The sequence below is a fragment of the Oryza glaberrima genome, chromosome 1 (genome assembly GCF_000147395.1).
Source record: "Oryza glaberrima chromosome 1, OglaRS2, whole genome shotgun sequence".
NCBI classification, from domain to species: domain Eukaryota; kingdom Viridiplantae; phylum Streptophyta; class Magnoliopsida; order Poales; family Poaceae; genus Oryza; species Oryza glaberrima.
Genome location: NC_068326.1, coordinates 9614665 through 9757951, shown reverse-complemented (window position 1 = coordinate 9757951; position 143287 = coordinate 9614665). Strand labels below are relative to the sequence as shown.

The 143287-nt window shown below is 44.8% G+C and overlaps 8 protein-coding genes and 1 long non-coding RNA gene across 13 annotated transcripts; 6 read left to right on the top strand and 3 right to left on the bottom strand.

Annotated features, from left to right (window-relative positions):
• Nucleotides 1-25364: 25364 nt before the first annotated feature.
• On the top strand, nucleotides 25365-29368 carry LOC127760074 (acyl transferase 4). The gene is made up of 2 exons (XM_052284286.1): nucleotides 25365-25906; nucleotides 28259-29368. The coding sequence occupies exons 1-2, from the start codon at nucleotides 25460-25462 to the stop codon at nucleotides 29129-29131; spliced, it is 1320 nt and encodes a 439-aa protein (XP_052140246.1). The 5' UTR covers nucleotides 25365-25459; the 3' UTR covers nucleotides 29132-29368.
• A 54451-nt stretch (nucleotides 29369-83819) lies between these two features.
• Nucleotides 83820-90551, top strand: LOC127767925 (ABC transporter B family member 21-like). 3 transcript variants are annotated; one of them, XM_052293424.1, is made up of 12 exons: nucleotides 83820-83934; nucleotides 84563-85126; nucleotides 85224-85399; nucleotides 85498-85719; nucleotides 85842-86080; nucleotides 86870-87395; nucleotides 87505-87778; nucleotides 87882-88726; nucleotides 88804-89070; nucleotides 89196-89459; nucleotides 89544-89837; nucleotides 89937-90551. In XM_052293424.1, the coding sequence occupies exons 2-12, from the start codon at nucleotides 84730-84732 to the stop codon at nucleotides 90288-90290; spliced, it is 3858 nt and encodes a 1285-aa protein (XP_052149384.1). In that variant the 5' UTR covers nucleotides 83820-83934; nucleotides 84563-84729; the 3' UTR covers nucleotides 90291-90551. The 3 variants fall into 3 exon arrangements, with proteins under 3 accessions (XP_052149384.1, XP_052149391.1, XP_052149376.1); XM_052293431.1 differs by lacking the exon at nucleotides 83820-83934 and adding an exon at nucleotides 84012-84363; XM_052293416.1 differs by lacking the exon at nucleotides 83820-83934 and adding an exon at nucleotides 84012-84467.
• LOC127767948 (uncharacterized) lies at nucleotides 90008-91623 on the bottom strand. Its single transcript, XR_008016539.1, has 4 exons — nucleotides 90786-91623; nucleotides 90553-90690; nucleotides 90224-90318; nucleotides 90008-90150 (listed from the first exon to the last, which is right to left on the bottom strand). It is a non-coding gene; the product is annotated as an uncharacterized LOC127767948 (long non-coding RNA).
• Nucleotides 91624-92613: 990 nt separating this feature from the next.
• LOC127762923 (putative L-cysteine desulfhydrase 2) lies at nucleotides 92614-97108 on the bottom strand. Its single transcript, XM_052287464.1, has 2 exons — nucleotides 95515-97108; nucleotides 92614-92932 (listed from the first exon to the last, which is right to left on the bottom strand). The coding sequence occupies exons 1-2, from the start codon at nucleotides 96934-96936 to the stop codon at nucleotides 92915-92917; spliced, it is 1440 nt and encodes a 479-aa protein (XP_052143424.1). The 5' UTR covers nucleotides 96937-97108; the 3' UTR covers nucleotides 92614-92914.
• A 4120-nt stretch (nucleotides 97109-101228) lies between these two features.
• LOC127769004 (putative L-cysteine desulfhydrase 1) lies at nucleotides 101229-105196 on the top strand. Of its 2 annotated transcripts, none has more exons than XM_052294693.1 (2): nucleotides 101229-102862; nucleotides 104890-105196. In XM_052294693.1, the coding sequence occupies exons 1-2, from the start codon at nucleotides 101432-101434 to the stop codon at nucleotides 104902-104904; spliced, it is 1446 nt and encodes a 481-aa protein (XP_052150653.1). In that variant the 5' UTR covers nucleotides 101229-101431; the 3' UTR covers nucleotides 104905-105196. The 2 variants fall into 2 exon arrangements, with proteins under 2 accessions (XP_052150653.1, XP_052150645.1); XM_052294685.1 differs by having other exon boundaries at nucleotides 104887-105196.
• Nucleotides 105197-106364: 1168 nt separating this feature from the next.
• On the top strand, nucleotides 106365-109871 carry LOC127768995 (aspartic proteinase-like). Its single transcript, XM_052294674.1, has 12 exons — nucleotides 106365-106531; nucleotides 107023-107366; nucleotides 107478-107538; nucleotides 107641-107735; nucleotides 107813-107925; nucleotides 108021-108294; nucleotides 108499-108612; nucleotides 108715-108779; nucleotides 108886-109027; nucleotides 109115-109234; nucleotides 109324-109412; nucleotides 109528-109871. The coding sequence occupies exons 2-12, from the start codon at nucleotides 107037-107039 to the stop codon at nucleotides 109610-109612; spliced, it is 1488 nt and encodes a 495-aa protein (XP_052150634.1). The 5' UTR covers nucleotides 106365-106531; nucleotides 107023-107036; the 3' UTR covers nucleotides 109613-109871.
• A 979-nt stretch (nucleotides 109872-110850) lies between these two features.
• LOC127760274 (malonyl-coenzyme:anthocyanin 5-O-glucoside-6'''-O-malonyltransferase-like) lies at nucleotides 110851-112587 on the top strand. Its single transcript, XM_052284504.1, has 3 exons — nucleotides 110851-111743; nucleotides 111846-112220; nucleotides 112306-112587. Exons 1-3 carry the CDS (start codon nucleotides 111048-111050, stop codon nucleotides 112585-112587), a joined length of 1353 nt encoding a protein of 450 aa, XP_052140464.1. The 5' UTR covers nucleotides 110851-111047.
• A 4287-nt stretch (nucleotides 112588-116874) lies between these two features.
• Nucleotides 116875-118552, top strand: LOC127760269 (phenolic glucoside malonyltransferase 1-like). Its single transcript, XM_052284500.1, has 2 exons — nucleotides 116875-117555; nucleotides 117651-118552. The coding sequence occupies exons 1-2, from the start codon at nucleotides 116875-116877 to the stop codon at nucleotides 118353-118355; spliced, it is 1386 nt and encodes a 461-aa protein (XP_052140460.1). The 3' UTR covers nucleotides 118356-118552.
• A 9635-nt stretch (nucleotides 118553-128187) lies between these two features.
• Nucleotides 128188-136855, bottom strand: LOC127767216 (transcription factor WRKY5-like). 2 transcript variants are annotated; one of them, XM_052292485.1, is made up of 6 exons: nucleotides 136536-136855; nucleotides 136365-136460; nucleotides 136021-136227; nucleotides 134348-134674; nucleotides 133872-133985; nucleotides 128188-129164 (listed from the first exon to the last, which is right to left on the bottom strand). In XM_052292485.1, the coding sequence occupies exons 1-6, from the start codon at nucleotides 136836-136838 to the stop codon at nucleotides 128409-128411; spliced, it is 1803 nt and encodes a 600-aa protein (XP_052148445.1). In that variant the 5' UTR covers nucleotides 136839-136855; the 3' UTR covers nucleotides 128188-128408. The 2 variants fall into 2 exon arrangements, with proteins under 2 accessions (XP_052148445.1, XP_052148452.1); XM_052292492.1 differs by having other exon boundaries at nucleotides 136021-136224.
• Nucleotides 136856-143287: the final 6432 nt, after the last annotated feature.

Below are 143287 nucleotides of genomic sequence, written 5' to 3'. Positions count from 1 at the left end.
AAAATAGTGCATTATTTGAAAATAATAGTAAAAGTAATGAGTATACCGGTTTAAGTGGAAATTATCCTACATTATTGATTTAATGGGTAAACGTATAATGGTGTAAATTTTATTTTCAAAGATTATAGAGCAAATTTAGTTACCTGTGTTTATAAAGAGTTATATGATGGTATATTCTATGTTTGCAAAATTTTTAAATATATATATATATATCAATTATATAAATGGAAAAAAGAAGAAAAAAGAAAAAAAATGGATGGAGCCATACGTACTACATACCCATGTACGTACGGGAGTGTACGTACGTGACTTATGCACGGAAGAAACAGGAGAGAGGTGGGACCAATAGTATTTTGTTTGTTTTGTGATCAATTTTATCTAAGGGTGTATAATATTGGATCCACCAATTTAAGTGAAAATTAAGGGGAGATGTTTTGTTTTTTCTTAGAATTTCTAGGATTTTCTCTAATTTACTAGAGCGCCACGTAGCAACTTGAGAGCGTTTGTAGGAAGTTTAATGGACTTTTAGTATATAATAATAGATTGGAGTGCCACGTCAGGCAAAAACAACTAACAATCCTATCACGGAACTTGATTTACCCTGGTTTTAAAAGTTGGAGGACCCTCTATATGACTATATCTGAGGCTAGAGGAAGCAAATCAAACTCGACCTATATTTGAGATAGCTGAAGGGGACCTTTTCCTTACAGTGGTTGCTATACCAAAACGGGTCACAATAGATCCCTCGGTGGTTTTGATCCCTGTTTTGTCCTACGTGGCTACTGAGTCAGCGTGGGACCCACATGGGCCCCACATGTCAGCCTCCTCTTTCTTTCCCCTCTTCTCTCTCTCACTTGCCCTCCTCATCATGCTCAGCTCCTACCGCCGCCGCTCCGGCAACCCGGTGCTCCGCTTCTTCGTCTAGGCGGCCTCCACGCTCTTCCTCCCGCTCGTCTCCAACACCATCTCCGCCGCCGCCAAGTGGGATGCCGCGCGTGTCCCGCTCCTCCTCGCCTGGACTGTCTTCCTCCAGATGCTGCGGAACACCATCGACACCGCCCGCTTGTCCTCATCCACGAGCAGCAATGGCAACGGCAGTAGCAAATTCAGGCCCTCCATTGAGTAGCTGGCGAGGATGGGCTGGGTGGCGTTCCTCATCGTCAACAGCGACGGCACCGCCGGGAGCCCGCAGCTCACCGGGGTGCTCAGCCTCGCCAAGCTCGTCCACCAGCTCGTCGCCGCCGAGCTCGCCAAGAACTCGTTCGCCGTCGGCCTTAACGCCTACCTCATCTCCGACTACATGAAACAGCTGTTACCCGGTCCGTCGGCCTGAACTTGCTATTGCCGCTGCCATTGCCGATCGTGGACGAGGACGAGCGGGTAGTGTCGATGGTGTTCTGCAGCATCTGGAGGAAGACAATCCAGGCGAAGAGCAGCGGGACGCGCGCGGCGTTCCACTTGGCAGCGGCGGAGACAACGTAGGAGACGAGTAGGAGGAAGAGCGTAGGCTGCCCAGACGAAGAGGCGGAGCGCCGGGTGGCCGGAGCGGTGGCGGTAGGAGCTGAGCACGACGAGGAGGGAGAGTGAGAGAGACAAGAGGAAAGGAGAGAAGAGGGGAAAGAAATAGGAGGCTGACATGTGGGGTCCACGTGGGTCCCACGCTAACTCAGCAGTCACGTAGGACAAAACCGAGATTAAAACCGCCGAGGGACCTATTGTGACTGGTTTTGTATAGTTAAGGGACCTCGCATATCTGATTTTGTGGTTCGAGGACGTTTTTTAATCCCCATGACAAGTTGAGGGACCTTCGGTGTACTTTTTCCTTCGTGGGCTATGCTGAATTGCTGATCCCGTGAATCCACGATCCATCAGTTTGCAAAACGGCTGGCTCGATCGCTGCAACGTAACGGCCTCCCGATCGGCCGCAGTGTTGCCGTCACACGGTCACACTATGTGGGCCGGGAGACAGGCCCCCGCTGGGATGCAGCCATGCGACTATGCGAGCCGCCCAATATTCCAAGGACTGTTTAAACAATAACCATTCATTTCATTGAATAAAGAGTAAATTTCCCACCTTTTATTATCAGTATTTCACTCTAGACCACCCTTTAATCAGCATTTTCACTTTAGACCGAATAGTTTTATCTTTGTTTCACTTTAGACCATCGTCAACTATTTTATCCATTTGCATCAACTTGTACCTTATGTCAAAGCAATAGTACTCTAAGCACAGATATGGGTTCATTAACAAGTAGAAACTAGTTTATTTTAATATATGCTTGAAAAAAGAGTCGGATAGTCAAAAGTGAAACAAAGGTAAGATTACACATTGCAAAGTGAAAATATTGGTTAAAGGGTAGTCCAAAGTAAAATTTACTCAATAAAAAGTAAATTTCCAAACTGAAAACATTGATTAAAGGGTGATACAAAGTGAAACATTGGTAACAAAGGTGGCTCAAAGTGAAATTCACTCTTCAATTAAAAAGAACAAGTATAAATACTCTTTTTTCGATTACACGGGAGATACACATGCACCACTATACATCAAATGCAACATACACAGCCACCAATGTGCCTTCTAACATACGCTAAAAGAGACGGAAACCAGTTTTATATCCCATTAAAATCCTGTTGAAAGTCTACATACATCTACATAATATTTGTGAGCACCATGATATTAACTTTGGGTGGAGTCATGCACTACAACTCCACCCCAACCACGCTAGGATTTGAACTATTAATTTTATTATTGTAAACCTGATTTATATTTTTTTATTTATACTCCCTCCGTCCCTAAATATTTGACGCCATTGACTTTTTTAAATATGTTTGACCGTTTGTCTTATTCAAAAACTTTTATAAAATATGTAGAACTATATGTATACATAAAAATATATTTAACAATAAATCAAATGATAGGAAAAAAATAAATAATTACTTAAATCTTTTGAATAAGACGAACGGTCAAACATGTTTAAAAAAATCAACGGCGTCAAATATCTAGGAACGGAGAGAGCACTAAATTTTGAAATAAGACCAGTAGATAGTACTCAGGGTGTAAGTCAAACTTTGGACATAAAAACCCACAGTGAACTTATTTTGGAGCTCTAGGTGTAAGTTATTACATAATATTTTATGAGAAAGTGCATGCGTCCTGTCGTGCGTGCCATTGCAACTTGACCTGCAAGCCGATCAAGGGCGACACATCGAGATGGGACTGGTCAACTTTAATCGACTGCTTGTCTGATGATCGGAGCTAGCTAGTCTAGCAAAGCAAGATCTCTGTTCATCGAGATCTACAGGGGTCAGTGCGCCTTACTCGCAAAAGAAAAAGAAAAATCCCACAATAAGTTCACCTGCTGCGTCCGTCCGGCCGGAAACCTTTGGTGGGATGTACGCGTCGATCAATCGACATATCGTAGGAAAAATGTCCGCACGATTTTGGTTGTGTACATGCTTTTTCCTTGTCCTCCTGAATCCTGACCAGTTGCTTGTTCAGTTCCATCTAACCATGAGTCGGTACATGCAGCAGGTTTTGCAAATTGGCTTATATGTTAATGCCAATGTGGAATGATTATGTGGTGTAAATTTTGAAATAGCAAATTGTATAGGCCGATCGATGGAATGCGATGTAATACCGCAACTTGTAAAACAACATAGAAATGGTGTACGTGTGGCAGCTTGTTTGACGAGTGTGAAAACAGGGCAAAAATCTCTCTCTCTCTCTCTCTCTCTCTCTCTGTTAGGATAGTTTGGGGTCACGTCCAAGCACGTGTTTGTGCACGTCATGCGAATGTGTTCTCACGACTATTGCTCACAGATTGTTGGTATATAATCCCTCCGTTTCTAAATATTTGACGCCGTTAACTTTTTAAAATATGTTTGACCATTTGTCTTATTTAAAAAAATTTAAGTAATTATTAATTATTTTCCTATGATTTGATTTATTGTTAAATATACTTATATGTATACATATAGTTTTACATATTTTATAAAAGATTTTAAATAAGACGAACGGTTAAACATGTGCTAAAAAATTAACGGTGCCAAATATCTTAGAAACGGAGGGAGTATAATTGTATGCACAGTGGCGGATATATAAATTTTCTTAAGTCTGATCAAGTCTAACGAGGTAACATGCATCCACACACGTAAAAGTGACAACGCCTAGCTGTAATTTACTACTAGAGAAAAACCGCCATTAGATGTTAGATCGATTAATATAGCATGGACTAAGCAAAGTATATTTCTAGTTTGGTTTTGATTAGTACTTTGCTAATTGCCTTGTTAATCTAGCAGGGCATATACTAGTGTAGTAGGGGGCGGAGCCTGGGCACCTGCCCGAGGTGCAGTGGCCGGATTTTGGCTCCGCCCCTAGTATGCATATATTAAAAGAGTTTGGTAAAGAAATAACTATTGTACTTATATTATTACTTTTGGAGTAATTATTTTATTAAATAAATTTTATTTTAGAGATCTTAAAACATTCTACAAGAGACTCGTCTTGACAATGGATTAGAACTTCCTATAAGAAATTCTATTACGAATTCAAAACTAAAACTTTTTATTAAAAAAATTTCCAACATAATTAAAAGGTATATAAAAAAACTTAATATACAAAATTTTCTGGAGGAACTTCCACTAACCTTCTAATATGCTTGGCCCACACATGGTGTAAGTTCATGGGCATGAAGCATGCTCGTGCGGCCAATATCGTAGAGGCAAGAGCGAATTTGTTTGCTCGGGAGCAACTATATGCAAATTTCTGTCATGTTAGAAGCTCGTGGCCCCGGGAGTTTTTCTTTAAAAAAAATTCTCTTTAATTGGTTCGAAAATATTCTGCAGTAAACTACCACTATTTGAGTGTCCTCTAGTCACGATAAGTTTTTATAATGTCCACTAACAAATTAAATTTATAACAAATTTGTCTTATATAGAAATATAGTAGAGTTGGCACATGTAAATAGGAATCTTTGAACACTACGGGCACTTACGAAAAGAAAAAGAAGAGAGTGAGCGTGCGCGGGGCAATGGGGGGCGATATGATTTAGTTAGTTACTTATCATGATGTTCAGCCATAGTTTCAATAGTTAATTTGTGGAGTAGATAGGTTGTAACGGTCACCCCCTTATCCAAATTTAATTAAGATATGATCGATTGTGATCAGAGGATCAAATTAATCAAGAGCCCACGTCAGAAGTCATAAGGTTCTAAAAAAGTAATGGGCGTATAGTATTGCAGGAGAGGGGATTCCATCCCTTACCAACCACACGTCTGCATCGATCGATCTCTTTGCGAGCATTTACTTGATAATTAAACATCAATAGTAAAACGAAAGAAAACATTTCACATGAAGAGACTTCATAACTTATCTTTTTTTGGACAGGAAGATGACTTCTTAGCTAAGGACATTTCAAAATTAGGGAGCTATTCCACCAACAGGCTGGTCACTTGTTATTTAATTAATTAGTAGGTAACCAATGAAGGTCGAAAAAAGCTTGTTAGTGTCCAACTTCTGGCCAGACTATATATATTGGCTTTTGTAAACTTAGTTAATCAAACAACTAGTCGGTTGTTTGGGAACAGTTGTTTGACTAATTACCTAACAGATTCTCTTCTTCAATGTTCATCTTTCTTGCCCGACTAGCTGTGTTGATCGGCAGTTTGAAACTCCACCTCCCTGCATGAAAAACGCGGATGGAATATACGAGTCTTCTCACTATGCAGCGATTGCCAACTTTTGGTAAAGGATATTTCAATTTTTTTTCCTCCCAACGGAGAAAAGTCGGGAAGAATTTATTCTAACCTTCTGCTTGTTCAAGTATTGTCCAGTGGGTAATTAAGGCCGATATTTTGTAGTAGACTGTTTGGTTTTATATACGATAATTCGGGTATAGTTTTATTCTACCATCGACGATAGAATAGGCTGAACCCGGATATATCCATTTTGTTGATGAATTTGCAGTACTACAAACCTGGGTATTTCGGTTTTGCTGATTGATTAGTACTACAGACGGTTGGAGAGAGCAATCAAGCCGTTTGTAATAGTATATTGTCCTTTGGAACAAATTTTCCCTTGTAAAACTAGCTATCCAAGCCCAATGTTAGACATCCAAATAACACATTCCAAACTAAAATACGCTTATGTAGGTATCACCTACAACTAATGGTGCTTAATTAGTAGTACGTACTGTCGTACGTCGTCCTGATTGACCAAACAAATTAATAATTGAAAGCAATAAATTAACCGATTACTCCCTCCGTCCTTAAAAAAATGAATCTAATACTGGACGTGACATATTTTAATACAACGAATCTGGACAGAATCGTAGTACTATAATATATCACATCTAATAATAGATTGGTTTTTTATGGGTAAGTGTTGTGTTTTTTTTGTCATGATCATGCATGATTGATTGCCTCTTAGCACGACATATACAAGCTTGCGTAGTATAGTTGATCTCTTCAGTTGTACTTTTGTGCTTGACCAGGAGTGATAATTAACTTGATTGGGCCAACCCATTAATTTTTGTTTATACGAACAACGAACCCATGGAATATTTTGGTCAATGCAAGTGAATATTTTCAAAAGTTGTTGGAACTAACCAGTGATCGTCGTGTTCGAAGAAGACACTCGTGACGTGATGGTGTTTGCATAATTAGCTACCCCATTCCAAAATGTAAGTATTAATATTTCGATTGTTTAGGAGATATTGAGATCGAGGAGAAAAGATATTGGTATAATTTTAAATACTAAAAATGGTTATATCTTGAAATAGGAGTACTCTATCCGTCCCGAAAAAATAAATCTAGGACGGGATGTGGCACATTCTACTAAATAAATCTGGACAAAGATATGTCCAGATTCGTAGTATTAGGATGTGTCACATCCAGTACTAGGTTTTTTATGGGACAGAGGGAGTAGCTATCAAGATCTCTACCCGCAGCCAAATACTTGGGTTCTATGATTCTATCTAATTTTTCTTGGCAAGGGATATCTCAACCATTGACATGGACGGTAAGGCTGTGTTCGGGAGGCTACCTCACCTCCCGTGCACGTAAAACGAAGCGACATATTTTTTTAATGATTAATTAATATTTATTATTTTTTTTAAAAAAGATTAATATGATTTTTTTAAAGTAACTTTTGTACAGAAACATTTTAAAAAAACACTCCGTTTAGCAGTTTAAAAAATATGTGCACGGAACACGAGAAAGGCAAGTTGGGAAAGGTGGGGGGGGGGGGGGGGGGGGGGAGAACATAGCCTACTACTAGATGGTCAATCTGAAAACACAAAAAGCAATATTGCTTCCATTGAGAACTGATACACATGATTGAGGCCATCGTTTCGTTTATTAAGGTTGATGGCAAAATAATTTATAAAAGCAAATGCTGAAAAATAAAATACGATGAAAAAACCTCAAATTTAACTCCAAATTTAAGGTTAAAAATTTAAATTTTGGCTTATAAGTATAAGCATAAGCCAAAAGATAAGGCTAGATATTTTCGAAAAATTCTATATGTATTAACTAGGGGACTTTATAAGTGAGATTTCACAAAAAACCACAACTATAAATTTCTCAGAAATAACATCTTGTTTAACATTTCACGAAACAACAGTAATAACATCTTGTTTACCATAGAACTATAAAATTACCCCAGCCCCCATATTCTGTTGCAGACAAAGTTTTGAATCAAATCACGAACATTTGTATACAATTTTTAAATTGTGTAGCTATAGCTAACCAGCGTTTTCATCAATTAAAATTGCTGCAGTTTGCCAGACGTACTGATCAACTAGCAAAATGAATTTAGATTTAATTAAACAACACCCAAGAATAACCTTTCGATAGCATAATTTTTCTATTTGGTTGTTGCTTCATTTGTTTCTCCTCGATCGTGATTAGCTTCAAATACAACCCGTATCAATATATATAAACCGCAATATTCGGATAGTTATAGGGTGTGTTTAGTTCTGAAAAAAGTTGAAAGTTTGAAGAAAATTGGGAGTTTAAAAAAAAGTTGAAAGTTTATATGTGTAGGAAAGTTTTGATGTGATATGATGTGATGGAAAGTTAGGAATAAGGGGAAACTAATCACGGCCATAATTTTGTGCATCTAAACCCATGCATGGAATTCTCCCTTAAAAAAAACAAAGAATTTTGACCCATGTACTTGAAGCGTGTACTTGACAATCACTTCAGATGGACAGGTACGTACTGCATGCTATAGTTGATTAGAAGATGACACTGAGATCAGTTTAGCACGTTAGGAACCAGCTGGTAAAGTGTTTTTGTCAGCACACTGGTTAGCTCACTTGAGTCTCAGCTCTACTGATTTAATTTTTTTTATATAAATTTTAAATTTGTATTGAGAGCGAGAAACTGCGGCAGAGATGGATGCAATTCCTGGAATCAAATAGTTTCTCTTCAACAATACATATAAATGCAAGAAAAACATTAAAACGCTACGGTGGACGGTCTATGATTTCACCTATAAAAACATTAAATCGATGTAATATATTTTTATAGGTGAAATCATATGCCGTGCTCCTATTTCTGTATATTGATTAATACTGCTCCTATTTCGATCTGTATATTGATTAATGAAATTCAACTAATGCTGCTGTGCCCTCCAACTACCACTATATACAGACAAAATATCCTTTGTCGGTGGTGGATCCAGCGAAACCGGCAGATATATACACCCGGCCTGATCATGTTGACACGCGCTGATCGATTAACAATCACATCGTTCGTCATTATATATATATATATATATCTTTTCGATACAAAATTAATTTTGGAACTTATATTTCTCACCTTTATTAGTATTTGCATGTCAAATTTAGGTGACGCAGGGTTATCTAAAGTACCGCATGGCTAGTAGGCTACACGTGTTAGGGTTAGCTAAAACTGAACTCAGGTGACACTGATCTGTCCAGAAAAAGAAATGCACACAGTACTTCTTTACGTATATAGCTAAGCTAGGCAGGCACCTAATTAAACTGCATGATTAGTTATGTGCCTACCATCGACCGAATGAAGCAACCAAAGTTTAATAACTTTGCGTAGACATCATCAAATATTTGATGTGCACTTTAATTTTGATTAACCGCTGTGTACAGTGTAAAAAACTGACAACCAATCTTACTTCGCGCGGACATATCATCAAATTTTGATGTGCTCTGAGCAACGTACGTACACTACAACCGAAATAAAAATTTCGCTTCTTTAATTAATTTGTACATGTACCAATTACACTCCCTATATGAGAATTCCTTTGAGTATGATTTTGTTTTCCAAAATACTTCGAGCCACTTTGAGATTTTTCCACCCCTAATTAGGCTCAAAGCAAGCTTGGCTTAGCTCGGTCGAACTCGTACTCATAATTTAACTCGTGAGCATAACTATTGAGCCAGCTCGCGAACTACTAGTTTATTAGCTCGTTAGTTAAAAGGAACACCATTTTTACGTATAGTACTTGTTACGTTTTAACTAGTGTTTAGCCATTTAATTATATCAAAACTATTTGTATTTTGTAAGTTCTTTATTGTTTAGTTTTTGTTACTATATTAATATATGATAAAAAATAAATTATAAAAATGTTATACATGCATTAACGAGTCCAACTAGCTTAACAGGTTAGGTCGTGACCAAGCTGAGTTATTATATTAGCTTGTTAATGTTAACGAGTAGAGCTGTGCTAGCTCGTTATACTGAGCTAACTTGTTAAGATAACAAGCTCAAACGAGCCGAGCTAGTTCGTTACCCACCTCTAGTTCTAATTGATCAGTCACTTTCTTTTTTCAATCTATAAGCTTCTATAATGTGGAAATAATTAACATATTATGCATACCATTAAATTTACAAATATTTATAATATAGACAAAAAGCCATGTAATTGGTGGGCGATGCATGGGTTGACGGCTAGTACATATAAGGTAAATTTTGCTCTAGGACACCTCGATTTCATGGTTTTAGCTCTGTTGTTATTCCTTACGTTCATAGATAAATCCACAAGCGCACGGATACCGCTATAACATTTTACCCATGAATATTTCCAAGGGTATCATATTTATATTTTCGCAGAGAAGGTGACGGCATAAAGATATGTTTATTATATCTCCTTAATCAACTTATAATTAATTCACCATAGTTCAAACATGAGTTAGGATAATAATTAATAGATAGTGGACACACAGAAGATGCACCTCTATAAGAATATCTTAGTAGGCAGTGGCAAAGCTAGGATTTAATTATGAGGGGGCCAGCTTAACAAATGATTACAATAAAAAAAATTGTATAAATATATATAAATTTAGATGATAAAAAAATATCAGAGCTAAAAGTCTATAAATTGACAGTAATTAGAAAAAAAAACTTAGCAAAATTAGCAATAGGTATAATTAGTTTCCTAATCATCATGGCTCAAGCGCAAGAAAAACACACACCTACAGCTACAGCTACAAATTTAGTCTACAAATTTAGCACATACATATATACTTTTCACGGCAGCCATGCGTCATTAGCAAACTGATAATGGTTTCTTAGGATACACATACACATATAAATCTAACACATCTCACAACTAGATATCAATGATGACGTAGCTGATGCAGAACTAATTCAGGGGATCAGGCGATCAACACAAGTGTGATGCTGTATCAATTTTCTTTGTTTTAGGGGGTAGGGTGAATCGGCTGCTGATTGGGGGAGGCCAGGCCTCCTCCCGCCCCTAGCTTCGCCCCTGCTAGTAGGAAATTAGCATCAGAAAACTACAATTCATCTTTACTTTTATACTGATCATATTCAGTATACACTTAACATATACATGCTTACAATATAGGACTTAGTTCCAAACACACTACTGAGAGACCACTCACTACTGGTCTCCCAGCGTGGTTATAGCATTTATGTACTCTTACGTCATACCCGAACGTAAGAGTGCATAAAAACTCTGCCACCACTTGCCGCCTACCTCACTTTCCGTGAAGCACACAACAAACTCCAAGAGTAGGGTTGGCAACGGGATGGGGCGGGTGCGGGTTGGATAGGAACGGCCCCGCCCCCGCATCCTTGCGGGTTCACCCGGCCCTGGCCCCGGAGTGAGGAACGGGGCGAAATCAATCCCTGCCCCCAGCCCCTCCGGGGCGCCGCACCATTTCCGGGTCCCCGCACCCAGATGCGAGTGGCGACTGCTAGCGGCCGGAGGAAGGAAAGAATGGTGTTGGGAACTTGCAGCAGCCGGGTGGAGGAAGGGAATAATGATGTGGGGAACCTGCAGCAGCCGGAGGGAGAGGAACGGTCGGAGAAGGAGGAGAACAGCACAGGCGCCGGCGGCTAGAGAGGTAGGAGAACGACATGGGGCGCCGGCGGATGGTAGGATGGGGAGACGGCGTCCGTGAGAGCAACGATACGGGCAGCGTGGAAGAGCGCCGACCGCTGCTGCTTGATGGTGCGGGACCAACTCGCGAGGCGTGATTTGTGGAGGTGAGGAAGCGGCGTGCGGCGTGTGATGTGTTGCGTGATTTGTGGGATAGCGTCAAAAGTCAAAACTACTGGAACGAGAATAGAGATTGGTGGCGGCTAGGTGACAAACTCACGGGATTGATTTTAGGGTTGGCTTCTCTTTACTGATCTCTATATATATATTGGGCTATATGGGCTTAAATTTGATTATGGGCTATATGCCATATTTTAGATCCCTATATTCCGAGGGCCCGTGGGTCACCCGCAGGTGAGCCTGTGGCCCTGCCCCCGCCCCCGCATAGTTCCGGGGCCCGTCCCCGCAGCCCCGCGGGTTGAAAATTCGCCCTGTCCCCGTCCCGGTAGGAGCGGGTACCCGCCGGGTCCCCGCCCCCAACGGGGAAATTGCCATCCCTATCCAAGAGGTGTGTGTTACAAGTGAGGGAGATGAGCTCTATTTATAGGTGACGGATGATGGTTGTGTTATGGTTAAACACCCATAACCGTCATTGGGAGCCAACCAGTAAGCAACACGTGGAGGGCCATGATGAGAAGTGGCTATGGCAGTTTGGCCGAACCCCCGTGGCCCTACTTCTCTCCATCGCCTTTCACCAGTGACAGACTTGTGGGCTCCTAAGGCGGTGCACAGCTGTTTAGTCTCACTTTAGGTCGGTTTGGCATGACATGTGGGCCCTTCAATCCGTATTCTTGCACTTGTTTCGCCAGATGTGTGTTTCTTTGCATACCACCTCATTTCTCCTTCACTTTGATGTATAATTCTTGCATCCAAGTTATTTTTCGGAAAAAGAACGAATTACCCCCCCCCCCACCTCGCCAAACTATCGTGGTCGGCCGAATTCCCCCCTGAACCCGAAAACCAGACATCACTCACCCTGAACTTTCAATACCAGACGAATAATCCCCCTCGACCCAATCCAGAGCGCTTTTGTCCTACGTGGCGTATGCGTGGCAACCTAGTCACATTTTCTTTTTTTTTAACATGGTGGGTCTGATCTGTCATACTCTCTCATCTCCTCCTTTTTTCTCTTCCCCCCTCTCTCTAGCGTCGTCACTCGTCAGGCGCGGTCGCACGGGCGTAGGTCGAGCGGCGCGAGCCATTGGTGAGCAAGGGTAGGGGGGTCCGACGGCGCAGGCAGTCGGCGCGCGAGGGCCGGCGATAAGCAGTCGCGCGGGCGGACAGCACACGAGGGCAGGCGGGGTGTGGCGACGCGCGAGTGCCGGCGGGAGGCGACAGCGCAGGCGGTCGGCGCGGGAGGGCAGGCGGGGGGCGGTGGCGCGGGGAGGGCCGGCAACGGGCGGCATCAAGGTGCTCGGCACGACCTCCTCCGCGAGATCCTCCTCCGCCTCCCTTCTCAAGCCGCGTTGGTGCGTGCCACGCTCGCGGGCAGATCCTTCCTCCGTGCGGCCCGCGATGCCGGCTTCCTCTGCCACTTCCGTGCTCACCACCAGACGTCTCCCCCGCGCCTCCTCAGCTTCCTCTTTGTCGTCCTGGGCCGCATGCCTCCGGTCTTCCTCTCCGCCACCTCCGCCTCTGCCTTTGGCTTCGTTCCTCCCCGATGGCGGCTGGGCCTCTGCCGAGTGGGAGCTCCTGGACTGCTGCGACGGGCTCCTCCTCCTGCTCCACAACCACGACGCCGCGATGAAGCTAGCTGTCATCGACCCCGCACACCGCCTGCCCCCGCGCCGTCGCCATTCGCCTGTCCCCGTGCCGCCGCCCACCACCCGAGCCCGCGCCGCCACCCCGGGCGGCGGCGGCGGCTGGATTTGGTGGAACCGGCTTGCCTCAGCCTCTGCCCCCAGCCGCGCGAGCGAGCTCCACCCACCTCCGCCGCTGGACGCCTGTGTGCTCGAGCGAGCTCCGCCCACCTCCACCGCTGGCCGCCCGTGTGCGCACAAGAGAGAGAGAGAGAGAGCAGGGAGGCTGGGATATGTTGGGTTGAAGAGAGGGATGGCAGGTGGGCCCATGGGTTTTTAATTTATTTATTTTTTTGCTGAGTAGTTTGCCACGTTGGCTCCACGTGTGCTAGCTCAAGTCAAAGCCACTCAGAACAATGTTCAGGGGATTCATTATTCCAGTATAAATAGTTTAGGGTGTAAAATGTCTGGTATTTAAGTCTAGGGGGGTAATTCGGTCGACCGTGATAGTTAGGGAGGCGGTAATTCGTACTTTTCCCAAGGAGGAGAGGCGTCGGCCGCGACAAGGAGGTAAGGTAGTGGCTTGGCTCCTCTCCCGGTCTGACGAAGAGGAAAGCCAGCAGCGGCTTAGAGCCTCTCCCCTCCTAGATCTGGACGGAAGAGGGGAGCCAGCCACCAGCGGCGGCGGAGTCGGCGCTCCCCTCGGGCAATGGCGGCAGACGGGGGAGGAGAGCCGTCGGTCGGAGGGGGAAGCCGGCGGCGGCAATTTTTTTTCGCTGAAAATATTTTCACAAGCAGGTGGATCTATCGCCTGTGAAGATGGAGATGTCGCCTGCGAAAATCGTCTATTCGTGCAGGCCTTTGCTTACAGCCGGTTATTTTCTCCGCCTAGAAAAACTATTTTTTGTCGTCTGGAAAACGCTTTTCTAGTAGTGCACGTCTCCTAATAATATTTTTCACACAAAAATCGTGGGATGGGAAACTGGAGCTACCTAACCATATATATTTTGTCCTTAATTTGAAGCTGAGCTGTCGCCCAATAATATTTTACAAGCACCATATATATAATATCTTAATTACTAGCGAATTGCTGGCCGATTAGATCAGGTAGAATCGACATGTCACGCAACGGTCACCTTTTTGGTGGAATCCTGTGTGCAGTATTATTTCCGTGGTATATATAGACATCAACAAAGCTATATTAGTACTAGCTAGGAGAGGATCGCAGATCTCTTTCAGTGTCGCATACTACATGCATGTACAATTTGCAGAGCATCTCACTGGCCATGCCCAGTCGGTGTAGGTTGACAGCGCGGTGAACAACTAACCACGATTTTATTAATATATATAGATGCATTGAGATCCCATTATCAATATCTCATGTGAAGGGGATAGGTGAAGAAAAGATATGGGAGAGCACGGGGGCACGACAGAGACTCTCTAACTGTACAGATAGCTAGTAGCTACGTACTAATAGCAGATACGTATACATCTATCGATGTTTCCTACACTAAAAAATGGAGCATCGAGCTAGGCTCCGCTTTTCGAACTTCATTTTGTTTCTAGTTTGGTTTGTTATTCATATCCAAATTGATGGAATGGATTGCTTGGAAGGGAATGTCTCCCAGAGTGCTGACGACGAAGTTTGTTTTTCTTCTGTAACTGGGGTGTTAATTTGAGATATGGCTAGTCTTTTGTTGCACTCACCAGTAGAGAACGGCCCTTTCGGCAGGTGTCGGTTAACAATAACAACCATATATGGATACCGGATTTGACAATCAACACCAACTTAGCGGCACTAATGAGGGGTACGTTCTCATCGGTGCCGGTTGATAAGTGATAGAAACCTAATAATAAACACACTAAACCTCACTAATGGTGCAGGCCTAGTATATGATTAATTACGCATTAATTATTAAAAACATTAAAAATCGGTTTATTTGATTTTTTAAAGAAACTTCTATATGAATAGTTTTTTTTTAAAAAAAAACATCATTTAATGGTTTGAAAAGCATGCTAATGTAAAACGAAAAAGTTGCACTTCGGAGTTGAAAAAAAGAAGGAACCCTTAATTAGTGAAACTAGACACAAGCAACGGCGACACTGCTGGAGAGGAGGGTGATGATGAGGACCGTTAAGGTTTCACCACCTTGAGAAGCCTTTGCAAATTAAAAAATATCCTAGCGCCTCACCTGGCTCCCACTCATGCGTGAAGTAGAAAGCCACAATTTTAACACAAAATATACATCTGTTGTTTGTAAGAATCAAACTCACAACCTCAAGCCTCCTACGATCCCACCGTACCATCCCACCTCACACTCATATAAATGATAGTTATCAAACAATTTATTCTTTTGGTCCATTTCACCCAAATATTTAGGCTCATAAATTATATTAAATGAAAAAAGTTTCGGCCATAATTTCACTGAGGGAAATAATTTTTATATAAAAATTAATGTATTTTTTCTTGAAATAGGGTTATGTACATTTTTATAATCGGTTTCTTAAGGGTACGTTTAGTTGGGTGGATGGGGTTGGATGGGAGATGGTCGTCCAGACTTTCGTAGTATTTGGTTCACGGGCGAGGGATGGATTGGGCTGCCACCCTAAAAATATTCTCCAACGATGTTGGATAAGTGTATCCGGCAAAATTGATTAGATGAGCTCATCCACCTTCTCTAACATTAATCATAGGAACTAATTAGTGATGATTAGCATGTTTTGTTGTTAATTAGTGATTATCATTGCAATATTAGTGCTCATTAGGGATAGTTAGTATATTTTGTTGTTGATTAGTGTTGATTATGAAAATATTAGTGATAGTTAACATATTTTGTTATTAATTATCAATTTACTAATCTCATCCCATCCAACCAAACAAAAAAATGGCTTATCCTATCCGCCTAACCAAACAAATAACTTGGATCTTCCTATCCAACTAAACATGTATGGTCATATCTTATCCAACCTCGCCCTTGAACCAAATGCACGCCCTAAGAGAAGCTCCTATAAAAATTGGTGCAAAAATACACATTTTCATGTGAAAATCATGATTTTCACAAATAGTTTGAACCGCCTGTGAATATACACCTATTACACAGGTGGTTCTCTCAAGGAATCATTTGTGAACATTGATTTTCATTGACTGTTTAAACCATTCCATCTCCACTATCACAAGTGGATTGCATATTTTCTTACAACTCACCTTTATAAATGAAATTGAGGTGTCTAGGAACATCGTTTTCAAAGTAGTGCTATGGAGCCAGCGTGAACGAGAGCTACTCCTATGTTGGTTCTTTTCTTTCTTTGGAATAAATCAATTTGACCCCCCCCCCTCAATTATTACATTTCTTTGAAAAGCATCACTCAACTTTGAAACTTGGATATAGAAACCCCCATTAAAACATTAAATTTACCCCACTTGGACCAAATCGAGGAGTTTTTTTATTGGACCACTGTTCAGAGAGCAATGTTCCTTCTTGCTCCCTCTCCTTCTTACTCACTCGCAACCTGTCCTCCTCAAGCAGCAACATTGATTTGGTGATGATTCACGGTCTTGTAGGTGGTGCAAGACTGGGGAAGGGACATTCTTCTCCTCCTTACCATGCGACTCCTCAAAGTTCTACACAAAAAAAAAGAAGTGCAAGAATAAGTTCCACTTCACCTGTCTCCGAGGACGAGGGGCCATCTCCATCTCGAGCAGTTGTGACACGTGTGGCATGAGGAAAGGGTTCCACCCTTGTTGACAGTCGTTATAGACCAATTTCGACTGTCAGTATAACCAAAATAAAGAGAACTAGCTATGCTTGCAATGCATATTTGTTTTAGTATAATCTATTTCCACTTCTACATGGATCCTATTTGATTGCAAAGATTGCTACATAGAGAGAAGGAGAATCGACGAAAACAAACGAACAATCAATCGGAAGCTGTCAAGAGGTATACTTATGGATAGATGGGCCTATAAGTCCAAAGAAATAATCTCAAAGGGCCCAAAACACCTTACCACTGGCCTGAGGAACCACCATCTCAGCCATTAAGGCTGGGGTTTGGCATGGACGTCCAGGATCCCTCCCCAATGATGGTTGTGTGGCATTTTCGACAATTGCAACCACCACAACCATCATTGGCAACCTATAAATGGACTTCACCTCCTCCACTATCTCTCTTTTGCGAGACATACAATTAATGAAATATTCTTCTTTATTCAATTTTGGTATTTTTCTTCACTCTTATTATTTGAGTACGGACTTTATTTTACATTTATCTCGATATAATTGTGTAGCTAGCTTACCAGAGATATGCAATGGTGTGGGTATAATGTTCATGCAAATGATTGTTCTATGTCATGCTAGCGGATATAGAGTAGTATTTGATAATGTAAGCATGGTGCTTAGATTATTAAATATCATTATTTGAGGGTATATGCTGCGGGACAATAGAGGTGGGCCGCTGATGGTGATAGCTCATTACGGGTATTCTTCCATGTTAGTATATAGTTCTAAGTTAATTTCCTGGTGTGGGTACTCCTCCGTATTCATTTCCGGTTGGACAGCCATGACGGGTTGTTGTAAGGAACTCGGCAATCAGGGGTTATCTCTTGAAACACCACGAGGGAATAGTTAGGGGGTATTGACTGTATGATTGTATACTAGGGAGTGTAAATTAAAGATACTTGTATATTAGAAGTATTGGGATGGATTCTTTTTTTTATTCGTTATCCACTTACCCTAGGATTTATTTAATGAGAGTAACTTAGTTCTTCTTCGTGTCACTCTACGCTTGAATTAATTAACCCCTGCTTAGACTCTGACTTATACAAGTAACATATAAATTATTAGCATAGTCTTCTCTTATCAATCTCCCCTTAGGATTAAATAAATACGATACCTTAGAATACTTCCGGGTGAAATGCTTCAATGGTATATCCGTGCACTTGTGGATCATATTTGTAACCATAAATATACCAGGACTATTTCTATGCCATTGCTAAGAATTATATTTCTAGTAATGTTGTTAAGAAATACCAACAACCCTACCATGTCTACGGTGGAGAAGCAGATTTGTAGGGGGGTCAAGGTGGCCCTCCTCTCTCAATCATCCTAATCTCTCATATCTCCATAGGGGGTTTGTGAGGTGGGTGAACGTGGAGCTTGAGGAAGCACGATCAGGCCGTAGTTAAAGGACGTAGCTTGCGGCACCTCAACAACGAGATCCAACCCACGTAGCCCTAGATCCACAGCTCGAGCTTCATTGGCCCATTTCCCAAGATCCATCTCTAAAGTTTGACCATCTCTACTTCCCCCAAGCTCCACTATTGGCCCTATAGCGTAGGGCAGACGAGATTCCATTGTCTTGTCTAGGACCTCAGCATCGAAGGTGAGACACCATGTCCTCGAGCTCCACCTTTCCCGACGCTAGATCCATCTCTACATCTCCCTCTCATGTCAATATGGCAAAGGCCTTAGGGAGGAACTCCCTCGAGCTTGTTGACAGTGTCCTCGGTGCTTCGGTAGAAAGAGAGACGAGAGGAGAGATTAGGAGAGGGTGAAAGAGAAAGGGAGAGAGGTGGAGGAGAAAGAGGTCACTGACTAGTGTGTCCTACTATTAATTTTCAGGGTGATTATAATGCTACAACAGCGTCATGTAAAAAAGAATACCTCCGTTTGAGTTAAGGATGAAAACGGTCGGAAATGATCGGAAAAGGTACAATTTTTTTATTAATTTTATGAAAAAGGACATGCAATTTTCATTTGTGAATTTAACTATTTAGTGCCAATTTAAAACGACGCTGACAAAAAAAATAGAAATCCCAAATTTTAGAAATGGTAATAGTTGGTAAATATATTATCATTATATTTGTTTTGTGAGATAATCCAAGAAATGCCATTGACAAGCGTCCAAATCCCAGAAATGCCATTGACAACTGTGAGTTCCAAGAAATGCCATCGTACAAAAAACTTTGTCCAAAAAATGGCATCGTCATTAGGGTTCCGTCCATTCCCCGCTGTTGAGTTCTATAGGATGAACAGTGTATTTAACAACGCAAAATGGATGGAACCCTAACGGCGATGGCATTTTTGGGACAAAATGGTTTGTAAAATGGCATTTCTTGAAAGTCACACTTGTCGATGGCATTTCTGGGACTTGGACGCTTGTCAATGGTATTTCTTGGATTATCTCTTGTTTTGTGGAAACGGTATTAGTACGGACAAGAAAATTTTTGTACTATTTTCACCCTTAGTTTGAGTAAAGGGGTAAACTGAATAGTTTTGACAGTTGAGGTGGGTTAAAGGCTTTGTTTTAAAGTTGAGTAGTGTAGTTTAGACAAACGCAATAGTCACTACTAAACAATCGATTTTTCATGGCGTCACCCTATAATTTTCTCTAGCAGCCATACGCAAAAATTGCTAGCAAAAATACAACAGGAGGTTCCGAGTTAGTAACCGCCATTGAAAATCTATTTTCGCAAGCGATCGTCTTAAGAGCACCACCATTAAAAATAACAGAATTTTTACAAGTGGTGCTCTTAAGACGCTGCTTGCAAAAATCTAATTTTTACAGGCGGGTCTTAAAACCACCGCAAGCAAGAATCCAGCGGGTCTTAAATTCTAATTCACTCTTTCCTCTCTCTCCCCCAATCCAGAGCTCCCCCTCTTTCTTTCTTTTTTTCCTCTCTGCCCCCCAGATCCAGCCGAAGCACTTGGCAGCAGCGGCGCGGGGAGGGGGCAGCGGCTGCGTCGGTGCTCGTGCATGGGAGGGGCAGCGGCGGTGCGGGGAGCCCTACCTCGGGAGCACGGAGGGGCAGCAGCAGTGGCGCTCGTGCAGGTGAGAGGGCGGCGCTTGGCGGTAGTGGCGCAGGGAGTGGGCGGCGGGGAGCAGATCCGGTCAGCGGTAGCAGCGCGGGGGAGCAGGACCTCGGGAGCAGTGGTTCTGCCGCTGGCCGGCCACACCCTTCCATGGGAGAACGAAGGGGTGGTGGCGGCACTCGTGCGGGGGAGGGGCGGCGCTCGGCAGTAACAATGCAGGGAGTGGGCGCCGGGGAGCAAATCCGGCTCGGTGGCAGCGGCACGGGGAGCCGGACCTCGGGAGCAAGGCGGTTCTACTGCCAGCTGGCCACGCCCTTCCTTGGGAACACGGATCCGAAGGTGGCTATCTACCCACTACTTCCAAAGCGACTCGATTGTCCCTCCGTTGTCGACCTCCGCATGCCCTTCCATTGTCAGGATTCCATTGATTGCAGGTGACAAGTCACGTCGTAATGGATTTGGCGCCGGCGAGTCGCACGGGCGTGCAAGCTCGTCCACAGCGGGTGGTGGGCGTGTTCATGGTGGGTTGGCGGGCAGGTCTGGCGTGGGCGCATTCATGGAGATGACGACAGGGGCAAGAATTTGGATTTGGATTTGGGAATGCGGGACTCTGTTGTGGATTTGTGGTTTGGGTTTGGTAATGCAGGCTCTTTGCTAGCAGTTAGAGGGTAACTGCATGCGGTTATTTTCAATTTTTTTTGTCTCAAAATTGATTATCACTGACGGCTGGCTTAACATAACTGCTAGTAAAATTTAATTATCGCTGGCGGCTGGCTTGACACAGCCACCAATGAAAATCGATTGTCGTTAGCGTTTGAAGTCCCACTTGTGAAGACCTTACATTTTCTCTAGCCTTTGGTTTCAAGTGGTTTGACTAGCCGCCAGGAAAGACCCATTTTAGCCGGCACGGAAAACTCTTTTTTAGTAGTGAGTTAAAACGGGTGTTCAATTTTTTTTTTACACTGAATATATTACACCGCTAGTCCTTATCGAGCTTACCTACCATTTTAGCACTCTGCGTGTTCTAAAACCAGCGGTAATGCCGCTTGGAACTGGCAAAGTCAATTCAATATTAAACCAACTGGCCATGAACACCTATGAACGGTATTTTGTACATGTTCTGGTGGTGGAATCTTCTGGTCAACTTGTAGGTAGTAACGAATCATAAAAATGTCCTAGTGCTGCAACATGCGGACACATACAAAATATAGCCAAAATAGTTCAAAATATAGCCAAAATAGTTCATTATCCGACTTGATTCCTCTCTTCCCGTACCTAAGAAATAGTACTCCGCGATAACTACTCCTATTTTTCTCCGTTCATAATTCATGATATCTTATACAAGATCAAGATAAAACAATTAAAATTTTGACAATCAATAAATTTTAAACTAATTAGTTTAATTTAAATTAAAGACACTAAACATAATTTATAGATTAATTTTAAAAGTACTACATTCATAAAATTATATATTTACTTTATATATATATATAAATATAATATTATAGTTAAGATAATATATGTTTTGAAGGGCCTGTAGCCTAGTGGTTACAAAAGCTTCAGTAGCACCTGAGGTCCTAGGTTCGACTCCCCTTGGGAGCAAATTTTCCAGAATTTAACGGCGTTGTGCTTTCAGTTCAACTCCCCTTGTGAGCAAATTTTCCAGGATTTAACGGCGTTGTGCTTTCAGTGGTAGGCGACGTACCCGTCGACAGCGAGGCGCCTGTGGTGACTTCGTCAATCTCTCTAGAATTTGCCGGCCCAGTCTTCGAAGATGCTCATAGGGGTAGAGTTTGCGTGCGTGTGTTCATAGGGGTAAGTGCGCGTGCGTTGTGAGTGTCTGCGTCGTACTGTGTAATTTTCAAATATATATATATATATATATATATATATATATATATATATATATATATATATATATATATAAGCGTACATGCATGCATATATTGGCAGGTAAAACAAATCAACGCGATTCACATTAATTGCACGCTTTATTCATTCTAATTGTGCCCGAACTAAGTTCGAGAAAACAGCCGTTTGCGTTCATTCTGTTGCACACGTTTTTTCACCTTGGAACATCGCTCACATGGCAAGTGTGTCGATGTGTATGTGGACGCACTAGTACTTAATTAATACATTTGCAAACAAATAAACAAGACCTCTCTTATGTTTAAGACCGATCTCTTATGTTTACCTCGTGCCCGAATGACATCGATCAAATCATCCCCTTGGATACATAGATTTTGACCACCGTTAATTGATGCTAGATCGGTCACATTAATGAATTCATAGTCCGGTAGCTACTGAGCTCGGTTTGAGGCACGCAACAAGGTAATTAGAGAGTCAGACATACAGTAAGATATGGTTTTGCCATGCTCATGGACAAGCTAAACCACGAAACACTGAGGCAATCAGGGAATTTACTCCCGCTGTTTTCTAATAGACGAAGCCATTTGACTTTTAAACATATTTTTTAATTATTCGTCTTATTTAAAAATTTTATAAAAATATATAAGATATAAATCAAGCTTAAAATAATTTGGGTGATAAAAACAGCTCACTAGAAAATAAATTATAATTAGATAATTTTTTGAATGAGACGAATAGTCAAATGTGTTATAAAAAGTCAGCACCGTCATCTATTAAAAAATATAGTATATATTAAATATTATAAAAATGATGGATGAATTTGAGTTGAAATATTGTAAAAATAACATGAGAAATAATGATTTAGCATAATTTATGTTTAGCTTTAGAATATAATATATTATAATATATTGTATATGTAATTATTACACTTGCATGTTAAGCTTTAGGATACACTAGTTATGTTTGTATATGTTAAACTTTAGGTGTTTTGTGGGTTATAATTATATATTAGGTATAGATTTGTTACTGAATGTGTAACTAAAATGAACTCCAGATGCTTTATCCTAATTCTTGCTTGGCTCACGCTAACAATATGTCATATTTCTCTCGAACTCCATGATTGGACCATCAGGGGATCGACCGCCGGCATCGCCAATTGTCAAACCGAACACAATTATTTATTTGCCGAGCTGCAAGCTAGTACATTTTACACCATATGTCATCAGTCTAGCTAAGTAGGCATTTGTCATCATCAAGTGCAATTTCAGGATGGCTGGATATTTATTTGAACTGGTGCAATTAATATCATAAAAATCTACACATTTGTATATAACCAGACAAACATAACACTCTCATCTACCTACTATTCCAACAAATTCCATAGCTCGATTGAAAGCGACTGCAACAAAATAAACATATATATTAGCTTTAGGTCGGGCATCCAACATGATACGTCTCTGTGTAACGCTGTATTTCCCACTCCAGAGTTCACATGCTAATACACAATAGTAACGACATCTAAACTGCACAATTGATCTCTTCCATTGCTACATCTCTTTCCTCTCATAGATAAAAGCAGATGATGTATTGTTGAGCTTGCGAACCAACACTGATATAAACCTCCATAACCAAACAGGGAAGAACATTATAGAAGATCAAATATTAATTATGATATTTGAAACACGATATTTATTAACGAGATTCAACCAAAGTCTATCTCCCTATAGCATTGAATACGGGTGTGCTAGCCTTCCAAATCAACTAGGCCATCAGCCAGTCATTCGCTCACCTGTGCTAATGCCACAAGAAAAGAGGCTGACTCTGTTTCTTCTTATATCTATTACAACTCTTAGTCTTAATTTCTAACCGATTTTATATGCATATACAACACAAATGCTAACAATCATATCAATATTGTGGGAGGACATGAATTAAGTCAATGATGAATACAGTTCATGGAAATTGCCATAGCAATTTGATTTGGCAACCACAATGGTGATGCTACTTGTGCCGATTATGATGCTTGACATTATTCTCTATAGGCTTCACCCTGTAACTTTTCTAGTTACGCGTCTCTTCCAATCCTAACTTCTCACCCCCACCACCGCTTACTCACAATCTACTAGATCTATTCGATGGTAAGAATAATGTTGACAAGTTATGATCCAAGGCTAAGAAAATAAATTCTAATTAAACTGGTAGTCTCTTGTTACATATCTTTTCGACGATTCGTTGTACGTGCTGCATTTTACTGTTTCGCTGTTGCGTGTTTCACCCCCTTTGTTTGGATGTTGCATCAATTATCTTGCACGGATCTCTGTACATATTCCACAACTTCTACACAAATGTTATACATTTTTCGTAGTGATGTTTCCTGTCTTATTTGAGAATGTTGTATCGAACATTTATAAAACAGTTATCGGGCACTGATGTCGTGCTCATGTACCAGCTGAGCCAGTGCAGTGCTAAACACTCAGCTGGCAATCAAGCACAATTAGTCGTAGTATTAATTTATCATCGAATATACTATGTAATTAAACAAGTATGTACTCAAGATGCTTATTCTATCATGCGTGCCTCACGGGGACAAATACGGAATCTCTCTCTAACTCGATGATTGGGCCTGAACGGATCCAACTACCTGCCAGCATCGATCGGCGCCAATTACAAAATACAGCTTGGAAGTGGATCATTTGTACGACTTGTCCATAGTACGTCTGTTACTGCACTGTACCAGCGGTATTGCAGAGAAAACCACGTCGAATACTCTTTAGATTCCATTGTGCCAAACAAGCTGAGATGGTTAATTGTTTATTTAGATCATTAGTTAGTACTAGTACCTTCTTTCTAAAATATGTGACGCCCTTGAATTTTTTCAATAATATTTGATTTTTTTTATTTAAAAATTTAGTAAAAATATATAAAAATATAAGTTAAGATTATATTTTATTTGACGATAAAAAATTCATTACAAAATAAATGATATATATTTTTTAAGAAAATACGAATAATCAATCTTTATGCGAAACGTCAACGGTATCATTTATTTTAAAATGGAGGAAATACATGATTACATATTGATTATTATAAATTGGAAAATAGATATATTTTCTCTTAAGAAACTTTTAATTACGTACTATAATTATGTTTATTAGAAAAATCACCGTTTAAGTATATTAGGAAGCGTTAAAAAAATGAGAGAAAGTAGCCCATAGAAAGAAAGTACTCGTAGCTGGTAGGCTTTTAGTCAATCATCAACTACAATTTTAATCTGTTAAAAATACTCCGGATGAACAGGAGTATATATGTTAATTTGAACAGTTGTACACACACAAAAAATAATACGCTCGTCATCTACATACCAACTCCTCCAACAGATCAACGAGTCCATTTTGCTCGATCGAAAGCGACTCCAACAAAAATTAATAATCCACACATTGGATCACCATCTACCTAGCTAGCCACCAAACTAATTAATCCACTCGCTAATTAATTAATAATTACAAGCTGATCCACGTCGCCGGCCTATATATACCCCCCGCCTCCACGCACCACCATCACCACCACCTCGAAGGTCTTGAGCTCCATCTCCGGCGACGGCGGCGACGACGACGACGACGGCGAGGAGGAGCTAGTAGCTAGCTGAGCCAGACAGCATGGGGTTCGCGGTGGTGAGGACGAACCGGGAGTTCGTGCGGCCGAGCGCGGCGACGCCGCCGTCGTCCGGCGAGCTGCTGGAGCTGTCCATCATCGACCGCGTGGTGGGGCTCCGCCACCTGGTGCGGTCGCTGCACATCTTCTCCGCCGCCGCCCCGAGCGGCGGCGACGCCAAGCCGTCGCCGGCGCGGGTGATCAAGGAGGCGCTGGGGAAGGCGCTGGTGGACTACTACCCGTTCGCGGGGAGGTTCGTGGACGGCGGCGGCGGGCCGGGGAGCGCCCGCCTGGAGTGCACCGGCGAGGGCGCCTGGTTCGTGGAGGCCGCCGCCGGCTGCAGCCTCGACGACGTGAACGGCCTCGACCACCCGCTCATGATCCCCGAGGACGACCTCCTCCCCGACGCCGCCCCCGGTGTCCACCCCCTCGACCTCCCCCTCATGATGCAGGTATAATACTACCCGTATACGTACGTTTCTACGTACGTATGTACGTGCTATACTTGCGAGCAGACAAAAACAAATAAAATCGGTAACAACAATTAACCATCCAGTTATGCTTACAACTAATTCAAATTATCTTAATTAATTAAAACTGTCCGGCTAATTAAGTGATTATTAAGGGTGTGTTTTTATCACATCTTCCCAACTGTTACTCCCTCATTTTCCACACGGATGTTTTACAACTGCTAAACGGTGCGTATTATCAGAAAAAAGTTATATATATAAATTGTTTTAAAATCATATTAATCTATTTTTAAGTTTATTTTAGCTAATAGTTAAATAAACACGCGCTAACGGATCATTATGTTTTGTGTGTGGGGAGATATAGTTTCTAACCTCCACCTCTAAACACAGCATAACTGTTGGTACGTAGGGCCTATTCACTTTAACGCCAAAAAAGAACCTTACCAAGTTGCCAAAATTTTGGTAGGATTTCTTATATAGTTACTAAAATTTGATAGCAAACTAAATATAACCATTTTTTTATAACTTTACCAAAATTTGGTAAGGTTGAAAATGGCATCAAAGTGAACAGGCCCGCATACGTACGGAGAATGCTGACCTCTCGGATGATACCTTTAATTTTTCACTTGTGTGGATGTGCACACATGTACGAGGACGAACACATTCAAACCCGTGAAGATTTTAATGTGGACGAACTCGATCTATGGTATTGTTGCTGACGAATTAATTACAAAAGTGCTCAAGGAGTTATGTAACTATAAGAACAAAACTATATATGTTTGCCCAAGTAGAAATATATACGAACAAAAACACAGGCATGAATAGAACCTACGCGTACGTACATATGTGCCATTACATGCATGTACACAATCATTAGCTAGTGTCCTGGATTATATTCTAGTCAATTATAACTTTCTAGAAATTAGGTACTAATATATGTATGACTCTCATACTGTAGTCATGCTTGTGTCAAGTTATAATTAAGTACAATAATCACACCGATTTATTTTACATAAAGTACAGTAGGATTCAAGATAAGACTGAGCTATATAGTACTAGGCAGGATGATGAGCTAGCTAGAGCTTAGTGCTCAACATAAACTAGTTGGAGCGTGCACTGCAATTTTCAAAGTAAAATTAGTTAATTTGCACTAGGTGAAGTTGATCCTGTCAGGTAGGTAAGCTCACCAACTCCAAAGATTGGACAGAATGAAGCATCTGTGGAAGTGAAAGCAGTTGCGTTGGCGTAAGACCACACTAACCAGAGAACTCATAATACAAAATACATATACAGCACACAATTTATATTGTGTATATATATATATATATATATATATATATATATATATATATATATATATATATATATATATATATATATTCTAACTGTGTTATCCAATTTTTAAGAAATTTCATCTTTTCAAAAGTAGTAGTATTTGAGTGATGCATGTGCACGTTTTTAGATATGTACATATACCTCATCTATCTTTAAAAATAAAATAAATTTTATACATGAGTCGGAACACTAAGCTTTAACACTGATATCTGACGATAGCATGACGGGATGAGCTTGTCATCAATTGCAGCAGGGCAATTAGGCATGTAAACTGGGGCCATTGATTTCTGTCGAGCACACTATGCTTTCCCTGTCTTATTCTTCCTAACTTAACACTAATATTTGACACACTATCAATTGTTAGCTATTGATATGGCAGTTTGACATCGACCCTGCTCCATCATTATTACTGCATGCCCGCCCATTCGATGATTGACTTGACCAAACCCACAAGTGCAAATTGGAAAATTAATTAATTAATTAATTAGCAAGATAAATATATCCATCAGGGATTCAGGATCAGGTCATGGATGTAATCACTCTCAAACATAGCTAATCATTGTGCTTATGGTCCAAGTGATCATTCCCCCTAATCAACAACTCGCTTGCTAGCAAGACGTCCCTTCGAATGGATTATTTGATAGCTAGAGCATATCACCTTGCACTTCACCACTCCCCTTATGCAGAGTGTACGTATGTCTAACCAGAATCTAGTGGTGAGCGTAAAAGATCAAAGTGCCCTTATCAATAACAAAATACTCCGTAATACATTTGGTGGATATATAGGTATATAAGTATTAAAGGAATAAAACTTTCAAATTTGTGGATTCTAATAAAAACTAATATTAATTTTGATAAACCTGAATTGTAGATACTCTAACTTAGGGTAGTAGTTGAAGCATGCAAAGCTCTAAAAATATATATGAATTTCGGCGTGTTTATATATATTTCTCCGTGGATATAAAAGCTTAAAATTTATAATCATTTTATGATGATCAGGTGACGGAGTTCAGTTGCGGAGGGTTCGTGGTGGGCCTGATCTCGGTGCACACGATGGCGGACGGGCTAGGGGCCGGGCAGTTCATCAACGCGGTGGGCGACTACGCCCGCGGGCTGGACAGGCCGAGGGTGAGCCCGGTCTGGGCCCGCGAGGCCATCCCGAGCCCGCCGAAGCTGCCCCCGGGCCCGCCGCCGGAGCTGAAGATGTTCCAGCTCCGCCACGTCACCGCCGACCTGAGCCTGGACAGCATCAACAAGGCCAAGTCCGCCTACTTCGCCGCCACCGGCCACCGCTGCTCCACCTTCGACGTCGCCATCGCCAAGACGTGGCAGGCGCGCACCCGCGCGCTCCGCCTCCCGGAACCCACCTCCCGCGTCAACCTCTGCTTCTTCGCCAACACCCGCCACCTCATGGCCGGCGCCGCCGCCTGGCCCGCACCCGCCGCCGGCGGCAATGGCGGCAATGGGTTCTACGGCAACTGCTTCTACCCGGTGTCGGTGGTGGCGGAGAGCGGGGCGGTGGAGGCGGCGGACGTGGCCGGGGTGGTGGGGATGATACGGGAGGCGAAGGCGAGGCTGCCGGCGGACTTCGCGCGGTGGGCGGTGGCCGACTTCAGGGAGGATCCGTACGAGCTGAGCTTCACGTACGATTCCCTGTTCGTCTCCGACTGGACGCGGCTGGGGTTCCTGGAGGCGGACTACGGGTGGGGGCCGCCGTCGCACGTCATACCCTTCGCGTACTACCCGTTCATGGCCGTCGCCATCATCGGCGCGCCGCCGGTGCCCAAGACCGGCGCCCGGATCATGACGCAGTGCGTCGAGGACGACCACCTGCCGGCGTTCAAGGAGGAGATCAAGGCCTTCGACAAGTAAAATGCTTGTGAAATGTGAACTTTGTTATTGTTACTACTTCTATGGGCTCGTTGCTCAATGGGCTTTTTTTTGCTTTTGTTTTGTGTGTGTGGGCCGACACGATTGGTCAAAAGGGATTTGGTGGAGGCCCAGTTGTAATAAGATGGTCCACGCATCATGGATTAATCGTTAATTGTAAAGTAGTACTACACGGATTTGTTAACAAGAAGGAATAAGTTCACTTGGTGACCCTCAAAAGTGATCGGAATCTAATTCACCTAAACCGCAAAACCGAATATCTCGACCCTCAAACTATTGAAACCGGTGCAATTTGACTCCCTCGACGGTTTTGGAGGGCGGTTTCGCTGACGTGGCGCTGATGTAGCGGTATTGACCTAGTCTGTGTGCTGATGTGGTGCTTAGGTGGCATTTCAATTAAAAAGATTTACGTGGGACCCTTTTGTCATTTACACACGCAGTTGAGGGGTCCACTAACATGTGGCCCCCACATGCCATCTCATCCTTTTCTTCTTCCTCCTCTCCTCCCTTCTATCTTTCTTTCTCCCTCTCCCCTACGGCCGTCCGCGGGGAGCGAGCGGCGGCGGGTGAGGGCTGAAGCAATGGCGGCCGGCGGGAGTTTAAGCGGCAGCGGCAGCGGTAGGCTGGAGTCCATGTCGCGCCGCTCACCGTTCCTCTCGCACCACCACCACCCGCACCACCCGACGGCCGGCATCGAGATGTCGTCAGTGGCCGAGCTCCCCTCAAAACCCGAGAGATGTTTCGGGTGTCACAGCGGCTGGCGGAGACTGCGGCGAGCGGCGGCGGCTGCACGGAGTCCCGAGCGGCGGAGGCGCAGGTGTGGAGCGGCAGCCGGCGAGCGGCGCGGCGGAGACGCGGATGTGGCGGCGGCGACCTGCAGGTCGAGCAGGGCGCGGCCGAGCTCGCCGTACCTCGCCGCGTGTACCTCCCACCGCCACCGTTGTGGTCTCCTTCGTCTTCGCCGCGGTGAAGCTCAGCTCGGGCGCCGCCGCCGCCCGCAGGCGATCAGCTACGCCGTCCGCTCCGGCCGCCTCGACGGGCACACGCTGCTCCTCCTTCTCGCAGCGGATATTATACCCCACGGTGAACGACACTATGGACACGCAGTATGGCGACGAGCTCCAAGCCGTGTGCCTGCCGGACGCGGAGGAGACGGCGTGGGCGCACCTGGACCACGGCTCGCCGGGAAGGTGCTGGCTATTCAACTCGGATCACTGGGCGCTGATCAGCGAAGCGGCGACGAGGCAGATGGTCGAGGACAACGCGGTGAACCAGTCAGCCCTTTGCTTGTTGGCTTGCCGCTTGACGTTAGTACACACATGCAGATGCCTCTCAACTCGCGTGTGGTCGCGTTGTTGTCGGCCGGCTCGGCACGCCGACCGCGTCCATCGGCGGCGGCGCCGCCTCCCACGCCTGCGCCACTCCTCCCGCCTTCAACGCCGCCGTCGCCGCAGGTGCAGAAGAAGCCACCACCAGATGCCGCCATCTTCGAGGGGATGCCGACGCGAGTCGCGGTGGCGAGACGCAGGCGGCCCTTACACGTTCGTGGGCGTGGCGGGAGAACAGCGGAGGCGGGTGCATCATGGCCGGCAGAGAGGGCGTGGAGCACAGTGGAGGATAGTGCGGTCGCGGGGCTGAGGGTGGCGAGGACGCGACCGTTCTCATGGCCCGTTTTCTTCCTTCCGACGGCCAACCTTCCACGGCGGTCTCGATCTCCGCCGCCGCTGCTCCGGCCCTCGCCCGCACGCCACCGTCGCCACTCTCGGGTCTCCGCCGCCACTGGCCCCCGTTCCACACTCGCGGAGAGAAAGAGAGAGGGATATGATTTATGTGGGCCCCACATGTCAGTGGGTCCCACCCATACTTTTGGTAAATGACAAATGGGTCCCACGTATATTTTTTATTTCTAATGCCACCTAAGCGCCACGTCAACGTCACATGGACAGAAGACCGAGTCAATACTGCCACGTAGGTGTCACGTCAGCGAAACCGCCCTCCAAAACCACCAAAGGAGTCAAATTGCACCAGTTTTAAGAGTTGGGGGTCGAGATATTCAGTTTTGTGGTTTGGGAACACGGATTAGATTTCGATCAAAAGGTCACGAAGTGAACTTATTCCAAACAAGAATATCTTATCATCCTTTTGTGGCTCACGGTGAAATATTGGGCCGCCTATGAGGCCCAAAAAAGATTAGGCAGGTTAATAGACTGGAATAAGTTCCCCGGCTCCCCTCCCCTCTCCCTCTCCACTCTCGGATCTTCCTCTACCTCTCGGCTCTCCCCCGTCCTCACGGCGGAGTGGCGACCTCGCCAAGGACGCCGCGCGCACCTCCGACGCGAGAGGAGCGGCGGCGCGCGCCGGCCGACAGGAGGGAGGGAAAGGAGCGGCAGTGCGTTTGGGTCGGCGACCGGCAGGTGGGCGAGAGAGAAACGGCGGTGCGCGGCTGCCGGCGGGAGAGGGTCGACGGCGCAAGCGGGCCGACGGGTGGGCGGGAGAGAAGCGGCGGCACGCGCCGCGCCGGCGGAGAGGGCGGCCGACGGGAGGGTGGAAGAGAGGGCCGCCGAGCGCCGCCTCCCTCCTCACCCGACCGCCACGAGCGGCCCCTCCTCTCGCCTGGCCGCCGCGCGCTATCTCCCTCCTCGCCCGGCTGCCGAGCACCGCCTCCCTCCTCGCCCGGCTGCCGCAAGCGGCTCCTCCTCTCGCCTGGGCGCCACGCGCCGCTCATCCCACCGCCCCCCTCTGCGCCGCCGCTCGCCATTCTGTAAGGGAGGGAGAGGGGGCTGACATGTGGGACCACATGGGACCCACCTTTTCTTATAATTTTTTGTGTAGCTGACATGTGGGTCCCACGTTTTTTTATTATTTTTCCGGGATTCATTTGCCACGTCAATGCCACGTTGGACGAGGACCTAGTCAAAGGAAGCCACGTAGGCGCCACGTCATCCAAAATCGCGCAAAATACTGCTAAGGGACCTTTTTTTGCACGGTTTTGTAAGTTGGGGGACCCGTCATACCCGGTTTTGCGACCGAGGGATGAAAGTCGGACTGGGTGACAAATAGAGGGACCTAGTGTGAACTTATTCCTAATGGACTCGATGCTATAGCCCAGTATTAAATAAGCCTTGGCTCTGGCCCACGTGGAAAGGGCTAGATTGTAAGCTGGGTAAGATGAACCGTGGCCCGTGGGCCTGGATTGTGCATAGCTACGGTTACTTAACTTGGCCCGGAACAAAAGTGGAGATTACACCACAAAATCAATACATAGGACTCTTTTGGTTTTGGAGGGGTGATGATGGGTGAGAGGATGCATGATTATTTTTCTTATAATATTCTTATACGAAATGTTGTCATTCTTACAAAGAGGGAGATCTTTGCAAAAACAGGAGATGTACAAGCTGCAAAGTATGGTGTGATAACAAGACGTATATTGATGCATGAATATGGGAAGCCAAGTGGTAGGCTAGAGATTTACCGTTGTCTCTTAGACAGAATTTATGCCTGGTCGTAGTCGTGGGCGTGTGAGTGTGCTGTGTACACATATGCGTCGCTTTCTACGTAATCAGAAAATATATAAGTATATAACCGACTGAAGTCATGTAGACATACGTGAGCAGCAGCAGCAGCAACGCTAGCAATACACCATTCAGTATAAGCCATTGGGCCCAAGCAGAGCAACAAAATTATCAGTTAGCAGCCCAATCATAGCAGAAGCCAGCAGCGCGCAGGAGCTGCATCAGTAGCTAGCTAGTAGCCCAGCAGCCCAGATGAACTTTGATGCTTTGGGAACTTATTAGAATATCCGAATATATTCTTCCCAGATTATTATCGATCGGCTCAAAATATCAGATAGTTAGGGCAGATGTTTGGAGGTATCTATATCTGTATCCAACAAGGGATCCCATCCAACAACTACTCCGCCCGTTATGCATATTATAGGTTATTTTGTGTTTATTCTAAGTAAATTTCTTTAAATTAAATCAAGTTTATTGTATGAAAAAAGTAGCCACATTTATAACATCAAATTAGTTTCATTAAAGTCATCATGAATATATATTTTATAATATATTTGTTTTGTGTTGAAGTGGTGAGCTCTCTCGCTTGGCAACACGTACCCATCGCCGACACCAAGCCCTCTCCTCCTCTCAGCCATGCCTCATCGAAAGGCCCACCTAACCACAAAGACGAAAACACAAGTTTGTCTGGACGGATGGGCGGGGGCAGTGTGCTTGACATTGTGCTGTTTTTGGTGATGTCGCCATTAACATTCTTTCATGTGTTTGTTTGGCTACCAACTGACTAATTTTAGTCAGATTGATGGATCGAACAGTCACTTCGGGCCTTGTTTAGCAAGGGATGGTCGCAAGAGTTTGGGCTTTTTGAAGGTCGTCTTCGAATGGGTTTTTTGCGCGGCAGGGATAACCAGGTAGTAGAAGACCGTTCTTTAGTATTACAATTCTTGCAACAAAGTTTGTTTCTAACACTAATACAAAATCACAAATAGGGGACATACTCAAACGTGACAGCTCATACAGCACATACGAGGCTTTTTCCATCATTCCGACCCTCAAGCAGGCCTAAAATAGAAAAATGGCACTAACAATAAGTGTCGTCCCCCGCAAAAAAAAAAAAGTGTCGTCGTTTTTTTTAATAAACATGCATGTATACTTTGAGATACTAGGTGAAACTCCGCGTGTTGCTGCGGGAGTTCAATATGATAACAATAAGTAAAAATAATGTGTAATATAGCTAAACAACATAAACTTACATAAGCACTAAAATCAATTAATGTGATATGGCTTAATTAGAGAAGAGAGAAATATCATTAACCAAGTGAGGATGAACTTACATAGGTACATAAGATATATAAAAAATAATGAAGATATGTATTGAAATATTATGTTAATTATGTGGGATGATGATTTAACATGCTTTCATTTTAAAAGCTCTAAAATGTAATAAATTTTAAGTTATAGATAATATAGCATGTTTGCATGTGATATTAAATGTATTGATTGTTAGTGGATGATAATGTGTCAACTTGTTAGTGGATGATGATGTGGCATCTTTGTATGTTAAGTTTTAGGAGTTAGTGGGTTATAACTTTATAGTAAGATAGGATAAGTGCCCTTTTTTTTAAAAAAAACATACTTTTAGTGGGAGCTAAGCCAAGCCGATGCCAATGTCAAGCGTGCGTGAAGTAGGCGTCCTTATCCTCCCATAGCGTCCTTATCCCCTCGGTCACTCCATCTCCTTAGCTCTGCATCTTCCGTCTCTGTTCATCTTCTCGGCATGGCATGGCGCGTCAGCGGCTACCTCTTCCTCTCCTCAGCCTTGCGTGGCGGCCACTAGATTCAGCTAGCACGAACTCGAGGATGATCATTTCCGGCCACCACAAGCTCGGGACAACAAAATCCATGTGCGGCTGCCTCTTCCTCTCCCTTGCGTCACGTGGTGGCATCCGCCTCGTCTTCTCCCCGACACGGCGGTGACAACGGCCTCTTCCTCTCCTCGGACCAGCACGATGGTCATCAGATCCAGCTAGCATGACTCCATGGCGGAGATCGGGTAGACTTCTAATTGGAGTGATGGAACTATTCATTTGTGCCAAAATATGTAATCAATTTATGTGAATTGTGATGTATGATTCTTTATTTTGGTGGGGGTGTTCTTGTTGGATGGATTGATGGTGATTTGTGTTGTGTGATTTGTGCGGGGATGTTGTTGTTGGATGGATCAATGATGCTATGTGGATAAATCATGAAGGTGTTCTTCAATGTGGCATGGTCTGTGGGTGCTAAGTTTTTCTTTTTATTCGTGGAACCTTAAATGTATCGGTTTCAGAATCGACACCTTTAATTTTACCTCATCAGTACCACCTAAGAGGTGTTGATGGAAAATTTGGTACTTATGTGGGGTTCCCAACTGACACCTATTATTATTCTGTAGTAGTGTAAATAGGTGAGTGATATGCTAGATTGATGGTACATAATAAAGGAGCAAGTTTGAATAGTCCGAAAAGGATTTGGAGCTATCTTCTTTTAGTATTTTTTTTTTTGTGATTTGGTGTTCCTCTATTACGATAACTTACTACTATTGTGTACATACGTATGTGGATATAGGGCGTTGGACTCATATCCATTATCTAAAATATTTTGTGTTAGAAATATTGTTATATTTTACTATAAATTAAATTTATAACTTGGGATAAATCCAAAATAACTTATAATATGAAATGGGTGGAATCATAAAAATATGCATCCACAACCACGGAAATACAGAGGAGAAAAGACCTTATCATATCTTGTCCAATCAGATTGGATATATGTATGTAATATCCAACCTGTTTACATTCCTTGCACTATTGGTGAAAGCTATATAGGAGTACATGTAAGTAGCTAGACGCACTAAGGATATTGACGTCGAATTTGGTATCAAATCCAGTTACTTTGCACACGTCCATATGCATCAACAAATTAGCTACTAGCATTTTCCACTAGACAATCTATGGGCGTGGAAATGTGGAATCGATCAGCATGATCAAGACTAGACGGGATAGACGAAAACGACCTGCACGATGCTGCTCACAACGACAATTGATCGTGTTAATCGCGTCCATTGTCGATTTATCGATCTGCTTGGTTTCCCCCATCTTGCTACAATGCAACACGGACAGCAAGTCAGCATCCGGTGTGTTTCATTTTTTGTTGCTGAAGTTTTCAGCATGACGTACCAAACCAAATGAATGAAAAGATGATCATCACCATTCTTATCTAGCTTGAGTTGCTCAGAAGCAACAATCAATCGTACGTACGTGTATGCATGGAATGGAACGCAACTACTCGTCGGACACTGATTGCCCTGATCGATCGGCATGCATATGTTCATGGCTTTTTTTTTTTTCTGTTGCGCATGCTAGCTTGATTATATTGGTCCACACTAAGGTCGCTAGCTGCATTTGCATGCAACCAACCACCCTGCATATATCCAAGCTACATGTGTGTACTGTACCTAAAGCAGAGCAGAGAAACTGAAAAAAGGGAAAAAGAGAGGACATATGCATATATCATCAGGGAGAGGAAGAAAGAAAAGCAATGCTAACATCTCTCAAATCATTAGAGAGTGGTAGGTAGATTATTATTCACTCACAGTCCCAGTTCGCCATTTTCTCCCCCACAAAAGTCTAGCTCTTGGGCTGACTACTAACAGCACAAAGTTTGCAGCTAGCTCAAGTCGTAATCACACATTCACAACGCTATTAGAACTAGCTAGGGTCGCCAATCTCATTCAGATTAATGGCTTTCGCCTACCTACATGAATAGCACTAGCTCCAGGGTTCAGACGATTCAGCGGCTGATGCAGCTAGGTCAATGCTGAGCAGTGACAGTTTTGTTCTTGGCCTCAAAAAGCAGCTCCAACTTTATTGACTACTAAATTAAAACGCGAACACAAAATGGCGATATATATGACAGTCTAGAGACAACAGTGACACTAATTTTGGTAGGTATAGGTCACCGATCCGGCCATGTCGCGCTCGCAACAGGAAAATTCGTGTGGATTATGTCGCTGAACGAAGACCGGCGATTTGTTGGTTGGATTTTTTTGAACGATTTGTTGGTTGGATTTTGGATTGGATGGTGTGATTTGGAGATGCAGTCATTCAAAAGTCTGAGGCTTTTCAGTTTGTAATCTCTCGGTCAGTAGGTAAGCAAGCCATGGTGTTAGTGACCAATCGATCCCTGCCAAATTGATGGAATCTCGTTTTCAGTTTACTGAGCCGAAGCAAGTAGGAGTAGGAGTGGCAGTGGCAGGTTGTCTATGCGTGTGGGTTTATATGATTTGAAGCTGTCATACAGTGAAATTTCAGTCACAGTAGAACTTTCAGGTTTAGTGGATCGAAGCCTGACAGTTTCAATAGGCTCAGCATGTTGACGATATTTTTTTTAAGAAAAAATAAAGATAAGTTTAGAAGACTTGAAGAAGACCTAATACTGGATTTCAGAAAAGTTGGATCGGTTTTCCGTAAGTTTTAAAACAATGAAATCTCAGGAAGCATAACAATGAAACGTGAGATTTAGTAAAAAAAAAAACAAAACAAGGGAGTAGCTATATTTATGGCGCCATATTTTTCACCAAAAAATAGTCGGTTTTATATTGTAAGTTTACAAATTACATTGTAATTTTAATGTATTTACATTGTAAGTCTCAAACTTACATACGTAAGTCCCAAAAATACATATGTAATTTTAATATGTAATTTTAGTGTATTTACAATGTAAATCTCAAAATTACATATGTAAGTTCCGAAATTAGATATATGTAATTAATATATAATCATCACTCATCATGATGTATGTGATGTATGTGTGGAAATAATCTTCAACCTCACAGAAGCACAGTTGGAAGGCCTCAGGCCCGTGCGGTTGTGAGGCATAGCGCATAAACATGCAAACCAACTGTAATCAATGGAATTTTATAGCGCCAGAAATGTAGCAAATCCGAAAAACAATGAAACGTGAGCAAAACATATAGTATGCTTCGTGTACTTAACTGTTGGAGGTCACCTCACTCCATCCGACGTTCGTCCATATCGTGGGTCGTGTTGGATGCTGAGAATGATTACTACTGCATCAATCCCTTTTAAAATATAAGTATTTTTTATTGTACATAGATATTAAGAAAGTAAATGGAATGTTTGGGAAAGGTTATGATTCGTCACGCACATCCAAGTCCATGCTTTTGGACACGTCGTCTCCAATTGCATTAATACAATGGGACGTTGTAATAGAATCTGGAGTTAACGCAATGGACAGACCCATTTCTTTTGCCATTCCATTTCTCTTGCTGATCAAGGAGGTCGTGTTTAATTATCAGATTGGATCGTGGTGTGATTTCCTCTGTCTGCTTCACGTAGTTTCAAGCCTAGACCATGCTATCTCCCTATGGATACCGTGTCCTCTGTAGGACACCCCTGCAAGACACAACCCCTCTCTCTGCTCCACTCGAACTCGCTTTCGACATGTTGCCATGAAACCACACGATAGCGACATAGCGTGGACCATGGTTCATGCTTAAACGGCTAGAGCATATTCAATCTGATTGTGGCATATGTCATGTGCACGTAAATATGATTGCAGACATATATCACTTCTACAGAAACGATTTTTCTGTACGAGAACCTCTTTAGATTGTAGGCAGATCGTAACTGATCGCGTCTGTAAAAATCAACCTCCATTTTCCCATACGGCTCCTTGAGAGTTCCACATGAAAAAAAAGTATTTTTGTAAGCGGGCCTCTTAAGGGGCCGTATACAAAAATAAGCATATTTTCGCATACGAGCCATTTAAGTAATCCACATGTGAAAATACCCCTCTCCTGCACAAATTTTTTTTCTCCCCAACACTCTCTTTTCCCTCTCAATACTTCAAATTTTATCATCCTTATCTCCTCTTCCTCCCCTCTCCTCATATTAATTTCTTCTCCTCTCCTTTCTCTCTTCCTCCCCTCCGAGCGGGAGCGGGCGGCGGCTGGCTCGGTGACCTCTGGCGGCACTACCGCCACAGCCAACGAGGAGCGACCTCGTCCCTGCCCGGCTCCACCACCACCGATGACGATGAGGAGGCGGCCGGGAGTGGCTCCATCCCCGTCCACGCCTGGTGCTGCCACCAACAACGACGAGGAGGAGGAGGAGGCGGCCAGGAGCGGCGCCACCTCTGCCGACAATAAGGCAGCCCGATCCGTCGCCGCCGCCATCGGTGAGCTAGGGTTACGATTTTTTGATTTTATTTTATTGTTTGAGATTTTTCTTTTGGATTTTTGTTTTTGTGTGCAACGACATAAGCACTCCCGCATAAAAAAAATCGCTAGTACCGCATACCTTTTCGGCAGACAGGCTGCCCAACCACATATAAAAATAGGTTTTGATCGGAAAATGCTTTTTTCAAGTAGTTATATGCTTCCGTTGCGAGCTCATGGTGAGTTTGGCAAAGCCCAAGCGTAGAGTGTGTTAGCACACAAAGTTGCATGGGTTTTATCATCAATTCAAGTCGTTTTCGTTCCATTTAGGCAATCCAAATATATTCACGCATGTTTTCGGTCGCTTTTCACAGTCTTTCTAGCTTAGCTTGCTCAAAACAATGGCACACCGTATATATGCGATCGAGTCAATGAAGTCGCACATCGTATCATGGCCCACTTTTAAGTGGATTATTAATATTAGTGTAGTGAATTATCTACACTATTATAGATATATAAATTAAATACTTCTTTAATAAATAAACTAAATAAATAAGTTTGAACCAAAAATCTAATAAGCAATACAGTAGAAGAAGAGATTTGCTTTTAATAACATATATTTTACCGGATTTTACAAATAATCCGCGACAATAATCAATCCGTCCAAATGTATAAATTGTTAAAAGATCGACCGATCGATCACACGATTAAAGTGCGAGAGAGCTTTAGGCGTTGTCCTCCCTTGTTCCGGTTGCCACAATCCATGGAAGCCATGGCTGGAAGTATCTCCAGTGACGATCTTCCACAGGATGGTTTTCGGATTATCTACAGATGCCTTCAACTGGGAGTGGGGCAGTTATATGCGACAAGAGGCTGCGCCGGCCATTGGCTTCATCTCCGGCGACCTAATCGCAGGGCTACTGATCTCCTTCCATGTCTTCGGTGGTGGTTCTTCAAGGGGCAGCTAAGTTTTCCTGGTTTCACTAAGGTAACCTCAACCTCCAACCAAGAGGGCCCTTTTGGATATGCATCTTGGTATCTTACAGCACCGATTTCTTCATCACTGGTGCTGTTGTCATCAATCTGATCTCCAGCCATGAGCAAGAAGCATAGGGCCTCAACTTTTCACTTATGCTTATACTTATCAGCCAAAATTTGAATTTTTCAACCTAAAATTTGGATTTGATTTTGGGGTTTTTTTCATCAAAGTTTATTTTTCAGTTTTTATTTTTAGGTCGCTAAAAACACGTATATAAAAGTTTTATTCGCGAAATGACGGGGCCAAAAGAGAAGGACGGGATTGCTTTTTTTTTTTTTACTTTTTATTATAGGAGTCCTTCTTTATTACTTTCAATACTTAATGCAATTTGCCCATCTTGAAGGGGACTCTTTGTAAAACTGCCTGTTCTTGCAGTTGGTTATGAATAGTACTCCTACACCTCAGGTTGTGTTAAAAAAAACAAGAAGAAGAAGAAGACCACGCGATGTCAGTACGAGATCCGTTCTTAGTCTGAACTCTGAACGGAGTAAGAAGTCTAAGCCATCAACGTCTCAGCATTCAGCAATTGCAGCTTTGCAAGCCGCCGTTGCGTGATGAACTCGTCCGTTCCGTATGGGGAACATGTACTGTATAGTACTCACCTACTACCAACGAACGCATGGCCCCCATGCCAATCAGAATCTCAAAATCTGGTGAAATCATTGGAGAAGAAAGTTCTGGACTAATAAATCGCTGACTACGACCACCGTGCTCCGAGACTCGGAATAGAGTCCAGTTGAATCATTAGACCTCTGTTTAAATCCCACTCTAAAATTTTTCACCATGTTATATCGAACGTTTGAACATATGTATCAAGTATTAAATATATGCTAAAAAATAATTAATTGTATAGATTGCGACTAATTTACGAGACGAATCTTTTAAACCTAATTGCTTCATGATTTGACAGTGTGGTGCTACAGTAAACATTTGCTAATGACGGATTAATTAGGCTTAATAAATTCGTCTCGCTTTTGTTTACTGACGGATTCTGTAATTAGTTATTTTATTAGTGCCCGAGCACCCTATGCGGCACCCTACATGTGACACGCCAAAACTTTACATCCCAGAATCTAAACTAGTTCTATTAGTAGTATGGGAAATTTTACTACAGGAAATTGTGACTTCGCGGTTTTAGCTGCAGGGCATCGCACGAAGTGACTTTTGGGGGAATACACTCTATAAATGTGGTAATTTGCACCCATTAAAATAATAATTTTCTGTTAAAGAGGAGAGAGAAATCGCGTCAAATGTCAGAAATACCCACATGTCAGGTCTCCCATCTCTTCTCTCTCTGTCTCCTCCTTCCACACCGCGCCAAGACCGAGACCGCCGCAGTGTTCACTGTGGAAGGCATCGGTGTACATCCTGGGCGTGGCGGGTAGCAATATCGTGTTCATGGCGGTGCTAAGCGACAGCGTCGTGCTGGCGGTGCACAGGATCAACAGTGACGGCACCGGCGCAAGTCAGTTTAGCGAGTTCGACGCCCAGATGAGCGCCATCGCCAGGCTCCATCACCATGCAGCTCCATGTTGCCTCCGCCCGAACCAAGCACGTGGTAAGCCTCCCCATTGTCCATAGGCCCTCCCTTCTCCTTTCATCGAGCCGCCATCCACCATAGCCATATCACCACCGCCGTCCCGAACCCACTGCCACCGCTGGCCCATGGCACTCGCTGCCTCTAGCCATCCTTGGCCGCGTCGCCGCCTCTAGAAGGTGCGGGACGACCCACTCTATCTGTCCTGGCCTTCGGCCGAGCCACCCCCTCCACCACCCGTCACCGGTGGGCTCGTGCCGAGTCGTCACGCGCGCTCACCTTCCATCTCTCGGTTGGAAGGAAGAAGAAAGGGACCTTTTTGTAAATAGCGTAAAGCCCAGGGTTCCTAATACAAATGACCGAAACACTTACTCGTGGGACCCTAGACTTATATGCAAATAAAGAAACAATTAGGGTTCGAGTTATAAATTGCGATGGGTAGGAGAGAAAAGAGATGAGAGCGCTGACATATGGGTCCAGGGGCATTTATGACAGTTCACGTGATTTTCCCCTCCCTTTTACTGGAAATTATTATTTTAATGGGTGCGGTATCCACTAACAAATTACAACGTTTATAGAGTGTCTTCCCCAAAAGTCACTTCGTACGGTGTCCTACAGTTAAAACCGCGAAGTCACGATATCTGGTAGCAAAATTTGCCTAGTAGTATCTATCTCCTTTAGAGACGCCGGCTGATCGACATAAGAGTTCTTTTTTTTTCATCTTGAGCTACACTGGCCAGAGCCGGCCTTTGGGTATTGAAGATGGGAAGAACAAAGGATGGCATGATCGATTGGTGTGTGTGCTGGTTTTTACAAATTAGGTCCTATTTAGTATTGTCGGAGATATGGGCCCGGGGGTATGCGGAGTGAGGGAAATTTACCTTCCCATCCTGCCGCGTGGCCCTACAGCTTGACCCTACCCCCGCACCTCGTGGATCGCAGAAGTAGCCGAGGGGCCTCGAGGTGCCACATCATGCCCCTCGGGCCCTCGCGACGTTTTGCCCCGAGGCCCCCGCCCGGCTGCCATGTGGCGGTAGGAGCAAGCGGGGAAGGGACCCAGGCTGTACCGCTTTCAATGCGTGCGGTGCCCCAACTGCCCCTCGCCGCATTAAATGCGGTAGGGGCAGACGTCCGGTGCCGTCCGACTGACGCGCGTCAGTCAGGAATGACTGGTCTGTGACCGGCCTGTCGTCGGTCGCATCTGACTGGACGGGCGACCATGCCCTCACGTCGCCTCTGTTCCCGGCGGAGTGGAGGTAGGTATGACCCGTCCCGTCAGAGCATGATTCGGAGCTCCCTCTACGAGAAGGACAGTCGCCACAAGTCTTCACACATTTATGAGGGAATGACAGGACTGTCCCCCATGTCAGGCGGGGGACGGCGCTGGGTCTCACTCAAGGACGAGCTGCGGCTTAGCTTCCAGGTGAAGGCACGGATCGAGGTCCAGTCAAGGTAGGGTGGGTACCCCACCCGGTAGAAGAGTAGGTAGAGGCGGTGCATGTGGTATCCCCTTGAGCTATAAAAGGAGGACCTTGCCCACCGAGAAAGAGGATGACTCCAAGCAGACCTAAGCTCTAGGGAAAAAGAGACGAGAGCGTTCTCCGGAGCTTAGGGACCCTTGTAACACTCAACCATAACCCCTCATACAGGAGTAGGGTATTACGCTCCATAGCGGCCCGAACCTGTATAATCCTCTCGTCTACACACAACTAGTAACGTTCAGGGCGGATACTCGATCACTAGGGGCGAGCCCTTTCCCCCGGCTGAACTCACAAAAGGAGATCTCACGATCTCCCGCTAGAGAGGTTCACTCCTCGACAGCTGGCGCGCCAGGTAGGGGGAAATCGCGCGCTTCCAAGGGAGGTCGTTTCCTTCCGCCCCAAGTTTTCCTCCGCCTTCGACTATCATGGTCGAGGTTTTGGAGGAAGAGGTGGTGGTGCACACCCCCGCTCCCTCTGGGAGTGAAGATGCTAGCGGGAGTCGCAGCCCCCGTCACCGCTGCCGCAACTCTCGGACTCCGCCCCGCCGTGACCCCCTGCGGAGAGAGGATCCCACCCGATAGGGTGGCTCGGCCCTCTCTCCGCCTCTAGACGGGGGGCGGCCGCGGCTCATCGGAGCGCGCCGCCGCCTGACATATGGCGACAGCGGCTCGCCCCAAGGTGCGCTTCAGGCGGCAGGAGCCCTTCTACGGCATCCTCCGGTGAACGCAGAGCCGGAGGCCCCCGTCCAACGATGGTTGGACGACGTCGCCAACCTGGTCACCACTGCCCAGCGGCAGCTGGCTGCGGGTGGCCGTTCCACCGCCACTGGTACGTCACGTACCTCCACCGCCCTCTCATCGGCAAGGAGGAGGGCCCGTCGGATGGCCCCAACGTCATCAGGGGCCTCAGGAAGTCAGAGGCATCACGATGGCCTCTACGTGGAGCAGGACGCTCGAATCAACATCGAGCGTCGCCGGGACATGCGCCGCGCTGCCCGCATAGGAGAAGGCGCCTCCTCGTCTGGAGTGCCGCGTTCCTCCTCGCGAGGCGGCCCTCCCCTCACGTCCACCCCTGGAGGGACTTATTGCAGGGCCTTCGTGGCGAGTCTCCGGAATGTCCGGTGGCTCTCGAAGTTTCACCCCAATCTCACGGAGAAGTATGATGGCAGCATCAATCCCTCCGAGTTCCTCCATATCTATACCACGATCATTGTGGCGGCGGGGGGGAGGGGGGGGGAAGAGACCGGGTCATGGCGAATTATTTCCCCATGGCCCTTAAGGATCAGGCGTGCGGCTGCCTCATGACCCAGCCCCCCGACTCCATCCACTCTTGGGAGGACCTGTGCCAACAGTTCGTTACGAACTTCCAGGGCACATAACCCCGCCCAAGGAAGGAGGCGGACCTGCATCCTGTGCAGCGGAAGGACGATGAGTCCCTCCGCTCGTATATACAGCGCTTCTGCCAGGTCCGCAACACTATTCCGTGCATTCTGGCCCACATGGTCGTTTATGCATTCTGGAACGGCGTGCAGCACAACCGCATGCTAGAGAACATCGCCACCAAGGTGCCCAAGACCACCGCCGAGCTCTTCGAGCTGGCAGACAAGGTGGCTCGGAAGGAGGAGGCGTGGGCCTGGAACTCCCCCACCACCGGTGCGGCGGCTGCGGCTGCCCCCGAATCTACTTCCCGCTCCAAGCGGCGGGATAGGAGGGGCAAACGGAAGCCGGCCCGCTCCGATGACGAGGGCCACGTCCTTGCGGCTAATGGGCCTTCACGGGCCCCGTGCAAGGAGAAAACCACTGGCAACAAGCCGAGCTCCACCGCTCCCTCCGGTGAGGGTTGGTCGGTGGACAAGTAGTGCTCGGTGCATAACACTTATCGGCATAGCCTCGCCAACTGCCGCTCGGTCAAGAACTTGGCCGAGCGGTTTCGGAAAAACGAAAAGCGGCAAAGTCGACAGGAGGGCAAAGCCCCCGTGACCCCTGCCAATGACGGGCGAGGAGAGGCCAAGAAGAAGCCCCCGCCGATGACAGCGACGGTAGCGAGGATCTGGAAATCCAGATACCTCAGGAAACCGTCGCCACACTCGACCGGGGGGGGGGGGCTTGCGCTCACACCTCCCGCCGCGGTTTCAAGGCCATTGTCACACCCTAAAAATCTCAAATATATAAATTGTTGTTTAATTGGAATTATTAGAAATAATTATAAAAGTATAGAAGAAAAGATCTAATTTTTAATAATAAATTCCAATATAAAAGTGGGCCAGATAAAATTTTATTAAATACTTCACTTGATTCTATAGTTCCTAGATTTTTCTAGGATTTATTTGAGCCAAGGAAGTATTTTTAATAAATGGAATTGCATTTCATGAATAATTTAAATTGGAAAAGTTTTAAAAAGTCTTCTTTTGGCTTTGGGCCGAAAGTCGGCCCAAACCTCTCTCTCTCCTCCCCGGCCTAGGTCGGCCCGCAGCCGAGCGCCGCCCGCGCGCGCGTCCGCCCGCTGATAGGTGGGGCCCGCCTGTCAGTCTTCGTCTACCTCCAGCCGTCGCCCGGCCGAACCCTAGCCGAGCTGCACAGGCGCCGCCCTTCCAAATTCGTTCATTCCTTTCCCGATCCGGTGAAATTGCTAGAGGGAAATTGATCCCCGCGATCCACTCTACCTTTTTTTTTTTCGAATCGTCGGCTAAAATCGTTTGGAAATCCATGGATTCGATCTCGAATCGGATTCGTTTCTCTCCCCGAACCCTAGACCTTCCTTCGCCGTCGCCGGTCGCCGTGGGCCTCCATCGCCGCCTCCTAGCCCCTTTAAAAGGACCCCCGCTGTCTCCGCTACCCGCCGCCACCCTCGCCTTTGCCCGCCGCCGTCTGCAGCGCTCTAGCGCCGTGCAGTCGTGCGCCGCCGTCGCTGCCGCAGCTCCAGCCGTGCGCTGCCGCAGCTCCAGCCATGCGCCGCCGTCGCTCCGGTCGTCGTCGCCGCTCGGGAAGGCCGCCGTCGTGATCGCCGTCTCGTTGCCGTCCTCGTCCGTCCCTCCGTCGTCGCCGCAGACCGCCGGAGCATCGCCGTCGTCGTCAAGCCGAAGGTCGCCGGCGCTTCTTCCTCATCGCCGACGTCGTCCGGTCATCTTCCACCGCTGTTTTGGTCACCGGTGAGTTCGCCGCGTTGCTCTCTACGCGCTGGTGCCCTCCAATCGTGCCGTCGCGTCGTTGTTCGCCGGCGAGCTTGCGCGCCCGAGCCGCCGCCGGTGATGACGTCATCACCGACGTCATCATTGCCGTCCGTCGTAGACCGGTCGTAGACCGTTAGATCTTGGCCGTCCGTTGTGGATAGGATCGATCTCGGCCGTTCGTTTCCGTGAGCTGCCGCCGTGCACCCGATTCACCGAAAACCCTAGCCGCTGACGCAATAATCCTCTTTTCCTTTTCAAAAATAATTCATTATTGCGTCATAATTCAATTAAAATCCATATAAGTGTTTTAATCCGATTTAATCTTTAAAAATTCATAACTAATTCATCTTAGCTCGGATTTAGTTGGTTCAAGTCTCTAAATTTTTCTAAAATTGAGATCTACATGTTAAAAATATCCACATGTACTGTTCATGCTTGTTTATGTGCTGTTTTGGTGATTTTGCTCTTTTCTGTTTAGATTCCGACGTTCTCGGAGAGTCTGAGTTTGCAGGAGAAGAATTTGAAGAGTTCCAAGGCCAGCAAGGCAAGTCACACAGATCCCAAACGACCCTTTGAGTATGTTGATCCCGTTTAAAGCTATTGTTTTTATTCAACTATTGCATTTATTTTCAAATGTCATCTGGTGGAATTAACCTATTGTTTGTTATAGCCCCTTTGTTCTTGATTACTTTATTCCTTGATACCTTGGGTTATTATAACTTGACTAGTTGAACTTTATATAATGGTTCAGCTAGATGTTAGGTATAATTGCTTAGCCATGCTTAGAGACACTAGCTCATATAAATGGGATACTTATGACTCACTATTATTTAATGATGGCTTAATGATAGCTCACGATGGTCAATCGTGATTGGTTAATTAATTAAATTACCAACTAAAACTTGATAATGGTGGGTTGTGAGCACATGGTTTTGATGGTCGTGCTCATGACGATTAAGGACCGGTTCACGAGTTTCGGTTGTGAAACATTAACCGTGCCAACCACAAGCCAGCGTGGGCAACGGCTTTACCTTTTGTATAGCATGGTTCATTGCGGAGCACCAGACTGAGAAGTGGCGGAGATAAGCCTACGGGGGTCACTGGGGAGTCCATGCCTTGTTTATAAGGGGGTGATTATGATCCAGGAACGGTGCGCTGTGGTGGATTGTGTTGTGCGAGGGGTACTGTCACAGCTCCTTTCCGAGGTACCGTGGTGGTATTGAGGCGCATGGTGACATGTCGTGGGGCTGTGTCTTGTGGGTACAGTGGTACATCTCTGGCCAGAGTAAAACTATTCGAATATCCGTGCCCGCGGTTATGGGCGGGTTTAACAATGTCTTTCGTGATTAGTCTCACACTTCTCATCATAATAAAAGATGCTAAAACTGGTAATAATTTGATTAGCTCCTGGTTTGGAATGGTTAATTCCTGGTTTGGAGATAGAACTGTACAGCCGGGATGGTTGTTCAGAATGGTTGGGCCTATGCAACAGGGTATGTTGTATAGCGTTGGATTAATATTGTTTAATTATTACTTAACTGTTTTATTAAATTCTGAAATATTTATTAAATGCTGTTTATGCAAATGAAACCATACTATGCCATCCTTTGTTATCCTGTGCACTTGCATATTTACTGCATGGCTTGCTGAGTATGTCATATACTCACCTTGCAATCATTCATCAGAGGAGTTCTACAGTGATGCTGATGGTGTGGAGGATTAGGTGTAGCCCTGGTCAAGCTGCCTGTGGAGTGGAGTCGTCTGCGCGGTTTATCTTATTTTTCCGCTGCTTAGATCTTTATTGATTGAGAGGAACTATCTATCTCTGTAATGACATTTTATTCGCTTATTAATTTGAGTAATAATTGTACTCTATTATCAATTTGTTATTGTGTGCCTCGGCTGATTCCTGGACGAGGGTTCACGCACATGTAAGCGTTTGGAATTTTGGATAGAAATTCCGGGCGTGACAAGTTGGTATCAGAGCCTCCTTGACCCTAGGTTATGCCAAATGGTTACCCATAGAAGCCCTCTAAAAATATTGGAAGAAGTAGAACTGTTCTCCTCCCTTTCTCTTTTAATTAAACCAAACTAATCGTACATGCACTTCATAATCTCTTTTAGTGGTTCTCATTCAAAATTTATTCTAGTGATTGTTAGTACTGTACATCTATTACTGTACTAATGGCCCATTTACCAGCAAAAGTTTTACAACATTGTTTTATTTAATCTGGCTGCAATAAAATAAATTTACATGTTGATTTTATAACTTTCTTTTATTTTATTTCTTTTGAAACCTATTGTTCAAAAGTACAAAATTTGTGATCTTGTTTGCAACTGTTTTAACTTATCTTGCAAGCTTGGTTTACTTTATTTACTTACCTTTTACTTTGATTTTTCTAACTTTATTCAAATTAATCCAAAAACTTGTGCTATTAATTGGATAAATGTCTTAACTCCCTCCTTTCACTTGTCTTTAGATGCCGCGCTACAAGCCTGAGTACTTGTTTGGTGTTGAGGGATTTGTCCAGGAGTTGCGGACGATGTCCTTTGCCATAGGATTTGGGACTGCCCCTTTGTATGCCCAGATTCCTCATGATTGTGATGAAGAGAAGTGCCGAGTCAAAGTCACCTTGAACAGTAATAGTGAAGATATCCCATCCGTGATGTTCGAAGCTGGAGGAGGAAACTACATTCATGCATGTCAGGAGGTGGCAAGAATCGCCATAGGAGAGCTCCGCGATCGCTATAGTGATCAGTTGGCCGACACTGAGTATCGCTACCATCCTCGCCAACCCCAGGGAAGTGACCGTGGCAGCTACCTTGAGACTGCGGGGATTGAGAATGATGCTACCACAAGGCATTTGGTTGAGATGCTGTGGGCTATGGATGAGACCCGCGCGGAGATTGTGTTAGCAGCTCAAGATCGTGAAGACCGGAATCGTGGTAAGATTTGCAAGCTAGAGGACAAGGTGGATCGTTTGGAGAAGGAACTAGCCGCATTGAAGGGAGAAGCACCACCACAAAAGGCCAGGGTTCGTCTTACCGCAAGGAAGAGAGCTCTATTTGTCCCTCGCTACCAGTTGGCGCCAAAGGTTCGTGTGGTGGAAAAAGAAGCTACCCCAGCCTTAGCGGATTCTCCGGTCGTCAACGTAAGTGATGATGAAGGAGAAGAATCAAAGCGCACCCACTCAAAGGTCGAGTGGGGAGCTACTCAAGATGATGGAGACGAGCCGAACGAGCCTTCAATCAACTCCGATGCCCGGAAGACCTAGAACGCCTTGTCAAGCCATTGCCTTAGATCGTTGTGTTAGTTTGCTTGTTTAAGTTTGGTTGTGTGTGTGGGTCTAGCATGTGAATTACATCATTGGTGGGATGTAAAGGCATGCATTTGTTTGCTTTCGAGTGTTAGGTAGTTGGTGAGTTTAGTGGTGTGAGAGTCTTCAGTTTTGTAATAATGAAACTCAGTTAAGATCAATAAAAGTTAAGTTAGTAGAAAAATTAATTCTCCATCCTAAGTAGTTTTCCTCGGTTTCTCTTCTTGTGCTCCTGTCCATGCCAGATGGTGCTCACTCGCAGCAACGGGAATGGCCCCAACATCAACAACAATAACAACAATGGAGAGAATCCCACACTGGCCCAAGTCCTGGCTCAACAGGCACAGCTTATGAACATGATGATGCAGCAACTCCAGAACCAGCAGAACCAAGGAAATAACCATGCACCTCCCCAGAACAAGTTAGCAGAATTTCTTCGTGTGAGGCCGCCCACTTTTTCTAGCACCACTAATCCTGTTGAAGCTGGTGATTGGCTGCACGCCATAGAGAAGAAGTTGGATTTGTTTCAGTGCACTGATCAGGAGAAGGTCTCATTTGTATTACACCAACTGCATGGCCCTGCCTCTGAGCGGTGGGATCACTTCCGCCTTAACAGGACTACTGCTAAACCTATCACTTGGCTTGAATTCACCGCTGCTTTCCGGAAGACGCATATACCATCGGGAGTGGTGTCTCTCAAGAAGAAGGAATTCAGGTCGCTCATCCAGGGATCTCGCACGGTCACCGAGTATCTGCACGAGTTCAATCGTCTGGCTCGTTATGCTCCGGAAGATGTGCGCACTGATGAAGAGCGCCAGGAGAGGTTCTTGGAAGGACTTAATGATGAGCTTTCTTACCCACTCATGACTGGGGATTATCATGATTTCCAGAAGTTAGTGGATAAGGCTATTCGCCAGGAGGACAAGTACAACCGCATGGAGCAGAAGAAATGCCGGATTGCTCACTTCAAAGCACAGCAAGGGAATAGTCAGAGGCCGCGTTTTGTTTTGGGACCCCAGTCCATGCCACAGGGAGGTTCTTCGTCTGTTGTTCGTCCGTAGCGTCAGTTCTTCAACAACAATGCTAGCAACAACAACCACAATCAAGCTCCACGCCCTGTTGCAGCTCCAACACAGCAACAGCCTGCCAAGAAGGAGCAAGGCAGCAAGCCCGGGGTGTGCTTCAACTGTGGTGAACCAGGCCATTACTCTGACAAGTGTCCGAAGCCCCGACGCGTGAAGGTTGTCCCTGCCCAGAGCAACTCTACCGCACCAGCATCAAAGGCTCGTGTCAATCATGTTGCTGCTGCAGAAGCTCAAGGTGCTCCAGATATGATTTTGGGTACGTTTCCTGTTAACTCGGTTCCTGCAACAGTGCTTTTCGATTCTGGTGCTACACATTCATTTTTATCTATGAGTTTTGTGGGAAATCATGGGATGGAAGTAGAAGATCTTAGACGTCCTTTGATGGTTAGTACCCCGAGTAATCAAGCACTCTCTTTGTAACGTAGCCCCTCTGTTAGAATAGAAATTCAAGGAGTGTCATTTCTGGCCAATCTTATCCTGTTAGAATCCAAAGACCTTGATGTCATCCTAGGGATGGACTGGTTAGCCAGATATAAAGGTGTGATAGACTGTGCCAACAGAAAGGTAACTCTCACCAGCAATGATGGTCGAGTTGTAACTATTCATGCATTGTCTTCTGAGTCTTTAAGGTCAAGTCTGAACCAAATAGCTTTGGAAGAGATTCCGATAGTACAGGAATACCCGGACATGTTCCCGGACGATTTACCTGGTATGCCGCCTAAAAGAGATATTGAATTCAGAATAGATCTGGTACCCGGAACAACTCCGATCCATAAGAGACCTTATAGAATGGCAGCCAATGAATTAGCAGAAGTCAAGAGGCAAGTAGATGATTTGCTTCAGAAAGGATACATCAGACCAAGTTCATCTCCATGGGGAGCTCCAGTTATTTTTGTGGAAAAGAAAGATCATACCCAGAGGATGTGTGTGGACTATCGTGCACTAAATGATGTGACTATCAAGAATAAGTACCCGCTGCCCAGAATTGATGATTTGTTTGATCAGCTTAAAGGTGCCACCGTTTTCTCCAAAATAGATCTTCGATCAGGGTATCACCAGTTGAGGATTAAAGAGTAAGACATACCTAAGACGGCTTTTACCACTAGATATGGATTGTTCGAATGTACTGTTATGTCTTTTGGACTTACCAATGCCCCTGCTTTCTTCATGAACTTGATGAATAAGGTGTTTATGGAATACCTAAACAAGTTCGTGATGGTCTTTATTGATGACATCCTTATCTACTTCCGAACAAAAGAAGAGCATGAAGAACATCTTCGCCTTGCACTAGAGAAGCTACGAGAACATCAACTGTATGCCAAGTTTAGCAAGTGTGAATTTTGGTTGTCTGAAGTGAAGTTCCTTGGTCACGTCATCTTAGCCGGAGGAGTTGCCGTTGATCCTAGTAATGTGGAATCCGTAACCAACTGGAAACAACCAAAGACAGTTTCAGAGATTCGTAGTTTCCTAGGTCTCGCAGGTTATTACCGGAGGTTTATAGAGAATTTCTCCAAGATTGCTAAGCCCATGACACGGCTGCTTCAGAAAGATGTGAAGTACAAGTGGTCAGAAGAATGTGAGCAGAGTTTTCAAGAGTTGAAAAGTCGCTTAATATCAACACCCATTTTGATTTTGCCTGATCCAAAGAAGGGTTTCCAAGTGTATTGCGATGCATCTAAGCTTGGGTTAGGTGGTGTTCTAATGCAAGATGGGAAGGTGGTTGCCTATGCATCTCGTTAGTTACGTCCGCATGAGAAGAACTACCCTACTCATGATCTTGAGTTAGCTGCGGTGGTTCATGCGTTGAAGATTTGGCGTCATTATCTTTTCGGTACTCGTACAGAGGTGTACACCGATCACAAGAGTTTAAAGTATATTTTCAGTCAGCCAGATCTGAACATGAGACAACGCAGATGGCTGGAATTAATTAAGGATTATGACATGGGAATTCATTATCACCCGGGAAAGGCTAATGTTGTAGCAGATGCTCTTAGCAGGAAAGGCTATTGCAATGCTACGGAAGGACGACAGTTGCCATTGGAGTTATGCAAGGAATTTGAAAGATTAAATTTGGGAATTGTTAGTAGAGGTTTCGTTGCAGCCTTAGAAGCAAAGCCCACTCTAATTGATCAGGTTAGAGAAGCCCAAATTAATGACCCTGATATTCATGAGATCAAGAGGAATATGAGAAGAGGAAAAGCTATCGGTTTCTAGGAAGATGAGCAAGGGACTGTATGGTTGGGTGAGAGGATCTGTGTCCCAGACAACAAAAATTTAAAAGATGCAATTCTGAAAGAAGCTCATGATACTTTATACTCCATTCACCCTGGTAGTACTAAGATGTACCAAGATCTCAAGGAAGGATTTCGGTGGGCAAGTATGAAGCGTGAGATAGCGGAATATGTAGCTGTGTGTGATGTATGTCAGCGAGTCAAGGCAGAACATCAGAAACCCGCAGGTTTGTTGCAGCCTTTGAAAATACCAGAATGGAAGAGGGAGGAAATCGGTATGGATTTCATCACTGGTCTACCCAGAACGTCATCAGGCCACGACTCTATTTGGGTGATAGTCGACAGACTTACCAAAGTGGCTCATTTCATCCCAGTAAAGACAACATATTCCGGAAGTCGGTTGGCGGAATTGTATATGGCAAGGATTGTGTGTTTGCATGGCGTTCCTAAGAAAATAGTGTCTGATCGAAGTTTTGGAAGAAGCTTCAGGAAGAGATTGGTTCTAAGCTGAACTTCAGTACTGCTTATCATCCGCAGACAGATGGACAAACCGAAAGGGTAAATCAGATTTTGGAAGACATGTTGAGAGCTTGTGCTTTAGATTTCGGTGGAAGTTGGGATAAGAATCTGCCTTACGCGGAATTCTCGTACAACAACAGTTATCAAGCTAGTGTTTAGATGGCTCCTTACGAAGCACTGTATGGTCGGAAGTGTCGTACTCCGCTTTTGTGGGATCAAACGGGAGAACGTTAGGTTTTCGGGACTGATATCCTAAGGGAAGCAGAAGAAAAGGTAAAAATCATTCAAGAAAGATTGCGTGTGGCTCAGTCTCGTCATAAGAGTTATGCCGACAATCGCCGCAGAGATTTGAGTTTTGAAGAAGGAGATCATGTGTACCTTCGTGTCACGCCTCTTCGAGGGGTTCATCGTTTTCACACTAAAGGAAAATTGGCACCGTGTTTTGTGGGACCTTATAAGATTGTCAGTAGAAGAGGAGAGGTTGCTTATCAGTTGAAGTTACCTCAATCTCTGGCAGGAGTCCATAATGTGTTTCACGTGTCGCAATTGAAAAAGTATTTAAGGGTACCTACCGAAGAAGCTAATCTTGAACAGATAGAAGTTCAAGAGGATCTGACATATGTTGAGAAACCAATCCGTATTTTGGAGACAAACGAGAGAAGAACTAGGAATAGAGTTATCCGTTTTTGCAAAGTCCAATGGAGTAATCACTCGGAAGAAGAATCAACTTGGGAACGAGAAGATGAATTAAAGTCAGCTCATCCGCATCTGTTCGCCTGTTCTTCCGAATCTCGAGGACGAGATTCCGTTTAAGGGGGGTAGGTTTGTCACACCCTAAAAATCTCAAATATATAAATTGTTGTTTAATTGGAATTATTAGAAATAATTATAAAAGTCTAGAAGAAAAGATCTAATTTTTAATAACAAATTCCAATATAAAAGTGGGCCAGATAAAATTTTATTAAATACTTCACTTGATTCTATAGTTCCTAGATTTTTCTGGGATTTATTTGAGCCAAGGAAGTATTTTTAATAAATGGAATTGCATTTCATGAATAATTTAAATTGGAAAAGTTTTAAAAAGTCTTTTTTTGGCTTTGGGCCGAAAGTCAGCCCAAACCACTCTCTCTCTCCTCCCCGGCCCAGGTCGGCCCGCAGCCGAGCGCCGCCCGCGCGCGCGTCTGCCCGCTGACAGGTGGGGCCCGCCTGTCAGTCTTCATCTACCTCCAGCCGTCGCCCAGCCGAACCCTAGCCGAGCTGCACCGCCGCCGCCCTTCAAAATTCGTTCATTCCTTTCCTGATCCGGTGAAATTGATAGAGGGAAATTGATCGCCGCGATCCACTCTACCTTTTCTCTTTTGGAATCGTCGGCTAAAATCGTTTGGAAATCCATGGATTCGATCTCGAATCGGATTCGTTTCTCCCCGAACCCTAGACCTTCCTTCGCCCTCGCCGGTCGCCGTGGGCCTCCATCGCCGCCTCCTAGCCCCTTTAAAAAGAACCCCCGGTGTCTCCGCTACCCGCCGCCACCCTCGCCTTTGCCCACCGCCGTCTGCAGCGCCCTAGCGCCGTGCAGCCGTGCGCCGCCGTCGCCGTCGTAGCTCCAGCCATGCGCCGCCGTCGCTCCGGTCATCGTCGCCGCTCGGGAAGGCCGCCGTCGTGATCGCCGTCTCGTTGCCGTCCTCGTCCGCCCCTCCGTCGTCGCCGTAGACCGCCGGAGCATCGGCGTCGTCGTCAAGCCGAAGGTCGCCGCCGCTTCTTCCTCGTCGCCGACGTCGTCCGGTCATCTTCCGCCGCTGTTTTGGTCACCGGTGAGTTCGCCGCGTCGCTCTCTACGCGCTAGTGCCCTCCATTCGTGCCGTCGCGCCGTCGTTCGCCGGCGAGCTTGCGCACCCGAGCCGCCGCCAGTGATGACGTCATCGTTGCCGTCCGTCGTAGACCGGTCGTAGACCGTTAGATCTTGGCCGTCCGTTGTGGATAGGATCGATCTCGGCCGTTCGTTTCCGTGAGCCGCCGCCGTGCACCCGGTTCACCGAAAACCCTAGCCGCTGACGCAATAATCCTCTTTTCCTTTTCAAAAATAATTCATTATTGCGTCATAATTCAATTAAAATCCATATAAGTGTTTTAATCCGATTTAATCTTCAAAAATTCATAACTAATTCATCTTAGCTCGGATTTAGTTGGTTCAAGTCTCTAAATTTTTCTAAAATTGAGATCTACATGTTAAAAATATCCACATGTACTGTTCATGCTTGTTTATGTGCTGGTTTGGTGATTTTGCTCTTTTCTGTTTAGATTCCGACGTTCTCGGAGAGTCTGAGTTTGCAGGAGAAGAATTTGAAGAGTTCCAAGGCCAGCAAGGCAAGTCACACAGATCCCAAACGACCCTTTGAGTATGTTGATCCCGTTTAAAGCTATTGTTTTTATTCAACTATTGCATTTATTTTCAAATGTCATCTGGTGGAATTAACCTATTGTTTGTTATAGCCCCTTTGTTCTTGATTACTTTATTCCTTGATACCTTGGGTTATTATAACTTGACTAGTTGAACTTTATATAATGGTTCAGCTAGATGTTAGGTATAATTGCTTAGCCATGCTTAGAGACACTAGCTCATATAAATGGGATACTTATGACTCACTATTATTTAATGATGGCTTAATGATAGCTCACGATGGTCAATCGTGATTGGTTAATTAAATAAATTACCAACTAAAACTTGATAATGGTGGGTTGTGAGCACATGGTTTTGATGGTCGTGCTCATGACGATTAAGGACCGGTTCACGAGTTTCGGTTGTGAAACATTAACCATGCCAACCACAAGCCAGCGTGGGCAACGGCTTTACCTTTTGTATAGCATAGTTCATTGCGGAGCACCAGACTGAGAAGTGGCGGAGATAAGCCCACGGGGGTTGCTGGGGAGTCCATGCCTTGTTTATAAGGGGGTGATTATGATCCAGGAACGGTGCGCTGTGGTGGATTGTGTTGTGCGAGGGGTACTGTCACAGCGCCTTTCCGAGGTACCGTGATGGTATTGAGGCGCATGGTGACATGTCGTGGGGCTGTGTCTTGTGGGTACAGTGGTACATCTCTGGCCAGAGTAAAACTATTCGAATAGCCGTGCCCGCGGTTATGGGCGGGTCTAACAATGTCTTTCGTGATTAGTCTCACACTTCTCATCATAATAAAAGATGCTATAACTGGTAATAATTTGATTAGCTCCTGGTTTGGAATGGTTAATTCCTAGTTTGGAGATAGAACTGTGCAGCCGGGATGGTTGTTCAGAATGGTTGGGCCTATGCAACAGGGTATGTTGTATAGCGTTGGATTAATATTGTTTAATTATTACTTAACTGTTTTATTAAATTCTGAAATATTTATTAAATGTTGTTTATGCAAATGAAACCATACTATGCCATCCTTTGTTATCCTGTGCACTTGCATATTTGCTGCATGGCTTGCTGAGTATGTCATATACTCACCTTGCAATCATTCATCAGAGGAGGAGTTCTACAGTGATGCTGATGATGTGGAGGATTAGGTGTAGCCCTGGTCAAGCTGCCTGTGGAGTGGAGTCGTTTGTGCCGTTTATCTTATTTTTCCGCTGCTTAGATCTTTATTGATTGAGAGGAACTATCTACCTCTGTAATGACATTTTATTCGCTTATTAATTAGAGTAATAATTGTACTCTATTATCAATTTGTTATTGTGTGCCTCGGCTGATTCCTGGACGAGGGTTCACACACATGTAAGCGTTTGGAATTTTGGATAGAAATTCCGGGCGTGACAACCATGAGGCGCGAGCTTCTGGCCGTCGTCCCAACTCATGAGGCGGCATGGAAGGCGCGCTGGTCGGAGGTGAAGCTCACCTTCGATCAGAGCGACCATCCGACAGTGCTCGCTCGGGGTGGGAAGTTGGCCCTCGTGGTCTCCCCGACCATCCACAACGTCAGGATGAAGCGCGTCCTGGTCGACGGGGGGGGCCAGCCTGAGCATCATCTCCCCGGCTGCCTTTGACGCACTCAAGGCCCCGGGGATGAAGCTCCAGCCGTCTCTGCCAATCATCGGCGTGACCCCGGGGCACACGTGGCCTCTGGGTCATGTTGAACTCCCGGTGACCTTCAGCAACTCCAACTTCCGCACCGAGCTGATCGACTTCGATGTGGCGGACCTCAATCTGCCCTACAACGCGATCCTGGGCAGGCCCATGTTGGTAAAGTTCATAGCCGCCACCCACTACGCCTATCTCCAGATGAAGATGCAGGGCCCTAGTGGCCCCATCACCGTCTTTGGCGACGTCAAGGTCACCCTCGCCTATGCGGAGCAGCGTGCCGACAACCTGGCGGCAACCACAGAGCCACAGGCCCCGGAAGCCTCCGCGCCCCGCGCTTCCAAGAAGCGCCTCACCTCGGCCGACGAGGTGCCCGTCAAGGAGATCCCCCTTGGCGATGATCCGTCCAAGACCGCCAAGATTGGCGGTACATTGGACGCCAAATAGGAAAGCTCGCTCGTCTCCTTCCTGCGGGCGAACTCCGACGTCTTCGCGTAGAAGCCGTCGGATATGCCCGGGGTCCCCAGGGAGGTGATCGAGCACCGCCTCGTAGTGCGGCCGGATGCACGACCCATCCGACAGAAAGTACGGCACCAAGCCCCGGAGCGGCAAGCCTTCATTCGAGAGGAGGTGACGCGGCTCCTGGAGGCCGTCTTCATCCGAGAAGTCATCCACCCAAAGTGGCTAGCGAACCCGGTGGTCGTTCCGAAGGCCAACGGCAAGCTCCGGATGTGCATCAACTACACGGACCTCAACAAGGCATGCCTTAAGGATCCCTTCCCTTTACCACGCATAGATCAGATAGTCGACTCTACTGCAGGGTGCGACCTTTTGTGTTTCTTGGATGCCTACTCTGGGAATCACCAGATCCGTATGGCTAGGGAAGATGAATAAAAAACTACTTTCATTACGCCTGTAGGCACCTTTTGTTATACAACTATGCCTTTTGGTCTCAAAAACGCAGGTCCTACTTTTCAGCGCATGACTCGCATTACCTTGAGTAATCAAATAGGGTGTAATGTAGAGGCGTATGTCGATGATCTAGTGGTAAAGACGCGCCACCAGAACACATTGTTGCAGGACTTGGCTGAGACTTTCGACAGTCTTAGGTCTACGCGCATGAAACTGAACCTCGAAAAGTGTGTGTTCGGCATGCCGGCGGGCAAACTCCTCGGTTTTCTAGTCTCATCCTGAGGCATAGAAGCAAATCCCGAGAAAATACATGCGATAGAGAGGATGCGCCCCCCCAGCAAACTTAGGGATGTGCAGTGCGTCACGAGATGCATGGCCGCCCTAAGTCGATTCACATCGAGGCTGGGAGAGAGGGCGCTGCCCCTGTTCAAACTCCTCAAGCGTCCTGGGCTGTTTGTGTGGACGGAGGAAGCGAAGCAAGCTCTCAATCAACTGAAAGCTTACCTCACCTCCCCCCCCATCCTGGTAGCCCCGGGGCCCGACGAACCGTTGCTGCTCTACTTGGCCGCGACCCCCTACGCGGTGAGGGCCGCCCTTGTAGTTGAGCGCGACGAGGGTGACCCGCTTCGTGAACCCGGCCATGGAAAGGAACCAGGGGTCCCCTTAACTGGTGATAGCCCCTCATCCCCCCACGGCTCGGAGCCCAAAGCCCCCAACCCCCGAGAGGGCCCCTAGGCCCCCGTGGGAGGAAGAGAGGCTCTGACGGATGGCCCCAAGGCCTATAACCCCGAGATGGCCCGAGATCCCCCCGAGGCCCCTGAGCACGGGTGCCCCGGGCCAACAGCCCCTGACAACAAGGACCGGCTCCATCGAAAGGTGCAGCGGCCCGTCTACTTTGTCAGCGAGGCACTCCGAGACGCAAAAACCCGATATCCACAGGCACAAAAGATGCTTTACGCAGTCTTAATGGCCTCAAGGAAATTGTGCCATTACTTCCAAGCGCACCGGGTTTCAGTTGTGACATCTTACCCTCTCGGTCAAATCTTGCACAACCGAGAGGGCACCGATTGGGTCGTAAAGTGGGCCATCGAGCTCGCTGAATTCGACCTGCACTTCGAACCACGGCACGCGATCAAAAGATAGGTTCTGGCTGACTTCATCGCGGAGTGGACGCCGGTGGACGACGCTGTTCCGTCCAATCTTCCCTCCCTTCCCGGAGGCGGAGGAGACTCGAACGCCGACATTCGTGCCGGGCACTGGGTTATGCACTTCGACGACACCCTCAACCTCCATGGTGCGGGGGCCGGAGTCACGCTGACTTCACCAACCGAGGATGTCCTCAAGTACGTTGTTCGGCTCAATTTCCGAGCCACGAACAATATGGCGGAATATGAAGGACTCCTCGCGGGATTGAGGGCGGCGGCCGGAATGGGCATCCGCCGCCTCCTAGTCCTAGGCGATTCCCAGTTGGTCGTGAATCAGGTCTCCAAGGAGTACCAGTGCACCGACCCGCAAATGGATGCATACGTCTGCGGAGTGCGACGCATGGAACGCCACTTCAACGGACTCGAGCTCCGGCACGTGCCCCGACGCAACAACGCTATCGCTGACGAGTTGTCGCGTATCGCGTCGGCACGAGCCCCACTCCCTTCAGGGACCTTCGAGGAAAGGCTTGCGCAGCCGTCGGCGAGGTTGGACCCCCCGAGGGACCCCGGCGCCACGGCCTCCGCCCCGACCCCTGACGACCCGCGGGCCTCGGGGCCCGAGGGGGTCGATCCCAACCCCCCTCGTCAGGTCGCCTGGATGTCTGACATCCAGGCATATCTCGACAATAATACTCTTCCTGAGGATCGCGCAGAAGCTGAGAAGCTTGCGTGTATCTCTAAGCGGTACGTGCTCGTAGAAGGGACCCTCTACCGGCGGGCCGCCAACGGGATACTTTTGAAGTGTATTTCTCAGGAACAAGGTGTCGAGCCTATTGCTCACGCTCATGAGGGTGAGTGTGGGGCCCATTCGGCCTCACGGACATTGGTCGGTAAAGCCTTCCGACAAGGTTTTTACTGGCCAACCGTGTTGCAAGACGCCCAGGAATGGGTTCGGTGATGCAAGGCGTGCCAGTTCCACGCCAAGCAAACCCACCAGCCAGCCCAAGCCTTACAGGTCATCCCGCTCTCTTGGCCTTTCGCATTCTGGGGGCTAGACATCCTTGAACCCTTCAAAGCGGCTCGAGGCAGGTATCAGCACCTGTATGTCGCCATCGATAAGTTCACCAAGTGGCCCGAGGCTTACCCGGTCGTCAAGATCGACAAGCATTCTACCCTCAAGTTCATCAGGGGCATCACGTCCCGGTTCGGGGTGCCCAACCGTATCATTACGGATAATGGCACCCAGTTCACCAGTGAGCTGTTCGGCGACTATTGCGACGACATGGGCATCAAGTTGTGCTTCGCCTCGCCTGCCCACCCCAAGAGCAACGGCCAGGTCGAGCAAGCCAACGCAGAAATCCTCAAAGGACTCAAGACTAAGACGTACAACGCCCTGAAGAAGCATGGGGATTTGTGGCTCGAGGAGTTGCCGCCGCGTGCAGTCGCGCTTAGGGCTGAGCCAGCTCTCACCAATGTGGGAAGGACCATACAAAGTGATCGGCGTTCCCCGGCCGGGCTCCGTTCGGCTAACCACGGAGGATGGCACGGAGTTGCCTAACCCCTGGAATATCGAACACCTCCGCCGCTTCTATCCATAGCGACGCAATTTTTTGCTTTCTAGGAGCTCGGGCCAACCCCCGCACAACCCCTCGGTTTGTGCGGGCTTGGCCGGGGGCTACCACTGTCAATTACTTTGTACCTTTTTCCCTTTCCAAGCAATAAATTTTTTCCGCTTAAGCGGAGGCCGTTGCACGCCTTTTCTTACTCTTTCCTATGGCACGTCCTGGTCCAAAGGATGATTCGTGTTTGCTCCGAGCCCTACATGGCGTTGGGTGATCCGAAAACCGCCGAAAGGGAGTCCAAACGCGGGCCGTGCCCCGGCTGCGGTGAACCCTGGGGGCTCGGAAGGGCCTACACACGGTCATCCCCGACCTCCGGTCGTCGCAGCCTTGGTCTGGCCAGACCCGCTGGGCGGCTCCCTCGGGGTAACGATCTTACCCCTCGCCACCTAGGTCCCGCGGACCGAACGCAAATTTCCCTTTTCACCAGAACGAGCCCGAGGGTGGCGCAATGGCCGAAAGATTAGAAGCGTTCACCGCGAGCACATAAAAAAATAAGAGAAGAAAAGCAGGGATAGTCACGGAGTTCCCGAGCCCCCGAGGCCGGCGCCGCTGACCACGTCGTCCCAGTCGTCGCCGCCACCGCCTTCACTTCCGCTCTCCTCGTCCGAGGCACCCGAAGGTGAACCGAGGGGCCGATCCCTCGAAGCTGGAGACGATCGCGTCGGCCGCCACCCGGACCTGCTCCCGAGCCCTCGCCTCAGTCCCTGGGGGGAAATCCTCAAGTGCACGCCATGGGACTAAGTCGGGGTCGCGGGCTTGGTGGCTTGCGAGAACTAATTCCACCGCAGCCCTCAGAATCGCCCCCGGGAGGGGTGCTGCCGCTGACGCTCCCCGCAGCCGGCTGTACCTCGGCTATGGCGGATTCAGAGCCGGACCCGGCGTGTGGCCCGTGGGCCCCGCCAGGATGCTGCATGGACTCCATGGCATCTGATCGGCCGGGACCCAGCCGATCCGATCGCTCGGATTTCAACCCCTGTGAGGGATCGGACGCCGAGACCCCTTGGGAAGGAATCTCACTACAGGAGAGCCCCGATCAAGTTAAAAAAAAGAGAGAAAGAGAAAAAGAAAAAAACAGGAAACCGAAGTGGATGAAGAGCACCGGGTTGGATGCTGGCAATCGAACCTGCGAGGGGGGCGTTTGAAGGTCCACTTTGGGGGCTCAATGAAACTCCCCCGGCACGGCTCCGTTTGCCCTATCTTCCGGAGCCGCTTCTTCTTCCGTCCGACCTCGGACGCGGCAGGGCGTTTGTGGCCCGCCGGTGGTCGGTCCGCCGTTCGCTTGGCACCCCCTCCATGCGGTGGAGAAGGCGGCCGAGATTCGGACATTTTTCACTTCCCTTTCGGGTCGCTGGCCGAATCTCCCCCGGGCCCACGGCTAGGACCGGGCGCCCTAGAGCCGTCGCCCCCGCTGGAGCCGCCGATCCGACCGCCACCTGCGGTCGCACCGCTGCTGCCCGTGCCGTCGCCACCACCGCCAGCGCCGCTCCGGCGGGACCGACCCCTGCCGGCGCCGACGACCATCATCACGGCCAGGATACTCTCCCGGTCGCGGTCGCTGCAGAGGGGAGGATCCCATCTGGAATCAGTGTTTGCTCGGCGATGTCCAGACCCAGCACTCCCCAGATCACCGTCTTCGCGCCCTCCTCGCCCTAGTCCCAGCGCTCACCCACATGGGTGCGCATGGGATCGTTGGGCCCAGTGTACTCCCATGCGCCACGGGACCGCTCCTGGAGGGGTGCAATGCGGCGACGGAAGTAGTCACCAAAAACCATCGCCCCCGTTAGGCCCTGGTTTCGCAGACCCCTGAGGCGGTCCCGCACTGCGTCGTACTCCTCGCCTAGATCCAAAACTGCCAACCATGCGGCGGATCGCTCGGGAGGGCCGGTAGGGAGCCGAAGTCGCGGATGGTCCGGCAGCACAGTATAGAACCAATCCTTCTGCCAATCCTCCCACTTCTTGCGGAGGTGGCTCTCGATGTATTGCCCCGCCGTCCCTGGCCGGGGCTAGAGATAGCATCCACCCACCACCGCACCCTGCTACAGCTCTGGGACGAAGAAGTGCTGGAACAGTATCACACCCTAAAAATCTCAAATATATAAATTGTTGTTTAATTGGAACTACTAGAATTTATTTTAAAAGCCTAGAAGGGAAGATCTAACTTTAAATAATAAATTCCAATATAAAATAGGGCCAGATAAAATTTCATTAAATACTTTGCTTAATTCTATAATTCCTGGATTTTTCTGGGATTTATTTGAGCTAAGGAAGTATTTTTAATAAATGGAATTGCATTTCATGAATAATTTAAATTGGAAAAGGTTTTAAAAAGTCTCTTTTGGCTTTGGGCCGAAAGTCGGCCCAAAACCTTCTCTCTCTCCTCCTCGGCCCAAGCCGGCCCATAGCCGCCGCTCGCGCGCGCGTCCGCCCGCTGACAGGTGGGGCCCGCCTGTCAGGGTCGTCGTCTTCCTCCCGACGAAACCCTAGCCGCGCCGCGCCGCCACCGTCTCCTTCCAAATCCGGCCGCCCCTTTCCGTTTCCGATGAAATCAATAGAGGGGAAATGATCTTCGGGATCTCCTCTATCTTTTCTCTTTTGGAATCGTTGGCAAAAATCGTTTGGAAATTCGTGGATTCGATCTCGAATCGGATTCGTCTCTCTCTCCCGAACCCTAGACCTTTCCTTCGCGTCGCCGGCCGCCGTGGGCCTTCGCCGCCGCCTCCTTGCCCCTATAAAAGGATCCCCGGTGTCTCCGCTACCCGTCGCCACCCTCGCCTTCGCCTCTCGCCGTCCGTAGAGCCCTAGCACCGTGTAGCCTCGCGCCGCCGTCGTCGCCGCCGCTCCAGCCGTGCGCCGCCGTCGCTCCAGTCGTCGCCGTCGCTCGGGGAGGTCACCGTCGTGGTCGCCGTCGTGTCGCCTTTCTCGTCCGCCCCTTCGTCGTCGCCGTAGACCGCCGGAGCACCGTCGCCGTCGTCAAGCCGAAGGTCGCCGCAGCTTCTTCCTCGACGCCGTCGCCGTCCGTTGATCTTCCGCCGTTGTTTTGGTCACCGGTGAGTTCGCCGCGTCGCCCTCTACGTGCTGGTGCCCTCCATTCGTGCCGTCGCGCCGTCGTTCGCCGGCGAGCTTGCGCGCCCGCGCCGCCGCCGGTGGTCCGTCGTCGTCGTCGTCTCCCGTGGTCCGGCCGTGGACCGAACGATCTCGGCCGTTGGTTTCGGTCGGATCAATCTCAGCCGTCCGTTCTCGTGAACCGTCGCCGTGCGCCCGGTCCACCGCAAACCCTAGCCGCTGACGCAATAATTCCCTTTTCCTTTTCAAAAATAATTCATTATTGCGTCATAATTCAATTAAAATCCATATAAGTGTTTTAATCCGATTTAATCTTTAAAAATTCATAACTAATTCATCTTAGCTCGGATTTAGTTGGTTCAAGTCTCTAAATTTTTCTAAAATTGAGATCTACATGTTAAAAATATCCACATGTATTGTTCATGCTTGTTTATGTGCTGTTTGGGTGATTTTGCTCTTTTCTCTTTAGATTCCGACGTTTCCGGAGAGTCCGTTTTCGCAGGAGAAGAATTTGAAGAGTTCCAAGGCCAGCAAGGCAAGTCACCCAGATCCCAAAACAACCCTTTGAGCATGTTGATCCCGTTTAAAGCTATCGTTTTTATTCAACTATTGCATTTAATTTCGAATGTCATTGGGTGGAATTAACCTATTGTTTGTTATAGCCCTTTTGTTCTTGATTACTTTATTCCTTGATACCTTGGGTTATTATAACTTGACTAGTTGGGCCTTATATATTGGTTCAGCTAGATATTAGAGGTGATTGCTTAGCCATGCTTAGAAACATTAGCACACTATTGGGATAACTTTTAATTCACTAATATTTAATGATGGCTTAATGATAGCTCATGATGGTTAATCATGATTAGTTAATTAATTGATTTGCCAACTAAAACCTGATAATGGTGGGTTGTGAGCACATGGTTTTGATGGTCGTGCTCATGACAATTAAGGACCGGTTCACGAGTTTCGGTTGTGAAACATTAACCGTGCCAACCACAAGCCAGCGTGGGCAACGGCTTTACCTTTTGTATAGCATGGTTCGTTGCGGGGCACTAGACTGAGAAGTGGCGGAGATAAGCCCACGGGGGTCGCTGGGGAGTCCATGCCTTGTTTATAAGGGGGTGATTATGATCCAGGAACGGTGCGCTGTGGTGGATTGTGTTGTGCGAGGGGTACTGTCACAGCTCCTTTCCGAGGTACCGTGGTGGTATCAAGGCGCATGGTGACATGTCGTGGGGCTGTGTCTTGTGGGTACAGTGGTACACCTCTGGTCAGAGTAAAACTATTCGAATAGCCGTGCCCGCGGTTATGGGCGGGTCTAACAATGTCTTTCGTGATTAGTCTCACACTTCTCATCATAATAAAAGATGCTATAACTGGTAATAATTTGATTAGCTCCTGGTTTGGAATGGTATATTCCTGGTTTGGAGATAGAACTGTGCAGCCGGGATGGTTGTTCAGATTGGTTGGGCCTATGCAACAAGGTATGTTGTATAGCGTTGGATTAATATTGTTTAATTATAGTTTAACTGTTTTATTAAATTCTGAAATGTTTATTAAATGATGTTTATGCAAATGAAACCCTATTATGCCATCCTTTGTTATCCTGTGCACTTGCATATTTGCTGCGTGGCTTGCTGAGTATGTCATATACTCACCTTGCAATCATTCATCAGAGGAGGAGTTCTACAGTGATGCTGATGGTGTGGAGGATTAGGTGTAGCCCTGGTCAAGCTGCCTGTGGAGTGGAGTCGTCTGCGCCGTTTACCTTATTTTCCGCTGCTTAGATCTTTATTGATTGAGAAGAACTATCTACCTCTGTAATGACATTTTATTCGCTTATTAATTAAAGTAATAATTGTACTCTATTATCAATTTGTTATTGTGTGCCTCGGCTGATTCCTAGACGAGGGTTCACACACATGTAAGTGTTTGGAATTTTGGATAGAAATTCCGGGCGTGACAAGTTGGTATCAGAGCCTCCTTGACCCTAGGTTATGCCAAATGGTTACCCATAGAAGCCCTCTAAAAAATATATTGAAAAAGTAGAACTGTTCTCCTCCCTTTCTCTTTTAATTAAACCAAACAAATGGCACATGCAGTTTATAATTCCTTTAATTATTCTCATTTAAAAATTTATTTATTATTCCAGTGTTATTAGTACTGTACATCTATTACTGGACGAGGGTTCACACACATGTAAGCGTTTGGAATTTTGGATAGAAATTCCGGGCGTGACAAACAGCCGCATTGTCGGCCGCACCCCGACGAACATCTCGCACAAATGCACGAAGATGGCCAACGTCATTACGGCGTTGGGTGCGAGATGCAAGGCATGGATCTCGTAGAAATCCAAAACCTCATGGAAGAACCTGGAGAATGGCGGGATCAACCCTGCCATGGCAAAGGACAGGAGGTGCACGGATCGCTCTGGGTACCGCGGCCGCGGCCGCGACTCCCCCGCCCTCCGGCAGCGTCCTCTGGCATGATCTTGCGGGGGAGGCTAAGGTGCCTCTCCGCCGTGATGCGCGACGCCGGGAGCACAGCGTCACCAGCGCCTTGGGCCATGATGACTGGTGACGAGGAGCTCGGTGTGCGGAGTAGCGAGGAGCGGCAAGAGTGTTAGGGCTTAGGGAGCGAGTGTGTGAGTGAGCAGTCGGCGAGAGGAAGAAGGCGAAATTTCCGCCTCCTATCCTTTTATCCTTGCCTCACCCGCGCTTGCCTCCTCGTTTCACGCCCCCACTATTGCCCACACGATTCTCGCGCCTGTGGTTGCCTCATCGTTTCCCACATCCACTCATCACGTCGCCCACTGAATCCGCGCCCCGCGTTTAGTGTGCCTGTCAGCGGCACACTCGGCGCAGGGCGTGCAATGTTCACGGGTGCAAACTAGGCAGGCCCGCCGTCAGTTCCATCGCATGCAAGGCGGGCGAGGGAGTCGAGGTGTGGTCTTGCCGACCCCCCGATTTTCGCGCCCCAAGCGCCCCCGTCGTCAGCGCGGTTAGTGGCGGTCAAATCGCCATTATGGCTAATGCACCAGCCTGACAGCTCGGCTGCATCTGTTTAGATTCCCCACCAGGCCCACAACCACAACTTGGGAAGTCGTGAGGCGCCACGTCAGACTGTCCTCAAGGGGCCAATGCCCGACGTGGTGTCGGGGGCTACTGTCAGGGATATGGGCCCGGGGTATGCGGAGTGAGGGGAATTTACCTTCCCATCCTGCCGCGTGGCCCTACAGCTTGACCCTACTCCCGTACCTCGTGGATCGCAGAAGCAGCCGGGGGGCCTTGGGGTGCCACGTCATGCCCCTCGGGCCCTCGCAACGTTTTGCCCCGAGGCCCCCGCCCGGCTGCAATGTGGCGGGAGGAGCAAGCAGGGAAGGGACCCAGGCTGTACCGCTTTCAATGCGTGCGACGCCCCAACTGCCCCTCGCCGCATTAAATGCAGTAGGGGCAGACGTGCGGTGCCGCCCGACTGACGCGCGTCACTCAGGAATGACCAGTCTGTGAGCGGCCTGTCGCCGGTCGCATCTGACTGGACAGGCGACCATGCCCTCACGTCGCCTCTGTTCCCGGCGGAGTGGAGGTAGGTATGACCCGTCCCGTCAAAGCATGATTTGGAGCTCCCTCCACGAGAAGGACGGTAGCCACAAGTCTTCACCCATTTATGAGGGAATGACAAGACTGTCCCCCGTGTCAGGCGGGGGACGGCGCTGGGTCCCACTCAAGGACGAGCTGCGGCTTAGCTTCCAGGCGAAGGCACGGATCAAGGTCCAGTCAAGGTAGGGTGGGTCCCTCACCCGGTAGAAGAGTAGGTAGAGGCGGTGCATGTGGTATCCCCTTGAGGTATAAAAGAAGGACCTTGCCCACCAAGAAAGAGGATGACTCCAAGCAGACCTGAGCTCTAGGGAAAAAGAGACGAGAGCGTTCTCCGGAGCTTAGGGACCCTTGTAACACTCAACCATGATCCCTCACACATGAGTAGGATATTACGCTCCATAGCAGCCCGAACCTGTAAAATCCTCTCGTCTACACACAACTAGTAACGTTCAGGGCGGATACACGATCTCCAGGAGCGAGCCCTTTCCCCCGGCTGAACTCACAAAAGGGGGATCTCACGATCTCTTGCTAGAGAGGTTCACTCCTCGACAAGTATAGCTTCGGACTAAAAAATTTTTGAAGCCGAGTATTCCTAGCTTTATAAATCTATATATCTAACTTTTTTTATTACGTTAATAACATTTGGATGAATCATTTTATTCCTATTTTAGATAAAAATTAAAATATCAAACCACTATAATTTAACATATCAAATCTAGCATGGACATAAGATATAGAGTTGTGCCAAATAGGACAATAGAAAGCAATCATCTTGAATGATAATTAATCATGCCATGTTAACTTGGTTGCACTATGACTACGTTTTCATCTTCACAAACATCTTCTTTCTTTTTACAAACAGGCTAAAGAAAACTCGTATGTAAAAAGATTTAGGAGTGACCCATATACGAAAATTAATTTTCACAAAAAAAACTACTTAACAGGTATATATATGAAAATATGTTTATTTTTATAGACGGGCATGCTAAAATGCTAACATGCCCACATGTGAAAATAGAATTTTCATAATTAGTGAATTTTCGTCCACATGAGAAAAGGAGACATCGTTTTCTTCTCCTTTTCTCTCAGTGGCAAGTCCTGAAGTGATCCTCTCCTTCTTCTCAGTCCTCTCTCACCCACCACCTCTCCTCCCCATCTTCACCCTTCCCCTCTCCCTCATTTCCTCTTTCTCCCCCATCACTTCTCTCACCCAGCGGCCAACGATGGAGCACCCACGACAGGAGCATCGCTGATGAAGCGCCCATGACAAGAGCGGCCAGCGTGCACCTCAACACCTCCTCCTCCACCGCCGGTTGCCTCGCGGCGGTCGAAGCCAGTGTCGGCGTCCCTACGATGTCTTCTCCCTCAGCTCCTCCTCCTCTACCGCTAGTGGCTCCGCGGTGGCCGGATTTGCCAGAGGTGGTCCCGAGACGAGCAGGTCCGCCAGCAGCAGCATTGAAGCGATGGATCCGTTGGCTTCAGCTGGCGGCGGTGGGGTAGCAGCGGATCTGGCTAGTGGATCATGGGCTAGGGTTTCTGTAATTATTTTGCATGCGGGTGACTTAGCATACCCCTATGCGAAAGTAGGTTTTATTTTTCACTTGGTTGCGGTACCCGTATGGGATAATTGGCATTTCTACATACACCTAGCTAGCTGACGGCTGACGCTAGGCGATCCTTCCGTCCCTATGAAAAAGTGATTCTGCTTGTTTAGAAAAAGCATTAATGTAGTAGCAGTAGTGTTGAGCCATTCATGCTTATATTACTCTCTGCTCCAGCAATGAAGCTTAAGGGGAAAAAAGGAAAGGAGATCAAGAACTTGTGCTCATCTAAAAGCTGTGCTCCAGTGGAAGCCAGCAGGTAGGTTCTCCGTATTCAACTGTACACAGAAATCAAGACAGACAAGTGCTCGTATAAAATGAGCAGAAGTTGACTCTAGAATGTGACTAGATGCGCGGTCCGATCCAATCATCTCGTCAGATGACCAAAGAAGAAACATGTCTCACTAACCAAGATAATTTGTCATATTCGTACGAATTATCTATACCTTTCTGACGTGTGTCTTACATAATGCTACTAGATCAGATCTGGCACATCGGCTGTATTTATATCACACTGAAGTTTGTAAGTTTGTTGAAATTGGTACGAAGTGATAGAAAAGTTACGTGTGTATGAAAGTTTTGATGTGATAAAAAGTTAAAAGTTTGGAAAAAAAACTTTGAAACTAAACCGGGCCTAGTAATAATAGAACTGTTCTGAATTTTAACGCTTTAGTGCATTTTTAAAAAATCATTTTATAAATAGATTATGTGTAAACTAATTCCAAAATAGCTAGCTTACGACCTCAACGACGACACATTTCTGACAATGACGGGGTGGATGACTAGCTACAATTAATTTTTAGTGGAGTCTATTCGCGAAACAAATTTTACAAAAGACCAAATGTCAAGATTTTTGTCCATTCATCTTATACTAGATTGAAGACATGGGAATTTTTTAGCGTGAGTAGAGTGTAGAAGTCCAAAGTACATCAAATTAGCATTATACTACTGCCTTCGTCCATCATAGGGTTTCCCAAACCGCTGAGGCCGGGGTTACCGCGCCCCTGCGATAAGCACGGTTACCGTGCAGTAACCGCGGTAACCGTGAAAAACCGTATAAAACCGTGCAAAATTCATCAAAAATTCAAATTATTTTTTAAATTTATTCGAATTTAAGGAGGTTACCGCGGTATTTACATTACCGTACCCCCGCGGTAAGCCCGGTAGCCGCGGTAACCGTGCGGTTACCAGCGATATGGTGAACCCTAGTCCATGAATTCAAGCATTTAAAATGTATTTGAAAATATAAATATTCAAAAAAATACTACTCAAGCTAGGTTCCCGCATGGAAAACGATGTTACCCATTAACACATAATTAATTAAGTATTATCCATAAAAACTTAAAAAATAAATTAATATGATTTTTAAAATAACTTTCCTATAGAAAACTTTTTAAAAAGAAATAATTTAACGGTTTAAAAAGCGTACGCACGGAAAAATAGATTGATGAGGTGGGATAAAAGGGAAAGAACACATCCTTATTTCACTAACCACTCCTTACTTTTCTCCCCTTTCTACTCTAACGAGCCTCCACGGTCTCACCTCCATTCATATGATTTTTATATAATCTTACTTCTTTTGTCCTAAGAAAAATAACCTTTATATATATATAGAAATTAATTTATTTAGAGATGAGGGTAGTAGTCTCTAAAAGATCAAACAAATCATATTCTTATATTCACGGGAAGAGAGAGTATATAATATACTCCCTTTGTCCTATAATATAAGGGATTTTGGATGGATGTGACATATCCTTAGACACAAATTCAAATTCATAGTTCTAGGATATGTCACATCCATCCAAAACTCCTTATATTATAGGACGGAGGGAGTAGCACATATTAACCAGAATAATGATGGACCAAAGTATACATGCTCTTCTAGTACTGATTTGGTGCCTAGCCAATTTATTTGGCATGCATAAAGCTATAGTACTAAGCTAATTGACCACCTACCTATACGGGCATACTCTGTGTTCAGGAGGTGGTCCACACGGAAAATATAACGATCCATTAGCTTATAATTGATTAAGTATTAGCTAACCTGCTACTCATTTTGATTGACGATACTGCTGTGCACGATCTAATACTATAAATATTGAAATTCTAATATTATGCTAAATATGCTGCTTAGAGTTAAAAAAAAGCCAACATTACTTACGATCACCAATCACCCTCTTACTCTCCAAACACCCCTTACTATGAGGGACATTATAGTCTTTTTCATCATTAATTTCTCTTAGAAAAATTATATGTACTTATATTTTGGGAAGAAGGGAGTATTGATTTTATTTCATAATTAAATTAATAAAGTACCAATTAAATTGCACATATTTATTAATTAATAGTTTTATAATTATTGTATTAGAGTCCATGAATTTTTTAACATTGACTAATAGTTTTATAATTGACTAACAGTTTTATAAGTAATAATCATGATCGTATAATCCATCTAAACAATGGCTTGATCGTTGTTGATTAGCGTGGGAGCTATCTGAGAAGTAGGGACTAACTCCTAAATTAATTTAAAAGTAAGTTTTAGATTTAAAATTGAATATGGCTTATAAGTCGAAGATCAAACATCCAGGCCAGTAGTATAACTTCCGTTCGCAGCAATTAGAAGTTGGTAGTTGACAACGTTTGAACAGCACTTAAGTATATCTATTATCTATATTGTACTCTCAGTTTATATAGAATATAAGAACTTCTAGTATATATATAACTTTTATTAATTCGTAATAATTATAATAAGTTGGTAGTTGACAAAGTTTAAGCATTAATACTTTAAACATTACTAGTATGTATCTATATGCTACTATCTCGTGAAACAATAGGGATATATATATTTTTTTAAGTAAAGAAACAATAGGAATATATATAAATACTACTATAAGGTAAGGTTTCCGATCCATCCAAGCTAGTAGTACTAGTACCGAATTGATAGGAAAGCTACTTTTTTTGACTCACGGGTGCAATGCAACAACGTGATGTGTCATCTCGATTGTCCTTTTCCTCTCCAACCTAACACGCAAACTGTTTTGGGCACACTCATATGCAGTTATGAACTGCACTGAGGAGAGATTGATCATGGTTACTAACTAAAAAAACCATAACACGGTTAGAGGAGAAAATGACGTCGCAAAACGATATGTCATCACCTTGTCTCTTGGACGCTAATTATACTATTAGAGACTAAATTAGGCATTGGTTATCCCATCAGTTCCCACTGATCATCCTGTTCGGAACATTGTACTTTGCTGTTGCTCAATCTTTAAGCTTTTCACATTGGCACTGCAGTGATGCTAACCTGTGTTTGGAATCCTGCCGTTGGATCGTGATCCAACGGTGATGATGATCGAATGTCCTTGTTAGATTCGTCACCCCCTGATGATGGCAACGATGATTGGTGGCATCATAAGTCAGAGCAGTTAGGTATAATGTCAAGTTTAGAATGTACTTACACAAAAAAGAAAAGAAAAACACTCTGGTTTCTTAGTTTCTCTTTTTGTTTTTGAGAAAGGGCTACTCCGATTTTAAGTTCGATTGAGCTTAATTAATTTGTCGTAACCTGGTAGTGAGTTCTGTTTAAAGTAATTATCTGGTTTAGGGCAACATCAAACTTTAGCTGTCGGCAAATTTGAAATTCCAAGCTTGTGGAATTAGTGCCATCACCAACCACCGGTCAAAAAACACAGAAGGTTCAGTCTAAACTTAGCTCACCTCAACTTATGTATGATGACTCTCACAAAATTGAAATTTCATTGACATATTTATGCTGCTAATATATTTATTGGTGATTGATTGGTGAATTATGAATTGTGTGCGTCATGATGAATTGATGATGACATATATATTTTGGAAGTTGGCCTCAATGATAAGGTAATGTTTAGGTTAATAACAAACAAAAAATATATTAAGTACTGTGTACTGTTTAGTTAGTCGTATATGTATGTATTGTGACCTATGCAGCCTTATATATATATATATATATAAAGAACAAAGTGTAATTAGCATTAATGCCCATATTAGGTATGTCAAATGTGGGAATTTTGAGTGGCTTAAGCATAAACTACTGACGTCCTAAAATCAATTTTTTTCCAAAATACAACAACTTCTATACATACTTTCTCATCTTAATCAATCACTATCTTTCACATAATTTCTACACCTGCTTCTTTATCTCAACCAATAATAACCACCCTCCATCCCATTTCAGTACTGCTCTTCTTAATCCCTATTAAAAAATACAAAAGTGTTTATTTTCTAAAACAGAGGGAGTATAAATATATGCAGCATATTCCTGCATTACTAGCTTTCAGTAATACTTGCATTCTGCTTTTACAAACTTCATGTACACTCTTTGAGGAAGTGCAACAAAATAACACACTTCCGAATATCACAGTGTTATCTAATCGATCTTTTCAACTATAGGCTCGATCTCCTTTAGAAAGCATGAACTTTATATCGTTTTTGGTCTGAAGGCAGTGACGGACCTAATTAAATTAAAGTTAATTCGTTGTTTTAAGAAACTACTCCTAGATGAACACATAGTGTGAACGGTCAACACAATGGGGTCTCGGTCTCCATTTGTAAGGCAGAAGTGCGTCGTCAAAAGATGAACGTCAGTAGAATTGCATCCGTGCGTTTACTTCCGAGTTCCGACCGATCGACTCGATAACAACACTGTGAACAAACACGTGCGTGCGTACTCCGGCATAGTGGTGTCTAGTAATAGTTTCTCGACTATGTAAAATTTATAAAAACTATATCTAGTATCTTAGTATCTTGGGTTGGGAATGGTCTTGAGACCGTCTCCCACACGCTCGGCCGGTGCAGCCATATTAATTACTGCTGGTCGTTGTAGTGGAATGCATGTCCATATGTACACAATTGACAATTCACAGCACCGCGTTCGTAATCGTGGGTGCGTCTGCACGCCTCGTTTTCATTAGATATCGTTATAAAAAAAGAAAAGACTAATTAAGCTTGGGCGAAGGAGCGTGTCGAATCTGCTCATCCTTGGATAATGGTGAGGCCATCGATTCGTTCACAATCGATGTACTACCTATCTCTCAAAATATAACAAACTAAAGTTAGATATAGCACGTACTATAAATTTAGACAGATAACCTATCTATTTTATGATGTATCTTTTCTGTCTGTCTGTCTACCTATCTATCTATCTATTATCTATTATATCATTAAAATAGCTTTGAAAGGAGACACCACATTCGCCGTGGGGGCTAGAAATTCCCACATTAATCGGAGAAAAAGAAAAAAAAAGGAGAGTTCAAGTAGAAATACAATCTATCTTACCCGTTAGATTATAGTGGGTCCGAATTATAATAGTATAGATTAATTGATATAGTTTATACAAGATATAATTATATCTACATAAATAGAAGTTAAGAGTTGTATGTCTATTAAAACTAAAAGTTGTATAAAATCCAAATACACTTCTACGTATAAGGTTCCTATAAAAATAAAATTTTTCAGAGGCACGCAGCCTTGCGGAATTGAAATCAAACATGATATAGAATCTATACGTATGTAACAGACTCAATATGAATTATTGTCTAATTTCTGTTAGCCAAAAGAAGTTCTGTATGTCGACGTTTGATGTCATGACTACAGTATTTGCATAGTATGGGGATCGTTGGTACTAAGATATATGATTGAGGTAAAAGAGATGGGGACGAGGATTTTTATACAGGTTCAGGCCCTGAATTATCAGGTAATAACCCTACTCCTGTTGGCCGAAGCCGGTCGTTTCTCTTATTCACCATAATCACACCAGTACAATATTTGGGGTAGCCTATCTATCTGTTGTCGACATAGCGGACTGAAATATCATCACTTAGTCGACAACAGGGTAGTCTTCCTCCTCGAATCCGTGCCCGGCGAGATCAGAGACAGCGCTAGATCCCTACAGCCGGCCTCTGGAGGTATCAGATAGGGTTAGTCCAGGCATATCTCTGATGTCGATATCCGGCGGCGTGTCTTGGCGTCTGTTGGCTTGTATGTTGTGGCTTCTTTTATTCCGTGTATGTTGATTGTGTCCTGATCTATTGTTCAGTGTCCCCTCTCCTCCTAGAGGGCCTTGTATTTATACCCATAGGTGTCCCCTTGTCCAAGTAAAACTAGGAAACCAATATACATACAATTCGAGTAGTCTTGTTGTTTTCATGTAGAACTCTATTCATCCTTCCTTATGCGGAACTCCTCCTATATCCGAAGGTTGTTTCCGTATAAGACATGATATGTTGTGGGTCTTGCCGAGATTTAGTCAACTATTATTAGGTACGTGGTATCCATAATCCTGACACCGTATGAATTAGATTATACATATATACTTCTATAAATCAAGCACGTATCACAACAATATTCAGGCTTTGATATGGACGGAAACAGATCAACAAATATGAGGGGGACGAAAGCTGCAGCAGCAGGTTAAGCAACGTTAAAAAAAGATTTCCGTAAAAAAAGAAAGAAAAAGATTTCTGTACCCAAAAAAACAAGCGCTAAAAATTTTAGGAATTGCTAACTAGCAGCCTCCGATAAAAAAAAGTGCAAAAAACGGGTTTCCGCCTTCCGTAAAAAAGGAAAAAAATAGCGCGAACAAAATATTCTGTCCGATTCTTAAAAAAAATCCCGTCCTCCGTGCCAAAAAAAAAACAAGCGCAAAATTTTTTTCTATCCGATTAAAAAAAAGTGTGTTCCTGTTTTCCTTAAAAAGGAAAATAGTAGTGAGAAAAAAAGATTTCTGTCCTAACCTTAAAAAAAATAGTACGTATAAACCGGTCCTCCCGAAAAACCTCCGTGCCCGAAAAAAAAATAAGCGCGAACAAAGGTTCCCGTTTTCCTTAAAAAAGGAAAAAAATAGTGAGAAAAAAGGTTAATGGAAGAAAAAGTTTTCGTGAAAAGTTAAAAAAAATCTGATTCCATAAAAACCGATGCTTTTCCAAAAATTCCTCCAAAAAATGGTGGTTGATGGGAAAAAAACTAAGAGTCCATAAAAAAATCCAATACGAGATTAGTAAAATTTAGGAACAAAAAAATTAAAAAAATAAAAATTAGAAAAAAAGGAAAAAAAAGAAGAGTTAAGTAGAATACAATTTAAAATTAAATATAATCAGTATTAAAATAAGAGTACATATCAGAACCCAATAGTAGATGAATTAAAATAAAAAAAATAAAGTAGATGAATTAAATTCAGAATAAAAAATAAAATAAAATCTAAAATTAGGCAAATGAAAAAGATAGTTAAAGTAGGAATACAATTTTGAAACAGCTGATGAAAATAAAAAATAAAAATAACAAAAGAACACAATAAGAAAAATAAAATAAATTCTAAAATTGGTGATAACAAGTAAAACTATTGAAAGAAAAGACCATCTAAAACACATAACGAGATTAATTAAGTAACAGGCTTATAGAGGAGCACAGTGGTGGCTGTTGATGGGACATTAAAAACTATTAATAAATCACCAAATAAAATCCTAATGACGATTAAAAGGAAGGACGACGGGCATGTCGTGAAGTAATCGGTTAAGGCGGTTGGCGGGACTTCTAGAAAGTAAAAAAATAAACCCCAATGAGAATCATATTTGATTTTTAAAATCTCAATTAAAAAAAAGAGAGGCAGCGGGTGGTTCGTATAGGAGTACAATGGCAGAGCCGCTGATGGTTGGTGGGTCTTCTAGAAAGTAAAAAAATGAATTCCAACGATAGTTATGTTCGATTTTACAATCCCAATGAGAATAAAGAGTATGCGGCGGACGGGTCGTAGAGGAGTATAGTGGCACCGTTTGACGGGATTTCTATAAATTATAAGAAAAAATGAAACCCAACGAGACAATAAACTCTAAAAAATATAAGGTCTAATTTTTAAAGGTTTGGGCTTCTAAAAAGTTAGAAAAATAAACCCCAATGATAATCATGTTTGATTTTAAAATCTCAATGACAATAAAGAAGGGCGGCAGCGGGCGAGCCGCAGAGGAGTACAGTGACAAAGTTGCTGACGTTTTGGCGGAATTCTAGAATGTAAAAAAATAAACCTAAACAATAATTATGTTTGATTTTTAAAATAATACTCCCTCCATCCCATTTTAAATGCAGCCATAGTTTTCCGCACCTAATTTTGACTGTCTATCTTATTCGACATTTTTTTAAAAAAATTAAAAACATTAGTCACGAGTAAAGTACTATTCATGTTTTATCATCTTATAACAACAAAAATACTAATTATAAAAAATTCAAATAAGACGGACGATCAAAGTTAGGCGCGAAAACTTATGGTTGCAATTAAAATGGGACGGAGGGAGTAATGACAATAAAGAGAAGATGCAGTGGACGGTCATAGAGGAATATAATTGAAGCGTTTGACGGGACTTCTAAAAATTACAAAAAAGAAACCCAACTGGACAATAAACTCTAAAAACTATAATTTTTTAATCCAATTTTTAAAGGTTTCAAGGAGAATGAATAGAAACAATATTGGATCGAGCAAACTAATAAAGAATAATATGATAGAAGTAAACGGTAGCAACTGGTATGACTTTTAAAAGCTATAAAATTATAAATACGAGGATGATAAGATTTGGTCTTTCAAAATCTTAAGACAATGAGGTAACTATTTAAGAAATTTTAAGTAAAATCATGTTAAAAAAATATAATTTTATATGAGTGCTAGCCGCGCAATTGCGTGGACCACCCGCTAGTTTGTATAATAATAAGGTTAACGGTAGAAGAGATGAAGTAGTACTAATTAAGCTGACTGAAATTAAACGCTGCATGCGGCAAATCCTCCCGATTAATGAAAACAACTCGTGATCAGCCAATGTGAAGGCTGAGAAAATCATTATACGACATCATCAGAGGCCACTACGTACCGTACCCTACCCGCGAAATGACAGGTTCGTGCTCGTGCAGGTAGTAATAATAATCTAACCAAATTAAAGAGATAAAACCAAACAAAAATATCTCGACCGATCGCCGCCACCACTACTACGACTACCTCCTTCCCAGTGGATGCGCAGATCGATCCAATGGCTGACTACCTGGGTGCGCAACGATCGAATTACGCGAAAACGACGACGAAATCGTCGTGAAATCTCACGTTTCCGGCGCATGCATCCATGTTCTGCCCTTGCCCTGGCCGCCGCCGGGCGGGCGGCTAACCTCACCTCGCGTCGCAAGACGCGAGTGGCTCCACTCACCCACCCACACCGCCACACGCACGCGCCTTTCCTTTCGCGTGAAAAGGTAGCAGCAGCCACTCACCTTGTCACGTGATCCCGTCGTCCGTCCCGGTCACCTCGCGACGCGATGCCATGCGGGTCCACCTGTCAGCGACGGACGAAAAGGCCTACGGCTGTGTATGATTTATCTACTACTATTAGCTAGAATATTTTTTAAATAGATTAATATGATTTTTTAAATAATTTTTTATAGATTTTTTTTTAAAAAAACACAGTGTTTAACCGTTTAAAAAACACAGGAGATGTGAAGTCGGAAAACTAAGCTTAAGACCAGATAAGTGGGGCGGGCACGGATCGGTGGAGAAAGTGCATCGGATGGTGTTTGTATGCATGGGACCATTTCTGGTACGCATCCACCGTAACAAACTAGCAACACACTTATATATATTAATAAACTTGCACAGATGTAAACTGAAAAATCGTTGAAAATGTTTTGCATCTGCTGCCTTTTTTTTTATCTCCAGCCCAATTTTGAAAATCTGAAAAGTAGCGCACTCACACACACACACGATGTTTCGTCTGGACGCAGTGGAGACAGATTGTTAGTTATCGTCTTCATCAACGTGACAACATCGATCGATCGTCGACATGGTTGTTTTCTGCTCGATGACACATTGGCCACGTTACGTGCTTACCTAACTACGGCCAAACAATACTGCATCTGGACCGTGCATATTATACACTTCTTTTTTTTTCCTTGTAGAGGAAGATGTGAACTGGTACTCTTTTTTTTTTAGGGGAAGAAATTAAAATCTTAGATGTTGAATTTGCTGATGCAAGCGTCTCAATGAGTGAGACTTGACTGGGGGTGAGTAGGAAGCAGTTGACGGCCTTATTAATTCCGCATTGGAATCGTCGTGGTCGATCGATCGTGTCGCTACAGCAAGCAGCTGTGCATATGTGAAAGGGCATGTAGCTTATTGGTTATAAGAGTCTCAGTAGCACGTGAGGTCCTGGGTTCGACTCTCCGTGGGAGTGAATTTTTCAGGATTTAACGGCGTTGTACTTTTAGTGGTAGGCGATGTACCCGTCGACAGCGGGATGCCTGTGGTGACTTCGTCAATCTCTTCAGGATTTGCCGGCCCAGTCTTCAAAGATGCTCATAGGGGTAGGGTTTGCGTGCGTTTATAGAGGTGAGTGCGCGTGCTGTGTAATTCTTAAAAAAAAGGCAGCTGTGCATTTGACTATCTCCAATTTTTTTTAAAGTAGATAAATATTAATAAGTATAGTTTTTTTTTTATATGAAAGGCTAGCTCGATCCAGGATTTGGTGACATGGACTCGGATAACGGGATAAGATAAGGTCGCCGCCGAGTATCTCCATCGATCGACTGTCATCAGTCAGAAGACCGAAATAAATTTTGGTTTTGACAAAATTTCGTTGCTCAATTTCGAATATACTACTACTTGTAGTGAACAGCGATGCACCTAATGGACTTTTCCTCGCATGCATGCATGCAACGACTTTAAATGAAGGTCTGAAGGACAGAGAGAGATATGATCGATTGATCATTTGATCATTGAGTTAGCTAATCCATCACTGTTTGTTACAAAAATGCATGGCTTTTAGTTCATGCTCGCCCTTGATAACTCAAAAGCGACGGAGAATTAAGGAAAAGTCCATCATATCAAACCCCCAATTCGATCTTGATCATGGATACGGGGTATATTATATATACAGGTGGAAAATGAAAAGGAGCTATACTAACCAAGCCTCTCTGTGCAATTTCGAGCTGTCCCTAATAATTGCGAGACAGAGGATTATTTGCCTAACGAAGGATCGATATGATCGAACCACTCAATATTGTTTCCCGGACACACCTTTTGGCGAGACGCATCATCATCATGGAGTCCAGGAAACCAAATCAACCGTAAACAAAAAACAAGGCGTGCATAATTAATTAGTCACTAGTAAATTAATTAGATTGAAACAAGCTAGCAGATGCGTACCTCGCCAATTAAGAATCCCAGCAAGTGGAATAATAAGCATTTATCATATGGTATAATGGTAATGTGACCCTTATCATCATAATTCTAAGTAGTAGTAGTAGTACTTCTCCTGTTGACCAACAACTCTACTGATGGAGTGATGTGGAGTTGCTGTGTTTTGTCCTTTGGTGGCTGGATTTTGAGGCCAAGAAAATGCAGATGGATGGATACATGGTAACACCAGGGATAATAGTACAGTTCAGGTACAGTGACTACGGTCATAACCTAACATAACAATGATGGTCACTCAGGTGTTAAATTGGGAGAGGACGATTGCATTTGTACCTGAAGCTGAAAGGAAGGCTTTTGGAGTGGTACACGTAACACGTACTCGCGGTGGTTCAGAGATGTTGTTGCAAAATAAGGGAAGAGAGATACATGGGAGATGATGATCGATTGGGGAACAAAAGTTGGTGGCTTTTTCTCGGGGTGTTAGTTACCAAGTTAGTTGCTCGTGTGGGTCTCATGGACGATCTCTCGATCTCCTTGGAGGTTTCCTCCTGCTGGTAAATCCCCTCGTCGATTCGGACAGAACGGTTTGATTATTTTACTGTGTTTTCGGTAGGAGTAGAAGAGCTCGCTCGTGACGCATGGTTGACCGATAGCTCCGTCTGGTACTGCGTCGCATCTATACAAAATACGGTACACTCATTGGTTGGTACTTATGGTTTTTGGAGAGAATTTTGTTGTATGTGACAAACAGAGACATGTCCGTTTTCGTTGATCTGGGTTGGGAATCCATCTCTTACGCCCAGAAAACGGAACGCCCCGTTAACACGAGATTAATTAAGTATTAACTATTTTTTTAAAAAAGGATCAATATGATTTTTTTAAAGCAACTTCCGTGTAAAAACTTTTTAAAAAATACACCGTTTAATCATTTAAAAAGCATGTGCGTGAAAAACGAAGGAGGTGAGCTCGGAAAACTAGGCAAAGAACTCAGTCCGCGGCGTGACAGAGGCAAGCGAAGATTTCAGTTGGACTAAGAGCAAGTTTAATAGTATAGCCAATTGTTGGCTCCAAATCATCTATAGGCTGTGTTCGGATGCCCCCCTTTCCCAACCCCTCCCCATCGTTTTCCGCGCGCACGTTTTTCAAACTGTTAAACGGTGTGTTTTTGTAAAAAGTTTCTATACGAAAGTTGCTTAAAAAAAATCAAATTAATCCATTTTTTTTAAAAAATTAGCAAATACTTAATTAATCACATACTAATGGGTCGCTCCGTTTTCTGTGCGCGGTGTTTGGAATGGGATCTGCCTCCGGCAAACACAGCCATAGTCAACTTAATAGCTAATTCGTACAATAGTTACCTATAAATATATACTACACAATTAATATCTGGTCCCGCCTGTCATACACACGTGCATCTTGGAGTCCGTGTTGTAGCGGGGTATAAATCTGTAGCCCGCTGCTTTTCTCTCTCTTTTCTTATCTCTTAGAATTGTGTTTATAGCTGGTTTATAGTTTGTTATTGTACCTACTCTAATCATGGTTGAAGTGAAAACACGGCGTATAACATTAACAAATACATGGAGGCATGAAGTGAGCGTCGTTATTAGAGCCGTGGTTGCGACGCAAAAGTGCAAAAAAAAAAAAAAAAAAAAGGGGGAAGGAGGGAGGCGTCGTGGTCGGGGTGGTTAGGTTAGTGGCCTCGTCCGATCCGGACGACGATCCAATCGTCCTCTTGCTCTCTCCTCCTGCCTGCGCGCCTTTGACTCCCGTGGAAAACAAACGCCACGACGAGAGAGAAAAGGCAGGTGGTGGTGGGGGCTATCCACGGCCGCGCGCTCGCGCGCGTGCGTGACCCCGAAGCAAAAACCAACCAACCAACCAAGCCAAGCCCGCCAAGCGCAAGCGCGGAGCCCCGCGCGTGGTCCCACCACCACCGCGCGGCTGCATTCGACGCGATTCACGCGATGCGGCCCTCCTCCTCACCGCGCGGCGCCGCTGTCGCGCTGCGCCGACACACGCCCCCGCCCGCTCACCCGCACGCACGCACCAACGCGATGCGTGTGCGCCATGTCGCTCACGCGCAACAGCGGCTGGCTCGCGCGTCGCGGCGGTGGTTGTGTTTTTCTTTTCTTTTTGGGCTAAGGTGATCGATGCCGATGGGGTGGATTTGGATGGGCTCCATGTGGTGGTGGGGGGAGATCAGGAGATGAGATGCTGCCTCGGCCACGTGAGTTAACGAGGGTGTGCACTGCACGGACAGGACACGACACGACCATGCGTTTGTCAATGATCGCATTTGCCCGGAGCTAGGGGCTCACACGCGCGCCCGGATTGCCTAACAAAAATACGTGTATTTGTATATCGTCGTCGTCGGTGTAGATGTAAACGAAGGACCGTGCCACGGACCGTAGCATAACTGGCACAGCTAGGAGAAGATTAGCTCACGTATATCCATACACATAATAATGCTAGTTGATACTGCTCCTGCTGCTACTAAATGCAAGCTCCCAGGGTCCCCAACTAGCAACCACCACTGGTACGAGTACGTCTTTCGGACCGACACACGCGCTGCTCATGACAAAATCACTGCATGCGAGCGTTCTGTTGATCAAATACTGTCATGACATCATATGTTTGGACATGAACAACTTCCGGTAGCTATAGTTTCTCTTAGTAATTTAAAATCTCTTCCAAATATAATTTAGGGCCTGTTCACTTTGATGCCATTTTCAACCTTACCAAATTTTGATAAAGTTGCCAAAAAAATAGCTATATTTAGTTTGCTGCCAAAATTTGGTAAATATATAAGAAATCCTGCCAAAATTTTGACACAGTTATCAAAATTTCGGCAATGCCAAAATTTGGTAAGGTTTTTTTTCATCAAAGTGAACATGCCACTAGATTCTAATCAACTTTAGTTACAGTATCCAAAACATAAATTAAAAGTCAAAAACTGAGTTTTCTCAGTTTCTTCGTATTCTTACTGGTCGCTTCTCCAAATCTAAAATTCTTAAAAAATGGGCGCCGCCTTAATTGTACTACTACCATGTTTGAACTGTTGTAATTCGGATGTAACAAAACGGCATCGTACTAGCATGTGTTAATCTAAAGTTAATCTCGGATGGGTCGTTTTCAATCAGCAGTGCAGATACTGTTCTCATCTCGCAGTTTTCTTTTTCTGTAACTGTGTACTACTAGTACAAGTACCCAACGTATACGTACGTTTTAACAGATGATTTTTTTGGGAGTTTCTCCTGTGGATTATACAGTATAAAAATGTGCGCTTTGCTTGATGACAGTGAGGCCCGGGGCCCCTGAAACTCCCCCAAAAATCCCAGTTATCTATATATACCCGGAAGGAACCACAGTCCCTGCCTGCCATCATCATAATTCGCAGGGCAACCACCGCTGGGCACGCACGCTGCCTGCTGGAGAGCACCACCCAATGGAAACTGATTGATCCTGCCTCTGCCATGGTGAGCTCGAGCTTGAGCTGAGAGCCATCTTCTTGTACAGCTCGTCGTCAGCTTTGGTGTTGTTTTGTGTAGTGTAGTAGTGGAGTACAGGGTCACAGTAGCAGTAGTAGTTGCCGAGTTCCTTCTTTGTTCGCTCCCACTCTCCCTGGATCTTTTTTTTTTAATTTGTTTTTTTTATTTGTTCCCTTTTTTTTCACCGGCTTCTATCTTTTCCCACTGCTGCTCGTAGTGGCATCTGCTGCTTCTTTGTGCGGCGGCAAATGCGAAAGCTGCCAACTTTGCGCTCGGTTGGTTGTTGTTCCTTCTCCAACTTAGCTAGCTGGAGTACTCTTTTGCAGCTCTCCCCAATCCCCCCTCCAACTCCAACCTCCTATAAAATCAGCGGCTCGTGGTTTTCTCTCTTTCCTGGGTAGATTGGATTAGAGGAAGGTGTTGCTCTCAAGTGACTGATCAGTTGCTTAGATTCAGATTCGTAGTGCTTGCTTGCTTGCTCCCTGTTCGTTCTGAGTTCTGACCGTGCGTGTGTGTGTATGGTTGGTTTCTTGATTAGTTGTTCTTGCTTTGGTTTGAGTTGCCGAGGTGGATGAATCCGGCTAATGTGGGAGCAATTATTGGGGTTTTGTGGCAGGTGAGGTGCTGGTATGCAGGAGCTCGGTGGGATTAATCGATTCTTGAAGAAGAGCAGCTCGGCGCTGCGGTTGTTGCTGTGCCCAATCTAGCGGCGGCGCCAGGAAGGAAGAAAAGCTGCGAAAATCTTTGGTTGGTCAGTGGAGGTAGCAGCGAGAGTAGGAGGCCATGCCGGAGTCTTGGAGAGACGCGGAGGCGAACGCGTCGTCGTCGGCCTCCGTCGCCGCGGCGGACTCGAGCCCGGGGAATGGCAAGGGCGGTGGCGGCGGCGGCGGCGCCGCGGTGGCGAGGGGAGAGCGGGCGGCGTCGGCGTCGGCGTCGGCGCGGGTGCCGTTCCACAAGCTGTTCGCGTTCGCGGACAAGACGGACGCGGCGCTGATGGCGCTGGGGACGCTGGGCGCGGTGGCGAACGGCGCCGCGCTGCCGTTCATGACGGTGCTCTTCGGCAACCTCATCGACGCCTTCGGCGGCGCGATGGGCATCCACGACGTCGTCAACCGGGTGTCCATGGTCTCCCTCGAGTTCATCTACCTCGCCATCGCCTCCGCCGTCGCCTCCTTCGTCCGTAAGTGCTGGAACACACCACTGTACTCTACTCTACTCTACTGTCTCGCCGCAAAGATTGCAAAGCTGAACTTGTTGTTGGATGATCTTGTGGCCAGAGGTGACATGCTGGATGATCACCGGAGAGCGGCAGGCGGCGAGGATACGGAACCTGTACCTCAAGACCATCCTGAGGCAGGAGATCGCCTTCTTCGACAAGTACACCAACACCGGCGAGGTCGTCGGCAGGATGTCCGGCGACACCGTGCTCATCCAGGACGCCATGGGCGAGAAGGTGAGCTGAGCCACCAGGACACACTCCTCCACATGCTCAATTTTGCTCTCAAGCTGTAGGCAGCTAACCATTCCCCCCCATGTCAACGTCGGGCTCAGGTTGGCAAGTTCATTCAGCTGGTGGTGACGTTCTTGGGCGGATTCATCGTCGCCTTCGCGCAGGGGTGGCTCCTCACCCTGGTCATGATGGCGACCATCCCGCCGCTCGTCGTCGCGGGGGCCGTCATGTCCAACGTCGTCGCAAAGATGGCGTCCCTCGGCCAGGCGGCGTACGCCGAGTCGTCGGTGGTGGTGGAGCAGACCATCGGATCCATCAGAACAGTAAGCATCACCAGCAGCAAAGTGATCGATGAAAAGGAGCACACAAATAGACACAGGATTGTTGTGCCACTATCATATAGCTGAAAGAACCCCCACTAATGCGGCAATGTTTGACGCCTCAGGTTGCATCTTTCACCGGGGAGAAGCAGGCAGTGGAGAAGTACAACAAGTCCCTGAAAAGCGCCTACAAATCAGGCGTTCGGGAGGGCCTCGCAGCCGGGCTTGGCATGGGCACGGTCATGGTGCTCCTCTTCTGCGGCTACTCGCTGGGGATATGGTATGGTGCCAAGCTCATCTTGCTCAAGGGATATACCGGCGCCAAGGTCATGAATGTCATCTTTGCAGTGCTAACAGGATCTCTGTAAGTCTTATTTCGGGTTATTTTTGTGCATATATAGTTTCAGTAATATTTATGCTTGATTTTTACCAATTGCTTGGAAAAGCACTACCTTTGTGTTGTGTCCTCAATGCTTGAAGTTTCTGCTTCGGTTCCCAGTTTCATTTTTTAGAAATATAGTTAAGTCATGATTCCAACCTTCAAGGCATGCTCCTAAATTACAGCAGTTGGTAGGTGGGAAAGGATTAGACCGACGATTAGAATGTTTAGTACACACATGTACTTCAAAGTTCCAAATTCCTCTTTTTGGGATGGGGATAAGGGAAGTTACAACAGCTAAAGTTTTGTGATTATGATGATTTCGACGTGTTAGGCTACAAGAACAAACTAAGGTGCATGCCCCTTTTTTTTTTGGTGATGGTGATAGCACTTATCATGGGTAAATAGCTTAACGGATATTGGGTGTTTGGCACATTGGCAAGTGATTTGGTAGATTCACCTCCCTTTTGTTCCAAGTTTTGTACTACCTAACTACCAACTCCCACCAGCAGCCTCAGGTAGCATCCAGGATGCTTTTCATGGTCAACAAAATAGATGATGCTAATGAAATTGAAGAATTTACTCCAATTTATAAAATAAATGAAATAGGTTTTTGCTGTGAAAAATTATTGGTTCGTACACTGTTTTTTTAGTCTTTTTGTACCTTTTTGCTTCCATTTTAGTGATGGTAGCCAGTTTGTACTTCAGTTAAATTGACCAAGCAAACTGATTATAATACCAGATGCTGACTTATTTTGTTATCATATTTAACAGAGCACTAGGGCAGGCATCACCAAGCATGAAAGCTTTTGCAGGTGGGCAGGCTGCTGCATACAAAATGTTCGAGACAATAAACAGAAAACCAGAGATCGATGCATACAGCACCACAGGAATGAAGCCCGATGACATTCGAGGGGATATTGAGTTTAGGGACGTATATTTCTCCTATCCAACTAGGCCTGATGAGCAAATATTCAGAGGTTTCTCCCTTTCCATACCCAGTGGCACAACAGTTGCATTGGTCGGTCAGAGTGGGAGTGGTAAATCAACGGTTATCAGCCTAATCGAAAGGTTTTACGACCCTCAGCTTGGTGATGTTCTCATAGATGGTGTGAATCTCAAGGAATTCCAGCTTAGGTGGATCAGAAGTAAAATTGGCCTTGTCAGCCAAGAACCAGTCCTATTTGCTGCTAGCATAAAGGAAAACATAGCTTATGGCAAAGACAATGCAACGGATCAAGAAATTAGAGCTGCAGCTGAGCTTGCGAATGCCTCTAAATTCATAGATAAAATGCCTCAGGTTAGAAGTCTACTCTATATGCAAGTTTTGTGTTTCCAGTATTCAGAATTTTTAGATCATTGGGCATAACATACTGAGATTTCTTCCTTCTCCTTGCCAATATTTACAGGGCCTTGATACTTCAGTTGGTGAACATGGGACTCAGCTTTCTGGTGGGCAGAAGCAAAGAATTGCCATAGCAAGAGCAATTCTAAAAGATCCAAGGATCCTACTGCTAGATGAAGCTACAAGCGCTCTGGATGCTGAGTCTGAGAGGATTGTGCAGGAGGCTCTTGACAGGGTCATGACTAACAGAACAACTGTCATAGTTGCACACCGCTTGAGTACAGTTAGAAATGCTGACACCATCGCTGTCATTCATCAAGGAACATTAGTGGAAAAAGGTAAAATTCCCAAAAGGTTCATATCAATGATCAAAATCATCCATTTTATGAGCTCTCAGTTGCCCATTGCATCTTTTCTTAAACATTTAACATTTTTGGTCAGGTCCACACCATGAGCTTCTGAAGGATCCTGAAGGAGCTTACAGCCAACTGATAAAGCTGCAGGAAGCAAACCGGCAGGACAAGTCTGACCGAAAGGGTGACTCTGGAGCTCGTTCAGGCAAACAATTGTCAATAAATCAGTCTGCTAGCCGCAGCCGGAGGTCATCCCGTGATAACAGCCACCATTCATTCTCTGTACCATTTGGTATGCCCCTAGGGATTGACATCCAGGATGGTTCCTCTGATAATCTATGTGATGGGATGCCACAGGATGTGCCTCTAAGTCGTCTTGCGTCTCTGAACAAGCCAGAAATTCCAGTGCTCATACTAGGTTCCATTGCATCTGTCATCAGCGGAGTAATCTTCCCAATCTTTGCTATACTGCTGTCAAATGTGATCAAAGCATTCTATGAACCCCCACATCTGCTGAGGAAAGATTCGCAGTTCTGGTCATCCATGTTCTTGGTGTTTGGCGCAGTATACTTTTTGTCACTTCCAGTTAGTTCGTACCTTTTCTCTATAGCTGGGTGCAGGTTGATCAAAAGGATAAGATTGATGACATTTGAGAAGGTGGTAAATATGGAGATCGAATGGTTTGATCACCCAGAAAACTCAAGTGGAGCAATTGGTGCAAGGCTATCAGCTGATGCAGCTAAAGTTAGGGGGCTTGTGGGTGATGCACTTCAATTAGTTGTACAAAACACAACAACCTTGATTGCTGGTTTAGTCATTGCCTTTGTATCAAACTGGGAGTTATCACTCATCATCTTAGCTTTAATACCACTCATTGGTCTAAATGGATGGATCCAGATGAAATTCATTCAGGGTTTCAGTGCAGATGCAAAGGTTTGTCCTCTACTGAAATGTTTGTTTTGCTGGATTATTACTTCCGCAAAACCTGACTTCTTTACTTGTTTATGCAGATGATGTATGAGGAGGCAAGTCAAGTGGCAAATGATGCAGTAAGCAGTATAAGAACCGTAGTCTCCTTCTCAGCAGAAGAAAAGGTTATGGATTTGTACAAGAAGAAATGTGAAGGCCCCTTAAGGACAGGGATTAGAACAGGGATTATAAGTGGAATTGGCTTTGGTGTTTCATTTTTCTTGCTATTTGGTGTATATGCAGCTAGCTTTTATGCTGGTGCTCGGCTTGTTGAGGAAAACAAGACAACTTTTCCTAAAGTTTTCAGGGTAAGTGTTCTGTACTCCGGCAGTGGTCGGAGAATTTAAACTTCAGCTACTTCATATATAAACTTTTAACATCGCTCACATATTTTTGAAATGAAGAACTCAATTTTTCTGCCATCTGAATGCAGGTTTTTCTTGCTCTTGCTATGGCAGCGATTGGGGTGTCGCAATCAAGTACCCTTACATCAGATTCTTCCAAAGCAAAATCAGCTGTGTCTTCGATATTTGCAATTGTGGATCGTAAATCTAGGATAGACCCAAGTGAGGATGCAGGGGTAACTGTCGAAACACTGCACGGCAATATTGAGTTCCAGCATGTTAGCTTCAGATATCCAACCAGGCCAGATGTTGAGATATTCCGAGACTTGTGCTTGACAATTCATTCTGGGAAGGTACGAAACCATCCATACAAGAACCTCTTTACATTCAAAATGTTTATGCTTGCTAAAGCTAACTATCCAAATCATTTTTATCAGACCGTTGCACTTGTTGGGGAGAGTGGTAGTGGCAAATCAACAGCAATTTCATTGCTTCAGAGGTTTTATGATCCTGACGTAGGACATATACTGCTAGATGGTGTGGACATTCAGAAGTTTCAGCTAAAGTGGCTGAGGCAACAAATGGGTCTGGTGAGTCAAGAACCTGCCCTCTTCAACGACACAGTACGAGCAAATATTGCTTATGGGAAGGAGGGAGAAGCAACAGAATCAGAAATCATTGAAGCAGCCAAATTGGCAAATGCCCACAAGTTCATTAGTTCCTCGCATCAGGTTTCTTTCTAGGTTTCTTTCTTTTCATTGGTGTTTGCTATTGTGATTAAATGCTAGAAACATTTTTCTCAAAGATTTGTGTTACCTGAAAATTTGTAGGGTTATGGCACAACAGTTGGAGAGCGGGGAGCTCAGTTGTCTGGAGGCCAAAAGCAGCGTATCGCGATCGCGCGTGCGATTGTGAAGGATCCCAAGATCCTTCTGCTGGATGAAGCAACCAGTGCGCTGGATGCTGAATCCGAAAGGGTGGTTCAAGACGCGCTGGACAGAGTGATGGTCAACCGGACAACCGTGATCGTTGCTCACCGTTTGTCTACAATACAAAATGCGGATTTGATCGCAGTCGTCAAGAATGGAGTGATCATCGAGAAGGGAAAGCACGATACCTTGATGAACATCAAGGATGGCGCCTACGCCTCCCTCGTCGCCCTTCATTCAGCAGCTTCTTCATAGCCGCCGGTAGTAAGGCTCCTGCAAGTGTCTGCTGAACATATATTAACAGAACTGGCACACACACTGCAATAATTCTGCAGGTGCTAGTCTTTGTTCCTCTTTTGATGGCATACATAACTGCTTATAGCCAAGAGGGAAAGGCTATACAGATAGTAAGGACCAAATGTAAATGCAACAAGTTGGTCCTTAACATATATATTAATTCATATATATATATGTAACACGGATCATAGATACCCAAATAGATGATGATTATGATTACCTCTCATGTGTTTGCTCTTATTTTCCCTTGGAGATTTTATTTTCTACCATGCAAGGAACTACCGAAGGGGGAACTGTTCAAGAAAGGATGAACACATCAGAAAGATGCACCCTGGAACTCAAATCTCATCCTGCCAGGCTGCCATGTTAAATTGTTAATCAGTCACCCTCCTCTGACAAGATGAAAGAAACTCGATGGAAATTTTTATAGACAGAAATACTGAAACAACAAACCTGATGCATGGAAGAGCAGAGTTAAACAAGACTCCGCAGAAGCATAATTTTTCTTGGCGATCTCCTTGAAGGTTGCAAGATCAGATCCAAAAAAACAGCAGGTGTTTTTTGGTGACCAAGAAACACCAACTCTGTTCGGCACAATCGTCAATGGCCATGGCCACCATGGCAATCGAAAACCTACTGGCTTCTCTGAATTTATCAGGTTTTGTCACTGTCATGTACTAGTATACTGGTGTGTGGCCGGGGTTGATTCGTGCAAGTAACTTTCAGGACCTAACCCCTCTACTTCCGAATGACAACAAAAAAAGGCCCAATTTCAAAGCGAACTGTTGTTGCTGAGAGCACACCTTGCAACCTTTGCTCGTTGTGAAAAAGCACATATAGGAGTGTACTTCCCTTCTAGAATCTGGTTAGGAAAATTACTACCAAATCCGATGGAGTATAGTCGAGAGGCCTGAGATGGATCTAGGTATCTAAACGATTCAGACAACCCAGCGGAATAGTAAAACGAGATCCCACAATAACCAAGACCTAATCTCACGATATATTAGATGGTGGGAGAAGAGCAATTGGGGGAGCCTCTTCAGTTGAAACTCCGAACTGGAAGCTTTCCCGCCACATCAAACAGGAGGACACAGGGGAAAAGCAACAAGAGGAGGAGGAAGAAGAAGAAGAACACAGACCAACGCGACGGCGTGGCGGAGGAGGCATCACCATGGAATCGATCGATCTCATCTCACCAACGCTACCCGTCGGCGATCTCCGGCCGGCGAGGGCGACGGCGCGCGCGCCGGCGTGATCGATCGATCTCCGCGTCGGCCATCATGGATTTGCCCCGCGATGACCCTCCCCACCCTCCCTCGGTTGCTACCCCTGGGGTTGAAAAATTGTTGTCGTGCGTGCGCCCATGGATTGGATGAGCGAAGAAGAAGACGACCATGGGGGAATGTGCCAAAGCCCGTTGACATTTTGCGTTCAACCGCGGCTGTTTACTGAGGCGGTTGCTGTCGATTACTAGTTTTTTTTCTTGTCAACAAGGATTTTTTTTTTGGGGTCAGTGAGCTGTGTTGACAAATTTGTTGGCCGGCCAATTTGGTTGTATATTTTTATTGGATTGGATTGGGCTCTTAATAAAAACCCTACTAGATCAGTTGGCGGGTATATTTATATTTTGGGCTTCCTCCCTCTAGTAGCACTGAAACAAATCGTTTTTAAACTTGTGAAGAAAATTTAGGAGAGTACTCGCTCAAATGACTATCGTTGTACATTTACACTGAACTGGAAAAAGAACGCAAGACATGGAAGGATGTGAAAAGGCGAGCGAAAAAAATTGACAAAAATAGTTTATATTTAAAACGAATTATAATTAGAACCGAAGTAGAATTGCCATGGTGAAATAGCACAGTTCCTCTAAATTTAGTTGTGTAAAAACCTGAAAAACGAAGGTAGGCTCTCTTTATAAAGGCAACGCAAAATATATCTATACAAGTAATTCCACATGAGATATGGCCCATTGATCTGGACATAAAATTCATGTGTAAAAGTGAACTTACTTTCAAACTACTTCCTCTGTTTCAGATTATAAGACGTTTTTGACTTTAGTTAAAGTCAAACTACTTTATGTTTAACTAAGTTTGTATAAAAAGTAGTAACATTTTCAATCCAAAACAAATTTATTATAAAAATATATTCAATTATTGATTTGATTAAACTAATTTAATATTATAAATATTACTATATTTATCTATAAACTTAGTCAAACTTTAAACCGTTTAACTTTGACCCAAGTCAAAACGTCTCATAACCTGAAACGGAGGCAGCATACTCTTACAAAGGTGTCCTCAATAATATATAACCACAGTCGTGCAGTCAGATCTACAACAGCTGCAAAGCTCTCTGGAAGTCCGGGTTCAGATTATTCTTACATTTTTTTTTACAGCTCAAAAATGAAGGGGGAACAGACTTTCAGTTCAGATTTCAGAATGTATTCTATATCAACTGAACATGAAGGTGCCAATCGCCCGAGGAGGCAAGGAGAACTGCCACTTGCCACAACTAAGATTTCAGTCACAATGCCTTCCATTGGGCCGGAGAGCTGGCTAGCTGGAATGCTGGATGTCAACTCCTCATGCCAGAGTTTCTTCCTGCATTCAACAATCGATAGGCACATGAAAGTTAGTACTACTGACTACAGTGTGATTAGCCATAATAGTTTGTTTCAACCACTTGCATATATGTCAATGGCTAGAGTAAGGGTTAGTTGTGAGAAGAATCACAGAGAACGTGATAGTTGCTATCAGAAACTGCACCAGAATACACAATGCAGTGCCACCACAAACTCACAAAGTAAACTGCATTTATACAAGCAAAGTTTTTACCAAGCTCACGGCTATTTGAAATTTTGCATGAGGATAAAAAAAGAGTACTCAAACAGGTCGTCTTTTGTCATTGAAGTTGTAGTAAAGACAGTAAGATGAATAAAACTATTCTTGCCAAAAAAAAAAAAGAAGAAGAAAAAGAAGAATAGAACTAGGAAATGCATAGAAACCAGAGTGTAATACCCAAGATGATCTGAATGAGAAGCTGGTTTAGTTTGGCATGAAAAATTGTGGCCTTGCCCCGTTCTAGTGAGAATCTTTTCATTATCACAGCGAACAATAAAATTCTATATTTCTCTGCAACATTATCCATGATGCACAGAAAATGAATGTACATGTTTCTAACTTGAGTAGAAGACGAGATTTTAAAAATCAATGAATCATAAAGTTTGTCATATGCGCCTTGCTCCTTCCATAGAAACACTAGACTTAAGATTTTAAACCATAGAATTCAGAAAGTTTTGTCATGTGCGATGTTGAAGAACTCTGGTGGGGAATTTCCAACGAATCCTTCCATAGGGAATGTATCATGTATGGGCCTGGTCAGTGGTCACACACACACATATCTTCATAGATGCGCAGCCCAACAAACACAATGTAACCTTAATCCTTCCATAAAAGCATTCATCAACTTTCTAATGTTAATTATTCCCTTTGCGAACCAGAACAAAGCAACAATCAAAAGCAGAAAAAGTTTTAAGCGCTCCATGCCGTGAGCACTACTGATGAGAGGACAAAAGCTTCCAAGAATGCTTTGAGCAAATCTCCATATTCCTCGTGGCAACTGGCAGCCTTATCATCAGGCACAAACATATGCTTTTGGACCGAAAACTGAACAGCCATACCCTGTATTGCTAGTGGAAGTCCAGGGCATCTTTCCATCACAAGTACAGAATCACTGTTACTTCCAAATTGTTTAATACTCCCTCCGTTTCGAAATGTTTGACGCCGTTGACTTTTTAGCATATGTTTGACCACTCGTTTTATTCAAAAAATTTAAGTAATTATTAATTATTTTCCTATCATTTGATTCATTGTTAAATATATTTTTATGTAGCATATAATTTTACATATTTCATAAAAGTTTTTTAATAAGACGAATGATCACATATGTGCTAAAAAGTCAACGGTGTCAAATATTTCGAAACGGAGGGAGAAGTAGGTAGTAGAACAGCAACAGATCGATTGTGTAATACAGTATAATGAGGCAAATAGTTCTAGATACGGGTGAGTGGCCTTCCACCGTTTCGCATCGGACATCTGTCATCGTATTCGTGGTGCTATGCCAACAATCTCTGATCTCATAGAAGTATGCAACAGAAACATCTCTAACGTAAAGTATGATTTCGAACTTTCAAGCGTGCAAAAGAAATCTATATGCTGACAAACCGTCATATGTTCTATACTTGTCCGGTGCGACAGAGTCCATCGATATAAAAACAAATTGTCTCTCATGTAAATTGCGGAGTGTGAGCTGTGAATACTGTGGTTCCAAGGTAAGCCTTTCTATGGTAGCAATTTGGCAATTACTATAGGATGTGGATTTTCATCCCTCAAGGGGGCATCCCCTCGTTGTTTGCATGTCATCTAAATAGTTATTAAAAAATTTAAAAAAAATTGACAACATAGATTAATACGAAATATATCACTCCACAAACATGCAAGACCAAATTCAACTTCTATAAGTTGCAACAAAAATAACAAATTAAACTGAAAATAGTTATGGCATATTCGCAACTGTATTTGTTATTTTTGTTACAACCTGTAGAAGTTGAATTTAAACTTGCATGTTTGTAGAGTGATATATTTCATATTAATCTATGTTGCCAATTTTTTTCATATTTTTTGATACATGCACAAAACGAGAGGATATCCCCTCGAGGGATGATTTCACTTTCCCATTACTATATAAACATAGGTTAGTGAAATGAAGATCTTGAAGTCTTGGTACACATACGATATGCCCATTGAATTTCTTAAATATATGGACAAAACCAAATAGAACATTGCTAACTATATTTCAAGTACTTAAATGCAAATTGCACTACTTTAATTGCAATTATTGATTGTTTCAGTTAATAATTTGGTACTTCGCAATCCAACAGCTTTGTATAATCGGCGGTTGAGCCATCACTGAAGAAACATGTCCCAGCAAAGGCTTAGAGGCTACCACATCAAGCATATCAAGAAAGAACACGCGATGTGTTCCAGGTGTTCCAGACAAACAATTTGTTTTTACCAAATTACACAGTAATAATCCATCAAAATTCAGAACTAAATTAACCCCAAATAAAAAAAAAAACAGCAGCTAAACAGAATGTTTCAGCGAGATGATCAGTTCAGTGTACCTTCTCAGGAGGCCGTAACTTTCTGCAGGTGAAGCCGTCGGCGACGAGCTTGGCGACCGCGTCCCTGAGCGCCTCGTATTCCTCCCGGACGTTGTACACCTGGTGCGAGATCCTCACGTACCCCGTCACCGGATCGCCATTGCCGTCCTTGACCATCTCCGGCGGCGCATCCGCCGCCGCCGCCTTGGAGTTGTAGTAGAGCGGCACCTCCACCTTGAACTGCTTCCTCAGCATCGTCCTCAGGCCGACGGCGTCGTCCTCGCTCCCGACGCCCAGCGAGCCGGGCAGCCCCACCATGAGCATGCTCCCGCACATCTCCGGCGGCGTGCCGAGGAACGTGCCCCACGCGGCGGCGAGCATCGTGCCCATCTCGACCACCTTGTCGTGGTTCCGGCGGCGTATCCCCTCCACGCCGCCGTCGAAGCGATTGACGAAGTCGACGACGTCCGGGACCACGAGCTGCGCGCTGTAGTCGCGCACCCCGATCCAGGCGCTCTCCATGGGGAGGCCGTTGCCGTACTCGCTGGAGACGACGGGGTGGTGGAGCTTGGAGGAGACGGGGTCGTCCTTGCGCGTGTGGATGAAGGCGACGGCGGAGGGGCAGAAGAACCACTTGTGGAGGTTGCTGGCGTAGAAGTCGGCGCCGATGTCGCGCACGTCGACGGGGACCTGCCCCACGGCGTGCGCCGCGTCGACGAACACCTTGTCGACGCCCTCCTCGCGGCAGATGGCGACGAGCTCCTTGACCGGGATGAGGACGGTGGGCATGGCGGTGATGTGGTCGATGACGGCGAGGCGGACGCGGCGGCGACCGCCGTCCCTGGCCACCGCGAGCGCCGCGCGGAACTCGGCGATGATGGCGTCCGGGGAGGAGACGGGGAACGGGAGGGGCACCTCGACGACGGTGGCGCCCGCGCGGGCCACGTACGCGTGGATGGAGTTCTTGATGGAGCAGTAGGTGTAGAGGAACATGAGCACGACGTCCCCGCGCGCGAAGTCCCCCTCGGCGAAGCTCCAGGCGACGTGCTGCATGATGATGGCGGCGGCCGTGGTGACGTTGTCGACGAGGGAGACCTCGGAGGCGTCCCCGGCGCCGACGGCCGCGGCGACCGCGGCGCGGGAGCGGGCGAGCCCGGGCTGGAGGTGGTGGAAGTAGAACGCGTCGGGCTGCGACAGGAACAGGCGCTGCCACCGCGCCCGCGCCGCCAGCACCGACGCCGGGCAGCAGCCGAAGGTGCCGTTGTTCAGGCGCGCCACGGCGCGGTCGTGGTGCGCGAACTCGGCCCGGACCTCGGCGTCCGTGATCGCCGCCGCGCCCGCGCCCGCGCGGGGCCGCTTCGCCGAGGGCGGGGACGCGGCGCCGTCGACGTCGGCGTCGACGCCGTTCGCGGCCGCGTCGCCGCCGGACTGAAGCGAGGCCATCGGAGGTTAGAGGAGATGTTGACTTGCAAGCTTGGAGCCGTCAGAGGTGTCGGGTATGGGTTGGGCCGTTGGGGGCGTTATCTTTGATGGGATTAGTATGCAATTATGCCGTATGTGGATGAAAAATCACGGTTGTCTGATCAATAATAAACCAAACAAGCGAAACAAATTTTTGTACCGTTGGGCAAAATGTATCTGAAAATGGTTCCGTTGGAGCATGACCAATATGAGAGGAGCTGTTTTCTTTTTTTGAAAATATTTTGATTGACTCAAAGTTGTTGAAGCAAGAATCACAAAAGAAGAAAGATTTTATTCACTTGACACCGGACCATTAGCTTTCTCCGTAGCTAAGATTCTTTTGGATTAAGGCTGCGTTCTAAATACTAGTACATCAAAAGAGAAACACGTCCGTGTCGCTCGGCCGGCTCTGCAAGGACGGCGGCGGGCAGAGCTCCGTTCTTCCCCCAAGGGCACTATTCAGACAGGGGTTTCTAAGGCGACCTAAGAAGAAGAGGTGGTGGCGCCGTCCAGATCTGTGCTCTCCCTAGCCAGATCCGGTGAGAGGTAGCGATGCAGTTTTGAACAGCGGCGGAAGGTGACACAGATGGGAAAGAGGGTGCCGAGGCAGCCGCTCGTGCAGCTGGATCCGGCAACTCCTACTTGCGTGGGTCGACGCGGCAGCGGGGAAGAGGGTGCAGAGCAAAGGTGGCTCCTTCAGCTAGGTCAAGGCTGGAGGGAGTGGTGGTGGAGGGCGCTGGCGGTGGGGAAGAGGGCGTGGAGGAGGCGACTTGTACGGCTGTACCTGGCGTCCCCATAGCCAAATCCGGTCGCCCTCATTCCATCCCGAGGGCGCACGGTTCGCTCGTCGATGGCATTGGAGGGCTAGCAAGTGTGGCGACAGAGGCTTGGGGTGCTGGCCAGCGGTGACGACCCCGATGATGACCTAGGAGGGAAGTTGTGCCGGCATGGAGGAGCATTGCTGGCGGAGGGAGGCTTGCGAGGCGCATAGAGTATGCGACACGAAGGCCCGTGGCTGGCGAGCACGGTGCGGAGGCGACGAGGCCGGCGCGTTGGATGGAGTGGTGTGGCAGCGAGCCTACCGTGGTAGGAGCATGGCATGGCTAGGGCGGTGCGGCGGTGCGGCGGTGAGGCTACCGCGGTGGGAGGACGAAGGCGATGGTCATGCGATCAGGCGGTCCGTTAGGAGACATGAGCAACCTGGTCAAGGCAGCGGCAGCACCATGAGGTAGGCGTTGAAGGCTTTGGTGAGTTCCTTTCTAAGTGTCAATCCTCTTGCCGCCACAAGATGGCAGCAAGATGGCCACGTTGGACGGGGTAGCGTGAGGGAGAGGTGATCCATTCTTCTCTCTTACCCTCTTCCTCTCTAACCCACCCACACGTGATCTTATTCTTATGACTCTTTCTCTAGTAGTTATGGCAGTTACCCTATCAACTATCGACATTCACCTCCTTCTAGTGGCAGAGCCGAACACCATGAAGCCTAGTAGGAGTGTAAGACGAGGATTCTCTATTGACCGTAAAATGTTTTTTTTTTGGTCTATGAACAATAATGCTCGTTAACTGGCACTCCCTAACTTAGAGGTGGCTCTTCATCACATTTAAGGTCCATTACAGTTTGCTATTGTAACTACACATAATACTAGTCATTCATTTTTCAACCCAATGGCTCAAATCAATTGCAACACTGCTATTTATGTTTTTATACAATGTTTTGCTATATTACATTGCCATAGTATCTATGCGAATCTTACCTCTTCTCCCTTGATCCTATATTCCTATGGCACAATAGCAACCGTATGGGATCTAAATTGCTCCACCAACGTCTCATTTTCTACTTTTATCTACCATGGTCTCATCTTTCTAAGGGCTTTTACAGTGTAACCTCCACACTTGAACAACATGGAATATCACATAAGATGACGCTCCTTTAAAACAACTTGTTCCATAGTGCAAACTAGTTTTAATGGGTCTCACTCCTAACCCGTATTCACTTTTCATCTCCCTCTCTCTCTCCTCTCTGCCACCCCACGGACGGAGGATCCGGGAAGCGAGGCGTGGATTCTTCTTCGCCACCTCTACAGCGCACCTCGTCTCTACTCGCCATTGTCAGCCACATCCACACCGGCGCCCCCTCTTCATCGGCGCCGCTTTCTATCCCCCTTCCCCTACATCAAGACGACCCACACCGTCGACACCACCGAAAACCACTTCGTGCATTGCTCCCGTGTTGACTAGGTGTTGAGGACGAGCTCATGGTAGAGATTGGGGTGGTGGGCCTACGATCTCCATGGCGGCGGTGCGAATCAAGCGACATCGACGGTATCAACGGCACGGAAGGGGGAAGATGATGAGCTTTGCAGGGTGAAGAGGGTGACGACAACGAGGAGCTTTGCGGTGCGGAGAAGGTGATGACGACGAGCCTTGTAGCGTGGAGAGGAGGAGGACGACAAGCTCTACACCGGTGAGGTGAATGCAGTGCCCCTGATCTGGCCAGCGAGCTTCGAGGCCGTCGTCCCCTCCTCATTTCGCCTGAAGTGGTCTTGGTGGCCGTCCCCTCCTCCCGAGCGGCATTGCGGCTCGGGCCAACGAGCTCCGTGGTGGCCTTGATTTGCTTGCCGAAGTCTACAAGGCGCCACTCCCATCTTCTTCTCCTTCCTCCTTTTGCCTATTTTAGACCACCCCTTGTGCTTCACTCTCCAGAGGAACTCGTGGATCAAGCAAGAATGAAAATCCTTGGAGAACCACTGATTCCCCCTCCTCTGTCCTCCACGGCGGCAGACATCTAACGTGGTGTATCGAATCCACACAACAGCTAGATGCACTTAGAATGACCTAATAGAGCCCCCATCATACATTCTTTGCCCTATTATAGTAATAAAGCAGCCACATCACATCACCTGTTTTAGTAACAGCACGTCATGTCTCCTTGCATATTTGCACAACACACCTTTAATTTTGCAAAACTGTGGATGGGTGCATTTGCTTTTTTTTTCATTGTGTAAATTGCATAGAGGTACAACGGAATTGCTCTATGCAGGTAATGTGGATTCATTACCGACGTGCCTGTTAACGTGGAAAAAATTTATCACGCTTGACACCTTTTTAGATAAAAATAAAATCATCTAAGTATCTAACCAAGTTATTTCACTTGAATGCTTAATTTTGATGACATTATTGTCAATTATATCATTTTTTATGCACTCCGTACTCAAAGATTGTACTATACTCAATTATACCCATCCTCCAACTTCTTACACATATATGCTTAATTTTTAAATTTTTATCCTATCTACTTGTAAGTTTATATATGCACAACAGAAATTTTACACGTTTACAAGTTGAACATAACTTTTGCTGCTATTTCAGACATCACTCCGTATAAAAAACTAGTGATTCGAAAAGCTTACGTATCGATGTATGAATTGCGGAACATCGGCGCAGTACGAGAGGGGCTAAAATTGTTCCTAGTGGATATATTATGGCAAGTGGAAAGTAATTAAACAGGAAGCTGTCGATGAAGACGAGCATAAACTTCAAATTAGTTGCTTTAGTGACGTAGGAGATGGCGATTAGTGCGCACAGCCGTGCTCCCAACAAATAACAATGATTAAGTTTTGATTAGGACAACAATTCATTCATTGAGTAATACTAAGAATTTAAGTTTGTTATTAGGTCGAGCGGCAGATAAGAAGTCGTATTGTATTGCAATTTATTTGAGCTGCGAGTCGTGGTTTCATGATAGTCGTGTTAAACTCAGTTTTTATCTGCCCGCTGCCGTGCGGACAATGAGCGCCCACCAATCCATCGTAAGTGATAACTCTTCGTCCCATTTTAAATACAGCCATAAATTTTTATATCTAACTTTGGTTATCCGTCTTATTTAAAATTTTTCTATAATTAATATTTTTATTGTTTTATATGATAAAATATGAATAATACTTTATGTATGACTTATGTTTATTAATTTTTTTAGAAAGTTTTTAAATAAGATAGATAATTAAAGTTAGATAGGAAAACTTATGACTGTATTTAAAATGGGATGGATGAAATACTTAATAATTACTAATTACAGCATCACAAACAACGGCTTCCTTACGTGGCACACGTAAGCCGTTGCTTGCTTTCTTCGACCTCCCAAGCGATCAAAGCCCATCGTTTCCGCCAGCCCCAGTCACTGCCCAGGCGGGCCCACCCCCGTCCACGTAAGCAGCAGCGCCGGAACCACACGTTAAAACAACAAGCGCGCCCGCGCGCGGCGGAGGTGAGAGCGACCGGCCCGACCGAGACCGGTCCGGTCCTCGCCTCGGCCGGCGCGGTTCGAACTCGAACTCGACACGACTCGCGACGCGAGAAGCCCCCATTCCCAATCCGCAAATTCACTTCTCTCCTCTCCCCAAATCTCCACCTCCACCACCTCTCCAATCCAATCCAACCAAACCAACTAACCAACCCTAACGCGGCGGCGCGGCGAGCGATGGCGTCGATCCCGCCGGATGACGACGCGGCGGCGGCGGCGGCGGCGGGGGCGGCCGAGAACGGGTACGGGAACGGGAACGGGAACGGCAACGGGCCGGCGCCGCGCCCGCCGCCGGCGAAGCGGCCGAGGTCGGTGATCTCGGCGGCGCAGATCCGGGCGGAGTTCGAGCACCACGAGGCCGGGGTGGCGCGCGTCAACAACGGCAGCTTCGGGTGCTGCCCGTCCTCCCTCCTCGACGCGCAGGCGCGGTGGCAGCGCCTCTTCATCGCCCAGCCCGACGACTTCTACTTCCACGCCCTCCAGCCGGGGCTCCGCCGCTCGCGGGCTGCCGTCGCGGGCCTCGTCAACGCCGGGGACGTCGCCGAGGTCTCCCTCGTCGACAACGCCACCACCGCCGCCGCCATCGTGCTGCAGCACGCCGCGTGGAGCTTCGCCGAGGGGAGGTTCTCCCGCGGGGACGCCGTGCTCATGCTCCACTACGCGTACGGCGCCGTCAAGAAGTCCATCCACGCCTACGTCGCCCGCGCCGGGGCCACCGTCGTCGAGGTGCCGCTCCCGTTTCCCGTCGCGTCCGCGGACGCCATCATCGCCGAGTTCCGCGCCGCGCTCGATGTGGCCAAGGCCGGGGGGCGCAAGGTCCGCCTCGCGGTCATCGACCACATCACCTCCATGCCTAGCGTTGTCATCCCGGTGAAGGAGCTCGTTGCCATCTGCCGAGAAGAGGGTGTCGATAAGGTGTTTATAGATGCCGCGCACTCCATTGGGCAGGTCCCTGTTGATGTGCGCGATATTGGGGCCGATTTTTACACCAGCAATCTCCACAAGTGGTTCTTCTGCCCGCCTGCCGTGGCTTTCTTGCACACCCGAAAGGATGATCCGATAGCCTCCCAGCTCCACCATCCTGTGGTGTCGCACGAGTACGGCAATGGGCTTCCCATGGAGAGTGGATGGATTGGGACAAGGGATTACAGTGCACAGCTTGTAGTGCCTGAATCTATTGATTTTGTTAACCGATTTGAAGGTGGCATCGAGGGAATAAGGAGCCGTAACCATGAAAAAGTGATCGAGATGGGTAAGATGCTTGCTGAGGCATGGGGGACTTTTCTTGGCACACCACCAGAGCTGTGCGGTAGCATGGTTATGGTTGGTCTTCCCGGTTGCCTTGGTGTTGAAAGTGATGATGATGCGATGAGAATGAGAACAATGTTGAGGAAGGATTTTATGGTGGAGGTGCCAATATACTACAATTCGAGAAGAGTAGAAGCTCAAGAAATGGCAAAGGATAAGAATGGTGATGCAGTCACAGGGTATGTTAGGATCTCACACCAAGTTTACAATGTAACGGAGGATTATGAGAAGCTGAGGGATGCTGTCAATAAGCTTGTTGCTGATGGATTCACCAGCAGCAAGTTGCGGCCTTCGCAGAAGGTACCATCTCGCTAAAGTTGCATTCGCTTTAATTATTTCGTTTTCTTTGTTTGCTTACTCTGGTTATCCATTGATGGTTGCCCTGACTAGTGTAGAATTTGATAGATGCCATTACAACTCCATGGTTGTTTTATCCACTGGTAATTTGGTTACTCGATATAGTTGCTTTTGAGAAGACATGTCTTTACAATCCATTTACATTCTTAGGCATTGGTTACTTCTGATGAACATCCCAAATAAGCTTCAGGTTCTAACCATATATTTCTGAATAGATTTGGGTTTGGTGGTAAAGAGTCAAGACAATCTGTTGCAAGAAAGTCACTTTCTTTTTCGTTCATCCATGTTTTGTCAAATGCCCACACATAAAGTTTTACGGATTGTTCCATAGTCATAATAATTTAGAATTTACTAAGGTTTCATTGTCACTAAACTTCACTAGATTTTCTCATCAATAATTGATCTTATGCAAGTATATGGTGATCTACAGTAGCATGGGTTTATCTATGTATGGATTGTGAACATTCCGATGGTATGCAGTACGAATCTTTGCTTTATGTCCATAGAATGTGGAAAAGTTTGTCAAAATTGTTCTATGCATGGTTGAAGCCACATTTTTTTTAAAAAATAATTATGTGTTAGCATTCTGGTAGATCAAAACAGGCAAAAGAGATGCTGTAGTACTATGAAGTGTCAAGTAAAAATCATTTTAAGCCATTTTAAACATATTTACTTGGAAGTACATAGTGCTTACTAGATTTCTTTGAGCAGCATAACTGCATAAGTATGTTTTTACCTGTTAGTGTAATGTTTGCAGAATCAAAATGAACTGGACATTTTGACTTTTTAAGAGGTGTTGATGTAATCAAGAGAACAATTGATATTAACTATCTTATAGAAAATACAACTGATTTAAAATTCTAGAACTGATCGTGTTTAGTTGTACTACTCCGAATGAATGATTCCATTTCTGCATTAGCCTTATTATACTCCTGATTGTATAGAAACTTAGTTCTCATATGGCATGAGGTGTTTACATCATCGAAATAAAAAATTTACGATGAATGCTAGTAATGCTTACTACATTGGGCATTTATACTGGGACTAAAATGTTGGTCATGACGTCATAATATCTTTCTGTTTTGAAATTCAAAAACAGCTTTTTGTGAATTATTATTGCTGGTTCTTGCTTTTGATTAGTGCACATTGTACTTAAGGAGGATTATATTTATTCATAAGGAACAGTTATTGTATTTGGATATTGTTCTCTGTGTGCATAACCTCTGTTTGTAGTCTTGTTACTGGAAATTAGCGAAAAAAGCATTGTAGCACTCCAAAGCATATGCAATGATTCTGATTCACTGTTTAAGACCTTTGTGAGACCCTGTGTTCTACTCAAGTTAGGACAGTTGTTCATTTGCTACACCGGTAACTTTGCTAGTACCTGTAAGATAGGGAGCTGTGCCTAGAAGCAAAATTCTGTGTTATTGTGCATTTTGTTTGTGGAAGGTTCCCTCACTAGAAAGGTTTAAAGTATTAAGTTTCACATTCAAACCTGAAAATCATCTGGTCCTTAACTTATCACCTGATTTCTGTTTAAGAAAGTATGCAATCAGCATTTCTAGGTTAATCGCCTGAATATATTGGCTTGCCCAACAAACTGTTTATTAATTATGCTAAATTGTTCTAGAGGAAACCAGAGAAGATGCATTTTCTACTTTTATTGGCTTTATGTAGTACTAGGTAATAGGGATGGAATTTTTCTTTTATTTTGTATTGCACATAATTGAAAGCAGCCAAACTTTGGGGTAGCTTGGTCCAGCTAGTCTTTTTTCATGAATGAAATCTGTATTTTGTCATCAGGGTGCCAAATGTTCCTTAATTTTGTTGGTAAACAGTCTATGGATTGTATGGGTTTTCTTCTTCACATATTGTGTATCTGGGGCTACTATTCTAATATTTCATTCTGACATAATTTTGAGGCAAAGCTATAATGCGATCTAATTTTTTATGTTCTATGGTTGCAGCAGGAAACGATGGCCTGATGAACATTGCAGCCAACCAGCACTCTGTTGGAAGATATGTTGTGGCCGACTACTTAGATGTGGATCGCCGTGACAGCCAGCGCTGTGGTGTGATCTAGATTTAGCCCGCCAATGGCGTTGCCAGTTCATGTAGTGTACTTTCAGAAACTGACAGAAGTGTTGTATTTGCAATCCGTCCGTCACAATAATGCACTGGCATGTCTTCCCCCTTACCCTCATTTTCAAGCTGTAATGTAAGAACAACAATAATCTGAATCCAAGGAGAATTGCCGCCGCTGTAGATTGAATTGAATGCTGGCTACCGATGATATCGTCAAATGGCAATGGAATTGTGGTGAATCATCTTCAGAGAGATTAGGAGGGCCTGGAGCTGTGAAACATTTTGAAGCCTGGAGCCCCTACCTCATGTAGAGATTAGAGCTGGGGACAAGGGAATTGATGGCTTCTCTTTTGTGGCATGTGTTTCTTGGTGACGGCTTTGTTGCTTTCTCGCAGTTAGGGTCAGTCACTATATATTAACTCGATTCAGATAAGTTTGCCGTGGGCTGATGAAAAAAATTCTGATGTGTATGAAATTGCTTTTCATCTGCCGGCGGGTCGTCGCCGGCTGGAGCAGTCTGCTCTCCGGCGAGCAGGCGACCAGGCGGCGGAAGAGAAGGACCTGTCCGGTGGGCGATGGCCGTCTCGTGCTTGGCCTTTCCACGGTTCGCTCGCACCAAAGTAAGCACCCTGTAACCCTCAAGGTCCTTAAGAAAAAAAAAAAACCGCTTTAAATTAGATTATCCACACCATTAGATGAGGTGAAAGATTTAGTAAGGACAATTTAAATAATAATACTAAAACATGTCTCCTGGATTTGCTGTCTTTGGAGTTTCCCTTCGCCTGAATTTTGAAGTCATAAACAAGAAAATATTCTGAAAACAACGGGTGGATATGATATTCTTCCTTGGCTTATCCGTTCAGTTGCCAGCCACTCAAGTTATTGCAAAAATATAAAACTTCCTCTATCTCATTTTAAGTGTAACCATGATTTTTCGTACTCAACTTTAATCGTCCGTTTTATTTGAGAATTTGTTGAAAAAAAACGTAAGTCACATATAAAGCGCCGTATCTAAAATCGGACGGAGGTAGTATTGCCTCGCCTAAGCCATCAACAACGTACAGTATGTATCACCAAGTCAGTGAACACCTTACCTGCAGTGCTGCTTTCTCAAATCTTGCGACACCCTACTTAAAAAAAGTTTTCCTTGGCATCCTTGTCTAAGCACGTCTTTTTCTGCCTCTAATCTAAACAATCAGCAATGGCCATTTCTTTTAATCTTCTCTGTACTTGAAATTCTTGTCATTGACATGTAGGGCAGATTGCATTTGAGCCCACATGTCAGTCGAACTCGAAGAGTACTAGTAGTAGCAGGTCGGTGTGCTCTTAAGTCTAAACAAATATCTTCGGGTGGTTTCTTCTGGACTGGACAGAGCCATGCGAACAACGCTTTTATGAATCGTCTCATCTTCATGTCCTATTACTCCTACCACTGAGAGAGGGCCACTCTTTCCCCTCGAGTTCTTCACCGGCTTCTTTCCCCTCCTCTCCGGACCAGGGAAGCAGCTAACTGTCTGCGCAAGAAAGGTATGAGTCCAGGTTCCTCTTAGCTTCTTAAATTACTTGCAATCAACTCTGCAGTTAAGTTATTTGGGATCCTATCACTCTGTGGTGCATAATTATCTCTACTGTGATGCCTCAGTATGAGCCTTAACCTTGACATATTGGTATATCAGTTCTTTGATTCTCACTCTCTTTGTTCTTGTGAACTTTGGTGCCTTTCTTGATATTTGTCCAAGGATGATGGAACTTCAACTCCATGGCTCCATTTTTACATGTCAATTAAATATCTATGTCCAATTTCTGAATTTCCTGCCATAATAGCATATATTCGACACTGGAAGTCAAACAGCTCAACGTGATGAACCCTTCTTAATGATACCGGTTTACAATTTCAAGATATCCATGCGCTCTTCCTTTTAATTTGTTGTCTATATTTTCCAAATGATAACCTATCATAGGATAATTTGTTGTATATTTTCCCGTATTCTGCTGATTAATTAGCTTTTATACCTTAGGTGGTTCAAGCACGATGGGACGGAACCATCTTTGCCTGGTCACTTGCTTGTGGATTCTGTCATGCGCAGTTCTGCTTCATGCTTCTCCTGATGGATTGCTGAGAATTAGCCTGAATAAGAAGAGATTGGACAAGAAGACCTTGGACGGTGCAAAATTGGCAAGGGAGGAAAGCCATCGTCTGAGAGCCGACGGTTTAGGTGATGACATAGTTCCTTTGGACAACTACCTGGACACGCAGTACTTTGGAGAGATCGGCATCGGCACTCCACCACAGAACTTCACTGTGATATTCGACACTGGAAGCTCCAACTTGTGGGTTCCATCAGTGAAATGTTATTTTTCGGTAGGTTCATCACCTAACAGACTTATGAAACTATTGTGCACGTATACAGTAGAAAATGACTGTATTTTTGTAAGGAAGAATGTTTGATGTTTTGATGTCTATGCTTTCCAGATAGCATGCTACTTACACCACAGGTACAAGTCAAAAGGGTCGAGCAGTTACAAAAAGAATGGTATGATAGATCCAGTGGCATCTCAATATTGTAGATCCTTTTGGCAAGTAAAACCAATGTCTATTAAGACCCTTATACTGTTATTGGGATTTTTATTTTCAGGAGAATCTTGCAGCATTTCCTATGGGTCTGGATCAATTGCTGGTTTCTTCAGTGAGGATAGCGTGCTAGTTGGGGATCTTGCTGTGAAAAATCAGGTGACTTATCGCACTATTGTCTCAGTAAAACATTTAGATGCATCATTGTTGATGCTGCAGGTCCATTTTTCTTTCAGATGTTCATTGAGACAACCAGGGAACCGAGCCTTACTTTCATCATCGGGAAGTTTGATGGAATTCTTGGACTTGGATTTCCGGAGATCTCTGTGGGAGGAGCCCCTCCAATTTGGTACCTACTCAGACCATTTTATAAATTGTGATTATGTCACTACCTAAGTGATGATTATGTTTTAACACTGTTCTATGTGATATGGGGAAAAACAGGCAGGGAATGAAAGAGCAGCAACTGATCGAGAAGGATGTATTCTCCTTCTGGCTCAACCGCGATCCTGATGCACCGACAGGGGGTGAGTTAATCTTTGGTGGTGTAGACCCAAATCATTACAAGGGGAGCCATACATATGTTCCTGTTACCCGTAAAGGCTACTGGCAGTTTGAGATGGGGGATCTTCTTATTGATGACTACTCAACTGGGTTCTGTTCTGGTGGTTGCGCCGCTATTGCGGATTCAGGGACTTCATTGCTCGGTGGCCCAACAGTATGTAACCTTCAATCTCTAACTAATGTTATGGTCCTTTAGTGTGGTACTAGAAGTTAACACAAATTAACACACAAAAAAAGTGGTACTTTGCAGTTTCTCATCTAGGAACGTAAAATACATCCTGATTGATGGAATGTGCATTTGAAAAATGTTTTGCAATCACAGTACAGCTTACATATTTGCCTTTTCTACTGCTGTCAGACTATTGTTGCTCAAATTAATCACGCAATTGGAGCTGAGGGAATTGTTAGTATGGAATGCAAACAAGTTGTGCGGGACTACGGGGACATGATCCTCGAGATGCTCATAGCACAGGTTTGCCACTTGTCTGAACATTGGATTGAATTGTGATGCTTCATTTTTTTCATTGATCTTGGATTCTCTGACCAAATATAAAATAATTTTGTGACTGGGCAGGCAAGCCCCATGAAACTGTGCTCTCAGATTGGTCTCTGTGCATTTGATGGTACTCGCTCTGTCAGGTCAGCACAACACATACATGACATTTTAATTGCCATCTTAATATATCTATGTTCCTCCTTTTTGTTCCCTTTCCATGACAGACTTGTTTCACGAATGTATATGTAGAAACAATATAGAGTCTGTTGTTGATAAAGAAAAGGTGGGCTCAGATCTTTCCTGCACTGCTTGCGAGATGGCTGTTGTCTGGATACAGAATCAGCTCCGACATAACCAAACAAGGGAGCTCATTTTGCAATATGCTGACCAGGTAAGTAGTGATCATTACGTCCTTTGCTATGTCGCACCAGCCTTTCCTGATTGCAAAGCATAACATTCCAATCCCAATTTACCAAAGCTCTGCGAGCGTCTCCCAAGCCCCAATGGCGAATCGGCAGTCGACTGCGATGAGATCTCAAACATGCCGAACCTTTCATTCACCATAGCAAACAAGACCTTCACCTTGACACCAGAGCAGGTGGCTCCCTCAGTGACACACTTGGCCCATCCTCTTAAGCTATACTCATGCTTTTCTAAATCTCACCGTCGTCTTCTTCAACTATGCAGTACGTAGTGAAGCTGGAGCAGCAAGGTCAAACTGTTTGCATCAGCGGGTTCATGGCGTTCGACGTGCCACCTCCACGCGGCCCACTCTGGTACACAAATTACACTGTCATCAAGAAGCGGGAGCTCCATGTTGTTAGGTTCTTTGACCGTTTGACGTTTAGCTTCTCGTTATCTGACCCATCTTGTTGCATTGCGTTTTTGCAGGATTCTTGGAGACGTGTTCATGGGTGCATACCACACTGTCTTCGACTTTGGCAAAAACAGGATTGGGTTCGCCGAGTCTGCTTGAATTGCTTGGCTAGGGCCTTCAGGATCATACAACATATCAAGTATTGTAATGTTTGTTAGGCAGCTTGTTTACTCGGTATTGTAACCTGGGAATGTCTAAAGGTATAGTGCATTAGTAGTAGCATGCAAAACCTTGTAGAGGAATAAACGTTTTCACGATGGAGCTGTATCAGCTATGGATATGCAGATATGGATCTTGGATGGTGCAATGCAGATGTAATGAGCAAATGAGCACGATGAGAATTAGGGCTTTTTAATCTGATCTCATCATATAGGTAATGGTTTGTCTGGCATATAATGATGGGCCTAAAACTTCTGGCGAGGTTAATAATGGCTGTACTGACTGTTTATGCACCTTAACATTCAGAGTTCAAAATCTCTCATTAACCAATTTGTGATGGATGCAGCTATGGTGATCTTTTTTTTTGTTTGATGATATTTGGCTGTCATAACTGGCTAACCTGTATTTTATATTTGGTATTTAGTTGTGTACACTGTACACATGGTGCAAATGCTAGAGGTTTAAAACACTTCATAACTTTCACATGATGTTGCAAAAGAGAGAGAAATATATATATATTTCACGCTACAATTTTATTCTAATTTGAATTGTTCTGGTATGCCAGTACCCGGTCACTAGCTTAGAATTATGCATTCTAAATGACTAATTTATTCCTAAAGTTATATAACTCAACATGGATACATATCATATCATAATCATAATTATATTTTAAAGTTCAACATGTAAGCATGTTAATTTATTATCCTACATCATTTCCATAATATTTTAACATGTATCCTTCCACCTTTTTATAATATTTAACATACATATTCATCAATATATCCCGCATCAAATGGCATAGCATCATTTGTGCTTGTCTAATCCATATGGAGTAGAACTTATTATTGTGGTATGGAAGTATGGGTTATTCGTGCCATGCTGTTCTTTCGAAAACTTTCTACTACCTCTGTTGTAAAATATAGCTATTTCTATCACAGTAACTTATCTCAAAATAAAGCTTTTTTTTTTTCAAATGCCCTCTCCTCTTAACCAACCACAACCATTCCCCTTCACCTACCTTTTTTTTTTCCACCAATTATAACCCTCCAATTATTTCTATATACTTTTTTAATTCCCGTGCCCATCTAAAAAATATTTACATTTTAGAATAGAAGAAATACATCAACATTATTTACATAATTTTTTTCTAAACTATTTGTTCGCTTTATAATATTTAATTTAATACATCAATATGAGACAATATTCTCCATCCACGAAAGTTTGGATCCATGGCCTACGCCAAAACCCCAACTGCAAAATAATCCTGGCTACAGACAAATCGAGAGGCAGGCAATGCGACAAGATTACACGACACACTTGAACCAATGAACCACCATTGTCACTTTGCCAGTCACTAGCTAGCTTGATCGGATCAATGGCTTCCGGTGCGGAGGTGAGAGTCGTTGCCGCCATCCGCGTCCCGCTCCTCCGCCGCTCGCCGCCGCACCTCGAGCAGATCCCGCTCTCCCTCTTCGACGTCTGGTTCTTGCCGCAGCCGCCGATCCAACGCCTCTTCCTCTACGACGACGACGGCGGCGGCGGTGGCGCCGACGACTACTTCCCGTCCCTCGTCGAGTCGCTAAGGTCGTCGCTCGCCGACGCCGTCGCGGTCTTCTTCCCCCTCGCCGGGAAGCTCACGTACGTCCCCTCCACCGGCGACGTCGTCGTCGACTGCTCGCCGTCCGCCGTCGGGGACGGGGTCGCGTTCCTGGAGGCGGAGAGCGACGGCGACGTGCGGGCGCTGTCGGCCGCCGAGCGGCACGACGTCCCGGCGTTCTTGCGGCTCGTGCCCAGCCTGGAGGCCCCCGAGCTCCCCGCGCCGGTGCTCGCCGTGCAGGTGACGCGGTTCGTCGGCGGCGGGGGCCGGGGCGGCGTCGCGGTCGGCGTGGCCGTGCACCACGCCGTGGCGGATGGCCTGAGCTTCTGGCGGTTCATGGACGCGTGGTCGGCGGCGGCGCGCGGCCGGCCATCTCCCCCCGCGCCGGTGTTCGACCGGTCGGCGATCGTGCACCCCATGGCCGCTGACGTGGCGCGGCGCATCCTCCGGAAGGTGACACCGGAGCTACCACTGGTAATCTCCATTTTTGTATGTGCGCGCGTGCATTTTCGACGAAAATTCATCAAGTCGTCTGATTTTTAACGTGTTCAACTGAATTTCCGTAAAAATTTGTAGCTCCCCACCGCGAATTGGTTGAGGCGAACGTGGCAACACCACGACACGACCACGCTAGAGCTCGATCGCCACCGCATCGCCGACATCAAGAACCGCATCGCGGAGCTCGACTACGAGGCCACCACCACGGCGAGCCCGCGCCGCCGGCTCCCTTCCACGTTCGTCGCCGTCTCCGCCCTCGTCTGGTCGTCCGTCGTCCGTGCCGCCATGTCGTCCCACTCCCACCCGGCGGACGACGCGCGCGCGCGCCTCGTCTTCCTCGCCGACTGCCGCCCGCGGCTGGACCCGCCGGTGGACGCGGCCTACTTCGGCAACTGCGTCCGGGGCTGCGTCGCCGAGGCGGCCGCGCGCGACCTCGCCGCCGACGACCCCCGGGCGCGGCGCCCTCGCCCTCGCCCTCGTCCACGCGCGCGACGCGATCGAGAGGGCGGTCGGCGCGTTCGCGGGGCGCCCGATGGAGGCGTTCGACACGTGGCTCGACGACGTGGGCGCCATGCTCCGGCGGCGGCAGCCGGGGGGGTCGCTCGTCGTCGTGGCGGTGGCCGCCTCGCCGCGGTTCGAGGCGTACGCCGCGGGGGACCTGGGGTGGGGCGCGCCGAGCAGGGTGGAGTTCGTGTCGGAGGGCGCGCCCGATGGCATGGTGGTGTTGACGGGCGGGAGGAAGGAGGCGAGCGTGCAGGTCTCGGCGTGCCTCGGTCCGGAGTACATGGAGGCTTTTAGGTCGCAAGTTCTTGATTGGTGACATTATGTTTGTGATCGAACGTGTTCATGTTATAAATTTTATTTTATCCTTAACAAAGTATGGGTATATTTTCCAGTCAAAAAAGTATGGGTATTTGTTCGGACGAATTTATTTTTAAGATATATTTTTTCCATCAATATTATAGGAATATACTCCCTCCGTCCCTAAATATTTGACGCCGTTAACTTTTTTAAATATATTTAATCGTTCACCTTATTTAAAAACTTTTATGAAATATGTAAAACTATATGTATACATAAAAGTATATTTAACAATAAATCAAATAATAAAAAATAATTAATAATTACTTAATTTTTTTAATAAAACAAACATGTTTAAAAAAGTTAACAACGTTAAATATTTAGAAACGGATGGAGTATATGTTTAGAAAGAATTAACAACAAAAATATAATGTCATCGCAGATTAAGGGTGCGAACTCTCGGGTGGACGTGGGAGTTTGCATGTTGGAGACGCGAAGTGGTGGCCTTGTACGTCTTGCATCAGCGAATTCACGTGTGCTGGCTGCCTAACTTGCAAGTTGGGAGACGACTCTGCGTTGAACATCTAATATTCCATCGAATATCGGACGTCTGATGTTTGCACGTCAATCACACCACCTGTGTATGTAGCATGACAAAAAAAATCATTCCGTCAAACGTTTCAGTTGACTAATGAATGAAACATCAAATTATATAGGGTGAAACAAAAAAATCAGCAACTGAAACATTTAAAAAGTTTATGAAACATGATGAAAATACACGTTGAAACATATCGCTATCACATATAAAACAACCAGTATTAATGGATTGAAACATATGTTTTTCTTTCATCAAAAAATTATCATGCGATATCTTGTTGTAAAGATTTAATTACAAAGAATACAACGGTGTGATCAGATCGTAGATTGGATAATTAGTTTGAGAGAAAAATTGTTTTGAAACTAGCTAAAATGCATGCATGCATGCATACATGCATATATGCATGCATACATGCATGCATGAGGTGGAGAGAGAGGAGAGAGAGTAGTAATAGTTAGTATTGTGAATTATGTGAAACACGCTGAAGACACATATTGAAACATATCCCTATCACATATGAAACAAAAAATGTTAATGGATTAAAACATATGACTATTTTTTATCAGAATATAATCATGCAACATCTTGTTGTAAAGATTTAATTACAACGAATACAACGGTATGATCGGATTGTAGATTGGATAAGTAATTTTAGATAAAACTCGTTTTGAATATCGTTAAAGGTGCATGTTTGGAGATAGAGATACAGGTTGGATAGGTGCATGTGAGACTCCCCGTCCGATTTTTCTCGTTGGTTCGGGCGTTCGATGAGAAGCATTTTCCTGCAAGTTGTATTGGTGATAAGAATAAAAGATACTCCCCCCGTCCCAGAATATAAGAAGTTTTAGAGTTATACACGGTTACTAAGAAAGTAAGAAAGTAAATAGACGTGAGTGGTGGAGGGTTGTGATTGGATGATTAGTGGAGGTAGGTGGGAAAAATGAATTTTAGTGAATGGTGGAGGCTTATGATTGGTTGGGAAGAGAATGTTGGTGGAGAAATTGTTGTATTTTAGGACAAATCATAAGAGCTAAAAGTTGTTATATTTTGGGACGGAGGGAGTATATTTTCAATTTTTCTTGTTCTTCCGACAAGCCTTAACTCAACAAGCACTCAAGCAGGGGTACAAACAGTGCAGAATACTGAAAACTGGAAGTTCTACAGTGTTGAACCAACCAAGGACGTAAGGACCTGAAGAAAACATCAACATTGCCCACAGGACAGGATTATGTATAATTAATCTCTAGCAATGAATTCCTTAATCCTTTCACCACCGGCCCAGGCACAGCCCATCAGCAGGCCCACCAGCAGTCGGGCCGTGCCATGCCGGCCCAAAGGCACGGGTGACCCATCGTGCCTTTTTTAAAATAAGTCTATTTTTCCTCTCTCCTCTTTGGGCTATGACATATGTATAGCTAAAATAAGTCTATTTTTGCTCCCTCTTCTTTAGACTGACGTATATATAGCTAAAGAAAGTCTATTTTACGTCCCTATTCTTTAAATCGTGGCATACAATATGTCCATTTTTGCTCCCTATTCTTTGTGCATCGTGCCGTTCCGGCCCGGTCGTGCCGGGCGGGACCAATGTGCCGGTTGGGGGGGGGGGGGGGGGGGGCAGGCACGGCCTGGCGGTCGAGCCGGGCCGGCACGGGCCCGACCCCCGTCGGGCCGTGTCGTGCTTCGGCCGGGTCAAAATGTCGTGCCGTGGGCCAGGCCGTCGGGCCTCGGGCCTTATGGCTATATATGTGTGCCGCGTACATGTGCCATTAGAGTCGCGATTAGTTTTTCTCTATAAAATTGGATATATTGTAGGGTCTATCGCCAAATTTTTGGGTCTGGATTCGCCATTGAGTGCAATAGGGATTCATAGTCTTTGGAGCGGGTGTCGCAATGCGAGGGTGACTGAAAAACCGGGCCGTAACAAGTCTCATGTGTTGGGACTAGGCTCATGTGTTGGGCAAGTTGCGGAGTGCGGGATTAAAAGCGTACATCCACTGCAGTGTGAGTAAAACTAATCTATTCGAATAGTCTCGCGGTTAATGAGCACCGGGACTTGTACTACTCTTGACTAGCCTCATAAATTTTTGAATCTTGTTTAGATTAGGAAAAGAGGTGTGACCTTGCCCGATGAGCGGGAAGGTCGTAGTGATGGAGAATGTGGGAAAACTGGTTGTGAGGGTAAACTTGACCAATCGAGGCTTGGGGAAGGTGGATGAACCCTCGTGGATTAACGGCAACTTCAACAATAACGTTGTTTTCAGTTAAAACTGCTAAGCCATAGGTTTGTGAAATGATTTGTGAAATCTAGCTTTATGCAAATGAACTAAGCCATCCTTGAATCCCTGTGAGCACTATATGCATTATGTAGTAGTGGCTTGTTGAGTACGGTTGGTACTCACCCTTGCTTAATTAAATCTTTTAGAAGGAGAAGTCGAAGCCGACCTGTACGTGTGCCATGTTGATGAAGAGATGTCGAAGACGGTGGAGTATGTACCTAGGTTCACCGGTCGCTGCCTGTGGAATAAGATGGACCGCCGCTGCTTCGCTTCCACTACCGTATCTACTTCTTTGGATTTTTGGTCTTGTAGATGACCATGTTTGATCTATTTGGGTGCCACTCCGGCAACCCTTGTATTATTAATGTATTGTAAAATAATCCTGGTTATAGACAGATCGATCGAGTTGGCCGATGAACCAAACAAGCGCCATTAGGCCCTTCACAGTGCACTGATGTGGCGAGTTACCTCGTTGGTCCAGCTAGGCTCAATGTTGACGTGGAGAAAAAAGGGAGGTGGTCCCGTGTCTTTGCAAGGCTTTCGCATCCTAGCGAGGGTCCGATTCCTTCACGCTAAAAAAAGAAACTGTGCCTCCCTTTCCATGTGCGTCTGCTGCTTCTCCGTAATATAGTGGGGCCCATATGAAGAAACGCTGCATTGGATGGCCTGTTGCTCTATACGTGTCTTCATCTTCTATTTCTTAGGTGGCAGTTGAAAAGATGAACTAGGGGCATGGTGCACTGTGAAGGGCCTTAAAGCCTTTCAAAATACTCCTACATGGCGAGTTACTTCGTATGCCAACTCAGATGAATGCCTACGTGGCTAATAATTGCGTGCCTATCTCGTCCCCACGTAGCGAGACGAGTTCTTTCGCTCGTCCAGAGTCCATACGCAGCTAAAAAAACTAATCACGCTTGCACTGTGGCGGTTGGAATCTTTCTCGTTGCTCCCTCGCGCAGCATCAAATACGGAACCGTGCATTGTGGTGTCAGTTGCTTTGGGCCAGTTCCACCTTTTCCAGTACTGCTAGAGACACCCATATATTGCCTTGCACTGCTACTGTCCTTGGAGTACTCCCTCCATCTCAGTAAAAGACACCCTGGATTTCTATATCTAATGTTTGATCTTCCGTCTTACATAAAATTTTTTTCTAATTAGTATTTTTATTATTGTTAGATGATAAAACATAATTAATACTTTATGTTTGACTTGTCTTTTTAATTTTTTATAATTTTTTTAAATAAGATAAACGGTAAAACGTTGGACACGGAAACTAGTGATTTGTCTTTTTTGGACCGAGGGAGTATATTGCTACACCTCACACATCGATCTACACTGGCAAACTGCCTGTCACTACTCACTAGCTTGCTTGGTCAATCGATCGATCAGCTTCCTGCTCTGCTAGCTAGCTTAGCTTAGCTTGATCGGATCAATGGCTTCCAGTGCCGAGGTGAGAGTCGTCGCCGCCACCCGCGTCCCGCTCCTGCGCCGCCCGCAGCCGCACCTGGAGCAGATTCCGCTCTCCCTCTTCGACGCCCCCTTCGTGGCGTTTCCGGCGATCAACCGCGTCTTCTTCTACGACGACGACGGTGGCGCCGACTACCCATCCCTCGTGGAGTCGCTCAAGTCGTCGCTCGCGGACACCATCGCGGTCTACTTCCCCCTCGCCGGCAAGCTCACCTACCTGCCCTCTACCGGCGACGTCGTCGTCGACTGCTCGCCGTCCGCCGTCGCCGACGGGGTCGCGTTCCTGGAGGTGGAGGTCGACGGTGGCACGCCGGCACGGACGCCCACCGAGAGGCTCGACGTCCCGGCGTTCTTGCGGCTCGTGCCCAGCCTGGAGGTCCCCGAGCTCCCCGCGCCGGTGCTCGCCGTGCAGGCGACGCGCTTCGTCGGCGGCGGGGGCGGGGGCGGCGTCGCGGTGGGCGTGGCCGTGCACCACGCCGTGGCAGACGGCCAGAGCTTCTGGCGGTTCATGGACGCGTGGTCGGCGGCGGCGCGCGGCCGGCCATCTCCCCCCGCGCCGGCGTTTGACCGGTCGGCGATCGTGCACCCCATGGCCGCTGACATGGCGCGGCGCATCCTCCGTAAGAAGGCACCGGAGCTACCACTGGTAATGCAATTTGTGATTTCTTTTTTGACAAAAAAAGCTCATCAGAATCTGTGATTTTTTGGCGTGATCAACTAAATCTTCATCCAAATATGTAGATCCCCACCGCAAATCTCTTGAGACGAACGTGGGAACGTCACGTCGTGACCACGCTAGAACTGGACAGCCACCGCATCGGCCACATCAAGAACCGCATCGCGGAGCTCGACGAGGCAACCACGGCGAGCCCCGGGACAGAGCGCCGCCCCCGCCGGCTCCCCTCCACGTTCGTCGCCGTCGCGGCCCTCGTCTGGTCGTCCGTCGTCCGGGCCAGGGCGTCCCGCCAGCCGGACGACGGCGCCCGCGCGCACCTCGTATTCCCAGCCGACTGCCGGCGGCGGCTGGACCCGCCGGTCGACGCGGCATACTTCGGCAACTGCGTCCGGTGCTGCGTCGCCGGGGCGGCCGCCGGCGACCTGGCCGACGCCCACCGCGGCGTCCTGCACGCGCGCGAGGCGATCCGGGAGGCGATCGACGGGTTCTTGGAGCACCCGATGGTGGAGGCGTTCGACGCGTGGATCGACGCCGTCGCCGCGCTGGTCCGGCAGCCCGGGTTCGTGGCCGTGACCGCGTCGCCGCGGTTTCAGGTGTACGAGGTGGATTTGGGCTGGGGCGCGCCGAGCCGGGTGGAGTTCGCGTCGGAGAGTTTGCCCAATGGCATGGTGGCGATGACCGCCGGGCGGAAGGAGGCGAGCGTGCAGGTGATGGCGACGCTCCGTCCGGAGCATATGGAGGCGTTTAGGTCGCAACTTCTTTACTGGTGAGTGACAGCACTGTTGAGCTGTGATCCAAATTCATTTGTACATAATAAATGCCAGCTTTTACCAGAGCGAAGCGGAGGCCCGTAGATGCCAGAGGCTGAGCAGAAGCGATTGTTATATTTTATGGTTTCACCTTCATATATATATCTTGTAAGCTGCCGTTCAGTGTGGTAATCTCACTCTGATATAGTGAAGATATATTGCTGATGCCAATGTTTTTTTTCTCTTCTATTTTGGAAGGGTTTTTCACGCTCAATGGTTTTTTTCTCTTCTAATTTAGGAGGGTTTTTCACGTTAAATTTCATATCTTCTATGATAATTTCCTAACAAGCATGATGTTTGCGATCTCATGGTCGAACGTGTTCAATCAATGGAGACATATCTACGGCTTTGGTAGTGCTTCGTTGTTGCCAGAACTCGTACCTGGCTGGGATTTGGCGCGCCCCAGCCCAAAATCCGCCGCGTCGTACGCCCGAAACCGCGGCGAGGCGGACGCCGCCACGAACCTCGGCTGCCGGAGCAAACGCCACGAACGCCGACGGCCCTCTGGATCGCGTGGCGCGCGCGCATGCAGGACGCCGCGCCGGGGGTCGGCCGGGCCAGGTCGGTCGCGCGCGGCCACCGCCTTGGCGACGCAGTTGCCGAAGTAGGCCGCATCGACGGGCGGGTCCAGCCGACGGCGGCAGTCGGCGAAGAAGACGAGGGGCGCGCGCGCGTCGGCGTCGGCGTTGGCACCGGCGCCGCCGTTGTCCGGCTGGGACCCGGCGAGGACGACGGATTACCAGGCGAACGCGGAGACGGCGACGGATGAGATTTTGTTGATGACGCTATGAAACGAATTTTTTTTATATAGTAATCATACGCGTGCAACGCGCGCCAATGAAATATAAATTAAATCAAATATGTTACACGTATTCAGTACCCTAATTTGTTTTTTTAATAGGTTAATTAGTATGGTCTATATTTAGTATTATATATACTTGGACTTACTCCCCCGTCACTAAATATAAAGGATTTTGGTTGGATGTGACATATCCAAATACAACGAATCTAGGAACTATTAGCTGACATAAAATTATATCATGATTAAGCACCACCACCAAAATCAACAGCCAATACTAATACTGCTGTTAGGAATGTCCCAAGCAACAATAGGAACAACAGTAATGGCCGAGATGATTTGCGAGAAAAAGCAAATATTTTACTTTGAATAAAAAAAAACAAAAATTCACTTAATCAATGTTTGAAAATGAAAAAGAAAAAAAATCAGTTAAGAACGTGTGTATCCTCAGACCACATGTTTACATTGAAATAACAATATTGCACTGCGCTTAAGTTTACATACAAGTATTCTGCTCAGATCCTGCGATTAGGAAGCACTAGAAAATGCGAAAGGGCCTATAGCCTATGGTTACAAGAGCCTCAGTAGCACTTGTGGTTTTGGGTTCAACTTCCCATAGGAACGAATTTTCCAGGATTTAATTTAACGGCGTTGTGCTTTCAGTGGTAGACGACGTACTTATCTGCGTTGTTCTGTGTAACTTAGAAAAAAAAAAAGGAAGCACTAGAAAATAGACGCGGCAAAAGCCGTGCAATGGGCTAGCAAGTATGATAATATAAATGATATGGGCTTGTAGGTACACCTAATGTATTTATCCATTTAATGCTTGAAATAAAGTATACCCATTGCATTGGTGTGATATGTTTAATATATATTAATGATGATTTTTTATGCAAAAAAGTTATGCAACCACATATACTCGTTTTCTATATGCAGTACTGCTTATTTTGAAGTTATGAATTATTTAAGGTTTTACAAAATTCTTACCAAAAACATACAAATTTTTCGACAGAAATTGAAAAATGTGTTTATTTTTAAAAGCATGGGTAAATGGAAGTTTGGAAAAAAAAAGGCCACAGGCCCACCATGGGCCCATCAAGAGAAGAACAAATTACGCTACATCGAATAAAAAATTATAATAAAGCAAAAGAAAGTATAGATTAGTGCATTTTTTTTTAAAAAAGGTCGTCTTACATGGAAGAGACCAGAAAAATGGCTAATATAGAAGTTATTCCCAATCATAAAATAAAAGGGATTTATTAAAAATTTTGTAAGCAATGTGGATAATCAGATTTATAATAGGCGGGAAAAGGTGTGAGCTGATATGTTATATCTAATATATAGCTTTTTGAGGTTTTCTCTCTATCACAGTTTAATCATCATGTAAGGTTTTTGATGTTTCCTCGAAATGTCTCTTTGTTTATTTATGGAAAGAGTAAATGTGCATCGTGGAATGCTCTGTATGCATGTAGCCAACCATAATTATTTTCTATTTTTCAACTCATGCAATATTTAAAGTGTGAATTAATTTTTTTTAAACATGAAGCGAAAGTGCACCTTGATCGATGAGGATTAATTTTAGAATGATGGATGTTTTGATATCATTGGTCTTGATGCCCATTGCTAAGGGAATTATTAAACTGAAACGGAGGGAGTATTCTTTAGACCTTATTCATTTAATCATGATGGGAAAGGATTGAAGGGAATTAATTTTACATCTTAATATCTTCCAAATACTCATAATCTGGTTGATACCTTCCAAACCGATGGCCTTATTAGCTTATCCCTGTAAATGAGTTGCCCCTACATATTTCCCAAGAGCCAAGTAATTTAACTATTCCTTTTATTAAGACACATCATCTGTTCACTGGTATTCTTTAAGACAAGTAGTACTCCCTCAGTCAAAAAAAAAAAAAAAAAAAAAGACAAACTTGATTCCCATGTCCAACGTTTGACCGTTCGTTTTATTTGAAAAAATTATGAAAAAAAATTAAAAAGATAAGTCACGCATAAAGTATTAATCATTTTTTATCATCTAACAAACATAAAAATACTAATTATAAAAAAATTTTATATAAGATGGACAGTCAAACATTGGCACAGGAACCCATGGTTTATCTTTTTTGGGACGGAGGGAGCAGCATGTGACCGGTAGGCACAATAGCTCTAGCACATTCGGTGGGAACTGTTTGTGAGTTGTGACCATGATGAGGACACATGGCAGATTTCTAGATGGTATTTAGCTGAAAATATATGTTGCCACGTGGTCTAATAGGATACAAGATAGCAGACCTAGAGTTCGGTATTTGAGATATAGGCAGAACCTTGGATATTGTAGTCCTGATTCACATTTATCAAGACATCAATGAAAGAATTATAGTCCATAGTACTTCCTTCGTAAAAAAAAACCCAATTTTTGGAGATTGAATTTTGTCCCACAAAAAACCAACTTCTACCATCCTACCTACCCTCAACACATACAACGAGAAATTTTATCCCTTAAATACCATTCACCTACCTATCACAATTACTACTTTTTTCAATAATGAGCTATTTTGGACATTTTTTTCTCCCCACTAATTTTACATTGGGATGCTAGGATTGGTCTTTTTTATGACGGAGAGAGTAGCTGTGTAGGGTCATCAGGAAGTGAACCTGGTAAAAACAGACAACCAAAAGAAAATGATATATATGTTAGCGATATAAATGTTGAAAAATCTCCAAAACCAAATATCCAACCAAACATGTACATTATGGTCTGGTTCTTTTCTGATTAAGATACAGATTTTACTTCCGCTTCCATTAGCACTTTTTTAAACTATTAAAAAATACTTTTTTTATTTAGAAGTTGCTTTAAAATATTAGATAAATCAAATAAGTTTGAAATAATTAAAAATCGTTTAATCATGCGCTATTGACTTTTTCGTTTTGCGTGGCCGTACTGTTCGAACGGGACATATGTATATGCCAATCAAGAAATATTAGTAATATAAATATATATTTTTTGAAAAAGAAGGCAAGAAATTTGCCTTATATATTGATAGAGAAGTAGAATCCATAGATATAAGGAAATGGGAGTTAGGGTCATCCCAGACCAAGGGAGTAAAAAAGACTACTCACATAACGGGTAGAGCTCTGTTAGGCACTTTGCCCCCGCCATTACCCACCTGTGCGCTTCCGCTCTTATTTTTGCCATGATGTAGGCCGGAGTGTTTGCAAGGTTACTGAAGATCCTTGAGTTCCTTTCCTTCCATAATTCCCATGCAACAAGTATAATTATCAACTTGAGAGCTTTCTTTGGCATATTTTGTGTTGAGGTGATTTGAATCCACCAATCTTGTACTGTTTCAACATTGGCCCATTCCGATGGTTGGATATGAAGGAGTGACCAATCACATACAACGTCCCAGATTCTTTTGGAGAGGCGGCAGTGGGCTAAGAGGTATTAGTAAAATATATGAATGTGATATCAATATGTAACAACTTTTCATGGTAGGCTTAGTACAGTTTGTTATAACCAAGGAAGATTGAATTAAAATAGGAAAAGAATTAGAACTTGTAAAAGCCAAATACACTGATCGAGGAATAAAACTCAACAGAGTGAAGAGAAGAAAAAAAATCTGACAAGCCATTGTTATTACACCAGAATAATAAATTAACAATACAAACAATACACTTAAATATATCTATTCCAAGCTTGCTAACCAAGATGATGAAACCTCGACTTCTCCCCCTCCTTGAATAGAACTTTGGCAACCTTGAATCAGACACCATTAATATCTCCCACAACATGGCCCTTATGTCCAAATCCAGCAATCAACACCTCGTCCCAGATAATAAATGATACATGAAGAAATATGTATAGGCGACAGAGAAAGCATTCAAGAAAGTGCAGGAGTAAGAATGTACATTTTTCTCTATGAGTTCAGGCAACGAAAGTTCAGGAAACTGTGCTGCCATTCATGATCTGCAGTCTTCAAAATTCAGGATGAAAAATTGAAAATAGTAACTGATCTCAATATATATTTCAGAGATGGACTCTCATTATTTATCATGGAATCAGTTGGGCGTACTAAATGATGGTAACATGCTTAGCTACCCTGGGCAACATGCTTAGGTGGACGTACCACTACCTAATTCCGAAAGGTTGCAATGTTTTGAAAAAAGCCAAAAATAGGAAATGTGTACATCAGAGTTCAGATCAATGCTGATTCATTTGAAAATTTAATAAGGACAGTGAAAATGAACTTATCATATCTCTGCAGTCATAAACGCCAAATTGGTGTTATTTTTTGAACCCTGAAAATCATTGGATTCATGCCAATAAAAGCTAAATGGATGTTTTGAACCCTGGAAATGTATGCAGCGGCAAACAGAGTAATAATGTTGACGTTCTATATAAACAGCCCATTTATACTTAGACCCATAAAACTCAATTTAACAGTGTATCCTTCGAGATTACAGAGCATAAAGATTGCAAGAGGCACACAGTCAAGCAAAATCAATTCTCAGAGACCATTAGAACAAAAACAACCTGAAATTACAAAGAAAAGAACATTTAAGAGTAGGGCATACCAGAGAACTATACTTCCCAATATGAGAAGCAATAAAAGGCCATGTAAGATTGGCACAAGCACCTAAGAAAATTTCAGACTCTGAAGAAATCCAGAGACGCAATCTAACAGCAACATATATCTGAATGTTTGGACTGTGGTTAGTCCTTTATGCAACCTCCAGTATTTAATACTCCCATTTGCATTTGATTATAACAAATAAATTCTGCAGGTACAAGGACAACATGAATTATCTACTACTATATATAATCTATATTACAGTGTAATCATCTATTAATTTGCCAATGATTCAATGCCGCTGTTGATGTCAATTTACGCAGTTAAAATTGGCTAGCATCCATGAATCTTTTACTTGAGATTGTATCTTATCCTTTACAAATCTTAAAGACTGGATTACAAAACACAGACCAACGAGCAATGAGAGCAAATTACCTAGAGCAGCAGCCAAAGTAGCCTGAGATGCAATCCAAAATGCAAACCTGAGGGGTTTTTTTTTTTAGAAAAAGGAAAACAATCATAGTATTTTATATGACTTTTAGAGCCTTACTTTATATGATTTGATCTGAACCTTGGTCACCGAAATAGCACTGCATATGTACTTCTCTTACAAACATCATCCATCAGGGTTAAAAGAACAAAAAGTACAAAGGCATTCACAATTAGAGTTCAGCACCTCAGTAATTTATCTCCAAAATTCAGTCTAACTGCACTTCACATGGTGTTGCATCCCAAACACTGCTATGCTGAGAAAGGTAAATATTTTAGAGTTCAGTTCATCAGTAATTTAGAAGCTTTAATCATTTACTGTAGGAGATGCAGTGGAAACTCTAACCAGTTACTGTAACTTTAATCAGTTCATCAGCAAAAGGTGGAAACTCTAATCCACTATTAGATTGGAAAAATGGCATCAACATATTCTACAAATATTTTTCTCTAGCTTCCAAATCTTCTTAACAACTAATTTCACAAAAAATAAGAAAGTAACATTTGTCTTGGTTCAGAGCAAAATGATGAAATTACATCACCATCAAGGTCGGGAGCTCGGATGTAGAGTAGTATTTAATAATATGAGCCTGGTGCTTAGATTATTAGATATCATTGACCAGAATTATTAGATATCATTAATTGGGCATATATGGTGCGGGACAGTAGGCGGATCGCTGACGGGACAGCTCAGTATGAGTATTCCTCCACGTTAGTATATACTCCTAAGACACTTTCATGGGGAGGGTACTCCTCCGTATTTAGCCCCGGTTGGACAACCATAACAGGTTGTCATAAGGAACTCGGCAATCAGGGGTGGTCATCTCGAAACACCAGGAGAGCACTGTTAAGGGGTATTGGTTGCATGATTATATACTAGCTAGTATAGACTAAAGATGTTTGTATACTAGAAGTATATGAATGAATTCTTTTCTTATTCTTTCTCCACTTAGCTTAGATTATATTTTAGTGAGAGTATCTTAGTTCTTTCTTTTGTATGTCACCTTTATCCTACCCTTGGAATTTTCAAAATTAGATTGAATTTTGGATAGAAGCCTTTGGCCTTTCCATGATCACAATGTGATCGTCCGCCTCCAGACCTTCCTGGTTCAAGACGGCAGTCTCTCTGTCAGCCCGACTGGCAAAGCGAAGAGCCATGGTGCCCTGAGAGGAGGCAACCAGTTTGAAGGTGGCGGTAGGATGAGCCGCTTCCATAGCTTTCGTGATGATCCGGGCAGGAGTGTCACTGGCCGGGGTGTTGTAAGCCGTGGAAAAATGCGCAGTGATACGCATGTCAACAAACAGAATGAAGGCGTCTTGGAAATCTTCTTCTGCCAGATTTGTCGGAAGAAGGGGTTCTGCTTGTGCAGGACCAGAGCCCCCAGGAGTGTCCCTTGAAGCATACTCAATCTCATCGTCATCTGAGCCATGAGAGGGATGCTCTGTGCCCAAAGGAATGCCAGAGAGAGCACGGCCGATCAGAGTGGCCAAGGGGGTAGGTGGGGCTTCATTCTTCGGAGGGAGGGACCGAGAGTTGTGAGTAGTTGTGGCGGGGGAGAAAGGGGGTGAGAGGCACTAGGGCTCCCCAGGACAAAGACATCTTGGGGGGGGGGGGGGAGGGGGTGCAACCTCAGGCACGTGCTCCAGGAGAGAGGGGTTGGCACCCACAATGGAAAGAATGCCCTTGTTTTTACGCCTGTAAGTGGAGGAGTTCTGGTGTTCTAGCGGAGGAGGAGAAGCGAAGGGCACAAGGTCTCTTTCCGGGACCAAGGCCAGCGGAGCCCCTTCCCCGACCAGACCCTGAGAGGCTGTCAGAGAGGCAGGCACGACAGGCAAATCCCCCAGCTGGGAAGAGCCAGTGGGGAGATCGGTCGTCAAACCATCAGCCGACGCGCTAGGGCTTTAGCAGTAGAAGGCACGGGGATGGGGACAGCCGAGGTGAGTTCAGCCGTCGCACCAGCAGCAGCAGACAGGCTGTCAGCAGCTGGGGGGGGGGGGGAGCCCCTGGCCAGGCTGGCTTCAAGCAGACCAATGACCACTTCCAGAGGGATCACCGCCATATCTGATGCAGTCACTGCCTTGTCCGCCATTAGGGTTTTGGTGGAGCTAGGGTAAGGGGCAGTGCAGGGGCGGAGCTAGAACAAAATGGAGGAGGGTGCCTCTTGCTTGATTTACTCTATTTTAGATCAAGTTTAAGTTGATGCGGGTGTCTAAATTTGTATTGAGAGAGGTGTACATATGGTGAAAATAGGTGATGTATAGCTAAAAATATTTCTTGACCAGGTTCCTGGGTACTCCCCTCCCATACTCTACCTCCGCCCCTGGGGCAGTGGGGAAGCGAGGTTTTGTGGGGTTTTTGGGAGGAGGTTTTGCGCACCCAATGAGCGGCAAAGGATGCTAGGTGGCACGAGCGGAGGCTGGGGAAGGAAGGTGGTTGTCTGGGAGTGGAGTTTGAGCCTACAGAAGATCGGTAGGAGTCTTGTCGGTGCCCGGAGAGGCAGCAAGCAGCGCAGATCAACGAGTCTCTGCACTTCTTGACTTAGTGGTCACGAGCAAGATAACGGAAGCAGCGATCCAGCATGGGCTTGGGGCGAGTGGTTTTGGTTTTCGAGGGTTGAGGGCGAGGAGGAAAAAGACTGGGAGTTGGGTGGGCAAGAAGAGTAGCTTGAAAGGAGTGAGCGGTAGGTTTAGGGGAGTTAAGCCAAGTAAAGGCGGGCAAGGGCAAGGGAGGGCGGAAAGGAGATTTGAGACGTGGAGAGTGAATGCCATTGGATACGGGTGCGGCTAGAGGTTGGGTTTGACAAGACAGGGCAATGAAGTCTCTTGAATGCAAATCAGGCGCAGGAGAACGAACTTTCAGCTGGGCGAATGGAAGAAGAGATTGTGTTTGATGAACGGGTACTTTTTATATTATTAGAGATAATTAATAACCCATTAATTACAAATATGTAGTAAATCATATATGAAAATTTTAATTATAGGATGGATGCTGGCTATTGTAGCGTCCAGGTGTGGACGCCGTTTGTAACCCCGACCAGACCTGGACTTCCAGCATTTGGTGCGGCCGCCTAGCTCCCTTTCGGTCGGTTTTATTTGAAAAAGGAAAAAGTCCAAATAACCCCTAAACTTTATATGGAAGTCTATCTAGCACCCTGAATTTTGAAATCAGATGTTCAACCCCCTAAACTTTACGTACAATACTGTTTATATAACCCCTAAGATGGTTTTGCATAGTGATTTTATCTAATTTGTATATAAGTTAGATGAGTTTGATCACATGTCATACACTTTAGGCACATATATTAAAATTTTGATTTAAGTCTTTCTTTTTCTCCTTATTAGCTCTCATTTTCAAATAAATGCCAACATAATAATATTATAATATCACTGTATACGAATAAATTGATTACTTGTAATTGATAATATGCAAATATGTTATATTAGTTATTGAAAATTGTTCGTTCAAGCTTTCAAAATTCACAAAACCATCTTAGAGGATAATATGGATGGTATGACAAAGTTTACGGGGTTGCATGTCCGGTTTTAGAGTTCACGGTGGTAGACGAAATTCAACCAAAAGTTTGGGGGGTCTATTTGGACTTTAAAATGAGAAGAGGATTCATCGCGTCTCGATCTCGGCGGTGCCTTCCATCCGTCCGCCCGCTGGTGTAGTAATGTCCCCCAACAAAGCCTAAGGGAGATCATGGATCGAAATCAACGGCGTCCATGTTAATTAATTTGATCAGTTGGACGCATATTTGCGTTCGTAGTGGGCCGAAAACTGAGCTGGCCCAGTCCACTAAACAACGTTTGCATCTCAGTCGGTTATGTCAGTACCGTACAGCAATGCTTGTAGCATGTTGTAGGAAATTCCCCAATATGAATGAAATAAACCTAATTAATAAAGACACTAAGACAGTGATATTAATTAATTTCTCAGTAACTCTGTGTGTATATAATCAATTCATCTACTAGTAACTACTATTTACTCCATACGTTTTACTGTACATAATACAAGAAGTATATGTATCGATCTCAAATCTCAAAACAAAAAACGGTATGTATGTCAAGTATGTGTGGGCGTCATGCACGCATGCGTGCACGCATGAATGATTCATACTAGTATATGGTATATGTCACGTATGTCTCTGTGATCGATCAATTCGACGTGGTGCAGGACTGCGTCGCGAGCCGAGGAGGTGATCCGGACGCCGCAGGTGCCCCGGCCGTCGCCGCCGGCGAGGCGGCGCCGGTGGCGACGGCCGCGGCGGAGCTCCCGTTTCCGTTGCCGTCTCCGGCGCCGGCGGCGCTGCCACGGGGTGTGGTGGACAGAGCCTGATGATGAGCCCCTCCCGCCACGACGGACGAGATGGCGGCCGCCAACGCCGTCGTGAAGTTTGGGTCGGCGGCGAGCGCGGCGGTCACCGTCTCCATCACCGACGGCTGCCTGGCGGCGCCGGCGCCGCCCAGCCCCGCGGCCGCCGCCCTCTGCTGCGGGAGGTACATCGCCAGCTGCGGCGGCACGGCGAACGGCATCGCCTGGGCAGCCGCACCAGGGTGGATGACCGGCGGGCGGTGGAGCGCGTGCAGCAGGCTGGCGGCGCCGGCGCCTCCGGCAGGCGTCTGCGTGAGGTCGAGGGTGATGGTGGGGAACGGCGCGGAGGCGGAGAGCGTGGCCATGGTGGAGGCGTAGGGGAAGGACTGGTGGAACATCGCCGCCGGGTGGTGGTGGTGGTGGTGGCCGAGCAGGGCGGCGGCGGCGCCGTCGCGGCTGGCAGCCGGGCCGGAGAGGAGCATGGCCGCGGCGGCGGAGGTGGTGTTGGCCATGGTGGTGGCCGCCGGCGGCAGCTGGTGGTTGTGGTTGCCCTCGTAGGTGGTGATCAGCACGGTCTTGTCCTCGGCGCACCGTTGCACCTGCACACAGATGATATATGCACTTAATATATAAATAGTAGCGTACTATTCGTATCTGAATTTATCTTTTTTTTTCTCGATGTGTAGGTCTAATTTAAATTTGATTTTTGGATTAGTACATATCACTATACTCTAATTTATCAATTTTTTTTCACAATTTTTCACAACTAATTGCATGCATCGAATTTAAAAGAAAATCCCCTGGAGGATTAGAGCAAGGTCAATAGTAAATAGCTAGCTAAAGGCTACAAAAATAACCACATCAGCAAATTATAGTTAGTGCTAATAGCTAGTGCATACAATAGATATCTACTATCTTCTATTGCTACACAGTTCCCATCAACCATGAACAAATGCATGCGGTAGAATGAGGTGACCCCACCCAGCTTCTTGCGTTGCCATAGCATGCAGCCAACAGCAGTTAAATACTTTGCCTTGGATAGTGTGAGCAGCTAGCGACTAAGGGCAAGTACTATAATATCTCATATGTTGCCCCTAAGAATGCCACATTGGATTGGGTGATGAGGTGGAGGAGAGAAGTGGAGAGAGAGAAGATGAACCACCCCTAAATCAAGAGGCAACCTTCACACAAATTTCAAGAAGTGTGTGAGAGTATTAGAGATATTGGTATTTGTGTGTTAGAGGTGATACATTGTATGGGTTGCCTCTTAGTTCATGAGTGAATAAAATAGATAAATTTAGAGGTGGTAGTCACATCTACCATAGCACTTGCCCTAATTAGTCGCCCGTTAATCTCTCTCACCACCTTTTTCACCTCTAGCTAAGCATCAACGCTGACATGGTCGTCCTATCGCCAGCATCTACCGTCTTATTGTACCTGCTCTTAGAATCCACTCCCATGTCAATTACTGTGCTACTTACCAATGTGTGCGCTAGTTACATGCATCTTTCTCGCATGCACTAATGAAGGCAAATACATGCATGCAGCATCGGGCACCGCATCACCGGCCGCATGCAATCATGTAACTATGTACTCCCTCCGATTTAGGTTATAATTGCTTTAAGTTTGACCAAGTTTATAAAAAAAAGTAGTAACATTTTTTACCCAAGATAAATTTATTGTGAAAATATATTTAATTATTGATTTGATGACACTAATTTAGTATTATAAATATTGCTATATTTGTCTATAAAATTAGACAAACTTGAAACAGTTTAACTTCCAAAGTCAAAACGTCTTATAACCTGGAACGGATGGAGTAATTAATTAAGGCAAGTATATTAGACTCCTTTCGGAAGTTGGTTTTCATATATAGTTTGAGGGTTCTCGTTTCTCAAATGTTAAATACTTCCTGATCTGCCTATCTCATCTTAATTAGCTACATTTAGATGGTCTAGATCACACCAAGAATTCATGTAGCTATAGTACCAGTTACCACTCTAATCATATTTTCTCTCCTCCCCTAGTTCCTCTCGCAAGTCGTGGCGTCACCATCTCCTCAACCATCGCCGCCACCTCCCCCGCCCAGCGGGTTGCCCCTTAACATTGACAAAACCAAAAGGCGTCAACCGGACCATCAACGCCATGTCGTCCTGCTCCTCCTCAACCGAGCGGTGACGAGGTGCCCCACCACCCTTTTCTTTGGCGGCTCACCACCAACGGAGACATCACCACTGCCCCGCCTCTTAATCACTCTGCCGACTCGTCCATTGCCCTCCTCCAGCCCAGGGGCGGATCCCACATAATTCATGAGTATTCAGCTGAATACCCATGAATTTTGGACACAAACCTAATATATATTGACCATAATATATATGTACCACCATAGTCTATCTAGATTTGTGATATTTATACCCTAACAATTCAATTCCACCCTTTTCTAGCTCTCCTCAGCCCAACAAGATCAATAGTCTTCCTAGTCCCTCCCTTTCTTTTGTAATATATTGTAACATCCTAGCACAGGGCTTAATAGGATTGATAGGATACTCATATCAACAAGTTGCAACTTTTTTTCCGGAAGCTGATCGCGAAAGAACTATGAGGTTAAGCGTGCTTGGCCTAGAGCAATTTCGGGATGGGTGACCGATCGGGAAATTCTTTTTGAGTGTACACGAGTGAGGACAAAGTGTTTCGGGATGGGCAAATTCTTTTTGAGTGTACACGAGTGAGGACAAAGTGTGCAATAAAGACTTGTGTCCCTTTGTGAGGGCAGTCTACGACCTATAAAAGCTGCCAAATGTATTCATGCTAATTTAATTTTCTTGTTTACATTTTGGTTGTGGCAATTAATAAGCAATTACTTTAATGCCTACTTCATCCGTTTCATAACGTAAGATTTTGTGTCTAGATTCGTTAACATCTATATGAATGTGGACACTGCTAGAAAGTCTTACATTATGAAACGGAGGAAATAGTTATCTTTGCAAATTGTATATACATCTATATATTGCCCACTCAGTTGTTTTTCTCTACATGTTGTTGTCTAATTGATATCAATTGTCCTACGGAAATAAGTTATATTCCTTTGCTAGCTACTAGTTTCTTCGTGGTTTATGAGTGTTTTCCTTCATTAGCAATAAATCAAAATATTTTTACTACATAAAGCTGTCGACCTATGCTATACAATCTCCAAAAATTCTGAATTCTTTGGTACTCTTCACTCATACTTAGATCAATAGAAATATGTTTGATGCTGATTATAGGAAATTATAAATGTTTCTATATATTTTATTATATATGCGCACAATTCGTAGTAAAGATTATGCATCAAAATAATGTATCGTACATTCAATGTGTCAATCGGTATCGATATATCTGCTATTTTAGAATTCCGAATACCCATCACATAAATCCTGGATCCGCCACAGCTCCAGCCCTGCTCCGGTGGTATAGCGCCACTGCCTTACCACCTACCTGTGTTCGTCGCTCACCGTTGGTCTGACCATTGTCCACGAAGCCATCTCTTCAAGACAGGATACCCCTTTCTTCCCTTTTTCCAACTCACTCTCTCTTCTTACCCCTATCCCAATTCCAAACCTCTAGTCCGTATAGGTACTATGACAAAGTTGGTGTCCTTGACGCCAGAGAAAGAGGAGTTCTTTGGAGCTAAAGGAGGAGCATCTCGGACACAACATCTTAGCGTGAACCCAACGGTCCAGAGACCATAAGATTTCACTCCCCTTTTTCTTGCTAAAGGCATTTAGCAAATCCGATACTTATTATAAAAAGTTTAAAAACGCATTGGCATCTTATTTTTATAACCACGTACGTACTACTCCTTCGGGTTGATAATACTTGTCGTTTTGGATAATGGCACAGTCTTCAAAAACTAACTTTGACCATTATTTTTTATTATAATATGTATATATATGTTAACAACTATATGATTTTACTAAAGTATTTTTTAAGACTATTCTATATATATAGTCACCATATTTCAAAGACAAATATTTTAGAAATTATTCGTAACCAAAGATTTTAAAGTTTGACATCAACCTTGTCTAAAATAACAAGTATTATCTGCTCGGAGGGAGTATATCTCACAAAAATGAACTAGTATTAAACAATGGAAATTGATTTGATAGTTTTTCCTCTTGTCTTCTATCTCGTCATGTCAGCACGGAAAACAACGGAAACATACGTGTCTCCTCGCAGCATATATATATATTGTGTGCACAGCTCGTAGCTAGTTTTGTGTGCGCATATTATGTAGGAGTACTGCTATGGGTATACAGCTAGCTGGATAGATGGAGAAACATAAATATATGCAAGTCCATGCAATGATAGGAGTCATATCTAGCGTATGCAAGGAAGGATGCAGAGATGCTGAATTCTCACTGGATGCATGAGTTCACATCAGTACATATGGACTATTGGAAGTATTCTTCAATATATATAGACGTGTATAAACATGAATTGATATTTACACGATCATTTACTAGACGTGTTGAAAGTCAACAGTATCATGATTCCTTGCTTAGTTAATCGATATATGTGTCAGAGAACAGGTACTTTTGTGTGTGTGTGTGTGTGTGTGTGTGTGTGTGTGTGTGTGTGTGTGTGTGACAGTGCAAAGATCGTAGGAGATCAAATTAAAGGCAATTTATAATCAGTTGGTCCTCCAGTTTGCATGTGTGTTGAGATCGGTTATCGGGCAAACACATATCAAATCAGTTATCCGTTTTTCATGTAGTGAGATCGGTTAAGCTTAACCGGCCGGTCAAAGAGGACGTCCCTAGCTAGCTTGTTATATTTTCCAGTTTGAATAACCGATCGATATGCAGATATATAGTTTGTGAGGGGCAATGAAAACACGTAACCAGAGCTAATAATTTGTTTTCTTTTTTGACGGGGAGAGCTAACGATTTGTTTATCGATAAGATGAGAAATCCGTTAACAAAGAGTCAAGACACATATTAATGGAGTAAGAAAATCCCAAGGAATTCTTTTTCCTTTTGAAGATTGCGTGTGGTGAGCGCCATTAATATAGTGAGATCGACCACAATTTTTTTTTAAAAAAAGGGAGATCGAACGGAAGATATATATAACTAATATAAATTTAACTTGCGTCTCAATGTTCCAAAAAAATGGATCACATCAATATAATTACTATGTCAACATCTTTAATTTTTTTTAAAAAATATATGAATTCCAATTTCAGCTGGTTTTTATATATAGCGCCATGCTAATTAAAGCTACACAAGAAAACGCATATTATGAGAATGCATATATATTAATTTAGTTACCTGCTTCCTGACTGGGCATCCGATAGCCATTGTGCATCGGTAGTACGCTCGCGGGCATGGATTCCCCTTTGCCATTTTCTGCCCGTACTTCCTCCATTGGCACCCATCACTAATCTGCAGGAGTTCAATAGTTGCTCATCATTAATTGAATGCAAGAGCAACAAAAGGTCAAAATAATTAAACTAGCAACGACGTACGTCGTCCCATCTTTTGGATTGCAATTGTAAATTCAATAACAACAACAATTTGTTTCATGTGTACACTTCTAGAAGTAAAATCAATCGCTTTCTGTTGTCTATACTCTATACCGGCCATGTTTAATTTTGTTTTGACTCAACAAATTAATGAATTAAATTGCAGGCAATGTTCAAATCAAAGAAAATTAAATAATGTTGCCATGACATGCATGCATGATATATATATATAGCTAGATCATCTCAATCAAAACATAGTTACTGCTACTAGTGTATACGTACCATTGGTGCTTCGGATCGCGCACGCACGGACACCCTCGGTTTCCGGCACGGCAGCTCGGCCGCAGCCGCCGCCTGCTGCTCGCCGTTCTCCCTCGCCGGCGCCGCCGCCGCAGTCTCGTCTTGACCACCAACCCTCCTCATCTTATTGCCGCCGCCGCCGCCGGCGGCGGCGTTGCTCAGCGAAGGGGACGACGCGTCGCCGTCGCGGCCGGCCTCGTCGTCGGACGCCGCCATGTCCGCGTCGGCGGCGGCCTGCGCCGTGGACGACGCTCGCGGCTCCAGGAATTGCTGCGTCGTCGCCGTCGTCGTCGCCGCGGTCCGGTGTGTCTGCGTCGATGTTTGGTAGGATCAACAAGTACGTAGTTAGTACGTGGTGTGTTCCTTAGTCAAAAGGAAGGGCGAAAGCGAGCAGGGGCAAATGAAAATTACGTGCATGAGATTAGCACACGCTAACTACTACTCCTACAGTTATAAGTAGCAGTAGTAATTAGCTTTGTTAGCTAGCTAGCTAGCTCTCGTGTTAGTGTGTCACTGTACAGTACATGTCCGTCCTCTGCAAAGCAAAGCAAAGCTAAGCAGTTGGGAAGGGATCTAACGCTTGGAGACTTTTGGAACATTGTTCACACGATTAATTGTGAGCTACAGCATTAGTGATGACGATTAATCGTATACCTGCCTATCGTTCAAAAAGGATTAATCGGATGGACAATTAATGAAAGCCAAAGTTATTTAGTACTCCCTCCGTTTCACAATGTAATTCATTCTAATATTTCCTATATTCGTATTGATGTTAATGAATATCTAGATTCATTAACATCAATATGAATGTGAGAAATGCTAGAATGATTTACACTGTGAAACGGAGGAAGTACCTAAAACGGATTAAACAGTGTAGTATTTGGGAAAATCCCGATAGTTTCGGAGGAAATAATGTAATATACTACCCCGAAGCTTATAATACTTGCAAGTGATCAAGAGTTGATGCCATGCTCTGCCCATGCTCATATATGTTTGTAACTACTATGCCCATTTTATAATATCTAATTCAGTAATTCTACTCCATCATGTTCGGAAAGATTTGCTTTGGAAAGTGTCAGGCTTCTATAAGATAAAGCAAAGTGTCAGGCTTCTATAAGATTAATCAGTTAATTAATTAGCAGACCGAGGCATTGACATAAGCTCGTTTGATCTACAGGATCTTACATCGGTGTGTGTGCTTTTGGTGACCTGTACATTATTGCACCAGAGATCTTGATCATGGGGAAAAATCTACACATGCCTTCCAATTGTTGTCACTAGACAATTCGATCTCCAATGTGTACGTGTGCATTGAGAATTCAGAAAATATAATAAACCAGGGGGGGATAAAACCAATAACACCATTAATTGTGCACAAAAAAGTCCGGCTAGGTATACCCTTAAAATTGAATCTGAAAGATCAACAGAGGAACAAACTACCAAAATAAGAATTCTTGAAAATAATTAAGGAAAGGCAAATACAATCAAGGAATCAAGAAATCCTTGCCCCGAAAAAACAAAATGGGAATCAAGAAATGAAGATCTAAGCAAGGTGCATCCATGCATCCATTTACCGGGATAATTAAGGGGAACATTTTTATGTGCATATGCTTGTGATGATAATAACATGTAGAACAAGAAGCTAAGGTACTCACTTGAGCTAGTGAAGGCCGGTTGTTGTTGTTGTTCATAATCAGGTGATGATCAGGATGGCGATGGTTTTGCTGCTGCGTGACCTGCAGATACTGATGGTACAGCGCGCTGTAGCTCCGGGTGAGCTCGTCCAGCATCCCCCGCAGCCGCCGGTTCTCCTCCACCACTCGCCGGAGCTCCACATCCACCGCCGCCGTCGTCGCCTCCTTCTAGATCACATGGATAAGAATACGTGTCAGCCAACAAGGGATCACACCAAATAATTTAAGCTACAACAAGCAATTAATTTAATTAAAAACCAAGAGGAATGGAATAGTACACAAGGGTATCGACAAAATCAACTAACTCTATGATTCTTCCCCGTGTCCTCCTCGCCGGCGCCGGCCGCCGCACCACCCGCCGCCGCGCCGGCGGTGGTGGTGGTCAGCAAGTCTAGCCCGATCTGCAGATCAATTAAGCAACCAATCAATCAAGAGCTCAAGTTTCAGCTACTCTAGTCCAATGCCGGCGAACTCACGTTGACGTCGCCGCCGCCGCAGCCGCCATGCGTCGTCCCGCGGAAGCCGTCGTCGTGCCGCCGGGAGGCCACGACGACGTCGCGGCCGTTGGCGCCCAAGAAGAAGTCCACCTCCTTGATCTCGCCCCTCCTCCCGCCGCCCTTCTCCTCCTCCTCCTCCCCGTCGTGGCGCCGCCAGAAGCCGCCGCCGCGCAGCGACAGGCGGCCAGCCTCCTCCTCCTCCTCCTCCCCGCCGTCTTCGCCGCCGCCGCCGCGACGGCGGCGGTGGTGGTGGTGCTTGGGCGGCGGCGGCCTGAGCTCCATATGGCAAAAAGTTGCACCGCTCCAAAAAGGCAAGAATTGCTATGGGCTTTATCAATTTAGGGGTCAAAGTTTCGCCCAAGGCTGATCCGAGGACTTGGACTTTGGACTGCACCGTGAAAATAAAAATAAAAAAAACCCAGGGGCATAAGTGTAAACTCGTGTGAGCGCGTGGACCAATCGGGAGAGCCGGAGGAGGGGTGGGCCAGGCCTCGTCAGGTGCTACGTCAGCATGACAGGTGGGCCGGGCCGAGCTCTGCATGACGTGGGCTGGGAGGGGCAGATCGGTAATTACACGTGGCTATATATACACGTATACGTGAGAGATCAGAGAAGAGGTTTTTGGTCAAGGAAGTCAATTTCAGTTGGGATCAAGTTGGCGCCGGAGGACGACACGACGACGACTTCAATTACAATCTCAGGCTTTGTGAATTTATTTTTTTGTGGCTTTTGTTTTACCGTGCTAGTCAATAATCTCATGCTGTTATTACGCGGTCTAGTCTAGACGTACGCTAGCTGACGAGATTTTCGCGCATATATATGTAAAAACTTTGATTCTAATTAAGTACTACCTTCGTCCCAAAATATAATAACTTATAGCTATGAATCTGGACACGGCTAAAAATGCTTATATTTTAGGACGGATGGAGTAATTAATTAAGAGAAAAAAATGAAAAAAAAAATCTTAATGCTTCAATTTAAAATTAGAGTTTTCTTCTATTACCTCTGTTACTTTATGTAAGTCGTTTGTGAGAGTAACGAGCAATAACCGCACTATAGCTAGCTTATCGAAAAAAAATCATCAGATACAGTCTGTAAATACAAATAATTGTGAGATGTTCATCCGAACAAGCATGATGGATTCTTTTTGCTCTTGATATAACTTGTGGGTTTTTCTACAAGTTTTAAAGCTTTAGTGCTCATTTGGAACAAACAAAAACCAGAGGAATTTTGGAGAATTTGTTTCCTATGAAAAAAATGCGCTTCTTTGGAATAAATAGATAGTTCTCTCAAATTCTCTAAAATTCTTATCGAATGGGCTATTCAATACTCCATCCTTCCCAGAATATAAACATTTTTAGAGTTCGACACGGTTATTAAGAAAATTGGTAAAATTAAATGGGGGAGTGTTATGATTGGAGAAGTAGAGGTAGGTGGGAAAATTGAATGGTGGAGGATTATAAATGGTTGAAAAAAGAATATTGGTGGAGAAGTTGTTATATTTTGAGACAAATTCTAAAGGCTTATATTTCAGGACGGATGGACTAGAAATTTTGAAGTAAATGAGGTTCTGCATCATGTTTTTTTTTCCTTCCAATGATAAAGTTCCTGTAATTTCATGCATGTAATCATCCAAACAATAGTCTTGGAATTTTCCTGTGATCTTAAAATCATATAGGAATTCAACGACAGACATGATACTCTATCTTTGCATTTTTTTTTCTATTTCTATGTTTTCACAATCCCTCATTTCAAAGGAGACCTAAAAATATAATTGGATTCAAGTAAAAAAAAGAATTGGTTATGACATATGAATTTTACTTATGTTTTCATAAATACAATGTTATAGTCTTTACTTACCATGATTATCGGTCTTTATCTTACTTTTTTTTTCTCTGATTAATATGGTTTGGAGCAAAATGTCTCTTTCCACCCTCGTTTAATAATATAATGAATATGTTCTACTAGAATAAGTATCAAAACGCATATTTTTCAAGTTGTATTATATACCATTCACTGGGGTTTAAATTTTGATGCCCACAAATATCTTAAACACATGCAAATGCGTGTGCGCATATACCCTGTAATAGAAAAAAAGTTGATATATCTGATGTACAATGTTTGCAAGGGAATATGTTTTTTCTTTATATGTATTCTCAATTAATTTTATTCCAATTTATACAAACCATCTGATCGATGTAAGAAAATAGAAAAAATAAGTTCCATCCAATACGATATCCTTGTTATTAATTGACACACTCCCTAGTTCATAATATGAAATATACGTTAAATATATCTATAAAAAAAATTCCCCCTTAAGAAATGCAGCTAATTAATATTACGAAATCACTGTCTGATGAGTCTACACGAGTCTACACGCTCATCGATCTGTTGTTATCTTCCGTATTTTCTTGTGCAACTTACACACGGTACAAGGACCTTCAAATGATTCAAGTGGCCATATATCACACTGATGCAACATTCTAACTACGCTGGTCCACAGGAGAGGGTTAATGACATTTCTTTTCTTTGGTGGGGTTTTTGTTTGCTTTCTGCAAAGAGAGAAGCTAGCTAGGTAGCGTCTTGATTCTTTCTTGGTGTGTGTTTTTATTCCATGATGACTTGTTTCTTCGAGAAGGTACAATTAGTCTTCACCTACTCTATGTTTTACTTATTGGATAGTATATGTAAATATTAATTTTAGTTTTGCCAACGATCGAGCTCAGTGTGATTGCCCTATATTGCTTGGCAGGTCGACTATGTCGACATCTCACGTGGATGTACCAAGTTAAATACTCGCTGATTTCAAATGTGAGTGACTTTACATCTATGATAAGACGACAAAGCTGGTAGCTCAAAGTATTTTGTTAGATAAAGGCAAACATGCATAGAAGAAAAGTGGAAAAGACAAAAGTTATAAAATGATTCACAATAAGGATGGATCTGATTTAACTAACTAAACGACCTACTATATCCATTCTTTGGCATGGCTTAAGATCCAGAAAATTTACAGCTGATATTTTTAGCTTAAAAAACTATGGATCTAAATATGTAATTATATTGCTAAACATTTGAATGAATCATTTTGTTCCTATATTAAATATATGCATATAATTTTAAACCGTTTCAATTTAACTTATAAACGCTAAATCTAACGTGGATTAATTTGGGATCCGGTGCTATATGAAACAGGACCTTAGAATCGGAGGGGGTTTGACACTAGCGAAATCTGGAAGCATAAGAATTAACTTCGTAGATCAGAACATATATAAGAATATAATTATCCACAGAAGTATAATTAATTAATGATTTGATCATAAAAATAAGTAATGCTCAGTTAATTACTAGTTATTTACTAACCTCCATTTAAAAAGACGGATGATATCCTAGTACACGGGAAGTCAAATCTCAAACTCTTTAGTATTAATAGATAAAATATATTAATATTTAATATGTAAAAATGATATTAACAGATTTACCATGAAAAATAGTTTCATGTATTGTTATATATTTAATAAGTTTTACAAATGCATAATTAGAAAAGGTAATAATAAGACAGATGCACTGAAAATTCTATCACTATCCAAAACGTCAAGTAAAAAATAACAGAGGTATTATATTGTATGGCCTCCTGCTTAATTATTCTTGATGGCAAAGGCTACATGATCTATTTTGCTGGCTATAGGTAGGGCTGCAAAAAAAAAACCTTGGCTCGTTTGACAGCTCTAGGCATATACCCCATGGCTTGCCGAGTTGTAAGCTATTTATTGTGTAGTATTTAATGACGGTTAACATCTATATATATATAAAGATTGATACATTTATAATGGTTCCTTTCATCTAGACAGTTGTAAAACCCCTAATTAAATTAGTACTATATTTCAAAGAAGAATAAATAGCAAAGACCTTAACACTATGGTTAACAGCCAATGTAATACATAACCTAGTTTCTATTTGTTTCTCATACATATATAACCCCAAATATTACTTATAATTAAATAAGGCATTGCCACACATTTTAAATTTAGGGGGAATTGACACAATACATGGCAATAGCTGCTCCACGTCACTAGGGCTCACATGCATGCTAGCTAGCTAGCTAGCTAGGGGGATTAGCTATATAACGGTAGATAGTTTTTTTATGAAAAACTTTTAATTGTAACTACACTGAAATTACACTATAATTACAGCGTAGTTACGTTGTAACTAGACTATAGTTACAATGTACGTAACTACTATGTAACTGGCAAAAAACTGATCAGAATCATGTTGTTGCTTAGTTGGTTAGGAACCCAAGCATATGCACCGGTGAGATCGTGGGTTCGATCCATGCCCCCAAGTGTGGATGTGATTTTTTTCAATCTGCTTGTGCGCATCTTGATGCCGATCTAACGGCTCACAAATTGACAGTTTTGCAAATAAAAAACTGTCGACAGTTTTTTAGATGAAAAACTTTCAAATGTAACTACACTATAATTACAGCGTAGTTACATTGTACAATGTAACTACTTGTAACTGGCAAAAAAACTGCTCAGAATCATGTTGTTGCTTAGTTGGTTAGGAACCCAAGCATATGCACCGATTAGATCGTGGATTCCACCCATGCCCCCAAGTGTGGATGTGATTTTTTTCAATCTGCTTGTGCGCATCTTGATGCCGATCTAACGGCTCACAAATCGACAGTTTTGCAAACAAAAAACATGAAAAACTTTCAAATGTAACTACACTATAATTATAGCGTATAGTTACATCTAGTTACAATGTAACTACTATGTAACTGTCAAAAAAACTGCTCAGAATCATGTTGTTGCTTAGTTGGTTAGGAACCCAAGCATATGCACCAGTGAGATCGTGGGTTCGATCCATGCCCCCAAGTGTGGATGTGATTTTTTTCAATCTGCTTGTGCGCATCTTGATGCCGATCTAACGGCTCACAAATCGATAGTTCTGCAAACAAAAAATTGTCGACAATTATTTAGCAATTCCGAAAAATATAAGCTATGGTTTTGCCTGTTACGTTGGGCCCTAACCCGGAGAGGTAATCTAGCTAATATTTGTTCTTTTACAAAAGCTAGCAGCCGTTTTATCGACAGTGCTATGTTAACAACTTGTCTCCCCCTTTCCCATCGAAGGCAAATATGTACTCGTTTGACGTTCCCAACACCCGAGGGCGCACGTTGCATGGTACTAAAACGACAAACCAAACATGGGGATCGATTGCTAGCTATCTCCATGTATGAAACACACGTACTTCATCTGCCACACGCTGCTTACTTTACATTATCCTTCTTAATTCGATGTGGAAAGGTGTTGAAATCTGAGAGAGAGAGAGAGAGAGAGAGAGAGAGAGAGAGAAGAGAGAGGAAAGGCCTTTGTGCTAACCGACCCATGCTAATAATTTGTCAACATCTTACCAACACATTGAACAGATTAATTAAGATGATTAAACCAGCGAGAGACGACGGTCTTGGTTATGGAATGCGACTTGATGTTAACGATCCACATGTATGTCGACCATGTGCATAGCTTTGCTTAATTCTACAAGAAAGGCGCCGTCGTGAGATGTATCTATGCATTATGCATGTGAGCAAAACGCCATATGCATCAGCAAGCTTGTCTACTCTCTAGCTAGTTGCTTGCATATTTTTCTTCAATAATACTAATATATTTAGTTAAGTGTGTGAGAGAGATTAATTTGCTGGTCCTCCCTATTAATTCCTCCATTCGGTTGAGTAACATTGACAGCTTTGGCCTTGTTGATGTCTCCTTCCTGGCTGTGTTTTTTTCTTTTCTCACGACGCAATTTGTCAAGGGATATTGATAGGAAAAGGTTAGGTTGCACAGCCTTTTCTTCTGCCTTTGATTTGTCCAGATAGAGTATGAGTCACCCCTTCTGCTATAGCTAGCAACAACCATACAATAATGTGATACAAGCAAGTATATATTCGACTATGACTACGCGACCTCTAGTGGTACACGTTACGTACGTCTTTGAAGTTTGAAGTTGATCGGTGTAATTTTTCCTGAAAGAAGATGTTGAAAAAAAATGCTCAGCAAGAAGATTCTGTGAAGAAGCATCAGTTAATTGAGAATGTTGACGCTCGGATAATCTCTCTCTGATTAAGAGATAAGTGCCTGCATGAGCTATGTCAAAAATTCCAGATACTTCACAATTCAAAACTCTATGCTAGCTATATGGGAATAAGAAGCACATATTAGTCAGAAAATAGAGAAAATGAGAAAAAGATTGCAGGATTTGTCTCGCTCCAGGCCAAGCTGATGTGTAGCTCGTGTCAAAGGAGTACGTAAGTTACTTGTCTTCGCGTACCTCTGTGTCTTGGTTTTGGATTTATTCAGAATGTATAAAGAGATTATTATACTTGTATGTACGACAAATATAGATCAGAACCAATAGCAGTAGTACAGTACTAAATGTGTCATGACATCACAGAACTAAGCTTATTTGTGCAACAATTTTTTGCTAGTTCTATATATATATCTCTGGCATGTTAGAACCAAATTTTAGTTCGATTCCCACAAACTATATGTATTGGTTAGGTCATGAAAAACTGATAACTCAGCTCAATCCCTAGCTTGTTATAGTTAATAGAGTTAATTATGTGCCCATACTCTATATAACCACTAACTTTTTATAATTACATATGATTACAATTGTTTGAGTTAATGGACTCAAGTAAGTTAATTTGTAGGGTTTTCTCAAATAATTTTAG

Excerpts from the sequence above, each read along its gene's own strand:
- LOC127768995 (XM_052294674.1), top strand. The coding sequence starts at position 107,037 with ATGGGACGGAACCATCTTTGCCTGGTCACTTGCTTGTGGATTCTGTCA. Across the intron at positions 107,367-107,477 it reads CAGTGAAATGTTATTTTTCG|ATAGCATGCTACTTACACCA; the intron begins GTAGGTTCATCA and ends TATGCTTTCCAG. Across the intron at positions 108,295-108,498 it reads CATTGCTCGGTGGCCCAACA|ACTATTGTTGCTCAAATTAA; the intron begins GTATGTAACCTT and ends TACTGCTGTCAG.
- LOC127760269 (XM_052284500.1), top strand. The coding sequence starts at position 116,875 with ATGGCTTCCAGTGCCGAGGTGAGAGTCGTCGCCGCCACCCGCGTCCCG. Across the intron at positions 117,556-117,650 it reads AGGCACCGGAGCTACCACTG|ATCCCCACCGCAAATCTCTT; the intron begins GTAATGCAATTT and ends CCAAATATGTAG.
- LOC127762923 (XM_052287464.1), bottom strand. The coding sequence starts at position 96,936 with ATGGCCTCGCTTCAGTCCGGCGGCGACGCGGCCGCGAACGGCGTCGAC.
- LOC127767216 (XM_052292485.1), bottom strand. The coding sequence starts at position 136,838 with ATGGAGCTCAGGCCGCCGCCGCCCAAGCACCACCACCACCGCCGCCGT. Across the intron at positions 134,675-136,020 it reads ACCGGCCTTCACTAGCTCAA|ACACACCGGACCGCGGCGAC; the intron begins GTGAGTACCTTA and ends ACATCGACGCAG. Across the intron at positions 133,986-134,347 it reads CGCGATCCGAAGCACCAATG|ATTAGTGATGGGTGCCAATG; the intron begins GTACGTATACAC and ends GAACTCCTGCAG.
- LOC127769004 (XM_052294685.1), top strand. The coding sequence starts at position 101,432 with ATGGCGTCGATCCCGCCGGATGACGACGCGGCGGCGGCGGCGGCGGCG.
- LOC127760274 (XM_052284504.1), top strand. The coding sequence starts at position 111,048 with ATGGCTTCCGGTGCGGAGGTGAGAGTCGTTGCCGCCATCCGCGTCCCG. Across the intron at positions 111,744-111,845 it reads TGACACCGGAGCTACCACTG|CTCCCCACCGCGAATTGGTT; the intron begins GTAATCTCCATT and ends AAAAATTTGTAG. Across the intron at positions 112,221-112,305 it reads TCGCCGCCGACGACCCCCGG|GCGTTCGACACGTGGCTCGA; the intron begins GCGCGGCGCCCT and ends CGCCCGATGGAG.
- LOC127760074 (XM_052284286.1), top strand. The coding sequence starts at position 25,460 with ATGGGGTTCGCGGTGGTGAGGACGAACCGGGAGTTCGTGCGGCCGAGC. Across the intron at positions 25,907-28,258 it reads ACCTCCCCCTCATGATGCAG|GTGACGGAGTTCAGTTGCGG; the intron begins GTATAATACTAC and ends TATGATGATCAG.
- LOC127767925 (XM_052293424.1), top strand. The coding sequence starts at position 84,730 with ATGCCGGAGTCTTGGAGAGACGCGGAGGCGAACGCGTCGTCGTCGGCC. Across the intron at positions 85,127-85,223 it reads CGCCGTCGCCTCCTTCGTCC|AGGTGACATGCTGGATGATC; the intron begins GTAAGTGCTGGA and ends TCTTGTGGCCAG. Across the intron at positions 89,838-89,936 it reads TCATTAGTTCCTCGCATCAG|GGTTATGGCACAACAGTTGG; the intron begins GTTTCTTTCTAG and ends GAAAATTTGTAG.